Below are 121121 nucleotides of genomic sequence, written 5' to 3'. Positions count from 1 at the left end.
ATACATAGCTAATCCTGTTAAAGAATACTGGAAAGCTGTTCAGTGGATTTTCAGGTACCTTAGAGGCACAGCTGATGCTTGCTTGAAGTTTGGCAAGACAGATAAGGGACTTATTGGCTATGTGGATTCAGATTTTGCTGCTGATTTAGATAAGAGAAGGACACTCACAGGTTATGTATTTACTATTGGTAGTTGTGCTGTGAGTTGGAAGGCAACATTGTAGCCTGTTGTTGCCCAGTCTACCACTGAAGCAGAATACATGGCTATTGCTGAAGCATGTAAAGAATCAGTTTGGCTAAAAGGATTGTTTGCTGAGCTTTGTGGAGATGATTCTTGCATTAACTTGTTTTGTGACAGTCAAAGTGCCATATACCTCACTAAAGATCATGAGAGGACAAAGCACATTGATATCAAGTACCATTATGTTCGCGATGTAGTCACGCAAGGTAAGCTAAAGGTATGCAAGATAAGCACTCATGATAATCCTGCTGATATGATGACAAACCATGTTCCTGTTGCTAAGGTTGAGCTTTGCTCAAGCTTAGTTGGTATAGTGGTTTAGCCCAAGAGGCCATTTGGCGCCGAAAGTGTTTTTTGCTTTTGTTGTGCTCAGGATGAAGGATTGATTCATGCTATAAGAAGGAATTTGTCTTAAGGTGGAGTTTGTTGAGTTGTGATCCAAATTCATTTGCACTTAATAAAGGCCAGCTTCTGCCGGAGCGAAGTGGAGGCCTTGCCGGAGGCCCCGTGGTACGGATCGTAATACCTTTTAGGGTTTCACCTCATATATATAACTCTTGTAAGCCGCCGTGTGGCGTTGTAACCTCACCCCAATATAGTGAAGATATTTTGCTGGCTGGCGCCCGTGTTTTTTCTCTCCTGCTTTGGAAGGGTTTTCCACATTAAATCTCGTGTCTTCTGTGATTGATCTATTGTTATTTATCGTTGTTTGTCTATCGTTTTCTAACATGATTTGGATTTTTTTTTCATTTGATATTTTCCTTCTGCCACTTGAGTTAAATTTGATTTTAGAGATTGGAGTTTTTTTTTCATACCCTTCTGCCACTTGATTTGGATTATTTTTTCATTTGATATTTTCCTTCTGCCACTTGAGTTAAATTTGATTTTAGAGTTTGGAGTTTTTTTTTAATGCCACGTGAGTTGAATGAGTTTTTTTTTTCCCTCCTGCGCTTGAGTTAAATTTGAGTTCTTTTCATTTCATTTTGAGTGTTTTTTTTTGTCTGTTTTGAGTTCTTTTTTCATGCCACTTGAGTTGTATTTGAGTTTTTTTTCCATCTTGAGAGAGTTAGTTTCAGTTTTTCATTTCATTTTGAGTTTTTTTTCGTTTCAAAAGAAAATAAAAATCGTCCAAGAAAACATCCCTTACAATTCGAGTTGCGAGAAGTAAAAAATCGTCGTTAAGCCAATTCATATCCTGGCAACACTCGCACACGGTACAGCACACGTCGATTGGATCACTGTTTCTAAGAAAGAAAAGAGCGGATGTATCAATTGAAACGCCCGAGCAGTCAGGAGTAACGTGCAAAAAGGTCGTACACATCTCCACCCTTCTACCAAAAGGTCCAAAACCCCAGAACCAACCTGATTACCCATTTGGATCCACAGTATCAATACGATCAAACACTCGCTCCTTTTTTTTTCTCTGTTTATCAGACAAGTTTAATCGATCATCTCTTGATCTAAGCACAACATAATTTATTGTTCACACACCAATAAATTTAATTAATCACAACACGGTTCGCTTACAAACATTCATCACGCTCTACAACGAGCGACGGGATAAAGCCTCAAAGCTCCCCGTCCAATCTAACTTCGACAACCTTGTATAGCTGCGCTGTGCAAAGCAGCGTCCCACACTGGGGACATGGTGTACAGTCATTACAACCTTCTTACTCCTGAGTAAACAATGAACTAATCATGTACACTAAAGTTACAGGTAAACCACCCAAAGTACATACAACTCGATTATTTGCTCATCATTCCATTCTGTCCTTTAAAATTGGTGTAGATGAGAGGGACCGGGAAGCACATAGCTTCGCTTACGATTTGAAGCTCTGAACGGTTGTGTAGCTTCCAACCGAGGAGATGAAGTCATATCAACTACACTGAACACTGAAGCGTCACAATGAACTAATCACCAGATGAACACCTTCGACAAACAGGGGGCCTGTGATGTGATGCTCGGCTGCAGGTTGTTTGGATGTATAATGTATGTACCTTGTGACTGGTAAAGAGATTTCCGTCAAGAAACATGGATCAAGAAGCTGGAGGTGGTTCAACGATGTATCATATATAAGCAAGAGAATTTCTGTCACTAGCAGACTGTGGCCGTCCTCTAGTTGGTGTAGGTGGCCGTTGTATGTTAAGTTCCTGCATTTGATCAGAAATTGTGCAAACAAATCATTAAATGAGCCATACATTCAGAGCCTAATGTTGAGTTTTTTTAGATGAATCAGAACCTAATGCTGTTGATAAAAAGTTGTTGCTCACAATCAAGTTGTGCCTTGCCTTATCTCACTAGAGAAATGAGAAGAAAGAAATACTCATTCTAACCTGCATCCATGTGGCGTCCATGGCACGTTCTGGGGAAGACTCTGGAGAATTAACTGGTGGAGGAAGTGGATGAATTAACTTTGGAACAATAACTAGTCCCCTGCCCACCACAAGTATGGCCCCAGCGTTGTTTGCAGTACCTGGTGCACGCATGGTCTTAGCAAAAAACTTGGTTGCATACTTGCATAGGTAACAAAGGAAGTTAGAGGAGACATACCACAATAGTTAGTGGCTGAAAATAAAGTTATCAATTGCCCATGAGCAAAACGCTCAAACCCATCCATAACACACTCATGAGCTCTTATGATTAGTTGCAATCTGTTTCGTTTACAGAATTCAGTCACTCGATCAGGCTGCAAAGTAGACAGGAAAAAGTTTAACAAGCAGATTACAGTATGATTTATTTCATAAAAAAAGAAGCATGTGTAGTTTAATTTGATGTTGCTAGCACTCAAACTTAAAAGGAAAACAACGAGCATAGTAGGAGAGCTCAATTATCATATCATACCCCAAATGTCACCAAGCCAGGCCCTCGTGCATTTGGTCTCAAACCCTCCACACTATCATTTTCTGTAGGATCGGACCTGTATTTATACAAGGAAAGTACTCATGAATTGTCATATACAGATGAATGTAGAAGACAACAAAATAAGAATAGGTACCATAAAAGGTCCATGAGAATAATAGATCCAACGTCCATTGTGATAGGCCGTTCAAGTTTCTCGATTTGCTCGATAGTGTTTATTGACCTTCCAATGCCACCATGCATGCAAATTATTTTCTTTTCTATCATGGCAGCAAGTGGGAGATAATTAAACAGTTGATTGAATCTTGTCCAAGCCCATATGCCATCACTTTCACCCTGCATAAGAGTTAAGACAATTACCACATCAAAAAACTTCTATAGTTCAAATATGTATTAAGTATTATAATAACTACCATTCTCTCTATGCATTCAAGGCGGAACCCAAAAAGTGCATTGATGTCAGCAGCCTCGTGATTTCCCCTAATCAAGTGGACGTTTTCAGGGTACTCTATCTGCAGGATATGTTTTCAATGGCTCAGAAATAACTTCATGACAATAGTGTTGTGGCAATCAATGTATTTCAATTACCAGAAATAAAGACTCACTTTAAGAGCAAGAAGCAATGTTATTGTTTCCAAGCTGTGCTGACCTCGGTCAACATAGTCTCCCAAGAAGAGATAATCAATATACCTAAGAAAAATAGAAACAGGTGTTTAGACAAAGAAAAGCACGTGTTCAAAGTATTTGGAAGGATATAACAACAGAAAAAAATGGATATATTTGGAAACATCTAGTACACTCTAGTAGGCTTTGAAAACAAAATATGATTAAAAAGTTCAGAAGCAACTAACGTTATATCGCCAGCAGTTGATGGATAACCATATTCATCAAAAAGGCGCATTAGGTCCCCAAACTGCCCATGAAGATCACCAAATACTTTAATTGGTGCTTTTAATTGTAAAACAGTTGGCTCCTGCATAAAAATCTGCTCAGCAGCATAACATAGCTCGCCAACTTCGTATGAATCAAGGAAAAAAGCCCTTTCAGCGGGAGCCCTCCAATTCCTTGGCTTAAGTAAGAACGAAATAACCTGCAACAAAAAGAAAGTTAGGGAAATTGTTCTTCCAACAAACTGAGAAATTAAAGATTGGAACTTACCTTCTTATGCAGACCTTGTGGGGACCTTTGTCTGTTTAATGCTTTCTTGGCTGGATATGATTGATCATTGCTTGAGGGATGCATTCTTCTGCTTTCATTCTCAAATTGGTCCAATGAAAGCTGTCGGACCAAACATCCCAAATCTCCTACTGCTTCTTTAGAAACTACAACCTTCAAAACGGTATTGGGAATTCAGGATTTAGGATCAATATACTGCAGTAGCTTGATTGAAATCAACAAAACAAACAGAATGCATTAGGAAAGAAATCAGCCAACTGCCCAACTTTAATTTAAGAGGCTTCTACATCATAAGATTTAGAGGGAAGTACCACAAGAGGAAATTACTAGATATTTAGACCACAAGAGGGAAACGGAAGATCAATAGATTACAGGGGACATTTTACAATCATGCAGTGTTGAAATGTTGAGTAAATTGGTCTTGAGGTTAAATGCTACTATGATCCAAACAATTTCTACTGAAAAAGTAACCCATCCACTCAACAGATCAACGCAAAATACTGCAGAAAATTATGAACTACCCTAAAAAGGGCCAGGAGCTGTTGCACCAACTAAAGAAGGAGAATGGTGCACAACTAGGTCCTAGGATTTGAACCCATGTAGCGGGGAGGTTAAACCACACCCCCAAAGAAAAACACACACATCCCCTGCCAGGGCATATGTTTCCAGAATTGCCTTTTGATGCTTCAAAAATGAAAAACTAAAGAAAGGATTGTATTACACCCCAAAACTGTGTGAGGATGCTTTAATTGTTTGCAACTTTAAGAATGCAAATGGGAGGAAACATCAAAATGCATACCGCTCTTGAATGCAGCTTCACATCTGGTTCTAGGGAGCCTCCATCGTCTAAATCCTCAGGCATCGGTGAAGTTTCACTGAGTGGGGACTCAGATCCTATTCCCTCTGACAGGCTATCTTCTGAAGATGCATGAGATGCTTCCTGTGCAGCACGCCATACAGCACTAACAGCTTCAGCTTCGGCAGCTGAAGCCTCTGTCAACATGTCAATGGACTTCTTGTCCGTGCTGAAAACAATGGAAAATTTATTTAGAGTTCATTAGAACGCAGGAACTCTTGTAGCGTTAAACAAGATGAGTATGGAACCTGAAACCAGAAGCTATCTCGTGCCTGTTATTTGTAGTGGGAGAATCTGAATTAAAATTGTGGTTTCTATTTTGATTTTCTGCCCTTGGGACTCTGTCGTACATAGATGAAGTAAATTCTGATTGGATAGGTGCATTATCAGCAACAAGAAAATCGTCGAGGAGAATATCTGTTTGAAAAGAACATATATTAGATTTTCAACAGCATAAATTTGGAGATATATCAATCATCACACCAAAAAGTAAAACTTGGAATAATCCACAGTTGACACTGAAATATAACAATGCAGAGTAACGGAAATGAAAAGCATGCCATTTTCCCATCTACTCATCAGTTGCTTACAAAAACTTTGTGGCCTTGATATAAATAGGAAATTCTATCATTATCTAATATCTGTACCTTGCTAAAACGCTGAATAGTTAAATGGAATATTTCAATTCTGTTAGAAAATTGCCAGACTACAAATTTGATTGTCTAAACATGTGTGGATTGTCTACACTAAACACATCGAGGTGACAACTGCCAACCCCACTACATTGAGAAACAAATATTAAGTATAGTAATGCCATCTAGTGACAGCAAAAGGAAAAATACAGTTCAGACAACAATGGTCACAGTATTGTTTGAAAAGGTTTCTCCAATTCTCAGATGGACAAATACAGAATGAGGCAGCCAGTCATGAAAATGGCATCCAAAACCAGTTACCTCCCCTCAGACCACCATAAATGTATATCTGCGTTCCAACAGAAGCAGCTGCATGACGACAACGGCGAAGTAGATCCGAAGAAGCATCATGGTCATGTGAAGACTTCAATGTGCGAGAGGTCACAATGCCATTTCTATCCAACCAAACTCCAGCAGCAGTGTCCAGAACTTCAGAAAGTGTGGTATGGTTGAGTCCAAGAGAGTAGAAATAAGCATATGAAAGCTGTGGGAACAAAAGGAGGTAAACTCACCTGCTATTGCACCCTCTCCCTCAATGGCTCTCCCTCCTCTAAGGACTCCACCAGTAACATGCAACCGAGCACCAACAAAGACCTAAAACATACGACCACGAGCCATCAATATAAGAAAAGCAGAATATTGTATGTGCTTGAGTGCAGAAATTAGATCAATAAATATGAGGCAAGATTTTAAAGAAAGAAAGTCATTGCTGAAACCAACCAACCAGGAGAACCCGTTAACACCATCTGAGCACCGATTCATCATCAACAAATCAAGAAATTCAGCTTTCGTGTATGGTTAACTTACAGCTGCATGCTGATATCTTGGAGATGGAGATACCCCTGGAGCTAGTGTCCACTCCCACTGGCCACTTGTATGCATTAGTAGTCCATAAGCATCAGAAAGTGGCTGCACATACATTGCACGTATCATAAATTAATCTCAACATAAAATTATTTAATGACACACAAACCTAATGTTCAACCAGCATCTTATAATAATAAAACTACTTCCTCCGTCCCAAAATATAAACATTTTTAGCTATGAATCTGGACAACTGTGTGTCTAGATTCATAGCCAAAAGTTGCTATATTTTGGGACGGAGGTAGTAGATAACTTGATTGGCATGATAAAGCAATCCTAATTTTAGTACAAGTCCCACTGCCTATAAAATATGCATAACAGTACAACACATTAAAAATGCTAAAACACCATGCTTAAGAACTTGCTATAATACTTGATGCAGAACCACTTGAAGATAAGAGAGAGAGAGAGAGAGAGAGAATATGTTTTTTTTCATTCTAGTGATATTATCCATAACAAACAGTGATGCTTGCCTTCCAAAGTTCCAACTTCCAAAGATAGATAATTAGGAAGAGAGCATTGATAATTAGCATATTAAATGTGTAGGAGCTATCCTAAGAATATATTAATCCATTACTACCTCCGTCCCAAAATGTTGCTAACTAGGATGGGATTTGACCCATCCTAGGACAACGAATCTGAATAAAACCTCTGTCCAGATTCGTTGTCTAGTTTAGGGTTTAGGTAGCAACATTTTGGGACAGAGGAAGTACTAAATAATGAATGGATGTTCTCAGCCACCAGAACTCATGCATTACATAAAGCCATCGATGATCTTCATTCACCATATATGCATATGAGGTTCTTGCACTAGCAGACCATAGTTAAACAATGACACATAACATCATATAAAAACATAATATGACATTATGACCTAAGGAGAATATTTTAGAGCTAACAAACAGTAACAAAAGCATAAGACTACCATCCCAGAAGCATCCCTTCCACCGCAAAGTAAAAGCATGCCATCGGTGCGTGCACTGGCAGTAGCATACCTACAGTGATTTAGAATGAAACAAAGTAAGACATTGCACGTTTATACAAACAGTGTAAATTAAATGCAATCGCTACACCTAAGAAACTTGTGAAGTGCTAGTTTCATTTTACATAAAAGCATGCTGAATTAAGTGCTACATGCTGTAATTTACAATGCCATTTATGCTGTGAGTTTCATCCAGATACATCATACTATTTATTTGTACGCTGTCAGAACAATTACCATAGTGTTATGTGCAGAACTCAACATTGTTACTACGGTTATAAAACAGTATTTTTATGCTCTATCTTTATCCCTCTCACTAAATTTCACAAGTAATTAAGCGTTATTATTAGTGGAATAGTGGCAGGCCAAAAATCGGACCCTTGATTAGCTTTAAAAATATTGATTTTCATTTTTTATAGCATAGAAGAATTACGTGAAACTGAAAAGCAAACCCAGACAAGCCTGTAAAAAGACAAAATACCAGATTGTATGCATAATACAGGCTCGTCTATACAGTTATTTTTCCTTCTTTTCTTTAGTGTAAGAGCGCTTGCAAATATAGCTAGAAAACAAGGCTAACAAAGATTCAACAGTTTCCAACATGGAGTAATATTGGAAGATGAGACCGTTTGCAGTTTGTCCAAGAAAGTCAAATACAACAAATACATAGTAGGTTGCCAATCTACTAAAAAGGAGGTCAGGTTGACCACTCGCAAGGGGCTGGATAGAAGAAAATAAACAAATATGTAGTAACAATGAAAAGTGAATTGATCTGATGCAGTGAAGCTCTCTAAAGTAGTGGACTGACTTACATTCTCGCTGAAGGTCTATCGCCATCAGGGTTAAGTTTCTGCCACCTATATGGTTTCTGTGCTGTGTCCAGAGCCCAAGCATCCGATAAGACTCGCTTTCCTGTACCAAAAGAAACATTATTTGACAAGTCCGACAACTATTAAAAGTTATTCCAAAACATGCTAGCGAAATCCTTTTAGAAGGCAATAAATAAGCAACCCATGTGAAATCTTCTAATGGGTTGAGAACTTCAGGCTACTTAAAAAGTTGGCTGAACTATAAATCTATAACAATAATAGACAAGTTATCTATAGTTTTGTTACTGAATACGGATAGCCAAGGTACTGAAATGTCCATATATATTTGCAGTGAAAGCGTTTTTGTACCAAAGAAACTGTTCTAGTTCCATGTTTTCTTTTTATAAATTGAACAAGTGCGAGTGAAATTCAGGCCATATTTCCTCTTCCACTTGGGTGCATGCACTTTTGTTAGAAACTGTCCTTGTTTAGGGAACAAGTTATATAGATATGTTTAATAAATACTCTATTGTGGAGAGCCCTAACTGGCAGGCAGTTAAAACTTATAAGCAGGTATATTCATTAGAGTGTTACAACATGCCAGTCAAAACAAAATGGACTTCCATAAATAGTAAGGAGGTGGAACGCCATAAAAATTATTATGGAAATACAATTCACTGATTTGGAGAATTTAGCATCGAAGGGCTAACCATCATTTCCAGAGACAGTTACAAGATAACGTTGGGCTACCAGATCCATACAGTGACCATAGCGAGGACCAGGCCCAGCCCCCTGAACAACAACCCTGCATCCAATGGCAGAAATGTAGACATCACATATCCATCCAATGATAAGCCCAAAAAGGGCAAATGCATCCGCAAACAAAAAGGCTGGTGTCTTTAACATTCACCTGTGCCATTTAAACTTGTCGTTTGTCAGGTCAAGAACATAGAGATCATCTGTCGAGTGCCCCGCTGGTCCAATACCACCCTATGCAAACATTGCATCACTCACAATTAATTAATTAGAAGTAAGTAGACAGGTACCGAACAAAAAATCGAAGATCCCAAGTTCCAAATACCTGGAAAACAACCATCGTTCCTACGGCAGCTGCAGCATGTGCAGCCCTCGGCGATGGAGGCTCTCCAGCTGGATGCAATCTGCGTCATTAAGAATTGAACTTAAACCCTGATTATTTGAACCCATAATCCCATTCCTTCCCTTAACGGCCAAGTTAAGCAAATTAGTTGAATGGGTGGAATGCATTTCTCATCCTAAACGCACGACAGCACAAATATAAGACAATGATTTCATCACCATGCATACCATAACCCTAAAAGACTATATAACACAGAATATACGAAATTGAACCTCAAATGAACTCCAAGGGATGAGGAGACCTGGAAATTGAGCTAAACCCTAGATTTCTGAGCAGCCATATGAAACAAAATCTAAACGCGAGCAGCGCCCGTACCTCGTCCACCTGCGCGTGTCCACATCATACGAGTGCACCGAGTTCGTCACCCCCGCGAGCCCTTCAAGCAGAGAGACCCCAAAACCCCCAAACCATTAGAGCACCACCACATCACATCACAAGGGGAGATAGAGAGAGGAGAAAAGCTCAAGCAAACACGACGCGCGCGAGACTTTAAAAAAAAAAAAAAAGAGCACCGTACTGATGCCCGGCATGCCTGAGGATGCGCCGGCCTCGATGGCAGTGGCGCCGCCGAAGAGGATGAGCCGCGGGCCGTGCCCCTTGGTGGGCGCGACCACCGTCAGCGAGTGGCCGCACCTGAACCCCGGCGAGTCGTCCCCCGCCCCCTCCCACCCTTCCACCTCCCTGTACGCCGGCGCCGGCACCACCCACGCCCCCTTCCCCGCCGTCCCCATCCCCTCCTCCTCCTCCTCCTCCCCCCACCTCCAAAACCCTAGCTCCCCGCCGCCGCCACCGCCGCCGCAGCAGCTTGGGATCCGAGGCGGTAGTAACCAAAGAGAGAGACACACACACACGCACACAGCACACGGCACTGGAAATTCGAGCTCGCGGAGAGGAGAGGAGAGTAGAGGGGGGTGGGGAATTTGGTGGGGCCCAGGTGTTAGAGGTGGATTCAATACGGTGGGGCCCAGGCGTCAGCGACGGTGGGTTAAATGGGGTGTACGCTTTGCCGGAGTCAATGGTGGCAGCTGGCAGCAACAGCTCAGAGGTGGGGGAAGGACACCACCACCACCACCACCATCGGAGGAGAGAGAGAGAGACGAGGAGGACGAGGCGGGAGTAAATGGGAGGCGCGGCCGCCGCCGCCGGCCGGAGGGTGGTGGGGGCGCCGTCGCAGCAGCCAGCAGCGCAGATGAGCGGAGCAGACGAGTCCTGGTTGGCCGGGGGCTCTAACTGGTGTGAATTACTACTAGTACTATTGATAGTACACCGTACACGGCTCAGATTAGACCAGGAGGGGTTTCTTCTCCGGGGACAGCAACAGGAGGAGGTGTGTGGGAACGCCATGGCGTTCTAGAAAAAAAAAATTCTAGGATGCTTCCTCCAGTGCCGTGTGCTGTGTGCGTGTCCTAATACCTTCTTTTTCTTTTCTTTCAACCGTGACATTTGTCAACTTTTTTTTTTGGTTAGAGATGACAAAATTAAGCGGGTTTTCAAAGATGACTTTGAGGTATTAGGAGAAATGTCGTTGTTTGATGGTCATCGGTTTTTGCGGGTGGTCATATGGTTGACGAATCAGTTTAAAAGTATGTGTATGGTCTATTAGTAGTCAACCGATAAAATTGATTTGAGTTATATAGAAAAAGTGAGTGATCCATGAAACGACTCAACGAGATATTAGAAAACAGTACAGTATGCATGGAACATACAAAACTAGGCTATTAATTGACCTAAGCGAGTGCTTTGGTGCCACGACTCAAAAACATGTAAAACTACGCTATTAATTGCTCTAAGCAAGTGTTGTGGCGCCATGACTTAATACACATTTTTATCGTTGAACACTTGGACCACGGCACTAACTATCGTGATTGGATTATAATTTAATTTTCTATTTTAAGCTTGGTTTTAGTGGCTTTCTCTCCCGCCTCCATTCTTCAGTTTTTTTTCATGATCACGACGAAGATGATTAAATATATATTTTATAAACTTATTTTTAAAAATCAGTGAAACGAAATAAGCTCCATCTTAAAGCGGAAGCTATGCCAAGTGGGCACTTAATTATTAAGAAACTAGTACTCACTCTGTTTCATAATGTTTTAACTTTTTTCTAGTCAAACGTCTTTATAATTGACCAAGTTTAAAGAAAAATTTTAGCAACATATACAACACCATTTTGATTTCAATAAATATAACGTTGAATGTATTTTAGTATGTATTGTTTTGTGTTATATAGAAATGTTGCTATACTTTTTAGTAAACTTGGTAAAATATAAAAAATGACTAAAAGAAATCGAAACAATCCTTATAATATAAAACATAGGGAGTGATATCTAAGCCATGTCGTAGTGTGGAAATTGGACATTTTATACATGCACAATATAACAAACACTAAAGCTATTAGGTTTTAGAAATAAAGTGAGTAATCATATATAATCACAAAGGCACTAGAGATAGTGATTAAAACCAACACGGAGGCACAAAGGGCATGTAGAAAGTGGGTTGTTGAGACAGGAGGTGTAAAGGATTGTGCTTTGAAGACATGAAGAAAATCATCTCAGCTATTTGGACAGGGGCACTAGGTAGTAGATATTGTGTCATCAGGGTGATATCGATTGATTGTTAATTAGGTTACTATAAGAGTTTTTTTAATTAGTATGACTATAAAAGAATACCCAAGAACCATCCCTTTCATTGACATCAGAAACACGATAAGCTAAGCATATAAACTAGGGTATGTTTCTGTTGACGTAAAACACGAGGCCTAGGAGATCTGCTTAACTCCAGTGCAGGTCCAAAACTCGCCTTCGGGTATGCTAGCGTGCCAGTTGATTTGATTTTGCAATCAACAAGAAACAAAGACAATACAATCGTGGTTAAATCCATAAATGATAGCCGATCGGCTATGTGCCGATGACGTATCATTTATCTTTGAGCCAATGTCATATGTGAGTCGATCGGCGGTTATAAATAGATAATGAAGAACTAAATCTATTCGATCGGCTGTAGATGTCAATAGAATATAATTCTTATATCGACATATACTTAAACCAAGTGATTGGGATAGATCGGTCATCATGCCGAGACAGTATAAATCACGTAGATTGAAATATATGCTAATAACAGAACTATATGTGTTTACAGCATAGCCGATCAGATAGATCTAGCATGTATCATCTAGTACTCCGATACAACTCTCTGTTAAGAGGTTAAATATAACAGACCGAAGCTTAATATACTTAAATGCAACAATATCTTGACATAAATGGCAGATCTAATGTGTTAATGAAGCATATAAAGTAAATATAGTTAAATCAGATAAGATCGGCTGAAACTCCGATACTACCCTAATCAGCAACCAGAAGGCATGCTAGAGATTGATATTCTAAGCACGACTTAATAGGTCAAACTCAACTGATGCAGCATTAAGTATGAAAAGAAGAACGATATCTAGACAATCAAACCGCTGGAAGTTTCATAGAGTGGTAGATATCTTATACAATCTAAACCAACATCGATATTTAACCTAATCGGCTGCCCTATGTTAACAGATGTTAGCTGATTGTAGGTTAGATGGCGACACTGCTAGAGATTATGTAAGATACATGATAATTCAATGAATTACATAAATAAGATTAGAGTGTCATAAAGATAGAAGCACTAATCCTGAGAACGCAAGCCGTCATAACAAGTTTTACCTCTTGTTGAAAATCGAAACCGATGCAGCTCAACCCGAAAGCAAGAACTCGTCGAAATAAAACTAAAGCAAAAAGGGTGGCGATGTGCCGAAATTGTATTGAACGTGTGTTAAAAATTACATAGGGCTCGGGGTCTATTTATACCCGAGAATTACAAGATATGTCCATACCGGACATGACTATTATCTCTAACAAACTCTAATATACCATAAGTCTTTTGCGGCAAACTTTTGCCCAAGCATATCTCTAAGGAAATTACATAAAATATCCTAATTAATAGATACAATTGCCTTCACAGGACTCTATCCATGTGCGGCAATCATATTGAAGTACATCAACTCAAACCCGATATCGGATACAATTCGTATTGTCAGAATAGACTGTATCACTTAACCCAGTCCAACTCGGACTTAGCCGATTCTAATCGTAGCCGATCCAAACCTCAGCCGATTTTTACTCTGTTTCCGCTATAATCCTCATCTTCGATTCCGCTTCAATCCAACCTTCTTTCCGATGCAGATATTATCAAATTTGGTCGTTACCAGTTTCTAATCATTTCACACAAAAAAGAGATACCCATGTCCCTTTTGGCCCAATTTTGAGGCTAAACCATTATAGAAACGTACAAACTATTTGATTTAATGTTCTCATCTATTTATATATAAATTTACATATAAGACATCATTCTCGTCATTTATAACTTATAGATTATGGAGTATCCATGGCACACTTTCTAAGCTAAATGGCATGATCTCCAATAACTTTTCTTCTTTGGCATATTTTGGAAAACCTTTTAACTTTGTAACGTTCAGTTCATTCGCGTTTTCCCTTGAATAATTATTATGAACTTAGAATCAATCATCATTTCTCGCTGGGAATGACCTATGAGCTCTTTTGAGCATTTGAGCAGGACCTAAATTATTATTATTATTTTCCTTGAACAGGAGGAAAAATATATTGTTTATTTGCCAATAGAGATACTTCACTGAATGCCTATATCTATATGGTTAGGACAAAAATACTTGCAAAATTATTACTTCTTCCATTCTAAAATAAACAAAGACGAGTCTTGATATATTATAGTACAATAAATCTAGATAATAATAAAAGGGATCACTTATACATTTATCAACATTTTTTTTCAAAAATTTAACAAATATAACTATAGTATAATTATGATGTAATTATATTATAGCTTACGTGTAACTACAATGTAACTTGTATGTAACTTTTTAAAATCTCTACGTAACATGATATTTCAGTGAAACGGAGATCGTGGGAATGAATCCTCTCACATGTATGCACACTGTGATTTTTTTTCCTTCCTCACTTGCACAAATCTAGAAACAAATCTAACAATTCAACATGTGAAAGTTACGTACAAATTACATGCAAGTTACAGTGTAATTGCATGCAAGTCTCGATATAATTATATTATAATTATACTGTAATTACATCCGTCAAATTTTTAGGAAAAAAATTATCGATAAATATATAACAAAAATTATAGTAATAAAATATTGAACATGGATACTATCGATAGCCTATCCAGATTTGTTTGGGGGAGTACCTATACATCTTTCGAAAGATTTTTATGATCGTATCACACATATTTTTAATCTTTGCATTAAAATCCGATAGATATAATAAAAAGCAAAAAGCAATTAAGAAACACCATAATGGACACTAAATTACCATATCCTCAAGAAAAAGACCAAATACAATACAAAATTTAAAATTTACATGCAAAGATTCAAAAATTACATTGTAACTTACAAAAGTTATAGTGTAAGTTTCATAAATTACACTGTAATTACAAGAAAATGCACTGTAAATTTGAGTGAGAAAATCGAGTGAGAGATAAGAAAAAATCGTTCGAATGAGATATAGCAAAATTGTTTGGTTATTTTGAAGTCCGAGGGAGTACTGTAAACATATCGTTATGGGCTGGGCCTTGGGTTAAGACAAATCGGATCCGACAGGTCCACCGACCCGACCCACTACAAATATCCCCAACCCGAACGCCGTAAAAAAAACAAAAATAAAAAAACCCTAAAAATTCCCCACCGAAAGCCCAAGCCAAGCCACACAGGCGCGGCGCCTGCCTCACCTTCCCCGCGCCCCGGTCGATCGATCGAAGCCGACGAAGCAGCGGGAAAACGAGTCTTCCCCCCTCAAAAGCGAGCGGAGGAAGGAAACCATCGACCGTTTGCCGCGCCCCGATTTGAACCCTCGCCGCCTCGCCTCGCCTCGCGGCCGCGGAGGCGGAGCGAAACCCTAGGGAGGCGATGGCTGCCTCGGTGGAGGCGGCGGCGGCGGCGGCGGCGGTGGTGGCCCCGCCCGCCTCCGTGGGCGGTGACGAGGTCGTCGTCGGCGGCGGCGGCGGCGGGGCGTCGGAGCAGGCCAGGACGCTCATCGGCGCGCTCAACCTGCTCTCCCGCAACCTCCCGCTGCCGCCCGCCGTCCTGCACGCCGTCTCGTCCATCTACCACGGCGGCGACGCGTGGGAGGGGGAAGGGGAGGAGGGGGGTGAAGAGGAGGTGGCGGCGGCGGCGGCGGCGGCTGTCGGGGATGGATGCGGCGAGAGCGGGGAGGGGGAGGAGGACCGCGCGGATGCTTCTCCCGGTGCGGATGAGGTGCGTGCGCGCCCCTGTGCTTCATCAATTTTGCTGTGCGTTCCCCTTTCGGTTGGGTGTGCTTCGAGTTGCTCGATTAGTGCTAGCTGTTGGATTAGCTAGCATGTTCAGTAGAATTGGCGAGATGTAGTTAGGGTTTCCCGTGCTGCTGGATTCTAGAGTGGTTTACAGTTGGGGAATGTGGGCTGCACTTGTAGAACGCTCCTCCGGTGATATTTTTTGATGAATGTCTATACCTAGTATGGTTTTGGGTTTCATCGGGTGGAGGCATTGCAAGGCATACTTACCTGATTAATCTGGAGCTAGAACTGCTTTGTGGATCGGATGCTTGTTCCACCAAAAAAAAAGAGATGTTTAGTGTTTTAGGGATTTCTGATGATGTGGAAACATCATTTTTTTTTTATTTTTTACAAATGCATATATGTTTGTGGTGTGTAATATTTTAGATGTCATTAATCATTTTTTTTTTACAGTTGGTATGCCACCATGTTTGTGAAGTGTGTACTAGCGTCTAGGATTATATTAGTAAAAGCCTTATTGTCTTTAAGGCCTTGTTCGGTTTGGAGGGGGTTGAAGGGGATTGGAGGGGTTTGAGGGGGAATAATTGCACACCACAATAGGTGTGGAATAAATCCCCTCCAATCCCTCCCTCCTGGGAATTAACCGAACATAGCCTAAACGGGATATAAGTTCCAGAGAACTTGGTTAATACTGGGTCTATACAAGGATTTGCCCTCAGTAGATGTATTTACTTACATACATTACCTCATATTGTTTTTATGTGATTGAAACAAAATTCTGGTCCAAAAGTTAGATTCATACTATTTGGGCCTTGTTGAGTTGCATGCTTTTGATTTTGTTGTTAGGGTTGTAGTTTCAAAGCACCATATTGTCACTGCAATGATTGGGTGTGTCATTACCTCTTGTTCTCCTTTTTGGGTTATGGCTGAGGCATAGTGCTTATGAGTAGGCTTTTGAATGGCCTTCTCATTTGCGTTTTAACTGAGAATAAATCGATTGCCTTATAGGGAGTCACCTTGATTCAAGAGCTTGAAGATGCTGTATTGAAGAATCAAGGACCGTATATGTCATACTCAGAGTTGACTGCTTTAAAAGAAGACCGCTTCAACACTTCCATTCAGCATAGGCTGACTGAACTTGAAGGTCTGCTCATACATCACCTATTTTTACTTTCTGATTTATTCTAAGTTAAATTACTTTAACGGCAAGACTCCTCTTTGGTGTTTGTGATTATCCTGCTTTGATTTTCCTGTTCTTACAAAACTGGATGGGTTGGGATGTGTTTTCCCGGCCTACTACATTTTGGTCTTACGAAGTTCCCAGGACTGGCCTTGGTGTAAACTGCAAACCTTTTGCTTTTGGGCCTGTAAGCTTGCTCTGTGAAAAAGTTGAATTATAACTGGCCTTCTGAAACGGTGCAAAAGCTGATGTTGTTGTGTTTGACTTTTTAAAGTCTATACGTGTTTTATTGTCAACAGTTTAGTTTTTTCTGAAACTATTCTTAGCATATATTCCACCAATAGGATGCTGCCTACTAATATTATCATGCATAAGATATTTTTAATATTCAGCCTCTCTAAAACCTGCTTTGTTGTTGACTACTGTATTAGTTATGTACCACCACCAAACTCATTTCTGTTTATGTGCCAGGATTACCATCTACTAGGGGTGAAGATTTGCAAATGAAGTGTTTGCTTGAATTGTACGGGCTTAAGGTAAATGTGATATTAGAAGCAAATGTTACTTTGGAGGCGTTGATGTTTTCTGCTGTTACTGCTTTTCTTAGATGGTGCCTTTTGTGTACAGTGATGTCCCTAGTGGTGTGAAGTATACAAATTAACTTTGTTTGGAAAGCGACATTTGTGCAAACATGCATAATCTATTGCATTTTAGACTTCTAGTACATTTTATGGACGGGCAGATTTCAGACGTTACTACCCAATAATGTACTGCAGTAGTCTTGTCCAGGGAAAAACTGTTCGTCTTTTCTTTTGACTGTACCAAAAAACTTATTGTCTTTAACTAGCAGTTTGCCTACCAAATCTTGATGCATGTGTGAAGAAAACCATAACTGTACTATCCTAGGCAGTTGTTTTAGCTCCTAGAACAGAAACCAAGGAAACTATTGATGTGGCGATGATTACTATGTAAACGTCGGGGGCGCCTAATGGGCGAGGGAGTGTGTGGCACGCAATTTGCGCTCACGTTATCATGCGTAACATGCGTAGCATTAGGTACGAGCCATCTAGGAAGTTTTGATAACTTCCTATATGGGTTTAAATCTTTCCATTAGAAAAATCACTCTACAGATTTTTATTCTGAGAGAAAACTTCCCATAGTTATTATGGATACAAACTTTAATATGGTAAAACTGTCAATAGAGAGAAAAAAAATCCAATGATCCATTGGAAAAACTTCCTTTTCTTGAAAATTTTATCTACTCAAAGATTTCTTTTTGAACCAAAATTGATAAAACCTAAAAAGAAGAAAGCTCATGTAGCCCTCTACCTCTAAAGCCCAGCGCTCTGTCAGTGGAATGACCACACATACGTTCGCGTAAACAGATTGTTTTATGCGGAACAGAAAATGGATATCACTCACTGGGAGAACGCTAAAATGGAAATCGTGAGAACCATTCACACTGAACGCGCTTGCGAATCAGGAGTTCAGATATATATGTGGCCGGTTGAGGAATTCAGGGATGGAGGTGTGAAGCTACATCAACCGCAATGGTGATTTTGCAAATTATCTAATAGGCCCTCTACTCAATAGATAAATAAGCTTCACTACTAAAAATGTTCGAATTGGTGATTGTGATGGTGTGTTCTAAACCACATTCCTCCTCCCCACTCCCTCAGTAGTAACTAGTAAAGATGTTTGACTGCATGCTTTCTAAAATATCATATTTCTGAATGGATAGAATTTGTTCCTAAATTTGGGTCTTGAATGTACATGTAAATAACTCACGCCTTACTGATTTTTTTTATTTAATATGCCTCGGTACTTCTATAAAAAAACCACAAAGGATCTCTGTAATTTCTCAACTGTACAATGATTTGCATAAGTAATTAAGTATTGTGCTTTTCCACAAAAACTGCTATGCACCTAGCTAGATCCAACTCCGTTTTGATCAAGGCATTGAAACAATTAATCAGTTGAGTAGTTGGTATGGAGGACGTCTTTAGGCAGGGAGTACTAGTACAATAGTAGTATCATCATATGATCTGTGCACTATCCTTTAGCGAGGTGTTAATTCTATTTTGTTGGACAGTTTGGCTATTTGAAAATTGAAACTATCTAGTGCAAAGCTCAACAAGTGTATGAATTCCATAGGTCTATATCAAGAAGTACGATATTAGAAGTGAGTTATCCTATCAAGCTCGCTGATTATTCATATACTTGTGCAGTTATTAGACTTGCAGAAGAAAGTAAGGACTGATATCAGTGCAGAATACTGGCTACACAAAAAATGTGCACACCCTGATAGGCAATTGTTTGACTGGGGGATGATGCGTATACGGTATCCTTTTACCATGTATGGAATTGGAGATAGTTTTTCAATGGATGCTGATGATATCAACCGCAAAAAGAGATTCTCAGAGGTTTTGTATCATGTATCTTTTGATTATTATATGTTTGGTTAATTTATATACACTTGAATTAATAAGGACTCCCTTTTTGGTATTTGGGAACAACAGAGGATCTCAAGACTTGAAGAGGAGGAAAAGAACCAGGCAGAGATCAGGAAGAGGAAATTTTTTTCAGAAATTCTTAATGCTGCTAGGGAGTATCAGCTACAAGTACCGGCTTCCTACAAACGAAAAAAACAGCGCAATGATGGAGTTCTGGTACGGTCAATATAATTTTCATTAGAGATTAACAGATAGCTTGAGATTGGCCTAATTGGTTCCTTCCCTATGGAGAAACTAACTCACCATATTTTGGACCAATTATTCCCTTTTTTTTGGTTACAAAGACTAGGTTGCACTGGTACCAGTACCTTATGACAGTGTTGTTTGCCAATAGTGCCTATAGGTATAAGAGAAAAGAAACTATTTTTGTTTTACTATGCCTTGGAATAATATTTTATGCCCTATGCCCCTATCTGTAATGGTCTCGCGCCTATAACTTATGATATGCCTTGGAATAATATTTTATGCTCTTGGTGATTATGGAAGATGAGAATTTTGATGGCACACACATTTTGGTGAGAAAACAAGTGAACAATACCTTATGGATGATGACTTAATTGTGTACCCTGCAAAAATAATGAATTAAAGATTGAGTTTTTGTGTGATAGTATGGATCAAGTCTCTATAAAAGATGTTTAAATTCTTGATTCTTGTTTGCTACTTCATCAATACATTATCGAGTTATCATTGTACTGCATTTCCTTTGTTAGAGCATATGTACTTGTTCCTAGATATATTCCTTTTGTGGATTGTTCAAATGTTTGTGACCTTTTTTTTCCTCTAAATGTAGGCATGGCATGTTCGTGCACGTCAACGTATAAATCGCATGGAAAAGAGTAGATTACAAGTTTTGAAGGCTGGTGACCAAGAAGCTTATTTGCGTATGGTTGAGGAGAGCAAGAACGAGCGCCTGAAACTGCTCCTTGGAAAAACAAATGAGCTTCTTGAAGGAATAGGGAAAGCTGTGCAGAGACAAAAAGATGCTGAGCATGTTAGTCGCCCTGATGGATCTGAACTGCCAAAAGGGTCAGAGTCTGATGATTGTTCTCAAATATCAGGCCTCAAGGTTGAATCCCCTGATGAAGAGTCCCCATCAGATGTTGATGCAGACCATCATAGTTCTGCTGATCATAGTAAATTTAATGCTGGCCATAGGCTTGATTCTACCGTCCACTCTATTGAAGAGAAGGTATATGAAGTTCATCTTTCACCATATGAATTTTATGCATGTGCAGCCTGAGAAAGTGATGGGGTCATCTGGGTTCTTAGGACAATCTTATTTGTATAAGTAAAAAAAAACTAATGTGGCAGCTTAGTAGAAGAGGACCAATGTATTGATGTGAGCATACGATAAAATTCCAGAAGTAGGCGGGACATAATTTTGACCTTTGAGTGCGTGCTTTTGATGTGCACTTTTAGTTTATGCTTCCCTCGGATCCCTGGTGTTAATAAATAAATGACGATTTGGATAAGGATTAAATTTGGGAAAACTACATATACATTGCCGAAGTGTGGGAAACTGAGAAAATTACAAATTCAAAATTTTATTTCACAAAGTACAGATCTTTTTACGCAATTACCAAGAAACCCCACTGTTACATTAGCTGACTAGGCATCAGTGGTAGTCTGGTAGACATGTAAAACTTACTGTGTTTGTTCATCTCTCATCTGCAATGTGACATTATGGCATTTCTTGAAAATTGCATGCCACTGGCATGTGCCTACCTTGTCAGTTCGATTGCAATATGATTCTATAAGGTTGCTTGAAACTTTTGGGCAAATGATGTGCACTTGTGTAAAATTAACATTAGATCTGTAGTTTGGCAACATATACATAGTTTGCGAAATTAACTTTTGAACAACTGGCCATTGTCACTGTTTGCATTCTCATGTGACATGGGCAATCTGATATTAAAGACTTATCATATTTCAGTATTTTTTTTCTTTTTCTTCGATAACTTGCTGATATAATGATAGTTGTTTCTGTTTGATTTCAATACCTGCAAATGTATGATACTTCACTGCCCATGGGTCTACAAATGGGGTACTTCCAGTGTTAACGATCGGTTATCCATCTCTTGTTGACGATTTTGCTGTTCTGGTTTTACATTATTTTATCCTTTTCCTGCATCATTACAGTACAATTGTAGCGCTCTGCACTTTTGGACTCATGCAACTAAAAACAAACATTTTTTATTCCCTTTCTTTGAATTTATAGGTAACGGAACAACCATCAGCTCTTGAAGGTGGGGAGTTAAGACCATATCAATTAGAGGGCCTGCAATGGATGCTTTCTTTATTCAACAATAATTTGAATGGTATTCTGGCTGATGAAATGGGTTTGGGGAAAACAATTCAGACCATAGCTTTGATCGCCTATCTATTGGAGAAGAAGGAGGTTACAGGACCACACTTAATAATAGCACCAAAGGCCGTGTTACCAAATTGGTCTAATGAATTCAAAACTTGGGCTCCTAGGTACTTTTCATTGGGAGGATGATCATAACATCTGTGTATATTTCCATTCTACATTGTATCAAAGTACCCAAACTGATCATACTTTTGTGTTTTGCAGCATTGGGACAATTCTGTATGATGGTCGTCCAGATGATAGGAAGGCTCTAAGGGAAAAGAATTTTGGACAACGGCAGTTTAATGTTTTGCTCACGCACTATGACTTGATACTGAAAGATCTGAAGTTCCTGAAGAAGGTTCACTGGCATTATCTGATAGTTGATGAAGGACATCGTTTGAAAAACCATGAATGTGCGCTTGCTCGCACACTAGTTTCTAGGTATAGATTTTGCTCATAATATACTCTAGTAAAACTCAGCATGTGATCACATACCACTCACAATTTATGTCCTATGATTTTTGACCCACTGGCCCATAAATGATTTCAGTATTAGCGACCCAAAAAAATTAAGTATTATTTGTAGTACCAGGTCTTACAAACCTCCTCCCCAAAAGTGGTTTTAAAAACCTTGTGACTTCACCAGTTTGCATTCAGGAGACTAGTTATATTTGGCTGATTATCACTTGGAACTTTTCTATTTCTCATCAAAGAAGGTGACAGTGGGCCCCAAACACAACATCAAATTCATTGTGGATTGGTAACATTCACTAAAATTATAAGAATGAAATTTGTTCTGTGAATGTAATACATTATTAGTTTGTTTTGTGAATATAATTTGGTATTTAGCACACCTATTTTCTTTCGCACCTCAGTATTTGTTTGCTTCATGGCTACTTGCCTACTCTCATGTTCTCAAATTCTTTTACATTTATTCTTCATCCTTCTTTTTAGTGATTGGACATTATTAACATATTCCTTCAAGCTTAGTGAAATGAATAGTTTTGATTTTTTAGGATAATTTTACATTGATTTTTTTGAATTGACATTTTACACTAACTTACATTTACTATACTTCATTTGTAGATATCAAATCCGTCGCCGATTACTTTTGACTGGCACTCCAATCCAAAATAGCCTACAAGAGCTGTGGTCTTTGCTGAACTTTATTCTTCCCAATATTTTTAATTCATCACAGAATTTTGAGGAATGGTTTAATGCACCATTTGCATGTGAAGTCAGCCTTAATGATGAGGAACAGCTGCTAATTATACATCGTTTGCATCAAGTGAGTGATGGTTGCCCCCAATCCACCTACTCATGTCATTCAGTATTTTTAAGTTTTAACTTAAAATTTGCAATAGTTAGCTTTAACTTTCTCTTGGCATATCACCTTTTCGGTTGAATTCCTGCAGCATGCAAAGTGTGTGGCTAAAACATGAGTTAGGCTAATTATTAATATATTTGAATATTTATTTAAATAATTCCGTTACTCTTTGTTCTCTGCACAGGTGCTGCGTCCATTTTTGCTGAGGAGGAAGAAAGATGAAGTGGAAAAATATCTTCCTGTGAAAACACAAGTAATACTCAAGTGTGACATGTCTGCTTGGCAAAAAGCATACTATGAACAAGTCACTAGCAATGGAAGGGTTAGTCTAGGATCTGGTATGGATACTAATCCTTTTCATATTGTTAATTGTTTGTAATGTTTGACTGGTTCGAAGAGATTGGAATAATGCTCAGAATTAATGACTTGGCTCCACTGCAAATATGGATCTTTTTTTTCCCCTGTTGTTGCTATATCTAATTCATAGTCTCATCCTTGCTTTTAGTTTTTCACTTTCATTCTTTTTATGACCTTTCTGTCTTGCTTAAGAAAACAACAAACTTATTGTCATGTTTGTATATGCAGGACTCAAATCAAAGGCTTTGCAAAATCTGTCGATGCAACTTAGAAAATGTTGCAATCATCCCTATCTATTCGTTGAGCATTATAACATGTATCAACGGCAGGAAATTGTTAGATCATCAGGGAAGTTTGAATTGCTTGACCGGCTACTTCCAAAATTGCAGAGAGCTGGTCACAGGGTTCTGCTTTTCTCTCAGATGACAAAACTGCTTGATATCTTAGAAGTATATTTGCAAATGTACCAGTTCAAGTACATGAGGCTTGATGGATCTACGAAGACTGAAGAGCGAGGGAGATTATTGGCAGATTTTAACAAGAAGGACTCAGAATATTTCTTGTTTCTTCTCAGCACCCGAGCTGGAGGCCTTGGGTTGAACTTGCAGACTGCAGACACTGTTATTATTTTTGACAGTGACTGGAATCCTCAAATGGATCAGCAGGCTGAAGACCGTGCCCACCGTATTGGACAAAAGAATGAAGTGCGTGTATTCGTTCTTGTTAGTGTCGGCTCAATTGAAGAAGAGATCTTGGACCGTGCAAAACAGAAGATGGGTATTGATGCAAAAGTTATCCAGGCTGGGCTGTTCAACACAACCTCCACAGGTTAGATTAAATCCTCGAACAAAATTCATACTTCCTCTGTTTCATATTATAAGACTTTCTAGCATTGCCCACATTCACATATATGTTAATGAATCTAAATCTAGATTCATTAACATATATGTGAATGTGCAGGCTGGGCTGTTCAACACAACCTCCACAGGTTAGATTAAATCCTCGAACAAAATTCATACTTCCTCTGTTTCATATTATAAGACTTTCTAGCATTGCCCACATTCACATATATGTTAATGAATCTAAATTCATTAGATTCATTAACATATATGTGAATGTAGGCAATGCTAGAAAGTCTTATAACCTGAAACGGAGGGAGTAGATTTTTTATGGTGCTTGGAAAGGTACTGGAGGTACTTTACTTAAAGAAATATTAACTGCTGAAATGATCTTGGAAGGTGCTAGAGGTACTAAAATGATCACGGTGGATATTTATTTGGAGGTACCTCTAGTAACTTGCAAGCACTCTAAAAAAAATGTGAATTCATAGAGCCTTCATATCACTTTCATTTTCTGTGTGTGTATTGCGAATTAACACTTTCAATTCCTTCTGCAGCTCAGGATAGGCGAGCATTGCTGCAGGAGATCCTGAGGAGAGGAACAAGCTCACTGGGAACTGATATCCCTAGTGAGCGTGAAATAAATCGTTTGGCTGCTCGTAATGATGAAGAATTCTGGTTGTTTGAGAAGATGGATGAAGAAAGGCGGCAAAGAGAAAACTACAAACCGAGGCTCATGGAGGGAATTGAGGTTCCAGACTGGGTGTTTGCCAATGATACTTTAACAGAGAAGATACCTGCAGATGAACCCCAGAATGTTCTGCTAACTACGAAGAGACGCAGGAAAGAGGTTGTCTACTCAGACTCTTTTGGTGATCAGTGGATGAAAGCAGATGATGTAGTTGAAGAGACTCCAAGGATGGCTCCAAGAGCAAAGCGGAGCGCTTATTCGTCTGATGTACAAGAAGTCGATTTCAGTGAGAGGAGGAAAAGGCATAAATCTCTAGTGAACATTGCAGATGATGCCAGCATTCCAATGTGGACACCAGAAAAAGTAAGGGCTGGGGTTTCTTCATATAGCAAGGATGAGAATGAAGACGATGCCGAAGATGAATCCACCACAAGTGGTTTGCAGGGGGGCAGTTTTACATGGAAGACCCTTAGAAGGAAAAGGTCAAGCCACTTCTCCAATTCCTCAGATTCAAAAGGGCGCTCGGCATTCTAATCTTGGGATTCAGGAATGTTGTTGCCCTGATGCATTTGTTTGAATCCTCTCCTTTGAGAAAGGAGTGCTCCTGGATAGAAATTAACAGGGGGTATTTAGGGTACATTTAAGCTTACAAATTTTAGGATTAGTGGTATTGTATGGATTTCTTGGTATTAAATTGTGTCCATCAGAACTAAAACATCGTAGTTGGCTTTCTGGTATAAAGTAGATATACTGTTCGTCTCGCCGTGATATATCCAGTGGCAGAGTGGCTTTCTGGTGTGAAGAATTATACTGTTGGTCGTGTTTTGGGAGTGGTGTTTATTGGTAATCTATCGAGCGATCGGTGTTAATCTAGCTAGGTTTCTGCAATGGATCATATCCATGGTTGTGCGCTCTGTGCGGCCGGATGATCGCATTAAATATTCATCAGTTTTGCGCGAGCAATTTATACATACGATGAAACCAGGAAAGTTAAATAAATTTGGACTATAAGGTGCTCCCTCTACATTCTGGACTGAGGATATCAAAGCAAGTTTATTTGTTTATCCTATATGAATGTGACATCTTTCTGGTTTGAAAATCGTTGGCACTCTACACGTCCTGGTGCCTAACTGCCTATGTCTAATGCATGGAATTTAGAAATGTCAATAGAATTATTGGCATTAGTTTCTTGATGATTATGTTCAAGAGATACACTTACAAATAAGATATAAATGATAGTCTGTATTTATATAGTTGGAAAAAAATTAGCATCTTCAATTGAGGTGCTAAATTTGGCTCTCCAAATCTTCGTTCCGCCGTTCTCACCAAAATATTGTTTTTTTTTGGTCCACTCCAACAGACTCTTTTACGTTAATTGGATTTGCATGTCAACTTGCATATTAGCGGGACTTGTACATGAGAGGAAGGGAAAGAGAGAGTATGGGTAGGGAAACAAAAATAGAATGGTCAGGGTGGCTAAATTTGGGCACTAAAAAAATTGTTGTTGTTTTTGTCATGTTGGCTAATACTCCCTCTCTCCGTACTCGTAAAGTAAGTCGTTTTGGACAGCCACACGGTCTCTAAAACTCAAATTTGACTTCTTGTTTCCATAAAAATATTTATTGAAAAGTGATATATGTATACTTTTATGAAAGTATTTTTCAAGACAAATCTATTCATATAATTTTTACATTTTCAAGCTCAACAACTTGAGAGTTATTCATGATTTTATATTTTCAAGGTTTGACTTAAACATTGTCCTAAACGACTTCCTTTACGAGTACGAAGGGAGTATTTCTTAAGATAGAGTGAGACGGCTTGAAGCATTTATTACATTCAAATAAGTAGGCACAAAAAGTATCTTCGATATTTTGCCTACTCGAAAATCACCGGACATCTTAAATAAATATAAATACAGAGTAATAATTTAGAGGGATAGATAGTGAGAGGGAGAAGAAATTAAAATTTTACTGCCCCGTTTCAGACTATAGTTGTTTAGATTTTAGTCAAAATCAAATTGCTCTAAATTTAATTAACTTTGTAGACAAATTCAGTAATATAATATTTATGACACCAAATTAATTTCATTAAATCTATAAAATATATTTTGAGTCACTTGCATATTGGGTCTATATTTTTTACCAATGTTGCACCTTGGACTAGAGGCAATCTAACCTTTCCACTATGAACCACCTAATTTTACAATCGATTTCAGTTTGGACCTCCGTTTCCTCAAGCTTCCTCTCCCTCCCCACTTCTCCATGTTGCAGGAACATCACCGGTGAAAGACCCTATCCGGCACCACCGCTGCACTCAGCATCATCCCTCACAACCTCCATTCTTGACATCGAGCCTCCGTAGCACCGACGCGGCGTTCGACCTCAAGTCCTATTGGTATCGGCGCTGGCGCAATAACATCCGTCAGCCAAGCTAGCACCACCTGTGTGCCCCATGGCTTTGGTCCTTGTCTTGAGCTCGAGCTCCACCGGTCGGCACCATGCTACACCTCGAGCTCCGCCAACGTCGATGCAAACGAGCTTCACCTCTGTCCCTGCAATGGCCAAGGCCAATGGAGAATTTCTTTTCTGCTTTCTTTCTGACCGCAAGTGAAAAGCTAGGTGGGGGAGATATCGAGATGCCACTCAAGCTTGCAATGCTGGGGAGCTCCGGCGTGAGTGCTGCAGCGGCGGTGGACTGGTGGTTGCTCAACCTACTCGGCAAACCTGCTCATGGTAGGGAAAGTTGAAGGTAGAAGAACATGCCCATGGTGAACCATTTGGTAATTTTTCTTGGTCCAAGTTGAAAATGTCAGCTTATCTCTGGTCCAAAGTGCGATAGTGGTAAAACAATGTGACTCTATGTACAATTTACTCATATATTTTTATAATGTATTTGTCTTATGTTAAATATATTACTACTCTTTTTATAAACTTGGAGTAGCTTAACTTTGACCAAAGTCAAAACGACTTATAGAGTCTGTTTGCGGGAGTTTCTAGCTGCTGCAGCTTCTCCCAGAATCAAAAGCTCCCCCAAACGGTGCAGCTTTTGGTTCATATTATGAGAAGCTGGAGTTATAGAATCTAGAAAAATAAATTAAAGCCAGAAGTTGAGAAACCAGTTTCTCCAGATTCTCATAAGTTGGCTAACAAACAGGTGTTTATCATAATCTTAAGCTCCTTCAAACAACCCCATAATCTGAAAATAGATAGAATATATGGCTCTGAATTCCATTATATTGTTGGAATCTACTACTCCACTACACGCAAATTTTGGATTAACTGAGATCATTATTTGTGTATTGCCCTTTCACTAGAAGCTACTGACAGGTAGGCCTCGCTCTTCCATGGCCTGGCCCCACATGTCAACCACCTGTAATTCCTCCTCTCCTAATGAATCAACCCAATGGCCCACTTGTCAGTGACCCTGTTCCCATCCTAACCGCAGAAACCCTAACTCCCCACAAAGCCTTCCTCCCAAACCCTCCGCCTCCGCCTCCGCCTTCCCCTTCCCGCTCTCTCTCTCTCTCCCACGTGAGCGCGAGGCGGCGGCGGCGGCGGCGCGAGGTGAGCGGGGCACCAGCGGCGGCGGAGATGGGGAAGGCCTCGAAGGGGTCGCGGAGAGGGAAGAAGGCGTGGCGCGCCAACATCAGCACCGACGACATCGAGGACTTCTTCGAGAAGCAGACGCGCGACGCGCACGCCGGGGCCGCCGCCATCCCGTCCCTGCCCTCCGACTCCCTCTTCTTCGTCGACAAGCCGGCCTCCGCCGCGTCCACCTCCTCCGCCGCCGACGCCCCCGCGGCGGATGCCGCCCCCAAAGGTAAAATCACAAGGCACGTGGGGTCGAGCGTGTGGATGTTGCTGGGTGATAGACTCCCGAGTCTTCTACTTCGTGGTTCGGGTTGTGGTAGAAGTTTCGAATCGACGCTAAAGTTTGTGTTCTTGGAATGCTTAATGTGAAAAATCGCTTCATATAGTCGCGTCAAGCTGGTTCTATCACCATTTATCTATATATATTGCTTTGATACTGTGAAGATTAGTTAACCTTCAGTTTGGGACCTGAGGATATGCTCTGTTACTTTTAACCGCTCCTTTTGATCTTTAATTATAAAGTGGTTCATATCAGCAATGAATTATCTCACTTGCTTCAAAGTAGGCGCAAAGTTTCTAAATGAGTTAATGTTTATTGTGTCTATTCCCTCGTAACCTCTGTGTTTCCTGATAATGTATCCCTTGGTGTGTTGGCACTTTTGTTTACTGGCTATAGATATTCCTGTCAAAAGGAAGATTGAGAAGAAGAGAGAGAAGGTTCTATATCATGAGAGTGTATTGAAGCGGAATCCATATGTACAACCAGTCCCGTCTTCTTTAACGACAAAGAAGGATAAGAAGAAGTCAAAGAAGAAGGAATCGAAAGAGACACAGGAAGCGAAAATTGTTCCCATGGTATCAATTGCTTTTATTTGAGACAAAATGAATTTCCTTTTGTTCAAGTCCCAGGTTGCTAAGGTGGACTCATCTGTTTTACAGGAAGATGATTCAGGTGATAAGATCCTTGACATCTGGGGTGAAGATGTTAAAGGAGATCACAAGGCTAAAAAGGTGTTGCTATGCTCCTCATTCTGTTAATCTGTTTTCACTTTCTCTATTTGTATTACAAAAAGTCGATTTTTAGAACTATGCAGTCATATTTTTCAAAATTTACAAATCTCTTCTGTTGCAATATGCTGAATTTGTGGGTTTTGTATATCAATTTTAATTTGTTAGTTTCTTTTTTTTTCTTTTTATCATTTTTGTTGCAGAGGTCTACCGCATCTGTGATTCCTGCTGTTGAAGTTGAGGCCCCAGGATGTTCATTTAATCCCCCATTCGAAGCACATCAGGTATGTTTTGTAATTTATGTTCCGGATTTGGCAATGTTACCCATGTTTTAGGAACTGATGATCCTTATATTAGTGGATATCTTAGCACTTATATTTAACAACAAAATCCTGTTGACATTGTAGGATTCTCTTGCTCAAGCTGTTGCTGATGAGATGCGTAAAATCTACACAAAAGAGTTAGGGCCCAAACCTGTGCCACTTATTGTTCCTGGTGAAGCAATCACTGAAGAAGATGTAAGTCTTATGCATCTCTTTGCCAATAGATGGTTGAAATTTCTATATTCTCATGTCTTGGACATGTTACACGCACTCTCAACTTTTTAGTTACTTTGCAATGAAAACTGCCTTTTTGTGAACTTCGCTGTGTATTATGAGTTGAATATTTTTGGAGTTGGATTCCATATACAATGTCAGTATGTTCTGTGGTATATTCATTTAGAATAGCATGGCCCTTCAGGCCTTCACCTTACTAGTGGATTGTGCTTGTGATGTCTATGTAGCATTTTTGCGTACAATCTTACTTATACCTTTTTTCTGCATGTTGCCTACAGAAATTTTTTCTTGATGCGGATGATGGAGATGAAGCTGTTGAAGAAGGTGATGAAGACCAGGCTGCTGATGCATTGGCTGCTCAGTGGTTAGATTCGACTGTTCTATTGGAAGTATAGTTTTAATAGGTTATGCACTTATGCTGTACGATAGACTTATGCGTGATGCTTAAATTTCCAAAGCTTTTACATGCTTTTAGGGATAACATGGTCACTATGCCCTCAATATATATTTTCAAAGCTTTTATGTTTTAATATATCTTTTTCCATTTCTATATGATAATAAGCTAATGGAGCAAAATATGGGTTTTCCCTGTTTAGAGTTTTTATATTCCTCAATTGCTATGTGGCACTTGCTAAGGAATTATATTAGAATTCAGGTTTACTGTATTTGTGAAAATAACCATGAAAGTCACAGCTTGTAACTTAAGAATTCTGGAATTACCATGTGCTGTTCTTGATGAACAAAACACACTGTTCTGACTCAGTAAATTTTAAATTTGTCTTGCAAACACTATTAGAGTGTACTTTTGATTGTATGATTTATTATTTTTTCAGGAAAACTAAAACGAAAAGAGTTACAAGAGTAGAACTGAACAAAAGAGCTCGTCGTAAGGAGAGGTTAAGAGCAGAAGCTGAAGCAAAGAAGATGGAAAATCTTTCAAAGGAAATAGATAGGTAGTTCTTTTTATTTTTGTTCACTAATCTCCCAAGATCTGCCATTTCAGTCAAAGTTAGCTTATATTATTATATTATTCTTTTTGCAGCCTGCCTGATATAATAAATGAAATTGCTAAAGAAGATGAGGAAAAGGAGAAAAGGCACATAAGGCGAACTGTGGCTAAACAGGAAAGACTGAAGTCAGCCCCGCCTCGTCTGGGCAGACACAAGTACACCTCTAAAATCACCTACTCTAAGTCACTCATATTTTCTTACAGCAATTCCTTTAATCTTGGATAAAATTGCTACACTGTTTTAAAGATTCTGCAAATTAACAAAATAGTTTAGTTTGCATATTTCACATATAATGATGCCATAGTATATCATGGAGACATTTAAGTTAGTAGGCAAGATGTTTCATGGACACTCAAGTAGAACAATAATTTTAGAATACCGTGATGTAGTAGTCGTATTCTTTTCGGAAGTGAGGCAGTTGAGTACTCCCTCCGTTTCATATTGTAAGACTTTCTAGCATTTGCCTACATTCATATAGATGCTAATGAATCTAGACGGGGCAATGCTAGAAAGTCTTATAATATGAAACGGAGGAAGTAGTTGACACAAACTCTATGAACTGTGAGTAAAGTTCTCTTCCGGAGAAGTATTTTGGTGTTATACTGTTATGCACCCACTTACAAGCACATCACATGTTAGAAAACAGTTCAGCAAAGCAATAATCAAATCATCGCATGCGCCTACTTTTTCATGGATCTTGTCAGCCACAAACTCTTTATCTTAATTAAGATAGAAATATTCATCTGCTCATCCAAGTCCTTTTTCTCTCGCCCTATTACTTTATGCTGTTCAAATTAGCATTGACAGTGACTTATTTCTGAGGGTATATTTTAGTATAGCAGGATTTGTTGCTACTTCCTCCGTTTTACAATGTAAGTCATTCTAGCATTTCCTACATTCATATTGATGTTAATGAATCTAGATAGATTTATATGTCTAGATTCATTAACATCAATATGAAAATGTGGGAAATGCTAGAATGACTTACATTGTGAAACGGAGGGAGTACATGTGATGCTATATGCCTTGTTATTTGGTGATGGGTTTGGTTTTCTAATTAACAATTACAAATTTCAAACAGATTTGAACCAGCTCCTGTTCAAGTTCTATTAACAGAAGAGATTAGTGGCTCTCTTAGAAAGCTGAAGGTGAGAGGGACTCCTTTAGTTTCCATTCTGGTCCAGAATTCAGCACGAACTAATTGCTTTTATATGATTTCATGCAGGGGTGCTGTAATCTAGCAAGGGACCGATATAAGAGCATCGAGAAACGTGGAATACTTGCACCAAGCAGAAAAATAAGGTTTGTGTTCTTGTTTCATCTTAAAGATAAGTCAAGGAATTTTGCATAGTTTTGTTCAAGTCATGGCTGAGAGTCTGAGAGCTTTGCTGATTGATATCTTTTGGTTGGCACAACATTTTTTTTTTTTGCTGACTGTTAAGTGTTCTATGGATGGTTTGCTATAATTCTCCAAGAATGCTTCACAGTATAACCCATGTTTACATCAAATCTGCCCCCATGAGCAGGAAGCAACGCTAGAAATGCCACCTGTGCATGTTCCAGTACAAATGAGGAACATGGCGATCCCAGACGTGGAGCGTCTTGAACAACATCAAGGAACAGGCGCTGTGGAGGCATTGGAGAGCGCTCACAAGGCTATGGAAAATTGTACTCTTCAAACAGATCTGACGAAGCCAAAATTGCTTCGGAAGTTTAGACGGATAGTTTATTCTCTTTATATTCGAGTTTTTAATTGTTACAAGTTTTGTAGTGCCAGGGCAATGCTCAATCGTTGAATTGTCCTCTGAATTGCCTGAGGCAAAGTTTTGGAACGTCAAACTATAAATCTCTTATTATTGTAAACTACTGTTCTACTTGTTTATGTAAGATATGGCTCAATTTTACCATCTCTACACTGAAATTAGCTTCCTATGTAATATGCCTTAAATACATAAAACCTATTGGCTTTATTGCGGTGAGCATTCCTGGGTTATTTTTGGAGGTCAAGTCTGTGTGTTCTATACTTCCTCCTAACTTTTGCTTTCTTGTTTTTCGAACTTTTAAACGTTTATCTTTTTAATATTTTTAATTATCAAGTTTTTCAACTAATAGTAATTCGTCGTTTCATAGGTTTTCCAACCCTCAGCTTCAAACACAGCCAAGTACTTGATGATCAATTCAGTATTACTAGACATATTCGTGAATTTTGGATGCAACAGAACCAATTTTCACTGCCATTGGGACACAAATCATTTATAATCACATTCTCAAGCCTTGTTCGAAGAAGCTTAAGATTCTAAGAATTTACTGTTTTTAGTTTCTGACTTAAGTTTATTTTTTGGATTCTACAACTACGGATTTTCAGAATCTAGATGACAATTTGGTCTATTTGGAGGAACTGGAGATTTTGTGAAAAGCATTGCTAGAAGCTTCCCTAAACATGCCTCGGTTGCAAAGCTCTACAAGCCAATTTGTACTGCACCAAATGCTAATGCTGCCAACCGTACAAGTGTTACCGTTTTGGACAGTTACCATTTTTAGTAACTTATAAAATTTAGGTTTTCTATTTTTTTTCAACATCATATTGTCGCTGAATAGTTAAATTGATAAGTATAGTCAATTCCTGACTGACTGAGAATTGTGCCCAAAGAAACGCTACCGTTTTCTACTGTTTTCATCCCTATATACACTGTTGCAATCAGGAGAGCACAAATATAACTCTTTGCAGGCGACCAATGGCCTCTCTACAACAGAAAATGCCGTTTGGCAGCACCCAGTCCTATACACTGTTGCAATGAGCATTGCAATCAGGCGATTACAGATATAGCAACATCACAACTCCTTACAGGAAACCAAAATGACTTCTCTTCCCTACAGCAGAAGGTGCCGTGTGTACGACTGACGGTAAGGACTCGTCCTCTGTTCGTTTTCCGTGAGCACAGAAAGGTCGTCCTCGTCCCCTGATGCCTCCCACCTTGCCAGGTAGCCGTCCCAGGAAGAGCTGACAATTGTCGGGTTGTAAGGATGCCAGGTACAGTCCCTGATGATCGATCCGTGCCACGAAAGCTTCTCGACGATATCCCCAGTTACCTGAAAGAACATCAGTTTTAGATTTTGGAACGAGATGGATTTTATGCCCAATGATAGTTGACACACTATTGGTGTAACATAACAAATGACCCAAGTATCTGAAAAAATGTACCAACTCAACAGGCTATAGTTTACAAAATATGAAGAATAAACAAATAAATCAATAGAGTATCCAGAGGAAATTGTTGAATCACATACCACGTCATAGATGTAGACATACTCGTCGCTGGATCCTGTGTATATGTATCTCTGACCCGTGCTGCAATGAAGGAAATTGTTATTAATAAGACTAGTAACTGAACAAGATCCATGCTAGTTTAAATTCATTATAATAGCTGTCTTTACAGTTTTTCACCCAAATGATCACAAGCAAATCGACTACCTTAAACTTTTTTTTTCTTTAGAAGGGATCAACTACCTTAAACTTAGATCTACCCACTCCAGAAACCAAGACTGACATAAACCTCTAATGACTGGACCTATTACTCTAGCCTAAGCTTTTATAGCGATTAGTTAGAGTATGATGCTCTACCAACTTTGATGGACATCAAGGAGTAAAAAGCAGCAGCAACACTGATTGTTTCTTTAACAGTATGTACATGATGGTGCTGAAAGAGTGAAACATAGCTTTGCTAAAATGGTTTAAAATAAACTTGAATGCGTGTGATTAAAATAATCCATCTTGGGCTCTAACCTGTACACTGGGGAGAAGTAGCAACGGATAAGTGTCCGCAGAACTGAATGGCCTCTGTATGTGGCCAGAGACTGATCGTTTGGATGCTTACAGTGTCGAGCTTCCAACGGGAATGACATCCATCTGTAATCCCAGTCAAAAAATCTCGGTTGACGGCTGCAAGAACAGGCGATAGAGAGTCTTAGAAATATATATAATAAATATGGGGATCAACATTGTAAATGTAATTCCTCGCAAGAAAAAGAAGTGAAAGTAATGAATGGCCGTAGAGCAAAAACTATACCCTTTAATAGAAGCGGACATTTTCCTCACATCCCAAAGTTTGATCGTTTGGTCCTTGCAGTTGGATATGAAATAACGTCCATCGCCACGGCTATCAATAAATGTAATCCCATCTAAATGTCCTGTCAAAACACCTGCTGGTTTTTCTCTAGCAAGGCACCGCCTATCCCACACCTAAGGATCATAAAATATTGTTAGGACAAGCACTGACTACAAGATTGGATGTTTTAACAGTCCATTTATTGGATTTACTACTGTTCCTTCACAAATGCATTCTAGCATCTAGATGCTAGGAGCTGTATTATTCCATTTCCAAACCGTAAACCCTACCCTTCACCATCACCTATTCAACTCTTGTTATGCTCATTATACACATAGTTTGTGATAGTTCTTCTTTCCAATTGATAGAGTACGTTTTCATATTGAAGCAAGATTAAGAAGGCATTATTCCAACAATCAACAAGAACACTAACCTTACAGAGATTATCATCACTTCCAGAGTACAATAGATTACCACTTTCATCAGCGAAGGTGACTGCATTGACATCGGCCTTACAGAACCAATTGAGAAGAAAATAAGATAGCAAATAAATGTGTTATACAATTGCGTAAAATAAAAAACTAGAAGATTGGTATAAATGAGATAGCTAGGTCATGAAATGGAATGAACAAGGCAAAAACCAGTCATACAACTGATTGAACCAAAAAGCATATGGCAAATCAGCTAATTTATACCGCATGAGCACGGATGCGAACAGACACTTTATTTGCTCTAAGATCATAAACATTTATAGATCTATCACTATTGCCAACAACAATTTCTTGACCATCCTTTGAAAACTTCACAGAAAATATTCCAAAAGAATATTCATCATCGTCATCATTAGAAAACTCCAAACCATCATGAATTTCCTGCAGAAAACGAACAATTGAAACATGGCTGGTTACAAGAACATTACTAGCATTTTATGAATTCAACAAAGCCAGGCAGCTCATGCTTTCAAAAACTAGTACTAATATAGGGAAAGCTTCGGAGTATAGAACATACAGTAACATTAGCTTGTGATTCCTTTCCAGCACTCTGCACATTCACTATGTGAACAGTAGGCGACAAACTGGAATATGCCTGTGAAAGGATCAAATAGACTTGAGGGAAAACAAGCACACACATGAAAATGAAACATCCAGAGTGCTAAATGATTAATGTCAGCACCCAGTTCGATGCAAAACAGACCGTTCACCACGGAGATAATTTTATTCATAAAACAACGGCTATTGTTTGTCAATTGATATATCATTGAATTTTAAAATGGTAAACTAAATAACAAATCATAAAAAAAGTGAACATCACCAATATCAGCATGCAAAAGAGAAAAAGTAGTTTTTCAACATGTCTTCTATTTTCTATATAGCATCTACATGGAGATAGCAAGTAGTTTTTCAGATTGGATAAATGTTACCACTATGGTTATCATTCCCCGTAACAATTACAAGTCAGTTCCTATATATTTTCCTTCATCCAAACAACAGGGCTAAGGTCTTAGATCGAGTCCTGTTTATTAGATGCATCATAGACAGACTTACAAGTAATTGCTGATCAGGTGATAGAGCAATATCTGAAACCGTCCACTGCAGGCTTCGGCAGCTTATATCCTTATGAACCTTCCACCCGTTATCGGCATCGTAAATTCTGATGCGGCTTCCCTTATCATCAAAATTTTGTGGAGAGAAACATTACCAATTAGCTCTGAAACTTCTGTATGCACAACTTTCACTAATAGAACCACTAGAAAACATATCAAGGTAGATTATTCTCTGTAGCAGCAAAATCACCTACCCGAAACCCAGCAACAAGCAGTGAACCATCACTAGAGAACTGCGACACATACGCCTCACTAGTCATGTCATCCACACACCATGGTCCTTTTGTTGGCAGGTGTTTCCGGGCAGCGTAAGCGCAATCGGCTCTAGAGAATCCACCAGCACCCGAACGGCCAGACTCCCTCCCGGACAACAGCCCGAACGTTGAGATGCCCCTCTTGCGACCGGCGTAAAAAGCACCAAGAGTCCTTTGACTTGGCTCTGATCTAATCCTGGTGAGATGGGAGACCTCATCGTCAATGGTGAATGGCTCAGGCACAGGGTCAGCTTCCCGAGCTCTCCGCCGTCTCCCTCGCATTCTTGCTGATGCTATTACTTCTACTGCTCCTTTGCAATGAATATCACTAGCTCACTACTACCTAATCATCAGTCAAAATCTCTATCAAGAACACAGGAACTTCCTTGTTTACTACTAGGATAACTCGTTCAGACAACAAAATATTCACGGATGACGGATCAGATCACCTTTACGAAAAAACAACATAAACCCCCATAGAATCCATTGGAAAACTACAAACTTTAGGTGCGGTTCTTGAATCATGCAGGCCTAATTTACCCTGAAAAAAAAATCACCAGTGTAAGCTTGCATAAATAGTAAATCGGTAAAATTACTGAGAAATTGCAACGACTGCTAGCAACGTACTCCATCAGTGGATTGCGAAATGGAAGCAGCCAAAAAAACCCACAAAAAAAAATTTCGCACCTTGGTTTTCCCCGGATGCCGAGAGGGTTTGGGTGCGCGCCGCTGCAACCTCTTCTTGGAAGGAAATGGAAAGGGAGAAGACAGAAGAGGATGGAGAAGAGGTGTTGTTAGCAAATACCGTTTGATGTGGGGGTGTTTATGTAAAATGCGATTTATCCATATCTACTGATGAGCCACTGACGGGTGGGGCCAGTTGACTGACATACGGTGGTAGGAGAGGCCACGTGTGCGTCCCAGCAAGTGGGGAGAAGGTGATGGACACGTGCCTGAAGCGCGAGCGAGTGATAACTTGCCACGTGGCGTGAGACCTGATGCCACGGAAAGCCCATGGGCCTTCGTTGACGGGCCGGGCCGAGCCGCAAGATAGACTAATAGTTGGGCCCGTTATCTCAGCCCACATAAGTCGCGGAGCACACCCCACTCGCGGCGGTCGCCGGCGACACGCACCACCGTCTCCGCCTCCGCGCCGCCGCCGTCGTCTCCGCCGCCTCCGGTGGAATCCTCGCCGCGGCCCCGTCACACCTCATCCTCTTCGCTTGGCCTTCTCCGCATCCGGTTATTTTAGGTCGGAGAAGGCGGCGGATCCGCCGCTCGCCGGGCGGATCACGCTCCCTCATCATTGGTATCAGGGGCGGAGACGCGAGCGGTGAGCCTCCCCGCCGTTGGGAGAGATCTTCACTTGCCAAACTCAATTCTCAGCATGTCGTGGAGGCGGCTGGAGCTCGCCGCGCTCTGCGCCTACGCGCTGGGGTTCTACCTCGTCGTGATCCGGAAGTCGCTTCGCCTCTCTCATGGTATCCAATCGTCTCAGATTCCAAAATCTTCCATTGCTGTTAATTTTGGAACTGCTTCGCATCACATTATCGCTTGGTTTGTGCAGATTACTCTGGGAGGTTGTACGGCCTACGAGCAGGCTCACTCGCTGGCCATCTGAACGTGTGTTAAATTCCTCCCATTCCTTTGTCAGTGTTCTAGTTTTATCTGAAGATTGAGGAGCTACGCATCTGATTTCCTTGCATTCTGTCGTTGCAGGACTTGTCCGATGCACAATGGAGAAATTTCCGGGGGAACTTACCTGTTCTTACCATTGTGATGGGTGCATTTCTGATGTTGGCGAATATGCTTCGCTACTGCTACAGCTTGAAGGGAAGAGGGGCCTCTTTGGTGTGGCTTCTCCTGTCTGTCACCTATTTATGCTATCTACATGGTGCTTGGTAGGAAACTGACCAATGGTTTTCGCTTGTTCTTCTCCAATATTTGTAAAGTTTCTGACATATCTATCTCTATGGCAGTGTTAGTTTCATTCTCCTAATAGCATTGATTAACTACTCCATAGTGAAGGTCAGTGCTAGCATCTTTGATCAAAACTACTGTTGATTTCAGTTGTCTTAGTCGTTGTTTTTCTGTTTTCCTTTTTTTTTTTGCATAAATATATAGATAGGCAATGCCACAAACAAAAGTACATGGAGCAAAACAGAATGCTTTTTTGTTCATATTCTTGTTATAGGTATTAGAGGTAGCATATTTGTCAATCGAGCATATGTTTGTGGATGTGCACAATGTATGTGTATGTTTAACGGATGCAACTTTCTCAACGTGATATAGAAAACTGAAGACTACTCCACAGGTGCATATGATATCAAGCACATAAAAGATAAGAAACATAGTACACATCAACTAAAGAAGAGACACTGTGATAACAGGAATGCCAGATCAATGGATTTTTTAAGTCATTATTCAAGGGAAAACTAAGACTCTATGTTGGTAAAATTCATTTGGGATGAATTTTCGGTTTATGTATTGATTCCAAATGTTTCATTCATCAACTAGAACTGGTCAACACAACTATTACAATATTGTTGGACTGAGTGGTTAAACATCTAGTCAGGTTGGTTGAAAATGGTGTCCTCAGTTAAGGAATTCAAGTTAACATGCTGTTTATTATGTGATTATTGTCAACCTGTAAGTGGTACCTTAGTTGTAAGCAATCATTCCGACTGTAGTGTTGACATCACTGTTCGATTTTCTCTGTTCTAATTGATTATGGGTTTAAGTTTTGCTTTTGACCATAGTATTCTCTCTTGCAGCTATTTTCTCGATATAAATATTGTGTTGGGCTCATTTGGAGCTTCAACTTAGCTGTCCTTATACTTAACCGAGTCTATGAAGGCTATTCATTCTCATTGTTTGGGTGAGCTGTTCTGAAGCTGCTCTATCTGTATGATGCAATTCCTTTCAGTGAGGTTCCTTTTCTTTTTAATTTTTGTGACGTTTGATTTTCTTATCGAAATAGGCAACAGCTTGCTTTTCTAGACAATCATCGGGGTACATTTCGGTGGCACATTTGCTTCAATTTTGGTATAGTTCTCCTTTTGTCATCTTGATTTGGTTGAAATCATGTTTATACGAATAGCTTTTGATGTTTACTATGTAGAAATCTATAAACGTGTTCTCCTTATGCCCCATTTGATTTGTCTGGCAGTTGTATTACGAATGATAAGCTTTGGATGCGATTACTGCTGGTCACTCCGGTCTTCTCAGTTTGATCATAAGGTATTATATTTCCTGATGACTTGTCTTTTTGTACCACATTATCTGTACTTCATTATTGGAACATCAGATGCTTTAAATCACAGAAACATAGTTTTAAAAGCACACATTACATCCCTGTTGGTCCATAAGATCTGACACTCTTAACAAATCTTATCTTGTGTTTTCTTATTCATCTTGGTACATTTTCAAAACAATATGTCTACTTGTCTTGTTTTAAATGTTATTGGATAATTATAAAGTTATATCTGATATATGTTGTGTACCTCATGGGAAACTGATAAGTTTATGAACAACTCTTGTAGAGATCTGTACCTGTAAATTAGTAAATTTATTTTTGACCATACCTCTGTCTTGTCAGTACTGCACTGTACTGAAATGAGTTGCCTTGGTACAGAAGCATATGCAGCGATGCCAAGTTTGTTATTCTGGCAAAACATGCTACTTTGCTTTGCAGGTACTTATATTTTCATACTTCCCTTGTCCCAATAAAATACTGTTGTTGATAGTGCTGCTCTAATGTGGTACTGATTCATGGTAGTGTCTTACAGCCATTGTTGGTTTTACCATTTTGGAAGCATTACGACGGTATCCCTTTAGTTTCCAGCAAAATAAGTGTTGACACAGCACAGAATGAAACTAGTGGTTTTGTTGAAAGATGTTGATAATTACTAAGCGTAAATGAATGGTTAACATTTCTGCTGATACCAGGTTGAACTGTTCTGAGTTGTTAGTTGCAATATAAATATTTTCTGGGTTACTTGTAATGTAGGTCTTGAGTCTTGACATTAGTGTATCCTATTTACCTTTGTCTATGGTATTATCATTTGAAATTTGCAGCTTTGATAGTGACTCTTGTATCCTACAAGACCTTCCTTTACAAAGCATACTATATTCACTCTTATATTTGTTGATAGAATTTTGCATTGTTCTTGGCAGGAGAGAGCGCTCATTGGTGACAAATACACATTACTAACATATTTATGCTACTTGACATATGCTCCACTCTACATCGCTGGACCTATTGTAAGCTACAATGCATTTGCAGCCCAGGTTGGTCTGTTTCTTATAGATAATGATTCAATGCAGCTGAATCGGTTAGATGAACTTCAAGCTAAAAACAGCAGAAATAAATATTAATTTTAAGAAAATGAAAGGAAGAAGGGGAGAGAACTACCATTTAAATTAAAAGATGTCAAAAATTGAACAGAAACAAATATTGCTTTCATGAATGTTTCTCTCTATTTTTCATTTACAGGTCGTGCTTTATGAAATGAAGATGATATCAAATTTGACATGATTCTTTGGCTATAGTAGAGTTAAAACAATACTTTCATAAAAGCTGAACATGTGACAATGACATCATATATTAATGCATTTTTGACCTGTGCGCCTGTCAATTTTATGTACAATGCATTGCCGTGACTTAGGGATTTATTTCATGCGAAGGGTTAGCGTGGGGGACTTGATCCTGATCCACACTCTGACCTTGGCTTAGGTGTAGACTTAACTTTGAGCTAATTTCTTTCTTTCCCTTCTTATACTCATTAATTGACAAGTGACATCCTTTATGCACTGTGAGGTTCTGTAAAAAAATCTTGACTAGAAATGAACTGGTGTATTTCCAAACAATTTTTTAACTAGGATAGCGAGTGATTATAACAACTTGTCTCTAAGTTGATGTGGTTGAGGGACCAGCCTTTCCCTACATCAGGCACTAATCTATTTTTAACGTCTAATTAGATCAGGGCCCTTTGCCACTGCCATCTTAGTCTAATCTACAAAAATAGACACAACATTTACATCCTTCTTTAATATATTTGGAAGTCATTAAAAGGAATTTCTGAATGGTCCTTAACAGGTTAATCTATTATCTGCCATAGTTGTTAACAACGAATTTCAGCTCTGAAAGGTAATAATATAAAAGATATTAGCAATTTATGTGTAGTGAACAGTAAAAGGGCACTAGCTATTATGAATTTGCTTTCCCTGTCTATAAATGAGTTATGCCTTTGTTTATTCCCTTTTTGTTTTGCAAAAATATCTTTGAGCTTGTTATAAACGATCTTAAATGGTACTGACCATTGGGTGACTTTAGGAACTATATAAGTAGTAAGTTTTAGTAGTTGGATATAGTGTAGAAATATCTTGACAAATACTAACCTGTTCTTGTTGTAGCGATCTTGCAGTTAGATGCACCCCAGAAAAATTATTCAGTTGCACAAATATCTTGGTATGGGGTGAGGTGGATCCTAAGTTTCCTTCTTATGGAAGCTATGACACATTTTTTCCACTACAACGCCTTTGTAGTTAGGTACATGCTTATCTTTATATAGTATAATCAATCCATTCTTTTTTTTTATTATATTCTGATTAATTATTCTTTTGACAGCCGATTATGGCAGCAATTATCGCCATTTGAGATCTTCATCATTAGTTATGGGGTAAGATTATGTTGTACATACTGCATTTTCTAGTATATACTCCGGTTTTTCCTTCAGAGTTGTCAGTTATGGAATTTTTCTTGCATCCTTTTCAACAATATGTAGCAGTTGATATTACCAATTTTTCTTACTTATTATGTTTTTATTCAAGATTGAATACAAGTTTTCGTGATCTCCTGTATGAATACATGTCCTGACTTGCAATACTGTATTTTTGTTTCCAAAGTTGTCTGCCTAGGTTGTTTTCTACTTTAATGCGTTAACTTGCATGCTTACCATATCCACGGTCCTGTTGCTATTCTTAACTAACATACTGTAGCTTCTTTTTCAACTTGGTATACCTTGTTGTTGGGGTTAATAATCATCAATAAACATTGACTTCCAAAACTTTCTTATGCAGGTGCTGAACTTTATGTGGCTGAAATTCTTCCTGATTTGGCGCTACTTCAGGTTTTGGTCACTGGTAATTTGAACATTTAAAATCAATATTGATTCATCGTGCACCCTGCATGCTTTACCTTTTGATACAAGGGAACATTGTCAATAAAACAACTGTGTTCTCATATCCGCACTGTTTTATGTAATGTTTTTTGTGTTTTATGCTGAGTGTTTCATTGCAGGTAGGAGGAGTCGAGACGCCTGAAAATATGCCAAGGTGTATAAATAATTGTCATGATCTGGAGAGTTTCTGGAAAAGCTGGCATGCTTCTTTTAACAGATGGTTGGTCAGGTTTGTGTTAAAGTAGCTGCTTTAAGTACTAATTTATGAACTCATCTGTGCTACCATGCATATATTTCATTTTGAAGTTTTGGGGTTAAAACTTTATTCCTGTTCATAGCCTCACTTCTTTCACATATGCTCAAGAAACGCATGCAAAAAACTGTCATATGTCCGCTTAGACAGAGTTTAGGCCTATCAACATTATTACATAACCCCATGCTTACACAGAGTTGGTATGTGTGTATACCAATGTGCATCTGTAGTCAATCCATAAGTATTAATAGTCGATAAAATTAAGTTTAACTTTCTTTGACATATGTCTTTCTTGTTGCAGGTATCTGTACATTCCTCTTGGGGGTGCTCAAAGAAAACTACTTAGTATCTGGGTGGTATTCACGTTTGTAGCAGTTTGGCATGACCTGGAATGGTAAGTTCTGTAAAATTTATATTGTTTGGCAACAGCTAGGTGTTATGATGACTTACGATGTCAATTTGATTGCATTCTCATAAACAGGAAACTTATTTCATGGGCATGGTTAACATGCTTATTTTTCGTCCCTGAAATATTAGTCAAGTCTCTATCCAACAAGTTCCAGGTAAAGTTCCCTTGTGTGATTTGATAAGACTTCATAACCTAAAGGATAAAGCAGCATTTCTTTTTCTGTTGTTGCATTCATTTGCTTAGTTGCAAGAAACAAACTTAAGTATTTTTTGTATGGAAATTTGTGAGATGGTAAAGTTGTTTTACTACCATGTTAAGTTACTCCCTTTGTTTGGAAAAATAAACCAGTCTGTACAGCTTGAGTTTGGAAAGGAATACTAGATACTTCTAATTTAAGGTACAAACAAGAACAACAGCATGGCAACCATACATACTCCAAACTAATAAGTTTTTGTTTTCTCGTGCATTGATGGATTCTTCATCATGCTTGTTTGATGTCGATGGAAATTTCATATGATTAGTAGCTAATGTATTTAAAAATGTAGCCAAGAAGTGCCCTTGGGTTGTTCATTCACCGGGAGTTAAGTGCAATTGCTGGTGCTGTGACAATAAGCTGCCTTATGGTACGTCTTTTTTTTTTGAGGGGTATTTGAATTCATATTTAAATGTATTCAACCGATTATTCTCTTACTTCGCTACTGGTTTACTACAATTAAAGATTCCTGGCACCAAATCTCCTAGGAAAAAGTATGCATGCAACAGCATTTGTTGTCAACAAAGATTCTTTTAGAGTAATTCATATATCATTAAATCTAGGATTTTCAGTCTTACACTAGATGGGTCACATCCTTGTTCCGCATTGATACTGATATGCTCCACTCATGCAGGTGGCAAACCTTGTCGGTTATGTTGTAGGACCCTCCGGCATTAAACTTCTCATGTCACGAATGCTTGGGAAGGATGGTGAGTTGCGAATTCACATCCATTATTTCATAGTGAATTTCATTCAGTCATACGGCCTCTTCAGCTGACGCCTGTGTCTATTTTGCAGCCCTTCCTGTCCTTGCCTTCATATTTATCTCATTCTATGTGGGAGTTAAGGTGATTCCTTTGCTAATTACTTTCTTTTTGACGCTACAAAAGAAAGGTGATTCCTTGTCTCACAGCTGGTAAACTTTTGCAGCTTATGTTTCATATACGTGACGCACATAAGAATCAAGGGTGATAACTGATAAGTCGACGGGGAAGAACTCCCACTGTAAAATGTAGACAAGCAGCTGCGATGAGACGCTGTCAAGACTCAAGACAAATAGGCTTACCTCTTCTTTTATGGGATTTGTTTGACACGAACGAAAAGCTCCTCTGACCGCCGAGCTTTGGCTCTTCTGTAATGTAGGGCTTATTGATTGGGGTAGTGAAGATAATATAGCACAAATGGAAATGGTACTACGAGCTCTGTTTTTAAGAGTGGAACACACTCCATTGGATTGAAGGAATTTCAATTCTCAGACAATTTTCCTATGAGCTCTTTTGGAACAAAGCAATATCACTGGCAAAAATCCTATGGAGATTTGCTTCCTATGGCTCAATTCCATAACAGTCTAAGCATGAGCTCATACCTCACGTTTTCGTTTTCCTTCGAGAAGTCGTATGCATTCTCTTCCTTTCTTTCTCTAGCATCTCTCTCCCACAAAACAATTTCTTCTAAAATTCATATGTTTTGTTTTCTACAAGCCATCCACACACACACTCTCTCTCTCTTAAATTCCTATATTTTGGAGCTTTGTAGGGATATGAAACGTATAATATTTTATTCCTACGTTTTATTTGTTCTTGTGTTTTATAGAAATCGTACTTTCCAAAGGAGCCATAAGAGGCTCGTGTTCAAATTACTCTTTTAGGCCTTATGAAATTCCTATCATTCCCAATGGGGCATCTAGGTAAAGTAACAATAGTTCAACTGGTTAGGTTACTGGATGAAACATGTTCATTTTTGTTCAAGCTATATACTTAATATGGATGTTTGTATTTATGGCTTTATTCTTTTATTGGTAGAAATAAAGTGACAGAAAAAGGAGACATCTCTTTCGCTCTCACCGTTTAGAGATCCAAACATTAATTGAAGAAAAGGGAAAAAATAAGTCCAAGTAGAAATAGGATTTAAAATACCTGAAATCCTCTCTCAAAAGATTAAAAAGAGTTTTCTAATTTCAATCTTCCACATCAATGCTTGACACCAAAAAGATTCAAGAGCGATGATTTGCTCTATGATTGATAAACCTTCATAAACGGTAGAAAAATAAAAAAAAAATCATTCTTAACGACTTGAAAGCCAATGACGAAAATTTATCAATGATAAAAGCCTTAAAACCTAGTTTAAAATTGAGTTTTAAAATTCAAATTCCGATTTCAACTGATAAGCTAACAAGCAAAAGGTAGAGCCTAATTTAGCTATAAAACAATATCGTAAAATAGTACTCTCTCCGTTTCATAATATAAGACTTTCTAGCATTGTCTATATTCATATAGATATTAATGAATCTAGACATGTGGGCAATGCTAAAAAGTCCTACATTATGAAACGGAGGAAATAGTACATACTAATTGGATAGTTTTCGTTGAATAGCAAACGATTTGGCAATTCTGTCTCTTTTGGCCTTTCAAAATACCTGTCTACAGAAACCAGAAACAAGAACTAGTGATCACTACCTCTAAAAATACCCAGATACTTAGCCTTTAAACCTGATGAAAAATCATGAGGCCGGTTCAGCTACTGGGCGGTTTGATTCGTACGGCAAAAGCGGCTCGGGTTGGCTATTTAATTCTTCTCGCAGATCAAGAAATTGTTTGGATCAGAATCCTCTACCTTTTTAAGTCACGTGACTTTATCACTGACATGTGAACCATATAGTTCTAGACCCACGTGTCAAATACAAAGGCATGGTGAGGTAGATGATCTACATCTAAAATGGTTCGCCATCGCTAACTCAGAAAACTCAAGTCATCCCCTTCGACGAGACATCGCCGACGTCCCGTGAGGTTGCCATCTGCAGGCCACGTCAGCTCGCCGCGCCACACCATGCCGTCGCCTGCGCCAACCTTGGGAGTCGAGCCGCGTGGACAGCCAAGCGCCGATGCCGCCATCCTCAAGAAAAGCAACCTCAGCGCATCGTGGCACCGCGCCGATGTGCAAGAACGTCGGTCGCGACATCAGTACGGTCAGCTGCTGAGGTCATAGACTCCGAGGAACGCCAACAGCAACCCACCCCATTGTGGCCTGCGGGCGCCACACGCCGCCGACGTCTTCAAGAAACAATAGCCGCAAACTCGGCGTGCTGTGGCACCGCACCGGTGTGCAAGAACATCGACCTCCCCCGCCGAGGCTTTCAACTCCGAGGAACGCTGAGCGCTGCCACAGCCGCTGACAGGCCGGCGTGCGCCAGCAACCACCCCGCTGAGGACGCTGAACTACCATTGAATCGAAAAAGGACGTTTGAGATTCATTCACATCACCATGAGTAAAATTTTTACTCATGGTGATGTGAATGAATCTCAGACGTCCATTTTTCGATCCATCGGTAGTTTATAAGTTTTCACTGCATATATGGTTTGCACTATATATTTTTCCCATCTTTTCTTCTATATCTCTATATGACCGTGCAAAAATATGTTTTTAATTCTTTTTTGCAATGTGACTTACATGTGGGTCCCACTGCAATGCATGTGCCATCATACCATGTCACATCAGCGGATGAAGGGAATTAGAGCCTATTTGAACCTATATGACACCAACGACAAGTTTGAAGAAAAAAATACATTTTTGGAGTTTACAGTTACATGACACATCCACACTAGTTTTTAAATACCGTCTGTATACTATAATCTATTTTTTTATCAGTGGTCCTGTTCTTTTCTCCAACAAGAGTTGGATGAAGATTAAAATTTTCGTGGCACGCTTTTCAAACTGCTAAATGGTGTGTTTTGTGCGAAAACTTTCTATATGAAAGTTGCTTTAAAATATCATATTAATCTATTTTTCAAGTTTGTAATACTTAAAAAAATCAATCAATCATACGCTAATACCATCTCATTTTATGTAAAAAAAAACTTAATCTTCATCTTTAGAAGAAAAGAACACCATATATATTGTCAGAAAAACTAGCTAACGGCATCCCGTGGAGACGGAATAGTAGTACTGCCTTATCTCCTCTTCCCCTCTCTCTGTGTCTCTTCTCCTCCACTCGCTCTCTCTCTCTCTCTCTTCCCTTCCACTCGATCTCTCTGTGACTATCACCCATGAGCACGGAGGCGGCGACGGCGACGATGGCGACGGCAACGATGGCAATGGCGGCGACAACGATGACGACGGCGGCGGTGCCGTCACCACCAGCCCCTGCGGATGACCTGGACGACAGCCGGCGGGGCTCCCGACCACCACGGGCGACGGCCGTCGTCGAGAAGCCTCCCCATCAAGCTCCTCAAGCCGCTCCTCCTCTTCGTCGTTCTTGTCGCTGGCTTCCTCGCTGCTGCCGCCCTCCTCTTCCTTGGCGGCGCTAGCGTCTCCTACGGTCGGGGAGCGGTGGACGCGGCCACCGGGGGCGAGCGCTTGCACAACATGAGCAACGAGAAGCTGCTCTAGGTGGCGTCGATGGAGCCACGATTTCGGCGGTTTGGAGCGAGGCACGACGAAGAGCGACGGAATGGCACAAGGTAGGCACCAGATCTATCGCCTCCTCTTCCTCTTCCTCTGCCGCCGCCCTGCTGCTCGACCTCCCCGACCCGCGACTTCTCCTCCTCCTCCTCCTTTCTCTTGGGATATCACGCTGATACCCAGGTATCAAGGCCTGATACCCAGGTACCAAGCCCTGATACCTAGGTATCAGCTTGATACCCAGGGTACCAGGTATCAGCCAATACCCAGGTACCAAGGCCTGATACCTAGGTATCAGCTCGATAACCAGGGTAGTAGGTATCAGTCGATATCAAGGTACCAGTTGATACCAGTGTATTAGATACCACCTCGATATCTTACCCAAGGTACCAGGGAGGATTGGATAAGGTGGAATCGTAGGATAGCGTGGGTCTCCCCACGAAATTGACGATGCATATTAAATCTCTCAGGATTTTAGGATTTTAGTTATCCCGTGACTAACAAGAGCAACGGAATCCCGTGGGGTAGCAGCCCTCATATATTATTATGTCTGGGGAAGCTATGTGAGAAAATTTTATAACTTCGCAAGCCACCTAATATGCACCACTCCACTAGTTTTTACAAAACCAGCTAATTTCGAGCTGCACCACCTCCGGGTTGACCAACCCAGCCGCCCGCCAATGGCGACCGCCGCCGCCGACGAGCTCGCGCTGCGGCGGCTGGACGACGCCACCCGCGACGCCCGGAGGCTTCAGCTCGAGACCCTCCGCGCCATCCTCGCCGAGAACGCTGGCGCCGCCTACCTCCGCCGGTACATCCCCTCCGACGGCGGCGCCCACCACCTCCTCCGCTCCACCGACCTCGCCGCGGCGGCCGACGAATTCCGCCGCCTCGTCCCCGTCACCTCCTACGACGACTACGCCGAGTCCATCCGCCGCGTCGCGGATGGCGACGCTGCCCCCGACGAGCTCTCGCCGCGCCCCCTCCTCTGCTTCTTCCTCAGGTGATCCACCTCTCCTCCTTTCCACTCTTCACTTCCATCAGAATTTCTCCACCAATCCATGGCTGATCCGATCGACGTGCAGCTCTGGGACGAGCTCGCTGCGGCCGAAGCTGATACCCTACTTGGATTCGCCGGGGGCGAGGGCCGCCACCGCCGCCGTGATGCAGGCCAACTCCGCCCTCGTCAGAAGGTGTTCGACGCCGACCTCCTCAGCCTTCACCATGTTTCACACTGATCAGGGCTCTGATCTGATCTGATTCTTTCAGGCTGTTCCCTCCACGGCTGGCGGTGAGCAAGGCGCTGTGGTTCTTGTACGCCGGCGAGGTCAGGAAGACGAAGGGTGGATACGAGGCCATGGCGGCGACGGCGTGGGGCATCCGGAGCAGTGGCATCCGGGGAGCCTCGCCGGTGATGTCCGCCTGCGTCAGCCCCGCCGAGGTCATCCTCGGCGCCGACCACCAGCAGCAGATGTACTGCCACCTCCTCTGCGGCCTCCGCCGATGGGACGCCGTCGACTGCATCCGCGCGCCGTACGCCGCCGCCCTGGCGCGCGCCCTCCGCCTCCTCCAGTCCAAGTGGCGTCAACTCTGTGACGACCTCGAGTGCGGGACAGTCTGCGCCGACGTCGTCACCGACGCGGCGATGAGAGGCGCCGTCCAGGACGGAGTGCTCGCCGGGCCATGCCCCGAGCTCGCCGGCCGCGTCCGCCGAATCTGCGAGAGGGATGACTGGCGCGGCGTGCTGCGCCAACTGTGGCCGGACGCGAGGTACATCTCCTGCGTCACGACGGGGACCATGGAGCAGTACTTCCCGGCGATCAAGCACTTCGCCGGCGAGGCGTTGCCGGTGCTCGGAACGGACTACCTCGCCTCCGAGTGCGCCATCGGCATCAACCTGGAGCGCACGTCGCCGCCTGAGGAAACCACCTACGTGCTCCTCCCCAGGGCGGCATACTTCGAGTTCATCCCGTTCGACATGGACGCCGCCGGCCGCGGCGCCGCCGCGGCAGAGCCGGTGGACATAGCCGGCGTGGAGGCCGGCAAGACGTACGAGTTGGTGGCCACCACGTTCCGTGGGCTGTACCGGTACAAAGTCGGCGACGTCGTGAAGATCGCCGGCTTCCACCACTCCTCCCCTCGGCTTCAGTTCGTGACCCGCGCGCCGCCGCCGCAAGAACACGGCGAGGTGCTCACCGAGAGGGACGTCATGGCCGCCATGGACACCTTCCAGCTCATGCTAAAGGACGGCGGCGAGGTTATCGAATTTGCGGCGTTCATCATTGACGGCGACGGAGGCCAGCGGCGGCGGCGACGCGCGACGATCGCCGTCGAGGTGAGCAATGGAAGCAAGCTGCTCGACCATGAGAGGTCAGCCGCCTTCCTCAGGCGATGCATCGCGCCGCTCGAGGGCTGCCTCGGCGGAGCGTACAGGCTGAGCAGAGCCACCGGCGACGTCGCGCCGCTGGAGGTCGCCGTGGTGAGGCCCGGCACGTTCGACAGGCTCGCCGAGGCCGCGATCCGCGGCGGCGCTCCGGCGAACCAGTACAAGCCGCCCAAGATCGTCAGGCACCGGCACCTCGTCGATGTGCTGCAATCCTCCGTGGTGTGCAGCTGCAGCTCAATCACTGAACCAGCTGCTCACTAGCATCTGTCTCATTGTGTCACTGAACCAGCGGCAGTTTCTTGATCGTGAGTCCAATTCCGGCACTGACAAGGTGTTCATCTCCGATTCGATTCTGAATTTTCAGCACTGGGGAGGTTTCAGTCTCCGATTCGATCTACAAGAAGAATCCCTCACCCTTTATAAGGATCACCCAAGCTAGAGGGAATCGTCGGTCGGTTGCTCTCGTTTGGTCAGCGCTGATTTCAGAAATTCAGACTTGTGTCCCCGCAAAAAAAAAAAAAAAAGAAATTCAGACCTGTGCAGTTCAGAAGCAGAAGTTAAATCTTGTGGCTTGAAGAGATGGAAGCTGCATCATCATCGGGAGCTCTGCCATTGCCGTTGCCATTGCTCGTCCATGATCTTGGAACCCGTAGCGATGACTCGCAGACGCAATTCAGCATCTGCAACCAAGCACTCAGCACTGCAGCCATCGAGCTACTGAGAGATTTCAGGTGCTTCGAGACTCCACAAGGCTGGGTACTCACTCTGAATCCTGCGTCACTGCAAACCTTCCTATGGCGACCTCAGGACAGCAAGAAGATCGATCTCCCAACGGCGAAACAGAATCCCTAGAAGCTGCAAGTGCCTCCTCTCCGGCAACCCAATCTCGTCGTCGTCAGATTGCGCCGTGTTGGTACTAGATCTTGACACCCCAGCGATGCTAGTCTGCAAGATCGGAGGCAGTGAATGGGATTCTTTCAGCTACGAGCTCTCCATGGTCAGCAAGAACAACAAGACCCTGGAGGTTCACATGGCCAAGCTTCAGGGCATCGATGCTGTTGCCGGCAAGGTGTACTACACATTCTCAGGAGACGCTCTCGGAGTAATCGAGTTCAGCCCGGAGGTAAAACTCTCTACCATGGATGTCGACATGGTTGAATTGCCTGCCAGTATGCCAAACTTCTCGACAGTCATGCGGCGAGCTGTTTCTTGTGGTCGTCTTCTTCCTCGGCCACAACCTGCACAGGATCGCGGAGGTGGCGGTGTACAAGATGGATTACTCGGGGCCATCAGAGTGGTGCAAGGTGGACGGGATCGGTGACAGTGTGTTTCTTCTCGGTGGAGATTTCATCGGAGCTTCTAATTTTGGAGCGTCGTGCTCGGCTAGTGACCATGGTTTGTCCGGGAATTGCATCTATTTTGTGAACAATATTGCCGCTGAGGAGAATTTTGTTCATGTCATCGACTTGGAGAAAGGGACTGAAGAAGTGCTTCGGCCTTTCAGACACAAAGGATACCCGCTGCCGCTGCGTGCACCCTTCTGGCTATTAACCACCCATGATTGATATCTTTTCCTTGTAGAATTTGCACCTCACTTGTCATATTTGTTAAAGTAGGTTTATAGTTAAATTTGTCATTTTTGTTACGAATTATAGAAATCGAATTTAAATTTATGTCTGTGGAGTTATATATTTTATATAAATCTATTTTATTTTTTTAAGAAAATAATAACTATGTAGTTGGCAATTTGGCATACAAGGAAAAAAAAAACAATTTCACCTCCTAAGTAACAACAAAAATTCGTACCATAGGGTCACTGACATTGAACAACAATATAAAAGTTTATCTTAAATCATAATTAACAGGTGAGGATATGTTTAGTAGAACTTCAACTCTCAGATCTACCTAAAGCTCAACCAAACGGTTCAGCTTAAAAAAACTAGAGAGAGCTAGATGGAACGTTCTGAAAAAATGTACTAGCGTCGTGGTGAAGCGGGGAAAGGCAGCTTAAATTTCTGAGGAAATTTCTGTTGATCAGACGAGTTCTGCAACAGGAGCCAAGGAAATACTCCTCAACAATATTCAGATAAAACTAGAAGACTGACAGAAGAGAGAACGCATGCAACAACAAGTAAATCATCTGCGTCGTCACGTCACGGGTGCACGTAGACGCCGACGGCGTCGAGCAGCCACCCAGACCGCGCGAAGAAGCCGACGACGCGGCCGCCGCCCTTCACCGGCACGCGGAACGCCGCGCCGCCGACCTCCTCGCCGAACGGCCCGTGCGTCTTCCCGGCGCTGGTGACGAACGCCAGCGACCTGACGACGCACGCGTGGGGGCCCCACGGCCCGAGCGTCCCGGAGACCTCCGTGACGCGCTCCGCCTCGCCGAGCTTCACCTTGTGCTTCTCCCCGCCGGAGCCGCCCCACGGCCCGGCGGCGTGCTTCGCGCCGTCGATGGCGGCGTAGGTGAAGGACAGCGCGTCGATGGCGCCGCCGCTCCTGACCTCGATGCTCACCAGGCGGTGCGGCGCCGGCGCCGGCGCCGAGGGCGATGTCCTGCGGGTCGCCGCCGTCGCCGCCCCATGGACCGATCTTGGCGAGCCCCTCCATCTCCCTCCTGCACGACGCGGACGAACACCTTGCAACACACCTATCTACTCCTATATCCTACTCACGTACACAGCGCACGAACACCCCTTGGTATCTCCGAGGCGATTAATGGATTGAATTTTTCAGTAAATGCATTGAATTCAAACCAAATCGTACTATTGGTTATCGAGCACCAGAGGCCGGTTTGAATGAATTAATGCGGAATTTTGAACGGCGCCTTCAGTTTTCGATGTGACTTTTGAGCTGCCACGTTACTCCCTCCTTCCCAAATTAATCATCATATAATAAATTTAAAATTTCTCAAATTAATCATCATATAACCGCATAAATATGGATTTTATCATAATACAATTAGTACAGCATGGGAGAATGTGTGCATGCTAAGGTATAATTGGTATGGTGTTTTAATCCATACATGCACTGTGGGACAATGTGTGCATAGTGTCTTGATTGATGTGATTTAGATAAATTATCCTTGGTCTCGGTAGATGAACATACTCCCTCTGTCCATAATTATAGAGGATTTTGGTCCTTAGATTTGTCTAAAATTATAGACGACTTTGCTTCTCCCAATAGGATGAGTACAACCGTCATTAGTAATCGAACTCCCATCCTTTGTAGTTTGCTTATGCTAAATTAAATTATTGATTGGAATCCAATAAACCATTTTAATATTAATTGGTTGCATGCATGTATATGATTCCTTTCTTTTGTCACATAGTGGATAAGTTAATTCTTCCTCTATCTTGATGAAAAACAAGTCTTAGACATTTAAATGGAAGAAGTACTATGTTTAAGCAGGTAGATTATAAAAACTAAATGTAGAAATGAATTGTTTTGTTTCACTTGATAGAAAGTAAAACAAACAATTTTATCTCTAGGTACATAATCTTTCCGTCCCAAAATAAACTAATTTTTAGAGTTTAAATTTTATCTCTAAATAAGCTAATTTATGTATTTTTTATATATACCTTTAGTCCACAAAATCAATAGGTTTATTCCTTCAGTATGTCTTGCTGCACCTACCTACTCCCTCCATAAAAAAAATCAAACTAGTATTAGATGGAGCCTTTCCTAATACAACTAATTTGAACATACTCATATCTAGATTCATTGTACTAGAAAATATCTCGTCCGGTATTAGGTTAGCCATTTTGGGACAAATGGAGTACGTACTAATACTATACTTGTACTTCAGCCATTTCAAAATATAAGGCACAATTTTTTTCTAGATGTTTCATAATATAAGGCATGCGTGCATGCATGCAATTAACTAACGTCTACTATTAAATTTTAACCCATTCATTCTTAAGATCTCTAATTTTATTGTATTAGGATGATTCAAACAATAAGGTAATAATAATATTATTTTTTGTCTTTAGGTAAAAATGTGATTATGCCTTATTCTTTGAAATAGAAAAAAAAATTATATTTTATGCATTGAAAAGCGAGCAGTCGAGTCTTTAATGTGACAAAGCAAGTACAAATAACGAACACCAGAACACCAGAGAATGCAATAGAGGATCAGCACCAGCTTGGCTAGGTTGAATGATAGTGCGAGGCTAGCTAGGGTCAATGCCAACGCCAACGCCAACGCCAATGGTTCAGGGCAGGTAATTGCACTGCAAACATAGTACTGTACTGCTCGTTTCAAAATGTAATAATTTTCAACTATAAACTTAGTCAGTTGTTTGTCTAAATTCATAACTATAAATAATTATATTTTAGAATAGAGATAGTACTATTTTAACCATATAATGGTACTAGAAACATAAAACTAGTGATGTTAAACTGTATGAATTTATAGAAGAGTAAAGTACATGGGCCCGGTGTGTCATTAGGTCCCTGAACTCCTAAAATGCATTTTTTAGGTCCCTTGCTATGTATGTCATATAGGTCCAAACGAGTTCTAACCCGTTCCATGCGCTGACGTGGCAATGCCACGGTGACGTCTACGTGTCAGTGGAATCCACATGTCAAACATATATAAAAATTAAAATTAAAAACCATATTTTCTCCTCTTAGGCAGACAGAAAAAAGATAAAAATTCTAAGGTAGAGAGGAGAAAATATGTTTTTCTAATTATATTTTATTCTATGTGACTAGCACGTGAGTCCAACTAACACGTATGCACTATCGTGGCATGCCACGTCAGCGCATGAAGGGGTTGGAGCTCGTTTGGACCTATATGACACCCAAAACAAGTTTGAGGACCCAAAAATACATTTTGAGAGTTTAGGGACCTAAATGACACACCCATTTGGACCTATATAACACCCAAAACAAGTTTGAGGACCTGAAAATACATTTTGAGAGTTTAGGGACCTAGATGACACACACCCGCACAAGTTTGAGGACCGCTCGTGCACTTCACTCTTTATAGAAATTAATTGTCAAAGATGTAAATTTTTGACTTAGAACAAAGCTTGAACACCAAAGTAATTTGAAACATAGTAGTTCAAATACTAGAGCTGAATTACAGGCTAAAGAAGGAGGGAAAATACTTGAAATGCAATTAAGTTTTACAAGTTACAGCAATGTCAGATAGTAGTACATAGTTGCAGCTCCTAGCTCTGCAAAGGGAACAATGTTCCTGAGAACGAAATACTAAAGCAATGTCCAACATTGTGCTGTTTACATGATCCTTCTTCGGATTTACTTGGAAAATAAATTGAATAGCAGCATCAGTCAGGTCAGTAAAGAGTCCCTTGTTTTCTCAGCAAGAAAATGTTACAGTCCACTTGTTGCTTCCAGTTTCCACTATACCCCCTTCGAACTGAATCATGTGATGTCCAATTCCATGAGATCGTGTACCAGATCATTCAGAGGTTGAGCTATGAAGAAATGCAGAAACAGGCAGCCTAATCCACTAGGGCTTGCAGTACAATTCTACTGTTTTTATCATGGAAAAGCCCCCAAGAAACAATACAAGTCTGTACAGAATGACATGTTTTAAATGTCTAAGAATTTACTACATAGAACAATAAACCCATGCTGATGCTGTGGTAATAACTAGCGTTTTCGCTGGTGCGCTGCAGAAATTTACCAGTGGCCACTCCGACCATCGACGGTAGCAGGCAGTTTGTTCGCCACATATGGCTTCGGTGGACCGGTTTGGCTGGAATCGATCCTTTCAACATCACCTGTTTCACTCTTGCAGGTCTGGTTTCTTCTGGGGTATGAGCTCCCCAGAGGAACACTGCTGTTTGGAGCAATTGCTGGGTTCCGAACAACCCTTCGCTGCTCATATTGTTGCTCAGCAGCGGATGTCGAACAGTTACCGTAACGCAGCACCGAACCAACTGCTTTACCAGGTCTTGCAGCAGCACCTGGAAGATAGGTAACGTGCAAAATCCATCTTGAGTCACACAATGTATGAAAGATATAATGGAGGATACAAGTTTAATTGCAGGTTAAAGTCAACTGGTAAGGACAGATGCTAACCTTGAGGGATTCTGCTTGCACCGACTGAAGCAGAATCCTGTGATTTTAGATTGTTGTCTCTGATTAAACACCTGGAAAGATCCTCAGTGACACTGGCTGTGCTTTGTGGCCGGTTATCTGAATAGACAACACAAGGCCTGTCGATACAATAGTAGATAGTCAAGAACCGAGTATATATTCAACTGGAGCTACAAGTTCCATCGGCTAATCCATGTCATATAAAATAAAATAAAATAAATATCTTACCTTGGTAATGAGTTATGTTGTCTCTCAGGTGGAGCTGCTGTTGATCCCTTGGCATAATGTTCTTCAAGGTATGCAAACTGTTTCTTAAAATGGTCTACTGCACTGTAAACATAATAGAGTAATTGATCTTAGTTCTTTGAATTATCTCAAGTTTTTGTCGTGCCTAATCGATTTCGAGCAACAAATAGAACAATTAAAATAAGTAATCACTACTTAATACGGTGCATCAACAAAACAGTCAATTCGCATAAATATTTGTTATTTAATTGTTAACCTGGACATATAGCATGTTCAACAACATACAACTGGCCTGGCAGTTCAACAATAAGATCACTAAATTGTCTCAGAAATTATAATAGGAACAACTCAGTTGAAGATTTTAAAGCAATGGAATAAAAATAAACTTGGCATGACTACACACCTTGGGTACATGAAACCAGTGGACTCAGTTCCCTCAAGGAACTCCCTCAGCATCTTTGGATGATACTCCAGAATTTCTCTATATATGAGTTCCCTTATATCTTCCTTAGTAATTCTCCGCCTCTCGAACTCAAACTCTAGCTTTGTGATAGGTTGAGCAGAAGGCTCTCTATCAACATTGGCTATGTTCTTGAAATAAGGATCAGCAAGCGCCTGAAAATGTGGCTGCTACATTAGCTGCTGACACTTGAGATAACACACCAAAAAAAAAAAAGATGCAAGGTTGATGCTAATACTGACAATACCTCCTCAGCACTTGGCCGATCTTTTGGATCAAAAGCTAACATTCTCTCTAACAACCGCATTGCAAGTGGATCTGCATTTGGGAACTTCTGTGTAAATGGTATAGGTTTTTTCCGCCTCATACTGTTCAAGTAACGTCTTGCCTTCTCATTTCTAATCTGTTGCATAAGTGAATGTAGATATAAGCATTATAGGATTTTATTGGAACTAAGTAATAAGCAATTTTTTGAAGTCAATCCATACTGACCCTAGATATTGTTTCTGGAGAAGGTGTTCCTAGTAGATCTGTAATTATATCAAGTTGATGAACCACATTCTTCCCAGGGAAAAGAGGTTTTCCGGTTAAAAGCTCAGCAAATATGCAGCCAATACTCCATATATCTATTGCTGGTGTATACTGCAAAATAATGAAACACATTATGTTCATCGGTGCTTCGGATATTGGACAAACATAGAAGCCAATGCAAAAAGTAAAAGGAGAATACATGTGTACACTTCCCGGCGAAAAAAAAATTCCCCAGCGAGAATACATGTGTACACAGCATTCCTTGTATGAAAGAAGACAAGTCATAAAAACAAAAACAGTTTTATTTGCTTGGCAATGTCTAGATGTTAAATCAGTTTTTTTTTTAAAAAAAAAATCATGATATGCATATGAAACCCAACCTATCATATGATCATTGTATAAAAACTAGGTAACCCAATTTGGACCATTCGTGAAGGAAAAGGTATTTTAAACGGTTATATGGTCGGGACATAAGGCGGGGAGGCTCTTTGTGTAGTTCACTAGTTCAGGTTGTAAAATATGTCAAATTATTTGCAGGCATCAATAATACTAGACACAAGTGGCATGAACTACAATTACATATGACTTTATGTGACATTAATTAGTTGGTTCACAAAATTCAAAAATAGCATAATCAAAATGGAAGTTGCCAGGAACATAGTAGCAAAATTAGGCATGAAAAGTAACATAAAGAGGCATAAATGGCAATGAAACACTAGCTATCAAATGCATAAGAAAACATTACTAACCAATAAAAACATTCCATTCATCTGTCAATAATTCCTAAGCAAGAAGGCATGTTGTCTAACTGGTAGAAGCTGCCCTTCAGATAAAAAAAAAACTTTACAGTATGTTTGGATAAAAATCCTAAAGAAATGTTATCCACGTTTGCTTCGCTGCCCCAGGGTAATAAAGGTAAAAAGAACAACAATGGATTTCTTTTTGCAGAATATCATGATCCAATATAAAATTAAAGATGTGATTACAACCTTGGAGAAAAAAGATCCACACAGCTCTGGTGCTCGGTACCACCTTGTTGCAATATAATCCTAAAAACAGAAAAATCAATTAGCTGATGATATAAATCTTAAGAGTAATGAGCTGCATAGTGTGTAGTGGGCGTGAAATGACGTACCGTCCAGAAGATGGCGGTTGGAGTATCACTAAAAGCTACCCTTGCAAGGCCGAAATCACATATTTTGAGCTTACAATCAGCATTCGCCAAGATATTTTTTGGTTTGAGATCTCGATGAAATACATTTGCTGCAAAAAGCTATCAAAAGATGCATCAGTCAGGAATTAGAGTCACAAATAGGATGGACTGATAAATAGGAATCACACAAACATAGAACACTGAGTACAGAAAAAAGATTAATCTGTTAGTAGTCCTCGTCTTATTATTCCTTTCCTGAATGGTGCGTTTGTATTTTTCAGCCTTTCATATAACAAAAGTACTAAATTGGTCAAACTGACTTCTTAGAATAATTTAGAAAAAAAGAGGGGATGGGGGATGAGCACATGCATTATTTACAGCATCATTAGAAGCAAAGCAAGATAGATATTTCTATCATGGTATAAAATGAATAGGGAAATCCTATTCAATCACAATCAGGTTAATAAAAAAACCTAAAGAGCAGAACTAACTTGGTCACAAAAGGGTGCTTCATGTGAAGGGTATGTCTATCAGGAACAACGAATGCTGGAATGTGTCAAATATATGTAAACACTTGTGCTTGCCTTTGTTCTTCTGCTTTTGAAAACAAACTAAGTTGTCTGACCAAAGCCAACAAACAACCAGGGTAAGAAGATGAAGAAACCAGAGAATATGAAATTCCTTGTTTATTACAGCCCAAACCTCGGTTTGCACCATGGCAGATGTGTATCAGATAACAAATCCAGTTCAATTGGAAGATGTTAGCTAGTTGTTCGACTTTTCACAAAGGGCAGCAAGCATAGCCTCTTCCCTAGGAAAAGTATTTGTTATATTGTATTGCCAGAAGGTAAGAACCATGGTCAATAGCATGTACAGTTAGAAGATGAGGTTGCAGTTACATGCATTATACTTTCAGGATGCCATGAATAATTTTTTGGATGGTTAAACTACCCAATGCCTCAGGCTGTACCATCCTGGCACAAATTCAGTGTATCCACAACTTGGGAAGCAAAGGAAGACAACAAGATTCTGTTGATGCCCGCTATGGAAGCTTGCTAACACTTCAGATTTTATAAACTCTACATCAAAGGGCGCCAGGGGGCATCTAGTCATCCCACAAGAATGATCTACATTTCAGGAGAATTTTGGGGTACTGCTGGTTTATTTGTACTAAAGCAACCACAGTTCCATAAGATTGTTTTCATTATATAGTTTGTGCAGATAAACTGTAGGTTCCCAAAAAAGCACAAATGCTGAAGGAACAATCCCAGAATAATCTGCTAGTAGAAAAATAGTTTGGTTGTTATCTGGCAACAGTTATAACATGGTGGCAATTGTCCTTAGCAAATTTATTTATTTAAATAGAACATTCTTCACAGCAGGCTACTGAAAGAAATGCAAAAGAACCATCTTTCATGTGAAAATAAATCAATTACCTGTGTGTATATATTTCAGTCCTCGGAGCAACTGATACAAGAAAAACTGGTAGTGTTCAGGAGTCAAGTCATCGTTGGCCTTTATAACTTGGTGCAAATCAGACTCCATGAGTTCAAAAACAACGTAGATATCCTTGAATTCTCTCCTTGATGGAGGAAGTAGAATATGCTTAATTTCCACGATATCCGGATGTCGCAGGAGTCTAAGCAACTTGATCTCGCGAAGTATCCGTGTTGCATCGGACACATGCTCAAAGATGTCATTGATTTTCTTGATAGCAACTTTATCACCGGTGTGAGTGTCCAAAGCAGAGCAAACCACACCATAACTCCCTTTTCCTATAACCTCTTCTATCTTGTACCTGTTTCCCTCACCGTACTCGGTGAAAAAATCCATCTCAGAAGTGTCTGAATCATAAAAAGACAAAATGGATCAGAATCAGACTAGTTCTTTTAGTATGACAAAAGAAATTTTTTAGTATGAGAAAAAAAATCCTTTGTTCAATTAGGTCAACCATCCTAAAGGCATTAGCTAAATCATACTGTATGAAAGCGGTTTCATCGGAAACAACATACCATGTCAATCATGTATGATGCAAAACAGCAAGCGTTACTTTTTTATGGGGATAAATAACATCAAGTGATATTCTTTTTTATTTCAAAAACTGCTCAGGGGTCAGAACCGCATGATTCCACGATGTGTATGGATGGGGGCCATACGTACGCATATCTCCAAGTCCAGGATAACAAGATGCAAATTTATGTACTGCATAAATCAGATAAAAATATGAACATACAAGACAATAACTTGAGGTCAATTAACAGTCGCCAAGGAAAGTTCACAGCACATAGTCAATGAACATTATCCCATTCGCAGCAAACTTCATTCCTCGAAGAGACAAGAGAACTGCCAATATACTCAAAAATACTCAAACCAATAAACTCAAAAACACTAAAAAAAATTTGTTGGAAAAAGCACTCGCGCTCACGAATCTGTAAAACAACAATACCGATTTTTCTGACCCCCTTAATTTGAAAACCCAAAAAAAAAAAAGCACATCAACTCCAAATTGAATGGATCCAACTAAAAATAAACAGCCACAGCAAGAACAAGATGGATCAGCCAAAAATAAAACACACAGCTTCAACTCACCGAGATCTCGAACCAAGAAGACGAGCTCCGACCACACAGCCGCTAGCAAATCGAAGAAGAAATCAGCAGCAGCAGCACAGGTAGAAACAACTCCTAGGAGATCCCAAGAACCATCAGAGATGTGGATCTCCTCTCTCTCTCCTCCGGGGAAAGTGAGCAAGAAAGGCAGGATCTTTTAAGGCAGCAGCAGTCCAGCAAGAACAAGAAAAGAGAGCCGCACAGCTCACTGATCCTCACGCGCACAAGGCAAAAAGAAAGGGAAGGGAAGAACAAGCTAGCTAGCTGGAAGAGACCTGGAAGAAGAGGAGGATGCGGCCAAGAAATCCAGCTGTGATCTAGGCAAAGCTCATGGAGAGAGGAGAGGAGAGGAGGTGGTAGCTGGGGAGTCGAGACTGGAGAGAGAGATCGTTGTGGCCTCTGCTTTTCCGATTGATTGATTTATGCTGGTAATTGCAGGTTGATTTCGCTTTCGTTTCTTGGAAAAAAAATTTCTCTCGGTGTTGTTTGGTCTGGAGGTGAGAGAGCTCCCACTAGAATAAGGGATTGGAGCACATGGAGCCATCTGGTTTCTGACGTTCTGTCCACATCTTGTGTTTCTTTTGATTATTTACTCTTCTTTTTTCTATTATATTAAAAAATATAAAAAGAATTGGTACTCTACTTTGTTTTTCTAAAACAAGAAATATGTGATATAATTATTATATATATATATTGAAAAATATAAAAACAACCGTTGAATAAAAATGAACGTCTTTGTCTATATCATCAAAAGTAAATTTTTTACGCTAAGATTTAACTATGAGTTTTACTACGAGAAGAAAAGGTTTATGGTTGTAACGTGGACAAATCACAGCCGTTTATTTTTATATCTATCCTTATATATGCGGTTTGCTTGACATATTTTTCCGGTTTCTTAAGCAAACTAATTTAAGTGTAGAACTTAAATTTAATTTTATGAGAAACTAATTTGGTGTTGTTTTTCTATAAATGTTGTGACTTAGGGCATGTTCATATTGTAGCCAAAATAAACATTACCAAGTTTTGGCAATATTGCTAAAATTTTGGTAAGATTTCTTATGTATTGATCAAATTTGGCAACAAACTAAATGTATTTTTTTTGGCAATTTTGGCAACTTTGCCAAAAAATTGTATGGTTGAAAATGGTATCAAAGTGAACAGGCCCTTAGAAAACTTATAATTACTTATAATATGTGACAGAGAGAGCAATTTGGCTTAATATATTTTTACGCCGAGGCAAAAAATAATTTATTCATAACAAAAAGTCCAAAACGGGATATGTCTTTATCTACTAGAGAAAATACGCGTAGGAATAATGAGAAAGGACCATGTCCAGGCTTCCTGTTTAAGGAAAAATGGAAAAGATGAAGCAATATGAATTTCAACCTTTCCTGAAAAGATATAAATTTCTATCATTGCTGAGGTGTGACAGCGTTTGTGCAGCATATAGCTATAGAAAGCGTCTGCTCTTCAATTATTTCCCGTTCCTGTGTACTGAGAATGTAGGAAACGGACCGCAAATTGAATGAACATTTGTGTAGCCCCTATAGTTCCTGGCAAGAATTCAAGTGAATTTACTAGTATTTACATAGAGACAGCTAAGCTGGAGTGCTGGACTAGTTATGCAAGGAAATATCTTTATCTATTTTAACGAGTATTAAGCAATGCCCTCTTTTTGTTTATGTGATCAGGCAAGTAGTAATTCCATGCTTGATCATTGTTTTTTTTTCTAAACATGTATCCATGTAAAGACCATTAAAGAATAATTACACGATAATATTGTTCGTGGAAAACCTAGGACCTGTTCACTTTGATGCCATTTTCAATCTTACCAAATTTTGGTAAAGTTGCAAAAAAAAAGTGGGTATATTTAGTTTGCTACCAAATTTTGGTAACTATATAAGAAATCCTTACCAGAATTTTGGCAACTATGCTAAAATTTTGTCATTGCCAAAGTTTGGTATGGTTTTTTTCATCAAAGTGAACAGGCTACTAATAACGTCATATAATCCGTCAGTTTTGTTTTTTAACAATATTATGGGTGTCATTTATTTTGCTATAACTTGTTTCATTATTAGAGAATTTTAAACGTTTCGTTCAAAAAAAAATTAAACGTGACTTATATTTCCTATATTTTACACTAAATTTTAAATAAGATGAATAATTAAACATTATATATCAAAAGTTAACAGTACCCTATATTAAAAAAAGAGAGATAGTATCTCACGTATATTGATGAGATGAGATTTCCAGATTTGACCGTACACGTTCTAAACAAACATCCTTTTAAGAACGGATGAGAGTATCAGACCAAATTAATGTTTGTTGGCCCATGCACAGTTGCATACTCCATTATCAACTTTAGAAACAAGACAAGGAAATATCAACCTTCCAAGTTCCAAGTAAAGAGTGTTTTGCCAGGTAAGAAACAGCAAAAGGTTGAGTAACCACCCTTTTTCCTCTTGGTTTCAGTTGATTGCTTGATTCAGTTGGATGTCCAAAAGACAAACTGTTGTGTACAATTATAAACAGGTCACCAAATTCTGTGCAAATCTGATGTCTGAGGTTAACATGACAAAACTGGTAATCAGATGCAACAATTAGCAGTGGACAGTGTCAGCCATCTCAGGTTCACAAGGCAATATTTTCCAAAGCAGTGATCCATGAAACATCATCAACTAATTTTGCCCACTTCAGCACTAAGAAACATGTGGAGCAAATAATATCACCTTTTTTTTTTTGTAGAAATGGTACTTTGAAGATACTCTTTCATCAAAGCAAACACTCCACTTTTAAGAGACTTGGACAAAGTTGAGTGGGATTGCATATGATCCTGATTGCTCACTAATTATAAAAATGGCTACAGATGCCATTGCCAGCCATGTGCTGCCAACTAAGGCAAAAGAGTCGTCCAATTTATAACGATCACCAGTGAACTAGATTTCTCTTGCCGAGGACGTTAATAATCTTGGTTCTTGAAGGACCCTGGGTTAACAAGACAACTAAAATGATGACAATCTAGAAAATTAACAATTTTAGAACATGTACCGATGGTTCATTCTCCTAACTGATTACTGTTGACTACATATAATAGGATGCCACATAATTTCCTCTTTCACAGGAATCAGCACATCGGGTCACCCTCACCTCCATAGTTGACCCACTTAGAGATCACGACAAAACCAAAGAAGACTTGTTTCTGATACGTCTGTCACAGAGTTTGCATCTTCAGTGGTCACTTGCTAGCATTTACCTTGTGATTCGCATCAAATAAGGTCGATTTGCCCACTCTCAACAAGGCCCTTGATGGACTTGTACCGGAGGACATACAAATCATCAGCAACTAAGTCCACAACCTCCTCCCCTCTACGTGAAATTAGAGCACCACAGTGTTAAGTAGAGCTTGAAAAGGCGCAACAGCAAAAAACAAGAGAACTTCGGCACTTACATATCATCTAGCTGGAATGCTCCTACGTCACTCTTGGTTTTGCAGAAGACAAAGGTGTCAAGCTGAGGCTCTGGAACTGAACAAGGCAAAAAAAAAAATCGAATCATATAGTTTCTAGAGGTCAATTACAGTATTACATCACTCAAATATACATATGTCCCACATCAGCGTATCTTCAGAAATAGGAAGGAATTTTGAGCAATAAAAGGCATGTAAATAAACAGTCTATAAATAATTCCCAAATCTTCTTAAAATAGAAAAGAACCTTTTGCTGGAACTTTCTTTACTCTTTTAACTAAAAGTGCAGCTCAGGTTCCTGTTCTAGTAAAAAGCACATGGAATGTATTTCAGCTCCAAGATACATACCATATATTAACCAGTTGGACCATCCTGATCACACTATTTCATTAAAAAAAGTTATGCACCGGATTGTTAGTTACTACACACTGATTAATTCCTAACTGTATGCAACACGGCTCTTTGGTGGATTGAAGATTGCAACCACTATACAAGGTAAAATATATCTGCATGGATCTTTGGCACAACTGATGATCAGTAAAAACTGGTGATTATGTTAGACAAGGAACATTATCGCCCTGTGTACGGTTGACATTTCTCACTCCGTACTCCCTGAAACTGTGTATGGTTGACATTCCTGCATACTGTTGTGTCATGCATTTCCGTTTCAAAGAACTAACTATAACAGCATTTTACTTTCTATTCATCTATGCATGCGGATAAATAGTACTAACTCTAGGAGGACTTAAATATTTTCAGGGCAAACCAGTAAGACACCATTTTCTCGTCAGTTAACTGTATCAAAGAATATACCACTTTGTTAGTAAAAATTAGCAGTCATTAGTACTCCCTAAAAATTATAATAAAAGGATTGATATATGCGAAGCTGATTCAGTTCTAGAACTGTTTAAATTGAGCATATCCGAGACTACAAGATGAATGAGTATACAAAGAGGTATTTATTGCATCCTGTGGTTAAATAATGTTATTTATGAGTATGATATGAACTCAAATTTTGGGTGCACCAAATTTGATACTTAAAATTTGATCATACTCCAAATTTGATCATGCTATCTGATCAAATCTCTGCCAAATAGTGACCAAAACTCCAACCAACATCTATTTGGCAGAGATTGATCAGATAGCATGAGAAATGTCGTGTTTTCTGCTTTGAAATGGTGAATTTTGTACACATCATTTGCATTAAGCAGATTATGTATCGATCAAAACTACAACCACCAAAATAGTATTGCATCCCAAATAAACGCACTAATTATAAGATCAAAAGAAATACCCATGTCATCCTCCGTGCTCGACAATGATTGCCTCGTGACGGAGTCATACCCGTATGGAAGCTTCGACAGCACTGACTGCTCGAGATGCTTCTCCATCATCTCAGTACAACTTGCAACAAATCAAACCCAACAAATGATCATCAAAACCACCTGAATCCAGTCAATCAACTAACCAGCGTAATCACAACGAGTAGACGGTCTAGTCGCCTGAAAAATACCTCTTCGCAAATCGCTGCTCCTGCTGCGACAGCCGGCTCAAGAGATCTTCAGACTTGGAGATGTGCATCATGTACTTCTCAATCTACATCCATCCGTCAAAGTAACAGGCAATGCCAATGCCACCAGTTCAGTTCAGTGATCGATCCAATGCGGGTGGAGTTACAGAGAATGGAAAATTGAATTTAACCTTTTGTAGGCGGAGGCGGAGGTAGGATCGGAGGAGGAAGAGCGTGCGATCGAGATCCATCTGGTAGAGCGACACCACCAGGTCGTCGACGCCGCTCTCGCCGAAGTCATCCAGCGTCTCCTCCTGACCAAAATCACATCACATGACAGTCTATAAGAATTCCGGAACAATTTGAGCTAGAACACGACGAATTGGGCACGAATCAAGAATCGAAGGGAAGGGGAGGAGAGGGAAACCGACGAGGAGCTGGATCTGCTCGCGGACGCGGGAGACGAGGGGAGAGTCGAAGCGAAGGATCTCCGGAGACGCCTTCTCGTTGCGCCACGCTCGCTTGAGAAGCTCCACGTCAGTGCTCGCCGCCGCCGCCGCCGCGGCGGCCGCGGCCGAGTCGTCGTCTTCCCAGGAGGACATCTGCTTTCGCTAAACCAGTAACTGGCACTCTCCCGGATGGTGGCCTCGCCGGCCAGCAAGGGGCGGCTACGCCGTTTGTGTCGGTCGGTCAGGTCGACGCGGCGGTGGCGGCGGCGTCGGCGGCGAGGTCGCCGGCGGGAGGGGAGGAAGCGGAGCACGACGGCGTGGTGGTGGGGGGGTGGTGGGCCGAGCCAAGGAGATGGACGTGTTTGGGCCTTGGTCCATTTGCAGAGTACGCCTCTCTGCAGCGAAAGCGTATTTTCTACTGGACTTTCTCAAAGCCTGATGTAGCTGACCGGCTGGCTGAGCTCCAAACATGACCAGAGCATGAATACCAAGAACCCATCAATGGCTCCATCCAAACGACATATTTACAAATAAAAAATAGTTTATAAATAATTTTTTTATATATGTGTTGTTAGTGATTTAAAGGCATTGGCTAAAAATAAATTACGATAAAAAAAAACTAAAATCAACTCCAAATTTAAAATTGAAAATTTAAATCTTGGCTTATAAGTATAAGTATAAGCGGAAAGATGAGGCTGCAAGATTTTTTTTTTACTAAAACATAGAGATTCCATTAACCTATGTACTAGTTACCTCTGTACTCGAATAACTGCCCATATTAACTGTAAGTCTAAAATATCTCACTTTAATGATCATATTATATGGTGAGTGCAATTTGTATGGTTATATTTACCACGCAACATACTCCATTTAACTGAAAAAAAAACAAATCCTAGCACATATATACTCTCTTTGGAACGCTTTGGAACGTAGGGTGTACTTCAATAATATAACATCTTTTTTAAGTTTTTATAATTTCTTTATAAAACATTTAAAGTTTAAACTAGAACAATAGTAGCGCTAAGAGAGTATGTGATTATGTTGTCAGGATAGAGAGTTTGAAACTTTGGAAACTTTGGATGGCTAGAAAGTTAGACAAGGTAAACCCAGGTTGTCAGTATCCTGATCCATATTTTAGTATCTTACAATACTACGAAGCCAAAATGATACTGATCCCACCTATGATATCCTAATTTTCGTAATATCTCGATCTTACTATTCATTTTTCACATGATCCTATAAAATCTTAAGTAGTATCTTGGTACTACGATTCTACCAAATATTATTTAAAATAAGGTGGATTGAAAATAATGTGAATAAATATGCTCAAGTTTACATAAAAACCAATTTTTTTTTCAAAATCAATATTACATGCTTTAATTTATACATTTTACTAGAAAAAAATGCCCGTGTATTGCAAAGGGTGAATGTTCTTTTAATTATTATTATACGGTTTAGTTAAGTTGAAATTCACCGTGAGAATTTGCTTGGATTTGTTTATTTTTACAAAATCATGAGCGGCAATTAGGAGTATGATCGTCTCAAGTTAGCATGCGAGTTTTTTTTAAAGAGATTTCTTATACGACTCTCCTTCTATATTCCAAAAGCGAACGTCCTTAAAATCTAACTCAAACACGGATATGGATTTCCAAAAGCGAGTGAATTTAAAAACCGACTCAAACACGGATGACGTACCAAAGTACCGACAAAAACATCTTCAATTTTTATAATAGTAGACATATAAAAATAATGTACTTTCCAAATCTGATAGCATCCCGATCCTACGGTAGATTTCAATACTATGATACTACAAATCAGAAAACGATCCTACCTAGCATCTCGATACTGATTACCTTGGGTAAACCATGCAATGTTGGTTTCAATGTTTCAATGTTTCTAAAGATTAGCTTTGGAGGAGTACTTTAGAAACATTGAAACCAACCTTCAATATTTTCAATGTTAAAATCTCTAGGATAATCATAAAACTTGAATGATCTTTAAAAATAACTCCATCAAATATAGAATTACGATGGTTGCTTATCATAGTCCTTCTCCAGTATTAGGCAATCGCTCTTTAAGATGATTTTGTTGATTCTTAGTGAGCTTGCCATGTTGATAGCCGCTGCATTGCTTGAACTTCCACTTGTATTGTAACTCAAGAAACTAAATGATTTCCTCTTGCTTCTTTTCAAAATTACCTCACGAATCTTCGCAACGGGACACCATTGTTAACTTCAACAAACGCGAGCAATGGTCTGGAATAAGAGAAAAACTGATGATTTTATCATACCCAGTAACTCAGATGATAAGGAAAAAAGCTTCTCTTGGATGGAAGTGACAACTAACCACAGCCAAATGTTTTCAATACTTATCCTCCTCCTACAAAATCAAATAGAAAAAAACCAGGGAAAAATCACGTGACACGTATTTTCATCAATGTTTCCCATTGTTTACCAAATCTAAAATCAGCTTAGGTCAAGATTTCAAAGTTTTTCATTGAAGTTTTTTTCTAAGCATTGACTTTTAAATCGCTAACTATATACTCCTATATATTTACACATTTAACAACATATTATTATTGTTGTTACTACTTTGGGCAGTGTTTAGCTCCTTTAAACTTCCAAAAATTCCATTACACCAAATGTTTGAACACATGTATAGAGCATTAAAATGTGGACGAAAGAAACCAATTGCATAGTTTGCATGTAAATTGAGAGACGGATCTTTTGACCCTAATTACGCCATGATTTGACAATGTGATGCTACAGTAAACATTTGCTAATGACGGATTAATTAGGCTTAATAAATTCGCCTCGCAATTTACAGGTGGAATCTGTAATTTGTTTTGTTATTAGTCTATGTTTAATACTTTAAATGTGTATCTGTATACTTAAAAAATTTTTGGCACACGAACTGGTCTTGTGCTGCGTTCGGGAGGAGGGGGCACGTAAAACGGAGCACCCATTATTGCACGATCAATTAAGTATTAGCTAATTTTTTTTTTCAAAAATTGATTAATTTGATTTTTTAAGCAACTTTTGTATAAAAACTTTTTATAAAAAACACAACGTTTAGCAGTTTGAAAAGCGTGCGCGTGGAAAACGAGCGAGATGGGTTGGGAAGTTGAGGGAGATGGTCGAGGTGGCAGTGCCAAGCAAGCAGCCAAGTTGGCAACCGAAAATATCAAAGGCTTCCCGCGACCACCAACCCCACCACCACACACATCCATCCTCACGACGCCCTCCACCGCTTCGCGAATCTTCCTCCCCAACCACACGAAAACAAAAAAAAAACTCACCTTCACCCTCGCCGTCGCGGCGCCCCCCAAAAAAATTCACCCCTTTTTCCCCACGCTCCGGTGGCTCCACGCCGCCCCGCCCGCCGCCGCGACCACCCGTTCCACCGGCGAATCCGCGGATTTAATCTCCCACAGCTCCCCGTGAGATCACAAAGACCGGGCGGGCGTGGGCTGTGGGCTGGGATGGTGGGCGACCTCTCCTCCCTCCTCGCCGCCGCCTCCTCCGCCTCCCCCGTCGTCCTCGCGCCCTCAAAGGTGCGCCGCTTTTCTTGCTCTCTGCTACCCCGGTTGGGGCTGATTGATGATTGGGGGAATTCTTGGTTTTGTAGGAGCTCCATGGCGTGCACTTGCCGATGCCGCTCCAGGGGAAGAGGCCGCCGCTGCAGCCGCAGGACGCTGCCGTCCACATCGAGGCCGCCGCCGCCTTCCAGGGGCAGGTGATGGTGCCCGGCCACGCGCTTGCCGGCGCTCCCGCCGCCTTCCAGGCCTTCGCTGTGCCCGACATGGCCGCGCTCATCGACGTCCAAGGTTCGTGTTGCCTCTTCGATTCCTCTTCTTCCTTCGTTAAGTGCATGCACAAGCACACCGTTGGCTAATTTGCTAGAGATTTTGTTGTTCAATTGAATTTGGAATTTGCCAGTCGCAGCTATGGATCCGAATTGTGAGATTAGGCATGCTTTTTTCCCCCTAAAGTTAGAGACAGTAATTTGCTTTGCAGAAAGGAGTAGAAACAAAATTCTTTGCTTGTTCATGCGCGCGCCTTGGCTTGTGGTTTACAAATGAGACCTGAAGCCATTGGTTTACACATCGGTTGCTTTCTTCTGTGTGCTTGCACATAGTACAAGATTGTGTAGTGAGCTTTGCAATGGTCTTTTCTAGTAGGATGGTTTTTCATGGTATGTTACACATAATTCAGGTCAAGATTAAAATTTCCTACTCTCACTAAGTGGTTTGTCCCGTTCGATTCATGATTTAATCTGTCAAATTTTCAGTTTTACAAGTGTGGATTAGAATTCATTTTCAGTTTTGCATTTTATGCTGATTCTAACCTCGATGTATCTGTGCAGCAGACTCTCACCCTGACTCAGTTCAACTTAGCCTTGGGATTGCCGAGCAATGCTCAAGGCAGGAGAAAATCCTGAAATTTCTAAGGTCAGGGTCCGATGTGAAAGAACTTGATGTATCTTTACTGACTGAACTTACGGGGCATCAAACTCTGCCAATCAACTTGGGTACTCAACCATACATCCCTGATGATAAGTTATCAGCTTTTCCAATCAGCATGGCCAGTCAACCATATATCCCTGACGATAAGTTATCTATCTATGAGTTTGAATTGGATGAGCCCCAGCAGTATCTACCAGAAAATCAACTTGTCATCCCTGATCCTCTTGTGGAGTTTTTCCAGTCCCATGGTTCTGCCCTTACCATAGATCAAAACGGGAGAATCCTCTTCAATGGAAATGGAGATGATATGAGATATTTACTTTCGATTGTCTTGGCGTTCAATATGTCTAAACGAGAAACAAGCAGTTGCAAGACAGCATATCTAGTTCCATATTTTGAAAGGTAATACTGTGAAGCATCATGCTCCTTGTAGACCTTCTCATTCATCTTATTCATTTGTTCATTGAGGTTTAATACTTGAGTGATATGCAAACTCCGCGGTAACCGTGTTCTCTTGAGCACTGTAAGGTAGACCAATGATTCTAATTTTGCCACTCAGGCTGTTTTCCATTAGATAAAAGCTGTGTTAGGCACTTATGGTCATCTTTTAGCTGTATTAGCAAAGATGTCGCATTAAGATCTTCCTTGGTCTGCTGGACATGTTGACACCGTTTCAACTGGCCACGAATAGTGCATAGCATATTTGTTCGCGATTGGAATGAATAATTCCATGTCTGGATCAATACTTCCAACAGAATTCTAAAGACTGCTGCATCACTTCACGCACTAGATGCTTTCCCTGTAGAAATACAGAAGTAAGATGTTAAAATTATTTCTTAACACTATTGCCGTTCTAGACGACATGTTTCCTTGTGCTTCACAATGATCTGTTAAAAGGGGCATTGCATTGCCTCTGTAATCAATGTTGAATCATATGTTTTTTTTTTCTTGTCTTAGTGACCCCATCCTCATTATTGATGCCTCTTTTTTTTGGCTTTTGTCTAATTGTCTTATAAATGTCTTTTTTGATAAACAGGAAAAGGCGATCCCGAGCAAGCAGCCATGCATCCAATTCAAAATTAGCAAGCACGGCAGTTGATGCTTCAAAAAGGTACATTGCAGTCACTTGTGTATTTTCTGAACACCAACCATTAGCATAACTTCTATACTGTTTTCCTGCCATAGTCATGATAAAGGTTAAATACTCAATGGATTGGGTTGAAGTAGTGCAATTCTTATTCTTCAAACTGCTAGTGTAGACTTTGTAGTTACTTCGAAAAGATACACAATCACTTGCAGCATAGACTAGACACAAGTAGTGGCAGGCTTTTTTGTTTGAACAAAATAAAAGATCAGACACATAGAACAGACATGTGGGAATTACTGGACTAAACTACGATGATATTGCTCTTTTTACCTGTTTCTAAAACTGCATCCAAGGTTATTTTTACATATTAATGTGATTTTTTTTTAAATACTCAGCACTGCAAATGGGAAGTCAAAATCTTCATCAAAGAAGAAGCAGAAGAGTAAAAATATTAAAGAACGTGACCTGTACCCGAAGAACTATTTCCATGCTAGTGAAGCATTTTTATCTATGCTCCTGGACAAGGACAATAGCAGCTCAACAATTCATTCACTGAAAAAAGCTGGTCCTGAGATCAGTGAACTGCTGACAAAATGCTCTATTGGCATCGCTGGAACTGGCTTGGCTGTTCTTCTCTCAGTTGTGTGCAAGATGGCTATCGGTATGAAGAGTCCTATTGCTGCTACGCGGCTGGTGAACACTGGTGTTGGACTTGGGCTCTTTTGGCTCTCCTGGGCAGTAAACGGATTGCGAGACACAATTACTAGCATATTTAGAAGCCCAGGTGACATGAACTTGAAGGACGAAGAGGTTGCAGTCAGAATACAAAAGAGCATGAACGACATTCTCTTCAGAGCTATCACTATATTGGCAATCACTGCTTTTAAGTTTGCGTAAGTGGTTACATACTAATTTACATTTTCCCCGACCCACCTGTAATATATAATCCACCATTTTGGTTCAGGAGTACAGCACTAGTGCTTCTGTAGGATTAAGTGCCAATTGAGCAAATGATCCCCGGTAATTTTGTAGAAAATGAGAAACCGTTGTGAACTGTACAGAATTTTGCTGGCAGCTTGGTGTATATGAAAGATGGGTTTTTTTCTTATCTGTAGATGAACAATCCAATGCCCAATGATTTATCTATCCAGCAGACAGGTTCCATATTTTAGCTACTTATCCTCGTTTGTTCCTGATCTATCGATGTTTGATTGAAATGTCAGTCCTGGTGTAATTTTAAGAGATTCATGCGCTAAATTTTCTGATATGTTAGAAACACCCTGATTTGCAGAATGCTCGTAATTTGAAATGGTTAAAGCCTGCTCTCTTCTTAAAAAAAAAAAAAACTTCTAGCTATGAATCTGGATAGAGGTTTTTTTTTTAAAAAAAAAAATTTTGGGAAGGAGGGTGCCCATGCAACATGGTTGCTATAGTCTTTCTTCACCAATCACATGGAACTAGCAATGAGTACATCCGACGTTGATAATTGTCATTGATACCATTTCGAATTTATGATCATAGTCAACTGATTACTTCAAAAACGAATTTATGATCAGTCAACTACTATAAAAAAAATGATCTGCTGGAGTTCCAATCAGTGTCTTAGGATAATAATGTAATTTTAAGTAGCTGTACACTTGATCTATCATATGAGAGCATATAAGGAAGAAGACTCAAAGGAGCTTCACTGTTGGTAATGTTGACAACAGACAACTTGGCATCCGCAGCTGCTTTGTCAAAACAGTTGAATGTCTCGGCATTCCGAATAACTGTGGCTATGTAGGCGACAGGAACTTCTGTCGCAGCGCTACTGAATTCGTTGCTGGTTTCTTCTTTGTTTGCGACATTATTAGTTCCTCGATTATTCCCCCTTCTCAATAGCATAGAAAGCACTCTAATAAGGTGCGGCACACAGACCGGATCATATATTATATCTGCACCAAGGCTGTCAAAAGATATCAAATTAGTGTTTATCGAAACGAAAAAGAAACATATGAAGGGACTGATGTAATCTGGATCATGTGTCAGCAGGGGTGTATCCTGTCATCAGCTTGCAAAGGCTATTTGTATTTGTTCAACCAGAGCAGTTCAGTTTAATGGGCATGAACTCAACGACACTATGCTCAAAAGGTTTTACTCTCTATTTTCCAAGTCGCAATAGCTCGATAAATTGATAATGGATTCAAACAAGTGTTTCATGGCTCCCACAGTCACATGTCCAGTGTCAGATGGATAATGGTCATGGAAAAACTAAGTGTAAACTGCTACAATAATACAAAAAATTATTGCCCAAGGAAATACTGTACTCACACTAAGTCTGGCCTGCAGTCCCATAGATCGCTTTCAGATGTTTCTTCCCATGAAAGATATTTGCATTGTACCTGCATGCCAGAATATAGTACAATCATATTTTATCCAGTAGTGCATTTGATCTAACCTCAAAAGGACAGGTATCTGATTCAAGGTGGTGTCTGGTGGTTAAAGTGCAACAAGAGTACAAGACTACAAGAGAGACTAATTAAGCTACAACATTTACTGGAAAGCACACAACTATTTTTTCTCAAATGAAATCATACTGAAAAATATACACAATGTATAATCTTGAAAGTATATTCTTTATATAAGAAGATAGCATACCTTATTCTTGTTCTCTTCCGGAAGTTGAGAACCTTCCTGCTCAACGCATAAGTTATTCATTTCCATGTTGCCTTTCATGTTTTCTAGTGTAGATGCATCACCATCAGTAAGAATAACCTGCATCATCGTATAAACACTGTGTCACCTGTCTTTCCTGTTGAACTAATCTCTAACCTTTGAAGAAGTTTATGAGCTTAGTTGGGAGTAAATATAGCTCATAGCATAACCATCACTAGTCGCTACAGTCAGTCAAACTTAAAGAGTTGAATATATGTCTGCATTTTCATTTCTCAGTTAAGTCGTCTTGACAAACTATACAAGGCTTACTTTTTCACAGATAATATCCATTTACTTGAATGGAGAGTGGCATTATAAACTTTCATACCTTGGAGGCGCTGACATAGTTCAGACATACACCAACCAAACCAACACCAGAACCTAGCTGTTTATCATGGAAACATTTAGAAGGGTAAGACACACTCACATATAACTTTTAAAAGTTTCGGTCATGAGATTTTCTGTTGATATAACAGGCAAGGAAGAAGTATGATGCTGATGAGACAGATGATCATACTAAAGTCATAGCAACAGTAACTGCATATCTATTTGCTCAAGAAAAACATCAAGGTAGAGCGACACATATAGTAGAAGGGCTTTGCAGAGAGCTAGCGACAGAGTTCAAGCTCAATTTTACACATTGTATAATCACTAGAAAAAATGCCCGTGCGTTGCAACGGGTAAAAACGTTTTTTATACTATACATTATACTCCCTTGATTTTGAACCAAATGCTTTCTTGTTTTTTGGACCGAACGTTCATTCTTTCCTTCCTTTTCAGCTCTAGTCCTAGAGCAGTCCGTTGCCTCTATCTGCTCGACCTATCTCTCTTCGGCTCAGCCCACAAGTGGAGCTGTAGACCTAGCTTGAACAATCCTTTGCTTGGCCTACCTCTCTTTGGCTCAGCCCACAAGTGGAGCTGTAGGCCCATGTCGAACAGTTTCGTGCCCGTACCATGACGGAGCCGATCCTCCCACCAAATCCGGTAATCTGGTCGAGCTCGCATAGTACTGTGCCCGTACGACGACGGAGTCGATCCTCTCCGTCAAATGCGGCCGAATCTTTCTCGATCTCCAAAATTGTTGAGAAATTTTGATCCACTCGATCTCATTTTTCGATTTTTTTATCAAAATCGAAGCAATCCGCAAAACTCGGAATAAAAAATGACGAACTAAAGGGAAATTAAGGGGAAAATGATGAGAGAGTAGTGGGGAATCGTTTTTTGCAATCAATTGGATGAGGAAACGCATGGAGAGGCAAATTGCCATGGCGGCGGCGCTAGGATTCAGCCCGAAAAAAAAAAACCGCCAAAAAAATAGCACATTGGATTTCGTTGAAACCGGAAAAATGGTGAAAGAAAAAAAAAGAAGAGAAAAACAACGCAAAGAAAATAAAAGGAAAATGGACGAAAAAACCGCGAAAAACGGTGAAAAAATGGTGAAAAGAAAATAAAACCAAAAAAGGAAAAAAAAAAGAAACGGACGAAAATTTTGCCGTGCCAAGCTTCTTTTTTGTCCGCTTTTTTAGTACAGATAAGAATTGGTCAGTTTATTTTTTTTTGCCACGCCTTTTTTTTTCCGCGCCGGACTTTTTTCGTTACAATCGAACTTTTTTATCGCTTTTATTTATTAACGGACGAAGGAAACATCTTATACTTTTTAAGTAGTAGTAGATTAGAGAAATGTACAATGGACTTCTATATATTTGTGTTGCAAAACGCATGCCTAAGCAAGATATAACCAGTATTTGCTGGGGGATGATCAGGTTGGCTCACTTTGGATCTGTCCCTGGTTACAGTAATAATATTTTACAGCAGAAGATAGAGTAGTTGAGCTGAACACATTCCTATAAATATATATATGCTAGATAAAGATAACATTTTCCATGTATCTAAACTAAAACACAAAAAATAATTGGTATTTACCTCAAAGCAACACTTCCTAGAGAAAATTTTTGGGTATGAAAGAATAAACTCAGATAGGAATAAACCTGATGGCCAAAGAGAGCACCTGTAAAAGAAAAGTATGCACTGACATGAATTAAGAATTTATGCAAGTAGCTTAATATATAGATAATAGTAGATTATATATTCAATGCCATCATACCCTGTATCACCTTCGAGCATATTGATAGAACATGATAATCGAGCAACCAAGCTTACTCGTTTATTGTCATCTACATAAAATGTGCATGTTACAAACTATTATAATTTGGAAGAATTCAAAATTAAAAACTCACTTGTAGGAGAAATAAAAGATATTTCTTTATAGATCTTCTCAGTCCTATTTAAGGATGAATTATTCTGCACATGTTATAAAATAAGTTACTTTTAGTATAGCATTTCAACAGTTATTAACTACTACTTGGCTATATTACGATGTTTAAAAGACGTACTGATTTTGACGACATGAACTGGCCAAATTCCTCATAAAGTCCATCAATCACAATATCTGACGATAACTCAGCTTCTGCTATAATCCTTTTAAGAATAGTTGTAACATAACTACAGTTTTGATCTCCCCCTGCCTGTAATGAAAACTCAACATTTTAGATTAGGAGTTACAGGAAAATATTGTGCAACAACCAGAAAATTATAAAAATGTCAAGTAAACCAAATTGTGACTCTTTTGTATTATGCATCTTTCTACAACGCACACATCATGGTCGTTTTTTTTCTGTTGATAGTTTTGCGTGAGATAACAAAAGACATTTACATTATTGCCAGTACAACTCTCCAAAATAAAATTTTGAACGTGTGGCGTGACAGAACCTCCCCCAGCTTTTCTGCACAATCAAATATACACAAATTTAAATAAACACCACCATAAACTTATCAAAAAAAGAAGAGAAAACAAAATAGCGCTTTGCCTTGTCAAGTTACAATCACATTCATACAACTGAGAAGAGGAAGATTATTATTTTTTTTTAAAAAAACCTTTATATGAAATTTCCTGACACATTCATATAAGGTGGAAACTGACAAGTTCTCTGAACTTTCCTGGGTCTAAAGATCTCTCTGCTCATTGGAGCTCAATCACTAGCCAAGTCTCATCACACTACTGACGCAAACACAGCCTCCTCCACTACTAAATCCAAACCAAATCTCTGCATCGGCAACATTTTTCTGAAGGCAACCAACCGCATAGGCTTGCCTGAGATTGGGGACTCGATCGATCGATGCAGAGCAGCATACGAATTCGAGCGCGTGGGGGGCGCGCGTACCTGGCGAGGGAGAGGACGCAGGCGGGGGGCTCCCGGGCGAGGAAGGCGAGCTTCAGGTGGAGGAGCAGCTCCTGCTCGGCGGCGGCGGCGGCCATGGATTTCAGATGCCGCGCGTGGAGATGACGAGATGAGAGGAAAAGCTGCTGATTTGCAGTCTGGGCCTTGTCTTTATTGCAGTTTTGGGAGGGGACAGACTGAGGCCGTGTACGAGCAGGGTTTCTTAAACCGTCGGGGATAGGGTTACTGTGTCCCAACGGGTAACCGTGAAAAATCGTGCAAAATTTATCAAAAATTAATTATTTTTTAAATTTATTTGAATTTAAGAAGGTTACCGCGGTATTTATATTACCGTAGTCCCGCAGTAAGCCCAGTAACCACGGTAACCGTGCAGTTACCGGCGGTAAGTCAAACCCTGTGTACGAGTACTTTTTAAGGATATAAGATTGTTTTAGTATCATAAAATTATTACTACTTGTCAAAATAAATCTACAGATATTTTTTTTTCGGAATAAATCTGCAGATATGGTAGCAGTTCCTTCATGACACCATCCTAGTATAAAATCCTAATATAAGTGCGCACCTGTACCGGATTTGGACAGTTTTACTACTACATCTTCTGATATTATGTGCACTTATTCTTGTGGTAGTAGGTGCACTTATATTGAGACGTTGAGACGATGAGAGTAACATATATTCAAGGTAAATATATTTAAAAATGTAGTATTATGCTTAAGATATTTGAAATTTGGCCATAAATATTTTTTACAGCAATAAGGCACGTTCTTTTGGACAAATAAAAATGAATAAATGCACATGTTTCATGAGTTTCTAAATAGTTTATTAAAGGGATAATGATGATGGTGAGTGATGAATTAGTCACCAGTTACTACCCTAATCACCACTACCTTTTTGGAATGAAGAAATGACATAGGGTCAAAGGACTCGCATGTCAACCACCACTACCATCATCTCTACTTTTGTGGAAAAGAAAAAATGATATTGTGAGCCTATAGAGACCATATATTAGTTATAAATATGTAGAATTTAAGAGATGATATATACAGAAAATAATGATAATAGCAGGTTAATGATCATTTTCATCAATTAAAATTCCATTACAATGCACGGGCAATATGCTAGTATATACAAACATATATAACAATATAAGAAACGGTAGGTCATGTTCTTTTCTAATCAAGATGTAGATTTTACCTCAGTTTCATTAACATGTTTTTCAAACTGCTACACAGTGTATTTGTGCGAAATTTTTTTATATAAAAGTTGCTTTAAAATATCAAATAAATCTATTTTTCAAGTTTGAAATAATTAAAACTGCTAATGGTTTTCTCGTTTTACGTACCCTACTTGATCTTCATCTTTGTCAAATTCAAACGGGCATAATTTCTGCCTCTCTAGCTGGTTAAGTAGTACCACCTCCATCCCAAAAGATAAGAAGTTTTAAGGATAGACACATAAGTTAAAAAAGTTGGTGAAATTAAATAGAAGAAGATTACAATTGATTAAAAAGATAAGGTAGATGGGAAATTGGAATGGTAAAAGTTTATGATTAATTGAGAAGAGAACGTAGATAGAAAAATTGTTATATTTTGAAATAAATTTTGAAGGCTTTATTATATCTTGGGACGAATGGAGAACTCCTTTCGTTTGACATATATTAATTCAGATATGAAAAGACGAATATTTTCTTTATTAAGACGATCTATTCGATATTTCTCCTAAGCTTACATGCTTGTCAGACTTTTGAGGTGGTCAAATTCTAATCAACCACGTTTATACCTGAAGATTGGAGGTGACAATGGTCTCTAACTAAGCTTGAGAAAACAAGGATACATACTTAAAAATGAAGTCTTTTAGAGATAGAGGAGTTATCTCGATCGTCAACTGGCATGCCCAAGTTTCTGGGCTACATGCCTACATCAAGGAATCGAATAACGAACATATTATAGTGATATTAATGATTCCACAATAGCTGCCGGAATGCATTTCGTTTCCATCAATTCCGAGCTAGTACTGCTCCCTCCGTCTCAAACTACTCCCTTCCTCTCAAAAAGAGTGCATTTCTCAGTTTTGATACAACATTTGATTTTTTGTCTTATTTATTTTTTTATGATTAGTATTTTTAATGTTATTAGATGATAAAACATAAATGATAATTTATGCATGATTATTTTTAATAAAATTTTCAAATAAGATGGACGGTCAAACGTTGGACACAGAAAAAAAATATTTTTTTTGACGGATGAAGTACTAGCTAGAGTAGTAGCATCGGATTAATAATGAACTTCAACGACAACTTTCGTGCAACTCGATATACTATGTACTAACCCCGTCACAAAATAAATTTATTTTTCATCCATTCCACACGTACCAATAAAAAAAAAACAAAAAAAAAACTCTTATTTTATCAAATCCTAATGCAACTATTACTCATTTTATTTACTTTTAATATAATTATCCTCTACCTTCACAAACACGGATATGATGAGTACTTTAAAGATAAAATATATTTTGAGATAAATGAAATGAGTTTAAAAAGAACTTATTACGGGACAGCAGAAAGTACTAGCTAGCTAGACCTTATCTCCCAAATCAGAATAACCAACAATCTAAGCAATGAGAATAGCATGTAAGAATCATCAGGAGACTAACCATCTCCTTAAAGCTTCCTCGCAAACAAACACATAAAGAAAAATTAGACTACTTAGGGTGTGTTTAGTTAACGTTAAAATTAAAAGTTTGATCAAAATTGAAACGATGTGATGGAAAAGTTGGAAGTTTATGTGCGTAGGAAAGTTTTGATGTGATTAAAAAGCTGAAAGTTTGAAGAAAAAGTTTAAAACTAAACTCGGCCTTATTATAATATTTTGGCAGCCTCGATCGCTAGCCTAGCTATATATATAATAACTAATAAGTAGTATCATGTCCCATCTCTGCTAGTCAAGTCTCTCTGTCTTTCTCTCGACTTGAATTTTCATCGATCGGTTTTACCGGCAAGCATGGCGTCGCGGCGGGCCGCCGGCAGCGTGGGCGTCGTCGCCGGCGACGGCCAAGCTGCTGCTGTCTGCGTCGACAAGGTGGCGAAGATTGGCCGGCGGCGGGGAGACGTCGATGGCGTCGGCGGCGGCGACGACGCGGCGGTGGCGGTGGCGATGGACAGGGTGGAGGAGATCGGCGGCAACGGCGTGGACATCTGGGCTCAGATCTTCATCGACCAGACGAGAAGATGAATTCGCAGCTAAACAAGTAAAAAATATCACTCTCCGTTCTAAAAAATATATTAGATTTTGATCGGATGGAATACATTTTATACTAATATCGTTCAACCAAAATCTCTTATATTTTATAATAGGGGTATACTAACGGCACATATAGTTATTAAGGATATATAGATAAGTAATTAGCTGCGACCATTTGTGATTGTAATTTCTTTCAACAGTGCGTATAACGTACAAAACTCGTGTGTTATCGATGAATTTATTTATTATTGCACTCAATGATCAGTTACGGTAAGTACAACTTGAGGAGCCAATCGACCATTCGACCGTGTTAATTTTGTTTAATTTCTCGTTTTGCTTGTACTCACAATTTTGTGAACCTCAACTGTTGGGCTTCCTAAATGTGGCCCATCTAATGCGCCCCGGCCCATGCATGTGAAGGTGCCAATGCACAGAGAGTAAAAGTATATGAGATGGATTGGAAACTTATTACTTTCTCCGTTTCACAGTGTAAGTCATTCTAGCATTTGAATCTGATGTTAATGAATCTAAATAGGTATATATGTCTAGATTTATTAACATCAATATAAATATGGCAAAAGCTAGAATGACTTACATTGTGAAAGGGAGGGAGTATAAACTTTTCTATAAAAGTTCTTAAGAAATCTTTAAAAAATCACTCAGATAGGTAATATGTAAATAAACAATTCTATAAAATTTCATGGACAAACTCAATGTGATACAAAATTAACAAATAATACTATTTTTGTTTGTCTTTTTTTTCTCCAATGTTTCTCTATTTTATATCTCACGGATAAAGTTGAGTTTATCCTCGAACTTTAAAGTGTTGTCTAATATTATGTTAACTATCTGTGTGATATTCTTTTTCAATTTTTTTGGAAACTTGTATATATCATCTTTTCTTCAGTGTTTCTCAATTTTATATCTCAAACACCGATAGATATGAAATGTTTCAAATAACTGATCATATAAGACAAATTCCAGTACAAAACCAAATCGCCGCCTCTGCATACATTTCCTATCTATTTTCACATGAATGATATGATGCATGCATATTTATATATATGTGAGAATGGAACTTATAATTTAACTCTTATAATATTCCTTGTTCGTTCCTGCCTAGCGAAGCTAAGCCAAATCTAGTACATGGCTGGCCTTCTGACGTATGCCAAGTGATATCAGCAACGCACACATAACACATAATACATCACGCGTGTGATTTTAGGAGAAATCATGTGAATTTCTGACCTTCATCAGAAACGATCGTGTATGCGCATCGCATATACCATGAAGAGGACGAAATCTTTGTTTGAAAAAGAAACTTTTGATGAAAGCGTTAGCGGTTGACGCCTTCGATTATTATTCAGTTCTTACTACTATACAGGCATATACAACTCAGTGCACGTATATCGCTATCGATATCTTTGTGCCTGATACTCTCTTACGCGTAAAACCCTTTTTTTGCCATACGTATGTTTGTCCCTTGATGGATCAGCTGGATTGTGCGCTAGGTAGCTCCCTTCATTATTTTAGTTCACTATACTTTCAGTTTTTAACATGTGTTACTGTTACTATTACTGTCACTACCACAGAACACAACACCCGTGCTGCCTCGTCAGTGTTGGTTAGCCAAAAGCCAACATTAATGGGGTTTCTCTCTCTCCGCGCGCGTCCAATCTGACCAACTACTAGCACTTATGATTATTCACTAGTGCCTTTATTTTTTAATTGAACCAGTATCAAAAGAATGTGAGTCGACCAAATCAAAACGAGCCAATTTTTTAAGTCGGACTCTGGAATCTAGATTGGTCGATCCCCTTTTCCTCCTCCCTGTCCATCTCCCCCTACTCGCAGATGATAAGGTGTATTTGAATTTAGACTGAATATGTGATGTTGATTTGTATTTGTCAGTGTTGATCTATGCATATTGATTTGTGAGTGTGTCCATTGATGTGTTTGTGAGATGTTGATGTTGATTTGGATATGAGGATTTAGACATTTGGTATTGAGTTGATCTAGGCATCCATCGATTTGGACGATCCAGCTCTTTTTTTTTTTTTCAGCTTGTAAACCTCATCAGCCAGCTCATAGGTGCCCATATATATATTATTGTGCCGGTTGGGGACCCATTTACTGGCACTGATGAGAGGGGGCTCATCAGTGCCCTATTGTTGTGCCAGTTGGGGACTCATCATAGATGAGAGTCTCCAACCGGCACTAAAGTTGTTCCCTGTCGTAATGTGTAAACTAAAAACCATAGCCTTTACAAAGTAATTAATTTAATTATACCATATAGATGTAAGAAGTAATATTCAAAACAAGTATTTCCTCTATCCAAAATATGAGCATTCCAAACGTTTAAAATTTATTTATAAATTTAGGGATTTCTAAGAACTACTTGTTACATCAATTTATCTCTCATTCAAATTACTTTCCATCTTATATCCTTAATCATCTTCCTATCTCCAACCGTCCTTTATTTAATGAAGGACACAAAGCTCTTTTCTCCTTAGTCTTAATCTCCGCTAAACATGTATAAATGTTTATATTTATCGATGGAGGAGGGAGTAGAAGACATGGCACATGTACATAACCAATTAGATGGAATTGGACAAGTAACATTGGAACATGAGCTACAATTAGCATAGCATAAAGCTTAAATAAGGCAGTAAAGTAGTAATTAAACCGAATGAACCCTAGGCCTACTTGGAATGTCTGTTTCTGGTCCAAAACGGTGTAAAATACTGGCCTATATCATTTTTCAGTTGGACTGAAAAACACCCTTGGAGAAGTTGTATCTCGGATTATAATTCGGCATGGTATGCCCATTACCATAAAAAAAATAATCTCATAACACGCAAAAGGGAAAATAAGTTGGCCGATTAAGTGCTCTCCGCCCAGCACCGACGCCAGCCTCTTCTTTGCCCATGCCCCCACAGCCAAGGCTCCACATCACGACCATCTTCTTCTTCCAGATGCCACCTCCTCCTCTCCCAGGATCTGCTTTCTCTCATGCTCACCGGATCCGCTACCTTCTCCGCCCTGTTGCCGTTGCCAGTGCTCCTCAGCACAAGTTGCCTTCCTCACCGCACCACCCCCATCAACAAGCTTAGTCTTTTCCTTGAGGTCGATGGCACCCTCTCCAGTGTCCTTATGAGTTTTGAGTTGTTGGCATCGTCTTGGAGTTGCATTGTGCCTCCACAGCTCAGTGATAACTTGTGCTTGCCACTCCTCTTCCAGTTCAAATACATATTCCAAAATTTTCAGTTACCGTGTTGATGATTCTTGTATATCTTCTACTTAATCCAAACTTTCTTGTTCCAATTCGATGTTCCATTTATGTTTTGATGAATAGCGATGTCTCGAACTGAATTGACCATTCGCTTATCCAGTTCTTTATGAGAGAAAACTTTCACTTTTGTGCCTTCTCCCAAATAGCTCAGCTAGGGATTTCCTTTTCACCGGTATTCAATTTTTTTTTTGGGTAACCGAAGTTATAAATGATTTTATTTATTTTTGGACTAGAAAAGAAAACCCGAAACATTCAAGCCTATATCTCAAAGTGAGCCACGTGCTATAAATAAAAATTTCAAGACTGAAATAAAAAAGTTTACGTTCTTTGCGGGAAACTATTTTAATCCCTCGAGGGGATATCCACTCGTTCTTTACATGTCACTCAAATGGTTATGAAAAAAATTGAAAAAAATTGAGAATATGTATTAACATGTGATATAACACTCCACAAACATGTAAGTTCAAATTCAACTTCTATATCTCGTAACGAAAAAAAAATTAAACCGCAGCTAGTTAACGTATATTCAGAGTCAAATTTGTTTTTTCGTTGCGAGATTTAGAAGTTGAATTTTTACTTGCATGTTTGTGGAGTGATATATCACATGTTAATACATCTTCTCAATTATTTTCAATTTTTTTCATAACCATTTGAGTAAAATGCAAACAACGAGGGGATATCCTCTCGAGGGATCAAAATCATCTTCCCTTATTTGCTGTTGGATATAAAAGATACAGTACGGTTGTTGCACACCATAAAAGAATTGGTAATTAACTATGGAACACTAGGTCATTATTTTATTATTTTTATGAGATTTTAGAAAGAAAAATTTGCCCCTAGGGCTAGAAGCTTGTATTGGAAACTTTGACGACGAAGTCGAAATGATCTTTCTTGAAAACAAAAACTTGACGACGTCGAGTGTATTGCAGACTTGCAGTGTGCCGATCCTTAATACCCAATCCAAGATGCTGTCTTTTTAATTATGAGTAGAGGAATCAAGTCAGAAATTAGGCATGTGATAGCATCGTAGTATCTTAGGTCTTAAGGCAGTACGTACACAGGTAGCTGCTGGCTACCGCGTTATCGCATCTGTTGGTAGGGACGACAGTATTGAAAGGCAGCTAGTGATTGACTGCTAATTATTCCTGACGAAATTAAAATAGGCATACTGTTACTGCTATACATATATATGCATCAAATTTTATAAGTATATATACGTACGTGTATGTATATGAAAAGTATATGCATGAATGTATGCGGCGATCCAGTCAATAAGTCTCTGGATCCGTGTGGCCGCGGCCTGCAAATTGCAAATTCTAATTCGTCACAGAGACCGAATCTGATTCGAATTTGGAACACGCTCCTGACGCATTCGACGATTGGAGACGAAACCACCGTGCAATTTGACGCAATCAAAGCGAACTGCGAGTATTACTACTATGCAAGGAAGTTTCAGTAATATATATTCAGTCTACTGTAGCTTTCTGGTCCATATTTTCCTTGCTCTGGATCTTCAAATGGTTCATACAGCTTTTACGCTTTAATTTGACCTTCACTAGCTAATGCTGTTCTGAATCTCACAGATTTCTGCATTATTATCTCCTCTTGGATCAGTTAGTTTTCGTCAGAAAGAAAGAACAGAGCATTTTCTTCAGCTGAATAGGTCAATCAACGCTCGCTACAGTGTAATAATACAAATTAAACCTCACAAGAAGCTTCTATAAATACATGCAATGAGTGGCTTCGTGATCATTCATTCAGAGCAACAGAAAAGATCAAGGTGAACACATCAGAGAGCTAGATCATCAGCAGATCGATCAAGAAAAAACACATTTCGTCATCGATCTGCAGGACGAACAGTATGCCGAGTGTTCAGGAGATCAGCGTCCACAGGGTGGCCAAGATCGAGCCGACGACGCCGACGACGGTGGCGAACGCGGTGAAGACGCCGGCGCCGCCTGCAGGCGGCGGCATTGACGCGGCAGCGGCGGGGTACATCGCCAAGATGAAGCGGCGGTGGGCGGCGGAGTCGGCGGCGGCGGCGGCTGCATCGTCGTCGTCGTCGACTCGTGCTGCTGCGACAGAGCGTTAGAGATTAAGGAAATCAAGGATTATATTGCATGCAACACATAGATCTACATGCATGGATGGATGAAAGTTAATTAGTTTTTGGTGTTAATTTTCATTGACAGGTTGTTTCCGCTGATTGTTTGTTGTTATTGATTGATTAATTGACTGGATTATTGTACGTAGCTTACTTGTTACAAACAAGGACGTTGAGGTGTATATATGTTTCTTATTATTAATATAATATAAAGCCTAAACATGTGTATATATGTTCCTTATTAATCATTGAGTCAACATGGTATCCATGTTCTTAGTTAATTAATTAGTAATCAGTGTGGTGTGATCATGAGTTGTCAAGGTATCTTGTTTGGTATAGCTTTAACTCTAACTTCAGCTCTAGCTCCAGCTCCAGCTTCATCTCTCCTGGAGTTTGAGTCTAGCAAAATAGTTTAGCTCCAATATCTAAAATAGGAGTAGAGCTGGGTGGAGTTCTCTCACATGAACTAAGAGAGGTGGAACTGCTCGACAACTCCACTTCAAATCCAACTCCAGAGTTAAATTTAAAAGTTGAAGCTCTACCAAACAGTTCATATGGGTCATATCAGTCGCTAATTTACACACTATGCATGACGCAATTAATTAGCCCCTGATGCACATGGAGTAAGTAAAATAATTATTGCACCGGACGAGCTATACTGTTGATTTGTTTGTTTCTCAAAAATATTCGGAATGCAAATTTATTAGCAGAAATATACCGTCGATCTCGCATAACCATTAATTCCACGAAAGTGATGTGGGAGTGACGCTGTGAACGGTCTCGCACGAGGAGAGCGCGAGACCGCACGGTATCGCGTGATCATAGCACGAGACGTACGGTCTCGCACGACGAAAAAGCGATACCGAACGACGAAATCGAGGACGTACTACGTGGCGGCGGCGTCAGACCACGCGGTCTCGCGCGGCCAAACCGCGAGACCGAGCAGTCTGGCTCAGTCAGTGAGCGATAGCGACTGCCTCTAACGATTGAATAAGGTTAATTAGTGATTAATTAATCGATAATTAGAATAATTAATCACTAATTATTGTTTATTAATCATTAATTAGGATAATTAATGACTAATTAAGTAGCTCCGTTGGACATGACATTCGGTCTCGCTGATTGCTTATGCGAGACTGTTCGGTCTTGCTGCTTCATCACGCGATACCGTGTGGTCTCCCGCTCCTACCGCGCGACACCGGTATATTTTTGCTAAAAAGTGTACATCACAAATATTTTCGCGAAAAAACCAAATCAATAGTATATTTTTAAATTTAATTCGCTCTTTTTATCACTAGCTAATAGCCAGGATTACACAAGAGGCATGCGGCATAAAAGTGCACTTGACCAGCAAAAATGTAGTGTTCAAAACTAAAAAAATTCATGTGTACTTATTGGCAGATTATTTTTTTTTACTATGTATATATATAGATCAAAGCGCTCTCTCCTATAATATTATTGGCAATAACATATTTTGACAAAATATTGATGATAAAAGCCTTTGGGGAAATTTGCAAGATAGATTTGCATGCATGGTATATATATACCTGTGACAACGTTATAAAAGTAAGAAATTATTCTTGCATTCTAGAAAAAACAATGTGTACACATTAGGAACTTGACGGCAGTAGTTTATATTATTATTGCAGTATATATGCCAATCAATGCAACATGCCATCTTTTATGACCAGAGGAACCAAGCCAGGAAATAAAAGCATAGCTAGTGGATACCCGCAGCTTTGCTATGGGATTTTATAAATCTTTCTAATCAAAACAACTAAAAACAACATTGAACTAAAGGCGATAAAATACTCAATATATGCATGTTAAGCCACAACTAATATAGAACAATTAGCATACGTAATAAATTTATAGTTATGCTTAAGCATAGAAATAATCTAACGACCGTGATTAAGAATGATAGTGATCCAGCGGTCCTTTTTTTTTTTTTGTTGACGACGTGACTCACCGCATGTTAAGCGTAATTGGGTCTAACTATATAACTAGTAGACATGGGCATTTTTATGTCATCTTCCAGAGGTAGCTCGGTGACGTCACATATTATTTTCTATTATGTGGAAGCAAGAAACGCGAGAAGGTTAGTGGGCGAACATTCACCCACTACCTATCTCGCGAATCGGTCGGAACGAGGAGGATAAAAGACGTGCCACGGAGGAGAAGGGGGAACTCATAGGTGAGCGATATTGTTCTTCCCTTTCCAATTTTCGGTTTTCCTCTTTTTATGTGGTCCTTTATCTTTTTCTTTTTTTCACTACCTTTTTCTTTTTCAGATTTCTTTTTTTAACTCTTTTCATTGTCTCTTTAACATAAACATTTTTATATGAATTATTTCATGAAAACTTAATTCCTAGATATACATATAGATTTTATGTATGTAAAGTTTCTATATATGTAGACTTTATGTATATAAACTTTTTATATATAGACTTTACGTATATAAACTTTATATAGAATTTATATCTCTGTAATTAGAAAGTTTGGTGTATCAGTTTTAATAGAAATAAAAAAAATGCTGATCATCACCGGATATTTTTTTTAAAAAAAGAGAGAGTCCAATCCAAACAAAACCTTGCAACAAGAAAACATAAAGCATGCATGCGTGTACTTGGTATTTTAACCGAAGAAACAAACTACCGGCTCGTTAGTCATTACTCCGTACTAATCATGATTAAGCACGTAATTAGACATGTAATTAGCCATGAGGAATAAGAGATGAAACGGCAGTCGGGACATTCATGAGATTCCTAGCTCGCGAACATTCGTATACTAGACATCACCTTCACTATTTATACAAAAATATATTGATAGTGCCGACATATATGAATTAAAACATCATCTCTTTAATAATAGATCACAAAAACATTACTTGGTTGGTTGAAAACAAACAAATACAACTAGATTATGTAACATTCAATTCTAGATTTGTTTTTTAGATGGAGGAAGTACCAAAAAATTGACCGTGCCCACCACAGGACCTGTCGAACAACCAATTCGAGAGGTTTAACATGCCACAAATTGTATTAATTGCGGCTGTTTGATACGAGACTTGTAAACTTTGATTGTTTGACATGGCATTAAAATTGTGATTTCAATCATCTTACCATTATTGTTGCAATTTTTATTAAAAGAGTACTATTATTTTTTTAAATAAAATCTTCATATATGGATGTATGCGGCGAGATGGAGTCAGGTTTCTTAATTAAATTCGATGCGCGTGTCCACGGCCTGCAATTCAATAACAGAATCTGATTCGAATTCTGGAACTCTCCTGATCGAGTCCAGCTGACGCATTCAAGCAGACGAAATCAACCAGCTGCAATTATTTGATGACGTAATTAAATCGAATTGAGATTACGTATATATACTTGTATCCAGAAATTAAAGCAGAAGAAGTTCGAGGCAGCACTTTTGTTGTGTTTGTGTGTGTGCATGATGCATGCATGCACGGTCAGGTCAAGTCTTGCTCCATCAGACTACTGTTTGAGAACACGCTATTCCTAGCTGGTCCATACATTTTTTGTTGCTAAAGCTTCAAATGGTTCATACAGCTTTATGTTTTAATTGACCTGCAGATCGAGTGTTATGCACATAATTATCATGAAGACGTCGTTTTCGTCAGGAAAATACACTGCATTTTCCTAAGCTTCTGATATGATCTCGCCTTACTCTGTTCTTGGAGGCTAAGGTACTCCAAAGTTATTATTAGTGTTTCTTCTATCATTTCATCTCCATCTATAAATACCTGCCTCGAGTTGCTTCATGATCATTCATTCAGAGCAAGCTCAACCTAGCTGATCAGTACTCGATTGATCAATCAGCTATATATACAAGTTAATTAATTACTTGCTAAGTACGGAGTAATTAGCTAGCCTTTTCTGTGTGTGTGTGAGCAAGACAGATTAATTAATTAATATGCCGGCGGAGATCAGCGTCCTCAGGGTGGATAGGATCGAGCCGGCGAAGAAGACGAAGACGCCGCCGCCGCCGCCGACGGCGGTGAACTCGGTGCAGACGCCGAGGATGGGCGGCGGAGCACCGGCACCGGCGGCGACTAGTACTGCAGGCCGCAGCAGCATTGACGCGGAGGCCGAGGGGTTCATCAACAGGGTGAGGCGGCAATGGGCGGCGGAGTCGTCGTCGGCGGCGACAAGGCGTTAGATCATCAGAATGTTTTCTGAGATTTTTTGTCGTAGTTTGGTAGTTGTTGTTAATTGTTTGTCATTAACTGGATTGATACGTAGTACTGTAGTTTACTTTTAACAAATATATAGTCGAGGTTTCATTATTTAGGTAGGCTATAAAGCTATAAATATGTATACATATATATGTTCCTTAAACGTCGAGTCAATATGCATGATAATCTTACTTAATTAGTAATTTATTTTTGTGATGATGAGAAATGATTAAGGAATATGTGAGTTGGCATGGGCAATACATCACTAATTTATATGACCATGACACATAATTTGGCCTTGATTTATTCCGACTAAGGCTCTCTTTAGCACAACTCCGTATCCAAGAATTTGTAGAGCTAGGTATCCCTAGCTCCAAATTTATGCATCTAGATCTGCGATTACGTTAACACATTTGAATTAATTATTTTATTCTCATTTTAGATAAAATATAAAATTTAACAATAACTATAATTTAACATATGAACTTCAAATCTATCATGCATCTAAGATCTAAAGCTGTGTCAAATTAACCAGACCTAAGTAATTAAACTGTTGCACCAGAATGAGCTCTTTTTAATTATCCCCAGAAGGAATGATTACAAGGATCGCGGAATAAAATGTAGTTGACCTGCAAAAATAGCATTTAAACTATATAGATCAAACAACTCTCTCGGATATTGTTGACAACAACATATTTAGATTTGACCAACTTTATAAAAAAAATAATAACATCTAAAACACCAAATTATTTTTTTAAATAGCCTGATCTTAGGCCCTGACTCACCCTCCGTGGACGAACCTTGCAGAGGAAAATGTAACGTTAAATATAATTTATTAATATGTTTGTTGAAAATGTTGCTATATTTTTGTGCAAACTTGATAAAAAACTGATTAGGAAAAATTAAAGCAGCTTATAATACGAAAGGAAGGGAGTACGTAGAAGGCATAAGGCCTGGTTTAGTTCCCAAATTTTTTTTTCCCAAAACATCACATCGAATCTTTGGATACTTGCACGGAGCATTAAATATAGATTAAAAAACTAATTGCACAATTAGGGGGGAAATCACGAGAAAATCTTTTGAGTCTAATTAGTTTATGATTAGCCATAAGTGCTACAGTAACCCACATGTGTTAATAACTGATTAATTAGGCTCAAAAAATTCGTCTCCGGTTTCCAGGTGAGTTATAAAATTAGTTTTTTCATTCATGTCTGAAATCTCCTTCCGACATCCGATCAAATATCCGATGTGACACCTAAAAATTTTCTTTTCACGAACTAAACAGGCCCTGAGTAACTTGCGTGTTGCACTATCGATAGATGAGAGCAGAGAGGCAGATGTTTACTAGCTAGGGATGGGCGCATTTGACCTTGATGAGCAGTTACACTGTATACGCGCCCATCCCTACCAAATCGGATTCCGATTTGGAGTTCTCCTGATCATGACGCATTCACGCTGAAGAAATTAACCAGCTGCAATCTAATGACGTAATTAAAGCGAATCGAGAGTAGGAACCAAGGAAGTTCCAGGTAAGTCTTGCTTCTTCAGTATTAAGCCTACTGTTTGAAAAAAAAACACCGTGTAGTGCAGCACTAGCTGGTCCATGTTTTCGTTGCAAAATCTTCAACTGATTCATATTACTTTTTACGTCTTAACAATTGACCATCAGATCCTGTGCACTTGGTAGTTTTGCTAGCTTGGGCTAGGCTATTCTGAACCGACAATGCGATAGATATGCACATTATACTAGTTAATTAATTATCTCCGATACATCCTGCGGCGATTTTCGTCAGAAAGAACACTGCATTTTCTCCTAAGCTGAATAGGTCCAGTCAATATCAACACAAATGCATGAAGCTTCTGGTATGCCTTCTTTTCTGTTCCTTGGGTACCAAGGTACTCCACATAGTTAGCGTTACTTCTTCAGTCATCTCTTCGTTTATAAATACATGTCTTGATTATCATCTATTCATTCAGAATTTCAGACCAAGCAAAACCTGAACACATATATAGAAACAACAATATGTCGCGTGTCGAGAGGACGAAGGAGATCAAGATCAGCAGGGTGGAGCGGATCGATGATGAGCCGGAGACGAAGACGAAGGTGATCATCAACGCGGCGCAGACGCCGAGGACGGCCGGTGGCGGCGGAGCACCGCCGGAGAGGGCTGCAGCTGCAGGAAGGAATATTGACAAGGCCTCCCAGGCGTACATCGACAGGTTGAAACAGAAATGGGCGGCGGAGGAGGCAGCTGATCATAGCAGCTAGAGATCAATGCGCAGCACTAGTGTTACTACATATATATGCAAATGGATATGATATGGATGCATTATGCATATATGTATATACTTGTTTTTTTGCATGTTAATTATTATTACTGTTGTTTGTTGTCAATTAATGTTAGTTAACTGGATTAATTAGTATGCAATTTTGTACTTTTGTTATACAAATTTAGCTAGGCTAAATATATATATGTGTGTTTCTTCATTCGTCGAGTCAACATGATAGTCTTACTTAAGTAGTAATCAATGTGTTGGGATTGAAATGATTAAAGAAGATGCAACTTGACTTGGCAGTTTATATGCAGAGAGAGCCGTATACCAGATTTTGTTTAGATAATAAAATGATTACCGGTGTGGTGGTGGAGTTGTTGGTTGCACGCATGACTCTATCTATCAGAGTTTATTATTTATTTTTTGGTGAATAACTAAATTGGTCCTCTAAATTTCACATAAGGCTCAATTTAGTCCTTGACGTTGCAATCCATCCATATTAATCCTTCAGTTTTTCATTTTGAATCCAGATCATGTGCTCGAACCCACTTGAGGAGCCATGTGGCTAAATCTAGTCAGCATCTCTTGTGATAAATGACCCTTATACACCTCATTCACATACATAAGAATGATTTCAAATGAGAAATATGCTATAATATTTACTTATTGGACAAGACTTCCCATCAAATATACATCCAATGATTATATGCAGCTACTTTTTATCAAAATTTGTGTACAATACATTTTTCATCATAATGAATACATGGTAATTACTTCTAGGGGTAGTGCAATATAGCCATTGAAGCTCTACTGTTGTGTGTACAGCTCGAAATAATGAGAAGTACATTACATTGCTATTTATTTAGTTTTTTCCCTTTTGACCCGTGTGTGCAAACTAAGAGTATAAGGGACATTTTATAGTAGAAACGTTGACTAGGATTAGCTATGTAGCATATCAAGTAGGTACAAGGATGATTTTGAGCCAATACGAATATTTAATTCGATCTATACGAACAAAATGCAACTTCAAGGACCAAAGTGAACCTTTGTAAAGACTTGAAGGACTAAATTGGCTATTCACCCTTTTTTAAATCTATTTTTTTATTATTCAACTGAAAGTTTTCAAGAAAAATATAATGAATCATTTTTTTTCAAAAAAAAATCATTTTTCACAACATACTGCATTTTATTTTACTGTAGACCAAATTTAACTTCTGGGTTATATTTATATATGCATGACACACTTGGCTCTAAAGGCTAATTAATTGTCTGAAACATATTAGAATAAGTATTCCAGGTGCTATGTTATAAGCTCTTTATCCACGCCAAGTGGAATCAACGGAAAATAACACAATTACAGGCTTATCCACGTCAAGCGGAATCGACAAAACAATAATTACAGAACCACATAATATCGATGATCACAAATAATGAAATACTCTCTCCTTTTTAAAATATATATTTTTTAGATTTTGTAGCAAAAATTAATATAGAGGCGAAGAAAAAAAATGTATTTTAGTCACTTAAGTGGTCAAATTTTGAATTTTAAATTGCTTAGATTTGCTCTCTTCATAAACATCTCATTTGGCTAAAAATGTATAGATTTTCATGCATTAAAATATTGGGAAAAATATTATGATACAAAATTTGAATCTTAAAAATACTTATAATTTTGAGTGGAGGAGTTACTACAACGAAATTTCAGTTTGCACAACATGTATTGCTAAACAGCTCCGTAACAATTAATACTCTCTCGCGACAGCTGTGGTTTGCATGCACTGCCTCAACTGTTTCACTGACATGAGGGTCCTCTACCCAACCGACCCACGTATTAGCAGTGTTTACAATTTTGGTTCAAAATTTCGGAAATAATTTTGGACCCCACCGGAAAATCAATTAATATACCGACCAAAATTTTTGGGTTTCCTCAATTTTTTGTGAAATTTGGTCAAAGTTTATTCAAATTCATTCAAAATCTTTCAAAATTTCAAAAATTTTGGTCCGAAAAGTGCCGAAAATCATGAAATTTTGGTCCTACCTAAATCACCAAAATTTTCAGAAAACGAAATTGTAAACCCTGCGTATTAATTAGTGACTCAAAGTAGTAGGAAGTAAAATCAGAGAATCCTCTTCCAGTATCCTCTCTTCTGGCCGAAGATCTGAAATACGCTACTCCTGTATATGTAACAAAAGAAGTCAGCAAGAGCGAGCTAATATTCCATGTGTCACCTGTCAATCAGACAACTGATCCATCGATCGATTCGATCGGGCGCCACTCTTTCGGACTTTTGTGAATGCAGCTAACTACCGTAATGCACCTTCATTCGCACAAACACGCACGCAACGCAATGTATATGCAATTACGCATGTGTGGCTAGCCTTAATCTGAAGATCAAATAATTACTCCCTCCATATTTTAATGTATGACGCCGTTGATTTTTTAACCAACGTTTGACCATTCGTCTTATTCAAATTTTTTTATGCAAATATAAAAATACTTATGTCATGCTTAAAAAATATTTAATGATAAATGAAGTCACAATAAAATAAATGATAATTACATAAATTTTTTAAATAAGACGAAATGTCAAACGTTTATCAAAAAGTCAACGGCGTCATACATTAAAATACGAAGGAAGTATTTCACTTTGCACAAATGACAAGTATATATATATGTTCCATCTGACCTGACCCGTACCTTACATTAACCTTAAGTTACACTTCTTTAACGGTATGAAAAGCTACTACCTGTTCAGATCAAAGAGCCAGTTAATTAACTGTACAATAATTGGAGCTAGCGTAGCTTGCCAGCTGAGTCGAGCCAGCCTATAAATACAATCCATATCAACCAAGAGAGAAGTACCCAATCCTCCTTATATTGATCTAGAATTATAAATATTGTAGCAAGTTAGATCAAAGTAGTCACAAGCTCCGGGGAATATGTCACGAGGCAGCGGTGATGGTGGTGTACCGGATGGCGAAGTCCATGTCCAGAGGGTGGACAAGATCGTGGTGGTCATGAACGGGGTGGCGCCGACGGCATCGGAGAAGAAGGCCGGGGACGGCCTGAGGAACATCGACGAGATAGCCGCGGATTTCATCCGGAGGAAGAAAGAGGCGTTCCAGCAAGGCAACAATAAGCCCGCAGGCCAAGTTGATTAACTTTTGCACATGATGCCACTGAAACCGTTGAAGTACATACGTGTGCGGCTATATGGCGATCGGTGTATATATATGTAGGGTCTGTTCGGAGGAGTTTTATATTATGTGAAGCCGTACAATAACATACTATCCTGCAAGTATTATTTTGTGTTCTTAGAGTTGTGTACTCTACCTCCGAGGGTGTATAAAATTGTCTTGATTATATATATGTAATTTATAAAGTTAAGGTTTACCAATATCTTTAATTTTTCTCTTGGATATATATATTCTATCCCTGGGCTTACTTTGAAAAATGAAGGATTTTTTTTTAGGAAATTTGAACTAAATACTATTATTTAAGTTCTTGTAAATTTTCCATGTTTGAAAGAAGCCCTTAATTTTAATTTTGATGGAGACGTTGAAATATACCTGATTGGACAAAAGTCACACACGAGGCACAAGCCTTTCTTAATTATAAACTACTGTTCATGTTATTTTGACATGTTTCAAAGAGTCGATATATATATATATATCACAATAAGGCAGCACATTTTCTACTTCGGTTTTTTTTATATATGTTGATAGTTTTGTTTCCTACATGGTGGTAGCACATGTGTTGTCCTACTTGCATGTTAATTTGATTATTAGTTTAATGAACAGAATATTAGTTCATCCAAAAAACTTAAAGACACTCATGATATGAGAAACCGAACATTTTAATATAGACCAACACAAGCTACAGTTATTTCTCTTGCAAAAGGAAAAGTACAGCTTTGTCTCTGGTGTGCACTATGCCATTTAATTTTTCGTTGTAATTGATGTCGAGTGGGCTTGCAGACAGTGAATATATTAAATAAATCTCTGGTTACATATAGAGATTCTCTGTCATCCTTGGACAGGAATATATCTCTCATATCATGACTTGATGAGACTGCTCTTCAATAAGTGATGTATCAAAACTAATCTCACAAGTTAGTGTAGGATTCAAATTCACATACATTATACATATATGTTTTTGATGTGTTACTTCAATAATCTTTGGGAGATGTATAAGTATTTAGTTTTTAGTTAGAGGTATATAATTCCTGTCCAAAATTGAGGTATATATAACTTTTATATGCCCTGGTGCTCTCTACCGTTAAGTGATGTGGTAGTAGAAATAGATCTGAAACCTTCGATCAAATTAGATTAATGGTTCATATTTCTTTCTAATACAAGTAAAAAGCACCGGAGTGGGACTCTGGTTCTAATCGGTTCAATCAATTTATTTTTTTTCTTTTGAAGTAGTATATATGGAGGTATATATTCAAGGATGGAAGAAAATATCATATATATTTGGATATTTTTTTGCTCACATAATTAATCAAGCTTAAACCATATATTTCCATTATCTAAAATGAATGTAAAAAATTAAAAGTGAAGGACAACAACCGGTAAATTTACATGCAATGTACTTTAACACTGATAATTTAATTATTTAATTTGTCATACAAGGATTGCCAAACTATTGTCACAATAATTAATTGGCGACAGCGTATAAAAACCCGACACAGCTTGGGCCAGGGACATATATGCTTGGAGATAAATATAGTTCAATAGTTGACTAATAAAATCTATATATCTCTCCGACAAAAGAGCATGCATATATATATGGGCTTTTATATATTATATATGAAAAAAAAGCAGCTGCATCCTGAAACTTTTCTCCACTGTGCTCAGTTATTGGAGATCCTAAGCTTTTGAATTAATTATATTTAGCATGCAACGTGCAGCACGCTTGATTTCTCTTTGTTAGGTAAATAAGCATGAGATTGGTAGTGTGTCAATGAAGCTTAAAAGCTTTGGATGATCATCAGCAAAAATATGAAAATTTCTCCTTAATTGATTTATATAACCAAAAGTATACAGATGCATGATCGGAATTCGCATGCAGATTCAGATATTTACATTCTAATTAAATTTACACTCCATATATATAACACTTGGCATAATTTTTTTCCATGAAACATACCTCTATCATAGCTATTGGTTACGATTCTATAGCCCTTTTTGTTTGGACCTCCTATGAGTGCTTTATAAGTCTAAAAGCCAAAGTCTAAACAAACTAGCAATATTTTCAATTGGCTTTTTAAAGTCATATATAATCCATAAACCATTCTTGCACAATTGAACCAAAAAACTATATTTGAGAAACTATATTGACTTATATATGTGGATTAGAGTATAACTCTACATTTGAAATAAAATCTAAATATCCACCGGTTTATAAAACCATAACCCTATAAAAGCATCTTAAAAATCTAAGTCAATATGCTCAAGCCGAAAAAAATAGAGGCTATATATATTCCATATGCTCACAAATGCCTGCAGCTAGCACGAGGCTTAATTATTGAATGATCCAGGACAGCATGAGTTTTCACTTTCGATCAAGAGCATCGATGCGAATTCGGGATCGATATTTCCACATGGGTGCAAAAAAAAAGATCAGACTGATATTAATTGATTGGAATCAAGATGCCCAAAACGATAAGCACTCTGCACAGCAACAACCGAACAGATAGCACAACATCATATCCAATCCAAAATTCTTTTCAAAAAAAAAAAATCCAATCCAAAAAAGAGCAGCCACGTCGACCAAACAGCATCACCCATTACATATTTCTCCATTGATTGATTGCTCTCACTGTACAATTGGCATCTCCATGGAGACACTGCAGAGTCCCACAAGAACACAACTCCTAGTTGTCTAGGAGTATAAATGGTGGCCAAGGCAAGCTCACACAAGAACATGTACCATCTTGCTAGCTAGAGCTTGAAATCCCTCCTAATGATAGATATACCTAGCTAGGCTGATCTCCATCATCTGATCAAAGAGGGGTGGTGTAGAAAGGGAGGGAGAAGATGTTCCGCGCTGGAGCCAAGAACATGAGCAGCGATCTCCCGGTCGAAGGTGTGGTGAGGGTGAGGAAGGTGGAGAAGATCCAGGCTTACAACCTCGTCACCAAGCCATCAGCGACCACAAGCAGGATATCGCCGATAACAGGTCAGGCCGAAAGCATGGCCGTCACCGTTGTTCGGGTTGGAGCTGTGGCTGGAAAACCAGACGACATCGTCCCAGTGGCTAGAATGAACAACTAAGTTATGATCGGAGAAATAGACGGTGTACGTCATCGTCTAGTGGCTATACATAACAACTAATTAGCACGCATGGTTTACTAGGGAAAATGTGAGTTTCTACTTGGGATAACTAGGGATGATGGTTATAGGCTCTGTCATATGTCATGTGTAACTGGCCAGTCATCTACCACGGTGTCGCTAGATGCCATGAACGTAATAATCCATATATGTATAAGTTTATTATATGTCATAATTGTGTGACATGCTTGTAATGACATATATATAAGATACAAAAGTGGCTACTACCAGTCATGTAAAGGGCTAAAAGGCCCCATTTTGTGTCTTGAAACTTCATGGTAATAAATTGTTTTAGAAATTGTGCCTATTTCACCTGTGATACTTCAATTTCCACATCGCCATGCTCCAATATGCAAAAAAGCAGATTGCAAGTTTACTACCCCTCCAATTGTGTACAGAAAAACTAGCATCTTTCTTTCTCCTTTGAGAGTGTTTTTTATTGAACGAACTTTCTCCTTTGAGACTGAAACATTTGGAACTTAGATATGTTTGTTTCAAGTGGACTAGCAGGTATATGTTCTCTATATGTTAAGTATGTTTGGAATATATATATCTCCATATCAAGTATACTAGGATTTAAGTATCAGAAGCAGGCGACAGCTACGCAAAGGACGGTCAGACTAGAGCGACTACACTGGTCAGACCGGAGGCACCTGTGCGGTTAGACCGGCGCATCAACTCCAGTCAGACCAAGCTCTATCTATTCGAATGTAACTTTTAATTCTGCTAAAAGTTTTGGTTTTTGGGTACTTCAATCATTCACCCTCCCTCTGATTGGTTTAGTTATTGCTGTATAATCCTACAATGCCCTCTTTGTTAAGTATGTTTGGAATATATATCTCCATATCTACTATATACTAGGATTTTAAGTATCTCATCTGACTTATCTGTATGGGTTGCCTTACCTAGGAGATCAAGCTTCATGCCCTCCAATCTGTTACTCCACATAAACAACCCATGATGCTCAATGCAATCTAATAAAGGCTACTACCAATTCTCTCTAGTTTACACTCTAACATATCTAGAATTTGATGGAATGTTAGCTAGCAAGCTGCACTAGTGCTACCAATTCTCTCTAATATTATTAGCCTGTGGAGATACTGGCCAATTTCAATTTTTGTGTTTTGAACCATTTAGTTGGATTTTAAAAGTGATCCGGTAACTTATTTTTAATTTAGAAATAAACCTTAGTTTTGGCCATACCATGACTTGGTGGGATGTGTGGGCAAAACTTTATTTTAAAAGATAAATTATCAGACACTTTATTGAATTATATTACAAGTTCAAAGAATGAAACAGAAGTGTACATAATGAACTCCCAATGATTGATAAAACAAGAACTTATGATTCACCCTTATTTCATGGTTAATTTCCCAGTTTTCCTTCTTTTACCAAAGAAGGACATACCCAAAAAAAAAAACATATATGCAGTTTGTACCCATTTCTGAGGTAATGATTTTTATGCCAAGATTTACCTAGCTATTGCCAATTAATTAAGAGCAGTTAAAAGTATTTAATGATCAGTAAAAAGGATTTATTTTCAGTAACATAACTAGCCATGCATGTCTGCTGCAACTTTTATTTAATTTCAAGAGAATCTCTTCAGCAACTGTAAGGCTACATTAATTGAACCAAACATCTTTTTTTTGTTTGTAGAAATACAAACACGTTCAGAAGCCAGAAAGTGAAATCTAACAAAGTTTGCAAGTTGGAACCATAATTTGGAAGTTAATTTAACCAACAACCAACTAAACCAAACATAACACAAAAACTATAGCTGTATGTGCTGAACTTGATTCACTTTGTTTTTTTTTTCTCTCAGACATCACAAGCTAGTCCTAAAACAGTAAATTAATAATTAATGGATACCTTTTAAAGGTTGCAATCGCCAACTTGTAGATATTTCACAAGGCCAGCACATCAAAAAGATCAAAGCTTCCTTTCAAAAGTGACACTCAAATATCTTTGCTATGGAGTGTCCACTATCACACTGAGAAGTGCTTTCCTGAATATATTTGCAATTCTTTGCAGAGTAGTAGTAGTAGACTACTGTTGTGAGTCCAATTCATTATCCGTCTTGGAGAGAACCTGATGCTCTTGCATTTGCAGCTAACAACGATCGATACCTCTGAGTTGATTGGGCTAGCTCTGTAGCAACAAAAATCAGCTGCGTGAGCAGCAACGTCAGAGCAAAATTATAGCGATTGCGATCGCCATGAGCGACGATATATATTTCGAGTCATCGTTCAGAACTTATTCCTGAACTTTAACGTTGTATCAACACTAGAAATCACGCTGTATTCGGTAAGATGAATATCGTTTGCCTGCTTTTGCTTGAAATTCAGTCATATATTATATGCTTCCTCCGTTCCTAAATATTTGATGCTGTTAACTTTTTTAAACATGTTTGACCGTTTGCCTTACCTGTGAACCCTACATGATCAGGAATTCAGGATGCATATTCCAACAAGATTTGCATTCAGTGATTCGATCGATAGCTTAACGCGGTTAACCTGAGATTGATAGACACGAAGTTCACTTACTGAAAAAGAGCAACTTTGATCAGGTGCTTCTTCAGAGAAACTTAAACTTTGATCAGGTGCTTCTTCAGAGAAACTTACACGCAGTTTCTCGGTGAGATGATTACGATGTTTCTCCACTAGCAGGCAATCAGGCACCCATGTTTTCCAAAGCAAGAATCCGTCGAGCACTTTCGATTAAGCAATTTACATGGGAATCTAGGGATTTCAGCAAAAACTCTTTTGGACTTTTGAAGCAGCTAGCTAGCTTCTTCCTGCTGCCTTTGTTGATTGTTGCAGCCAACTAGCTAGCTAGCTAGTCACCCTTATCTTCACCGTGCTGATCTGGACCTTCTGAAAAATCTTCTGTTGTTATTAACTGACTTAAACTAGAAGGATTCAATAACGGAGAAATAATTTTGCCCAGCTTGGTTCAGATTATTGACCGGATTATTGTCGTGGATTATCCGCTCGATTATAGTGATAAACTAAATATTTTTAATAAAATAAATTTAACATTATGTAGCCTAGAATTAGATGGCGAGATGACATGGTAGCTTTTGCACTCAGTTTGACGGTCTTTGCCAACGGCAATGCCCTTCCCTGTTGGTGATGTACTAACGTACTTCACTGAATTATTATCCTAGATTATTTGCTTCACGTCTATGTAAACTAGAAAAATATCCGTGTGTTGCAATGGGTGAACGTTATTTTAATCTTATTATTGTTAGTATATACGGTTTAACTAGGGTAAAATTCACAGTGAGAATCCGCTTGGATTTTTTTTTAGAAAATCATAAGGTGCAATTAGGAGTTCGATTTTCATCTCAAGTTAGCATGCGGAGTTTTTTAAAAGAGATTTCTTGTACGACTCCTTTTGTATTTCCAAAAGCAAACGAGCTTAAAATCCAATTTAAATATGAATTTGTATTTCTAAAAGCGGATGATATTAAAAACTGACTCAAACACGGATGATCTACCAAAATACCAGGCAAAACATCTTTAATTTTTATAATAGTAGAAATATGTTTTCTTGGAAACATTTCTTTACCACATTGTTTAGACCACTCATTGTAAGGTATTTGCTAAGTTTCTTTTTTTAAAAAAACTTACTTAATTTACCCCTAGCTATGATCATTTTTTTTGGATAATGACCCCTACGATCAATTAGCTAGATAATCCTCTACAATAACATGTTTCAGATAGGCCCTAGTTTGGGATAAAGAGACTAAGTTTGATATTATTGACTTAAAATTAATTTGAATACGCCGAATATTTCCTCTCTTTCAAGTAGCAATTATCCAACTTCATGGATGGATGGTTCTACCATGCATGTGTCCATTTGTCGCCAATGCTCATTCATCACAATTCACACACATCAAGAGATTTGACCGTTGGATCATGATGCCAAAACCATCCGACGATCGAGGAAGAACCATGTCATCTGCTCTCGCTTTCCCAACGTGAAAACTCCTCCCCCACCTTCGAGGCTTCCTTTCTTCGTCAATAGAGATAAGGAACCTTCTCACTTTTCGAGTATGTGGTGTACGTTGCAGACAACGATTGTTTCCGCACTAAAGTTGTGTTCGGCTCCAGCGATAAAAATTCATCTCTGCATGTAAAACAGAGCGACTCATATGAGTAATTAAGTATATTATACTTTTTTTAAAAAAAATGGATTAATATGTCATTTTAAAACAACTTTTTGCGCGCGAAAAACGAGGAAGTAGAGATGGGAAGATGCATCGAAGAACACGACCTAACTAGGGTCTAGCGTATATAATTGCATTTCGTAAAAATAAAGTTTATATAGACCAGCAAATTCAATATTTTATTGGATTCGATCTTGAGCGGTTTCTTAATGGGTTTAATGATTTTTAACTAAATTCAAATAGATCCAAAAAAATTTTCCAGGCACAAAGTCTTGGGAGTTTTGAATACCGAAATTTCACAAATGCTCCATAGAGATTCTCAACTTTGCTTAACTGAACTTGCACCATGTCACCGAGCCAATACAAAAGGTTTACAATTTTGTCAAATGTGCAGGCAGGTGCTTAATTCCCACGGCACGTAGCGCGACAAAAGATTCTTTAGATGCAACAAAATGTGGACGTTGCTGCCTTGCCTGATTTCTAGATCCACTAAAAAAAGCAATCTTATTGGGTCATTCCGTCGGTTCACATAGACTCACATTTTTCCGTCCGAACCAAAGTGAACCGGCAGAGATGGCTATTTCTGTACTAGTGATTGGTCACTGCTCACACTGACCAGTGAGTCAGTGACCATAGAGGGATAGGTGCAGTAGCTCACTCAATTGAATTCAGTTGCAGCTGCAGGCCTATAAATTGAGCTCACCACTCACTCCCATGGCAGCAATCAAGCAGGCAAAGCTCAGCTTCAGCAACAACACAATTCAATTACAGTCACAATTAGTGAGCCAAGAAAGAAAGAAATTAGAAACGCCATGGCTCGTGCCAAGAACTCCTCTTCTGGCAATGGCGAGGTGGATGTCCAGAAGGTGGAGAAGATCGCCCCGGTCTACAACCTCGTCACCAAGCCCTCCGTCTACGGCGCCAACCGGAGGGCGACGACGGTGAAGGCGAGGCCGGCGACCACTGCCGTCGCCGCCGGCTTCGCCGGGAGCAGCAACAGTAGGCAGCCGGCGCCGGCGCCGGCGAGCTGGCCGCATGGATCAGTGGTCACCAAGGAGTTCATCAGCAAGTACATCGAGGACAAGAAGAGGCAGTTTAATCAAGGAGACGAATGAGCAGTAAACTCAGATTAATATTATCAGTTGATCGATCAGTGCAATATTATCATGTAATATTTAGTATAAATACAGCTACATATCTACATAAGAAGATGCTCTACTTATTAGTTATTATGTATTAATTAGAAATGCATATATGTAAGTATTCCATGAGAGTAGAACTCATGAATATGTATATCTAGCTTCCAGATGGAGTTGTTCATAAAGTATATTAACGAGTTATATATATGACCTGAAATTTATGGTTTTCAGCTAGTTAATTGACCAGTACACTTGTCTTTTCTCAATGAGTTATCTGAAATTCTGATTGATGTGTATCTGAAATTGTACTTGGGATGAAAAAAGGAAGTTCAGACAAATATTGTTGCAGAGCCTGATCTAGTTCGTCGGAGAGAAATTAATCGATCAACTAGCATCGATTTAATTCGATCATGCAATTTGGTACGATCGAGCTTTTATTATTCTTTTAATTTCTGGGTATGTTGGGTGCTCACCTGTTTCCCCAAAGCAGGAAGTAAAGACAGACACTCGGAAGAACAAGATTCTGTTCTTTCTGACTTTAGACTTTGAGTTGTTGAGAAAACATATTTTCTCCCCTGTTGTCTTGTTGATTGATGATAACATGCATGTTAGTTAGTGCTAGCTAGGCTCTTTTTGTTTTTAGAAAGATAGGACTTTTTGGCTTTTTTCTATATTAATAAATCAAAAGTAGAATATATGTAGGTATAGAGGCCAAATAATGTTTTCATTACCTTAAAATTAAGGAGTAAAGAAAACAAAAGAAAGGGAAGCGGTGGTAGCTAGGCTCTTACCTACAAGGTACTTGTCCGAACTTTCTAAAATCTCTCTTTATTAAGGAAATGATATGCAACGTACTCATATGGTAAAAAAAATGTAAAAATGTCTAAACAGTTAATGAACTTATATCTTACAACAAGGGCAACACCTTTTCTTTATATAACTTTACTAGATTAGAGAGTTTCTTCTCATACCTTCGTGATCAAGTCGCAACGTGGTACACATTTCCTTTTGAGAGATTAAAGATCATGAGTCAATTCAGACAACCTAACAAACTAAATAGAGGTTCTTTCTTTTTTGTTAAAGTTCAATACTAGTATTTTGTTCTCCCTCTGTTCTTTTTTATATGGATTGAGGTAGTATGTCAGTAAATTTCTCTTTATACAATAAACATATATTTAAGAACAGATATTATATATCCTTTTTAGCAAAAAAAAACACATAAGAGTTGGAATTTTAAAACTCTTTTTTTATGACGTGGTAGAACATTTGGTTATAGAGAAATAGAATGGCTTTCTAACATCGTAGCCAGAATGTAGATAGCGTTAACGCTTGTGATTAAATATATTAACAATAGAAGCTCTTGCTTTTGGTTTCATATATAGTCTGATTAAATGTTTTGGAAGTTCTTATCTTTTAAATAGAAGTTTAAATTTCTAACAGTAAGAAAGCAATAAGAGCAATGTCTACTGGAAAATTCAAATCTTTAACTTCAAAGTTTAAATATAAATTCAAATCTCTTTAAGCTTTTCATATTGATTGTTCTCATAGAGTTTTTTTTTCACTGTGTAGATGCTCCTTTTCAGTTAAAAAAACAAACAATATTATTAGGTAAGAAATAATATTTTTCTTTATATGTAATTTGTCTTACTTTTAGGAAATAATATGAAGCCCCATATGCGAATTGGGCCTTAGATGGTTAAGCTCATTGTGTTGGAATCTGTTTGTAGTTTTAGTTTTGGCACCAGCCAGGTGTTGTGTATGGTTCGACTTGTACTCGAAAAAAATAAACCTATTACGCTATAAATGGTTAACTCACTAAACATTAATTGTAGCATGAGACATAACCTTTAGATAAACTCAGGGCTGGGCTGGCTCGAGGGCTTAGGTCGGTTGTGCGACCGCCTAGGGCTCAGGCTTGTCACCAACCAACCTAGCTAGCAGAGGGTGTCATCGTCCATCCTTATGCCTGAATCCCACGCGGCCACACCTTACCTCATCATGACTAGAGTTTATTTTATTTTTTTTCATCTATTTAGTCCAAAAATTAGGCTAAGATCTTGTTTTGTTCTTCTTGTTTAATTTACTCCATAACATTATGTGTTTATTTTGTTAGTATTACTTATTTGTGTCACTTTAGATGATACATGATTTATAAAGTATATATTACAAGTAAACTTATATTTGGCCTTAAGGATTTTTATCACCGAGTTTGCCTAGGGCTCTTAAAAATATAGAGGTGGCCCTGGATAAACTAGAGACGAAGACTATCATCTAACAATAGATACTAAGCAAATACATGATGATGTGGCTATATGTGAAGGTTGCTTTACAGATAGTGTGTGAATATATGGCAATCTAATGGCCAAGAGTGTTGATGACTTGGCTAAACATGAAAACTGATTTATGGATAGTGGGTTGTGACTATATACAAAGAAGTGATAGGACCGCTGAGGAACCAAGTTGTCCGCGGTCTCTTATTATGGGTTGCATTTTCCCCAAACTTCCGTGGGACTTCCTTCAATACCCATGTGTCGATTTTGCTTTTGGAATTGATACTCGATATTTCTGCCAAGGAGAGGCTCCACTTAGATGCCCACGCGTTTATTAATCGCCACCACCTTACCATCACAAACTTAATTAATTCCAATAGCATATACCAACAATTTCAGACTACAAATGAGAATATGTACAAACCTCTTCCTCCTTTACATAGTTCAGAGAAATGGGAAATGGTGCCACTTGCTCTCACAGTGATGGACAGTCCATAGAATCCCATAAAAAAAAGAGTAGAACATTCCTACCAGCTAGCTAGCAACAGGTGCAGCTCCCTATAAATTGAGCCATTGGTAGATCAGCCATTGCCATCAGAGATAGCTAAGCTAATAAGAGCAAGCTTAGAACAAGAACACATCACTGTCTCCTAGCTAAGCTAGCCAATTCAATTCAAACACACAGAAATTCAGACGACGGCGACGACGACGGCGATGTTTCGCCGCGCCGCCATGGCCGCCGCCGCACCCTCCGACAGCGAGGTGAGGGTTCAGAAGGTGGACAAGCTGGACCTCGTCTTCAACATCCTGACAAAGCCGCCGGTGTACGGCGCCGGCAGAGGTAACAACCCTCCAAAAGCTCCAGCACCAAGGCGACCGGCGGCTACCGGCGGCGACCATGGCAGCGGCGGCGCCGTCGCCGGCAGGAAGCAGCCGGGCGTCGTGTCGATAGAGGACATCAACAAGAGGTCTGAAAACTACATCAGGGACAGGAAGAGGATGTTCTTTGGCCAAAATTAGTCCAAATTAGTTTCGAGCTCGATCATGGAAATTAATTGAAGTGTTAAGATCGGTCTGCATGATGTGATCTTTGCACTGTATTACGTACGTATATACGGATGTATGCATGCATAAATATGGGGAAAATAATTAGCCCCTGATCGATGGGCGCTTGTGTTGTAAAATATTTACCTGAAATATATGAATAGCTTGCTATATGTTGACTGTGTTTTCAAGAGATTTTTAATTTTCAGAGACTGAACTTCATAGGCTATAGTTAGTGCTTATATAAGGATAAGGACGACTGTAAATTAAATTTTTTTTGTGAGGATTTTCTAGCTAGGTTGCCTACTGTAAGAAATTGTACAATTTTCAATACAAACATTACACATTATTAATCAATTGTTGGCACGATAGTTGGATATATTTCTTTTAGAAAATGGATTAAAAACCCAGCCTCTACATCTAAGCTGGATGTACACAGCCAAACGATGGTTGGATACATATGCACATCATCCTAAATGTAGAGGCTGAATTGAGATTTTTATTATCGAAAGAAACTGTTGGCACGTTATCCATTAATTTCTAGCTATTAGCAAATCTGGTTGGGCTCTATGTCTAGCATGCATGATGAGCCCTTTTCGCAGTTTTTGAGTAAATACTTTGAGGTACTATCGTTTTCTATGTATGGAATGTCTATATTACGTGCTATATCAGTTGAAAAAAATGTACCTCACCCAAGAGTGCAGTTTAACTATCTTAATTACTTGGCCAATGATATTGTCTAGAATTGTATTGGTAATTTTGCTATGAAAATGTTTTGACTGATATTTTCAGAATGTTTTTTCAAGTAACATAAGACTTTGGGAGCGAATTGCTTATAATACGCGCATAACACTGAAAAATGAGAAATAAGCTGCATGAGTCACTGACATGCATGCAAGCCTAGAGGCTCCTATGCTATACTTATACAGGAATTTTATCATTCTTAAGAAGATACCGGGATATACCATATTTTATATATACCTCCAAATATATATTAGATATCTCGAGGTACCAAAATTTTTAGTGTAAAATTTTATTAATACTTACATATACTTTCTTAAGGACCGCAAAATTTCTCTACTTATATATCTTGGATGTTATTGAGCATATTTCTTGAGAAAAAAAGTAATGGTAAAGGTGTTATTTTATTAAGTATATAATTTTAACACAAATAAATATATTATTTTTAAAAATAAAGTTTTCCTTTTTGTGATTGGGTCGATCAATCGAAAGTAAGCCAATCTAGCCACCTGCTCAAGTTAAGACCTGTCTCTGGCCATCAAAGTCATGGAGAGTTATGATCTAGCTTGGTACCTAATAAAATTCTTCTAGACAGTTTGAGACTTTCCAAAAGATGAAGATGATCAAAAATCCAGACAAGAGAAGCAGTCATTGTTCCTGCTCGCTCCAGTATTGCATCTAGCTAGCTATTCATATGGACTCCATTGCATTCACGGAGAGATCGAGAAGACTAGATCGATATGATCCTATCAATATTAATCGAGTCTCTTAATGATCTAGCTTGCGTTCATGCCCTACGTGTGGAAGGTACCTGATGCGTCTGCAACGTGCAAGTGTGCCAAATAATTGGCAGCAGATATATTGGTTTAAGTCATAAAAAATTTTGAGCAGTTGACATGAGGTGCTAGCTTGAACAGTAAGATCGATTGTGTAAATCTTAATTTCCTGATCCCAAATTTGTGGTTTCAGTTTTCATTTTCATCGTGGTTGTCATCGTCGTCTGCGGCAGCATCGATCCCCGTACTGTGAGCTCTCCAATCTGAGATCAGCTGCGCCTATTCTGACCCAAGATAATCAGTAATAAGCTGTAATTTCTTTTCTTCTTGTCCCCCGGCAATGGTCCTCTGACTGGTTGCGATATGTAATTATACTCTTCTTCTAATATATTAATGTGCATGTAATTCTTTACTGCGTTTGAAAAAGAAGTAATAAGTTGTAATGAGATGAATGTTAAATATTATATGTTCCCCGCAAAAAAAATATTATATGTTCTTCCTTATATTAAGAAAAACAGACGTACTTACATATTAATCACGGGAAATTAGTGATGGTGGAACCATAGAACATACGACCTCCGTCCAAAAATAAATTTATTTTTAGGTCTGTGCCCTACGTTTGATCGTTCATCTTATTTCATTTTTTTAAAAGAAACTAAAAAAATTAGTCACACACAAAGTACCATTTATGTTTTATCATCTAATAATAATAATATTATTATTATTAATGAAAGTGTATCTAGGCCCCTAATGATTTTGGTGATTAACTACAATGCGATTAGAGAGGACTAACATTTTTATTTAAGCAAATGTGAAGGTTGTTATGTCCTCAATGAGTTAGCGTAATGCATATCTCGCCGAATACGTTGATGTGATGTGATGCGGCAAATGAGCAAATGGCATTTTGTACGTTTTCGTTTTTCTTGAGTTAATAGGAAAGCCGCACTATTAAGAGGGATGATGCATTTACATACGAGGAGTGATCAAAGTGCTCAAAATCTTTTTTAAAAAAAAGGTGTTTCTCCTCAGTTTGGTGTGTTCTGGATTTTTTCGGAGTTTTCCGAAACTCATTTTCGGACTTTCCGAAAACACACAGAACCAGTTTTTCGCTTCTGGAAATTTTCGGATATGTCCGAAAGTGATTTTCGGACTTTCCGAAAAAGACTGCGAAGGCAAAAGTGGTTCTGTATATTTTCGGACTTGTCCGAAACTAATTTTCGGATTTTCCGAAATTCTTCAGCAGAGTCATTTTCGCTTCTGTATATTTTCGTACTTGTCCGAAAGTTATTTTCGGACTTTTCCGAAAACATCCAGAACGATGTTGTTTTCGGACTTGTCCGAAAAGTTTTCGGAATGTCCGAAAAATCCTTCGTTGACTTTGCTGTTGGTGCTGGGCTGGAATTTTCGGACATGTCCGAAAATCTTTCGGAATATCCGAAAATCTCAATTATTGTGCATAACGGGCAGAATCTGGGCTGTGGCTATAAATAGCCCCCTCCCCTCACTTGTGAGGGCTGCTGGTTCCATTCCAATCATTTGTGCCCTTGGCTTGCTCTCTCTCTCTAGCACTTTTGAGCCTTGCTTTCTTGTTTCCCCTCTCACCCGTGTTCGATTTGGATTTGGTGTGAGTGTGAGAGTTGTGGATTCAAGTTTGTGTGAGTGCTTGTTGTTGACTTCGTGAAGATTTGTGAGCACTTGCATCATCTCCGGGAGTTCTTTGTTTCATTTGTTACTCTTGGAGGTTGAGGACTCCTAGGCGGCTAGGTGTCGCTCCCGAGCCACCGATCTACTTGTGGTTGGCCGGGAGAAGTTTGTGAAGGTCGGATCTCACCTCCGAAAGGAAAGAGATACCCTTAGTGGAAGGAGTGCTTAGTGCAACCTCTTGAGGAAAGGGTTAGCTAAGACCCGACTCTTAGTGAGCTCCTCAACGGAGAGTAGAGTCCCCTCAAGGATTCGAACTTCGGGAACAATCTCGTGAGCTTCATCTTTGGTGACTTTACTTCCTCCCTCTCCACTAGCTTTGCTTGTTTGAGCCGCTATAGGTCTAGTTGCTGTTTGTGCTAGCATATTCTTGTTGTAGGCAACTAGATCTAGGATTTACTTTGCTGTTTGTGCTGACTCCGAAAATTTTCGGATATATCCGAAAATTTCGGAAATATCCGATAATTACTGCTTCCGCTTTTAGTTGATTTTTGAATTAGCCTATTCACCCCCCTCTAGGCCTAATTGACACTTTCAATTAATCATAAAATAAAAAATTTAAATAAGACGAAGAGTCAAATATTGTATTTAAAAATTGAAAAATGAACTTTTTATGGGATGGAGATAGTATATAAAACCACCACATATATTTCCTTTTTTTCATCGTAAGATTTTGTTTTTTTTTTGGTCGGCCGAAGGTTGTAAGGTTAATCTTGTTTAATTTTTTTATAATGTATTAAATTTACACCAATATGGGTGTATATAGGCATAGCCATAATCTTTTTAATTGGAGTTAGCCTACCTAACTCTTCAGAATGAATTGACGAATGATGCACGATTAATAATGCCCATTAATAATCACACTATAATTTTTACGGCCTTTACAAAAGTACTACTATATAATGGCATTTGTTAATTTGTTAAAAGTGGTGTTAAATATGGTACCTTCTCGAGAGCTCTAAATTAAATATTTCAAAATCTTGACAACTGTAGAGAGAAAGAATTAACGTTAATTAGCTTGTGCCATGTGGAATTACCAGGTGCGATTAGTGGTGATATATTCGTGAGATGATGATAAGCTAGCCCCTTGTACTTTTTCGAGAGATTGATTAGAGTAGTCGCAGTCATGGATGCCTAATCGTGTCAATTATTATGGCTGATTAGGTCTCATTACCAAACTAATTTGGCAGGAGAGATATATTCCATGCGTGTACACCGCAATATATAACAGCTTATATATCTATCGACTTGACGTTAATGATTTGCAAAGTAATTAATTACATACAACGCAGAGATCATGCGGCAGTAATATAATGACGGTGATTAATTAAATTAAAGAAATGAACACTTCCATCAGAAATTCCCTGTGATTATAAAACAAAACTAAAGCAGCTTTTACAATGCGGCTGCAACGAACTGAGTATTTTCCATGCCGTAGATATTTTGTCACACATGTTACTCGTGACTTATGAACAGATCAATATATAATGATTTTAATGTATTGATAAAGTACTGGTTCGCCTATCAGAATCCAGAAACTAATGGAGTTAATTAGATGGAACTATGAATTTTTATCCTACTGAAGAGTAATCTGAGGTATATGTTTCATTTCTCAATACAGTCCGGCCTTTACAACTGAAAGAAATTTTACAATCATTAAAAAAATCACCACAAGTTACATAAATTTTATACTAAGAATTTTGATACCTCAAATACCTGGAGAAATCAATTTATATACAAGAGAATATAATATCTCCAAATACTTCTTATTTATTGTGAAGTTACCTGTACATCTACTGACGATAAATTTTCTGAAATCTGGATAACATGCATGACCAGGCAGCAGGTCAAGTCAGGCAGCAGTTACCTGACGATTCTCTCCAGACTAATCACACAGGTGGTCATATGGATTCAAACTTCAGTTCTTTTTTATCACATTAATCTGTCATACACACACAACTTTTCAATCACATTATCTTCAATTTCAACTAAAATCTAAACTTTGCGCTGAACTAAACACAACCATATCTGAAGAGAAGCAATTGCGTACGACCTTCTGTCTGCAATTCTGACTATACAAACTGTACAAAAGTTAGCTGAAAGCTGTACCTGAACCTTAATTTCATGATCCAGGTGTAGAAGGGACCTGGTGCTTCTCCTTTGCGTCAGTTGACATCTTGAGACTCAGAGACTGAATATGATCGATGCTCTTTTTTTTTTTTCGCGAACGCAGAAGGATTACATGTCGTTCTATTAGAAGGAGGAGGAGATATATTGATGCTGTGGCATGAATGCTGACGATCGATGATCGATGCTGGGAACATAACGCTATCAAACATACGCAGGCGATCGAGATAGCTATAGACGCTATAGACGTGGAGCGATGTGAGCAACACAAGCAACGGATTTTATTAGCTTAAATTGATTCCATGGGAAACCTTGCGTACATCACGTTTGATTCCCGTCGTCCGATCCGGTCCACGGTGAGAGCGACGGCCATCATATATCGAGATTCCTGCATGTATGCATTATTGTGATTGATCCAGGGATTAATCATCACCTGGGTGAAATCTCTCTATTAACTATTCACCTCTCTATTAACTAGGTGAAACCCCACGCGTTGCTGCGAGAATTCAGTATGAAAACAATAAGTAAAAATAATGTGTAAGATAGCTAAACAACATAAACTTACATAAGCACTAAAATCAATTGATGTGATATGGATTAATTAGAGAAAAGAGAAATAGCATTAATCAAGTGAGGATGAACTTACATAGGTACATAAGATATTATAAAAAATAATGAAGATATATATTGAAATATTATGTGAATTATGTGGGATGATGATTTAACATGCTTTCATTTTAAAAGCTCTAAAATATAATAAATTTTAAATTATAGATAATATAGCATGTTTGCATGATGTTAAATGTATTGGTTGTTCGTGGATGATGATGTGTCAACTTGTTAGTGAACGATGATGTGTCATCTTTGCATGTTAAGATTTAGGAGTTAGTGGATTATAACTTTATAGTAAGATAGAATTAATCACCGCAGATTTACTAAGTACTTTTGCTAAGCTAATTTGGCTGTTTGAGTAACTGCATGCATGCACAGTTTGCTTGACGTGTCCAGAGCTTGTTCGGTTAATCCCATTCAAAAGAGGATTGAGGGGATTCGAAGGGAAATATATAGGGGTTGTTTGGTTCCCTTCCAAACATTGCCAAACCTTCTTGCCAAACCTATCCAAATATGTGGCTTATAAATTGATGGCCACACCTTAGGCATGGTTTGGCTAAAAAATGGTTGTATGACATGTGAGCCTTTGAATTAAAAAACTGTGGCATGCCACAAGTTTGGAAGTGAAACAAACATATGTCTTAAAAAGTGTGTCAAAGTTTGGTAAAATGAGGGAGTAAACCAAATAGCCCCATAATTTACATACTTATGGAGGTGTGGACCTCAAATACATTCAAATATGGGGAATCACTGAACAGGACTAGACAAGGTTATCAGTGTTTGAGATCGTTGTCAGTGTCGATTCCATGTGTAAACAGCAATGATAATGTAGTTTTGTAGAACCAGAATAGATTAATTGATGGTGCTTTCATGAGAGAATGAAAAATCGAGCGATGCTTTGAGCTAGATCAAAGGCATTGCTATCCTTTTCGAGGCATTTTTGATCTGTTGTTCCCATAACTTTAAACCATAAATCGGATAAAAATGAAATAAAATTTCAATTGCTCATCCATAAACTAACACAACACACAATCAATTCTAAACAAGTCACAAATTTCATCAAGTTGAAAAAAATGCACAAAATGTATATCCAATAATGGCACTTTACAAGTCACGAATTTCATAAAAAATAACACCCAAGACCAACACAAACACACATATGCGTAGATCCCATTTAATCTACAACTCACTAGCTTAGAAGATGCATGAAGAGGCTGCTGGAGGAGGTCATTGTTTGCCGAGACTTTTTTTTGCGGGGAAATTGTTTGCCAAGATCTTGATCAATGGTTTCTACCCTTGGGGGCAGCCAGCCCGCCAGCCCAATGGATCTATAGCAGCCTGTGTATGTCATGGTAGAGCAGCCCTCTGCTCACCAAGGAGAGGGAGGTGTTTGCCCCTAAGCTCATGACCCTAGGATCTGGACATTCTTGAGCTCTAGATGGCCAGCTCCATGAATATGAGAGGAAGTTGCCATGCTAAGGGAGGGAGCCATAAGGGCCTCTGCTTGTCGGGAAGAGAAGGAGTAGGGTGGCAATTTCCCCGTTGGGGCCGGGGTGGGGGGCAATTTTCGCCGGTGGGTGAGCGGGGATTGGGGCAGGGATCGTCAGCCACCCGTGGGCCGTGGGTGACCCGGCAGGCCCCGAGGTATAAGATATATCTTAAAATATAGCCCATTTCAACAATACAAGCCCGGTTGGCCCAATAAGTGAGTCTTATAAAATCTAAACCCTAATTTCCCAATCGCCATCCCCTACTCCTAGTCCCACTCCCCTCACCCATCCTCCACAGCCATTGTCGGCTGGCCGCCGCTGTGTCGCCGATGTTTCCGCTCCTCCTCTGCCCGTCATCACGCTGCCTTGACCCACCGCCTCCAGCTCCGCCTGTCACCACACCACCTCCGCTCGTCGCCGTCTCAGCTCTGCCTCCGCCCGTCGTCGCACCACCTCCGTCTGTTGTTGATCAGCCTTAGCCTGGCTACGCCACCTCCTCCTGCTGGCACACGATGGCGCCTCCACATACTGCTTCTTACCATCGCTGCGTCGAGCATCCTTGCCTACGGGTGCAATGGGCCCCCGGTCGAGTGACGGGCCCTGGAGGGACGGGGACGGGGCTCATTTTCGACCCGGCCACCAGTCCGAGGCCGGGGCCGAGTAGACGCGCAAAGGAGCGGATGCGGGGTCGTTCCAACCCAACCCGGCCCCGCCCCGCCCCGCCCCGTTGCCATCCCTATGTTAAGGACGGTGTCACTGATCGCCATGAAGAGGGGAGGGGCGCCATCACAGGAGAGAGGGAGATAGCCATCGTTAGACAAGGAAAGATAGCCGTCGCTCGCTACAAAGAGGAAGAGGTGGGAGAGAAGAGGGAAAAGTAAGAGAGTGAGGAAGGAGAGCAGGGCGAGATCGACTGAAACCACAGCCGGCTTAACTCTGTTTTTGGTGTCCGTTAATTATAAAACCAGCATTGATATTAGTTCCATGCCAGTTCATGTAAAAAATCATAATGAATACATCAGTGTCGGTTGGTCACTTGAACCGGCATTGATACGGGGTCATCACAGTATCAGTTTTTGTCCGTCCAGTGCAAATCTTATCTAATCGTTACCGATAAGACGTCATATTTGGCAGATTCGATGTATAGTGATAGTTAACAGTATAGCTCAGAGCTTGGATGGCCCCACGCATGGCGATATACAGTCTCTTGCGCTATACACATGTCGCCGTCATGATCCATTTGGATTCCTACAAACGTGCCTAATTAGTGATCTATAATGGATTCCACATGCCGAACTAATTCGGTAGTAGAACAGGTTAATTATTAATCCATAATTAAGCTTTCTACTATTGTCCATCTTTATACTCTATTATCCGAAGGAAAAGTTCTACTATTACTGATGTTATGAGATCTGTTCGACTCAATTAATGTTTCCTTTAGGAGATCATTAGTTGATCAAAATCTTGCATATTGGCATAAATTGTGTGCTTCTATTGTATATATTCAATTGAATCAATTCTCTGATAGCTTTAGATGGAATTATCATCAGAATAGAATATTTTCTGTTAGGTCGATGTATCTAGCTTTAATTAATAATAGTTATATTGAGAGAAACAAGATTATTTGGAAGCTTAAGATGCCACTTGAGATTAAGATTTTTATGTGGTACTTGCTTCAAGGGGTTGTGCTAACCAAGGATAATTTGGCAAGACGAAATTGGAATAGCAGTTTAAGATGTTGTTTTTTATGAAAAATGAGACTATTCAACATCTTTTTATAGAGTGTCATTATGCAAAATTTGTTTGGAGAACAGTACAGTTCTCTCTTGGTTTATACCTTCCTACTACCATATCTAATATGTTTGATGGTTGGGTTTTGGGGGTAGACAAGAAGAAGAGTAAACTCATACTTGTAGGAGCTTCTGTCATATGTTGGGCTCTGTGGTTGACTAGGAATGATATGGTTTTTGACAAATCACCATCTATCTCATATATTGGCTCCGATTTTGGGCACAGCTGCAAATATGTGAAAATGATTGAGAGCTTATGAAGGTTACATGTCGTAGGCTTGAAACAACGGTCATGCAAACTCTTTGCAAACTATGGATGGAGATCCACAAATAGACTTGAATAAATGTGCTCTCCTTATCTTAGTTTAATTTTTTATTTTGTTGGGTGTGTTTAATTCATTTGAACTACACTCAGTGTTTAGGTGTTACTTTTGTAATAATTGGCTGTAGCTCTGATGAGCAAAGGCCAGGATGTTTTATTCCATTATCTAAAAAAATTAAGCTTGCTACTTTTGTTTACGGTGTGCATGCACGATGAAATAAACATTGGGCATATACAATATATAACGTAGGAAACTTTAAAGTAGGAGACTCAGAGGTGATCAATTAAGTTAAGAAAAAAACTTACTCCCCCTGATAATAAATATTTATTCCCTCCATTTTTCTTTATATGACGGTTGGCGTATATATCCAAATTTATACTCCCTCTGTTTCACAGGAAATGTTAGAATGATTTACATCGTGAAACAGAGGAAGTAAGTATGGTGGTCCAATTTAAATAAACTTTTTAAATACCACAAATATATATAACATGCCAATATACAATATATATATATGTATAGAAATTGACCTAAAGAAACTTAATTAGCTGGGCCTTGGGCTTCCCTAGATCCGCCTTATATACGACTTAGAAAAGTAGTACAATTTAAAAATCTAAATATATCAAGAATTTCTCGAATGCTTAGTTTATCAAAGATCATACCACGTTGTTTTTTTCTAAAAGAAAAATCTGTCTTGAATAATACTATCATACTATCATAATTTTTTAAGTTTATAACTAACTTCCCCACAAAATTAATCACCGCAATTAAGTTCGATTGAATTTTTTTACCAAAAGTTTGACCGAATATTTGTACCGAAAGTTTGACCAAATCTTATCCACCCAATCACCAAATATTCATGAATCATGATGATTGAAGAGAGGCACGGCCATATATAACATAGATACCACATGTGAAAAGGATGGACAATTAGCTAGAGCAGCAGGTGCTGTAGCGAAACTGATTACAAAAGAAGATAAATTGACCACTTTAAGATTATCATGGGCGTTTGATATTCCAAAACTGCTTAGCAATAGTCGGATAAGTGAGTAATGTTGGGCTGAACCAAAAATGTGCTCTTTTTTTTTTTCACGTTTCCTAGCTTTAACCCCCAACTGGAAATTGGCATTAACGGTGGAACTAAAGCTTAAGGTTAATTAGTTGCAGGATCTTAAGTACGAAACTAGCATCACGCCCCTGTATGAATGCATGCCAATGGAATCATCGATGAGGTGATGAGATGGCGATGGAATGCCGTGTGCTGCGACTAACGGCGCCGATGATTGTCGCAGCTAGCGCCAGCTTCCTTAGAATATGCCCATCGAAAATAATCCCTTCGTTTCATGCACATTTTATTCTTTTCCTAAGTCTAACTACTATAAGTTTGACTGAGATTATAAATAAATTTAGTATTAAGATAAATTTTATGATGGATTTGACAAAACTAATTTAGTATGGTAGTTGTTGTCGTGCATTTTTCATAAACTCGGTCAATGCATAAAGTTCATGAAATTAGCTTATGAGAATGCCCATGTAAATAAAATTGGTTTTATTTAGGGCCAGTGTACTACATTAGTTGATTTGATGTTGTTGAAATGATAAACTTTTTATGTTAAAAACTGGCTTATTGTACAAAAAGTTATCGTCTTTGATAATACCACGGGAGGAGCGGATGGTACGCGCAACGGTGCTATACTTTTAGAATTGGTATTTAAGGGTTTTTCTTGCTTTGAATATAATGGTATAATACCTACGGAATTATTCGTTAGAATCTATATTATTTGTCTTTAACATCTCATTCAGACGATCATTTTTCAAGAGGAGCTGAGGACTTGTCCCGTCAGTTGATACTGTTTTTTCTTTCACGAAACAAATTTGAATATATATTGGTATAGAAACCGAAGATATATATAAACCAATTTTCATAATAAAAAAAACTAACATAACTTGCAACATGAAAACATGAATTGGAGGGAGTAACTGACAATTAATTGACCTTGAAAAGGAGAGATTGTTAACCCTGACAACTTCAACTCCAAATTAGGAGCTAGTGTTACATGTTTCTTCAAGCTCTCGGTTAAAATGACTTGCACACATCAAAAATAAGGGTGAACAAAAAAACTCAAAACTCGTGGCTTGGATTAGCTCGTGACAAAATGCTTGGCTCGAATTGGCTCAAACTTATAATTTTAATGAGCAAGCTAACCTTTTAGCTTGTTAACATTAGCAAGTCGAGCCAAGCAGGCTCATTAATTAAGATAAT

General features: G+C 39.2%; 11 protein-coding genes and 2 pseudogenes across 15 annotated transcripts; 7 read left to right on the top strand and 6 right to left on the bottom strand.

The window, feature by feature from the left end:
• Positions 1-1701: 1701 nt before the first annotated feature.
• LOC127773686 (serine/threonine-protein phosphatase BSL1 homolog) lies at positions 1702-10820 on the bottom strand. Of its 2 annotated transcripts, none has more exons than XM_052299820.1 (21): positions 10156-10820; positions 9954-10014; positions 9561-9639; positions 9390-9469; positions 9190-9284; positions 8483-8582; positions 7614-7683; positions 6632-6733; positions 6337-6418; positions 6086-6253; positions 5381-5549; positions 5076-5301; positions 4259-4429; positions 3952-4190; positions 3706-3790; positions 3514-3612; positions 3237-3436; positions 3083-3158; positions 2792-2927; positions 2575-2714; positions 1702-2391 (listed from the first exon to the last, which is right to left on the bottom strand). In XM_052299820.1, exons 1-21 carry the CDS (start codon positions 10367-10369, stop codon positions 2308-2310), a joined length of 2676 nt encoding a protein of 891 aa, XP_052155780.1. In that variant the 5' UTR covers positions 10370-10820; the 3' UTR covers positions 1702-2307. The 2 variants fall into 2 exon arrangements, with proteins under 2 accessions (XP_052155780.1, XP_052155781.1); XM_052299821.1 differs by having other exon boundaries at positions 5405-5549.
• Positions 10821-15379: 4559 nt separating this feature from the next.
• On the top strand, positions 15380-26051 carry LOC127773693 (probable ATP-dependent DNA helicase CHR719). Its single transcript, XM_052299829.1, has 12 exons — positions 15380-15966; positions 16995-17130; positions 17638-17702; positions 19395-19589; positions 19686-19835; positions 20470-20868; positions 21898-22157; positions 22255-22473; positions 23119-23320; positions 23544-23697; positions 23945-24544; positions 25113-26051. Exons 1-12 carry the CDS (start codon positions 15619-15621, stop codon positions 25778-25780), a joined length of 3396 nt encoding a protein of 1131 aa, XP_052155789.1. The 5' UTR covers positions 15380-15618; the 3' UTR covers positions 25781-26051.
• A 2656-nt stretch (positions 26052-28707) lies between these two features.
• Positions 28708-33381, top strand: LOC127773527 (ribosome biogenesis protein NOP53). Its single transcript, XM_052299610.1, has 11 exons — positions 28708-29065; positions 29513-29691; positions 29776-29847; positions 30048-30128; positions 30252-30362; positions 30680-30765; positions 31235-31354; positions 31444-31566; positions 32493-32559; positions 32637-32713; positions 32938-33381. Exons 1-11 carry the CDS (start codon positions 28837-28839, stop codon positions 32948-32950), a joined length of 1158 nt encoding a protein of 385 aa, XP_052155570.1. The 5' UTR covers positions 28708-28836; the 3' UTR covers positions 32951-33381.
• A 734-nt stretch (positions 33382-34115) lies between these two features.
• LOC127773526 (LEC14B protein-like) lies at positions 34116-38165 on the bottom strand. Of its 2 annotated transcripts, XM_052299608.1 has the most exons (11): positions 38062-38165; positions 37824-37915; positions 37315-37717; positions 37062-37181; positions 36526-36603; positions 36213-36389; positions 35951-36028; positions 35479-35651; positions 35196-35351; positions 34700-34760; positions 34116-34501 (listed from the first exon to the last, which is right to left on the bottom strand). In XM_052299608.1, exons 3-11 carry the CDS (start codon positions 37654-37656, stop codon positions 34283-34285), a joined length of 1404 nt encoding a protein of 467 aa, XP_052155568.1. In that variant the 5' UTR covers positions 37657-37717; positions 37824-37915; positions 38062-38165; the 3' UTR covers positions 34116-34282. The 2 variants fall into 2 exon arrangements, with proteins under 2 accessions (XP_052155568.1, XP_052155569.1); XM_052299609.1 differs by lacking the exons at positions 37824-37915; positions 38062-38165 and having other exon boundaries at positions 37062-37176; positions 37315-37450.
• Positions 38166-38475: 310 nt separating this feature from the next.
• LOC127774936 (membrane-bound O-acyltransferase gup1) lies at positions 38476-45731 on the top strand. 2 transcript variants are annotated; one of them, XM_052301226.1, is made up of 19 exons: positions 38476-38855; positions 38942-38997; positions 39094-39275; positions 39354-39402; positions 40149-40252; positions 40355-40419; positions 40544-40614; positions 41012-41068; positions 41551-41664; positions 42801-42925; positions 43004-43055; positions 43456-43518; positions 43676-43785; positions 44111-44203; positions 44291-44372; positions 44764-44841; positions 45106-45181; positions 45270-45319; positions 45402-45731. In XM_052301226.1, the coding sequence occupies exons 1-19, from the start codon at positions 38762-38764 to the stop codon at positions 45441-45443; spliced, it is 1563 nt and encodes a 520-aa protein (XP_052157186.1). In that variant the 5' UTR covers positions 38476-38761; the 3' UTR covers positions 45444-45731. The 2 variants fall into 2 exon arrangements, with proteins under 2 accessions (XP_052157186.1, XP_052157185.1); XM_052301225.1 differs by having other exon boundaries at positions 41009-41068.
• Positions 45732-49495: 3764 nt separating this feature from the next.
• LOC127772924 (probable indole-3-acetic acid-amido synthetase GH3.6) lies at positions 49496-51536 on the top strand. Its single transcript, XM_052298915.1, has 3 exons — positions 49496-49872; positions 49955-50062; positions 50139-51536. Exons 1-3 carry the CDS (start codon positions 49550-49552, stop codon positions 51514-51516), a joined length of 1809 nt encoding a protein of 602 aa, XP_052154875.1. The 5' UTR covers positions 49496-49549; the 3' UTR covers positions 51517-51536.
• A 4-nt stretch (positions 51537-51540) lies between these two features.
• Positions 51541-52930, top strand: LOC127772925 (uncharacterized; annotated as a pseudogene).
• Positions 52931-53141: 211 nt separating this feature from the next.
• Positions 53142-53952, bottom strand: LOC127775084 (salt stress-induced protein-like; annotated as a pseudogene).
• A 2392-nt stretch (positions 53953-56344) lies between these two features.
• LOC127773238 (mitogen-activated protein kinase 14) lies at positions 56345-62838 on the bottom strand. Its single transcript, XM_052299269.1, has 10 exons — positions 62310-62838; positions 61157-61564; positions 59703-59830; positions 59557-59616; positions 58529-58678; positions 58284-58439; positions 57980-58191; positions 57559-57660; positions 57313-57449; positions 56345-57197 (listed from the first exon to the last, which is right to left on the bottom strand). The coding sequence occupies exons 2-10, from the start codon at positions 61551-61553 to the stop codon at positions 56911-56913; spliced, it is 1629 nt and encodes a 542-aa protein (XP_052155229.1). The 5' UTR covers positions 61554-61564; positions 62310-62838; the 3' UTR covers positions 56345-56910.
• Positions 62839-65148: 2310 nt separating this feature from the next.
• LOC127772602 (DNA replication complex GINS protein SLD5) lies at positions 65149-68118 on the bottom strand. The gene is made up of 6 exons (XM_052298549.1): positions 67735-68118; positions 67495-67617; positions 67307-67389; positions 67088-67197; positions 65776-65851; positions 65149-65693 (listed from the first exon to the last, which is right to left on the bottom strand). Exons 1-6 carry the CDS (start codon positions 67903-67905, stop codon positions 65594-65596), a joined length of 663 nt encoding a protein of 220 aa, XP_052154509.1. The 5' UTR covers positions 67906-68118; the 3' UTR covers positions 65149-65593.
• Positions 68119-70983: 2865 nt separating this feature from the next.
• Positions 70984-74454, top strand: LOC127773573 (uncharacterized). Of its 2 annotated transcripts, none has more exons than XM_052299678.1 (5): positions 70984-71305; positions 71380-71578; positions 72121-72619; positions 73254-73328; positions 73700-74454. In XM_052299678.1, exons 1-5 carry the CDS (start codon positions 71234-71236, stop codon positions 74199-74201), a joined length of 1347 nt encoding a protein of 448 aa, XP_052155638.1. In that variant the 5' UTR covers positions 70984-71233; the 3' UTR covers positions 74202-74454. The 2 variants fall into 2 exon arrangements, with proteins under 2 accessions (XP_052155638.1, XP_052155637.1); XM_052299677.1 differs by having other exon boundaries at positions 72118-72619.
• A 329-nt stretch (positions 74455-74783) lies between these two features.
• Positions 74784-79405, bottom strand: LOC127773574 (uncharacterized). The gene is made up of 10 exons (XM_052299679.1): positions 79220-79405; positions 78712-78781; positions 78392-78523; positions 78236-78299; positions 78103-78172; positions 77922-78006; positions 76327-76383; positions 75942-76058; positions 75615-75685; positions 74784-75249 (listed from the first exon to the last, which is right to left on the bottom strand). Exons 1-10 carry the CDS (start codon positions 79312-79314, stop codon positions 74907-74909), a joined length of 1104 nt encoding a protein of 367 aa, XP_052155639.1. The 5' UTR covers positions 79315-79405; the 3' UTR covers positions 74784-74906.
• A 26147-nt stretch (positions 79406-105552) lies between these two features.
• LOC127772887 (uncharacterized) lies at positions 105553-106215 on the top strand. The gene has a single exon (XM_052298877.1). It carries the CDS (start codon positions 105661-105663, stop codon positions 105961-105963), a length of 303 nt encoding a protein of 100 aa, XP_052154837.1. The 5' UTR covers positions 105553-105660; the 3' UTR covers positions 105964-106215.
• The last annotated feature ends 14906 nt before the right edge of the window (positions 106216-121121 follow it).

This window comes from Oryza glaberrima, chromosome 5 (assembly GCF_000147395.1).
Source record: "Oryza glaberrima chromosome 5, OglaRS2, whole genome shotgun sequence".
NCBI classification, from domain to species: domain Eukaryota; kingdom Viridiplantae; phylum Streptophyta; class Magnoliopsida; order Poales; family Poaceae; genus Oryza; species Oryza glaberrima.
This window is presented reverse-complemented; position numbering and strand designations above follow the sequence as displayed.

Bases quoted from the DNA above. Each gene is read 5' to 3' on its own strand.
- LOC127773527 (XM_052299610.1), top strand. From the start codon at position 28,837: ATGGGGAAGGCCTCGAAGGGGTCGCGGAGAGGGAAGAAGGCGTGGCGC. The intron at 29,692-29,775 runs GTATCAATTGCT...TCTGTTTTACAG, and splicing joins AAGCGAAAATTGTTCCCATG to GAAGATGATTCAGGTGATAA. The intron at 31,567-32,492 runs GTACACCTCTAA...AATTTCAAACAG, and splicing joins CCTCGTCTGGGCAGACACAA to ATTTGAACCAGCTCCTGTTC.
- LOC127774936 (XM_052301225.1), top strand. From the start codon at position 38,762: ATGTCGTGGAGGCGGCTGGAGCTCGCCGCGCTCTGCGCCTACGCGCTG. The intron at 38,998-39,093 runs GTGTGTTAAATT...CTGTCGTTGCAG, and splicing joins CACTCGCTGGCCATCTGAAC to GACTTGTCCGATGCACAATG. The intron at 39,403-40,148 runs GTCAGTGCTAGC...TCTCTCTTGCAG, and splicing joins TTAACTACTCCATAGTGAAG to CTATTTTCTCGATATAAATA.
- LOC127772924 (XM_052298915.1), top strand. From the start codon at position 49,550: ATGGCGACCGCCGCCGCCGACGAGCTCGCGCTGCGGCGGCTGGACGAC. The intron at 49,873-49,954 runs GTGATCCACCTC...ATCGACGTGCAG, and splicing joins CTCCTCTGCTTCTTCCTCAG to CTCTGGGACGAGCTCGCTGC. The intron at 50,063-50,138 runs GTGTTCGACGCC...TGATTCTTTCAG, and splicing joins AACTCCGCCCTCGTCAGAAG to GCTGTTCCCTCCACGGCTGG.
- LOC127773693 (XM_052299829.1), top strand. From the start codon at position 15,619: ATGGCTGCCTCGGTGGAGGCGGCGGCGGCGGCGGCGGCGGTGGTGGCC. The intron at 17,703-19,394 runs GTAAATGTGATA...ATACTTGTGCAG, and splicing joins TTGAATTGTACGGGCTTAAG to TTATTAGACTTGCAGAAGAA. The intron at 23,698-23,944 runs GTATGGATACTA...TTGTATATGCAG, and splicing joins AAGGGTTAGTCTAGGATCTG to GACTCAAATCAAAGGCTTTG.
- LOC127772887 (XM_052298877.1), top strand. From the start codon at position 105,661: ATGGCTCGTGCCAAGAACTCCTCTTCTGGCAATGGCGAGGTGGATGTC.
- LOC127773238 (XM_052299269.1), bottom strand. From the start codon at position 61,553: ATGGATTTTTTCACCGAGTACGGTGAGGGAAACAGGTACAAGATAGAA. The intron at 58,679-59,556 runs GTTGTAATCACA...ATTATTTTGCAG, and splicing joins GTGGATCTTTTTTCTCCAAG to TATACACCAGCAATAGATAT. The intron at 58,192-58,283 runs GTATTGTCAGTA...CCACATTTTCAG, and splicing joins ATCGGCCAAGTGCTGAGGAG to GCGCTTGCTGATCCTTATTT.
- LOC127773526 (XM_052299608.1), bottom strand. From the start codon at position 37,656: ATGCGAGGGAGACGGCGGAGAGCTCGGGAAGCTGACCCTGTGCCTGAG. The intron at 37,182-37,314 runs GTAGGTGATTTT...TTTGATGATAAG, and splicing joins TGCTTGTTGCTGGGTTTCGG to GGAAGCCGCATCAGAATTTA. The intron at 36,604-37,061 runs GTAAGTCTGTCT...ATCCTTTCACAG, and splicing joins CACCTGATCAGCAATTACTT to GCATATTCCAGTTTGTCGCC.
- LOC127773686 (XM_052299820.1), bottom strand. From the start codon at position 10,369: ATGGGGACGGCGGGGAAGGGGGCGTGGGTGGTGCCGGCGCCGGCGTAC. The intron at 6,419-6,631 runs GTAAGTTAACCA...CGTATGTTTTAG, and splicing joins CAAGATATCAGCATGCAGCT to GTCTTTGTTGGTGCTCGGTT. The intron at 4,430-5,075 runs GTATGCATTTTG...ACCGTTTTGAAG, and splicing joins TGAAGCTGCATTCAAGAGCG to GTTGTAGTTTCTAAAGAAGC.
- LOC127773573 (XM_052299677.1), top strand. From the start codon at position 71,234: ATGGTGGGCGACCTCTCCTCCCTCCTCGCCGCCGCCTCCTCCGCCTCC. The intron at 71,306-71,379 runs GTGCGCCGCTTT...TTGGTTTTGTAG, and splicing joins TCGTCCTCGCGCCCTCAAAG to GAGCTCCATGGCGTGCACTT. The intron at 72,620-73,253 runs GTAATACTGTGA...TTTGATAAACAG, and splicing joins CTAGTTCCATATTTTGAAAG to GAAAAGGCGATCCCGAGCAA.
- LOC127773574 (XM_052299679.1), bottom strand. From the start codon at position 79,314: ATGGCCGCCGCCGCCGCCGAGCAGGAGCTGCTCCTCCACCTGAAGCTC. The intron at 78,524-78,711 runs GTAAATGTCTTT...TTTTCATTACAG, and splicing joins AGAGTTGTACTGGCAATAAT to GCAGGGGGAGATCAAAACTG. The intron at 75,686-75,941 runs GTATGCTATCTT...TCTGGCATGCAG, and splicing joins CGGAAGAGAACAAGAATAAG to GTACAATGCAAATATCTTTC.
- LOC127772602 (XM_052298549.1), bottom strand. From the start codon at position 67,905: ATGTCCTCCTGGGAAGACGACGACTCGGCCGCGGCCGCCGCGGCGGCG. The intron at 67,390-67,494 runs GTTAAATTCAAT...GGATGGATGTAG, and splicing joins TCCGCCTCCGCCTACAAAAG to ATTGAGAAGTACATGATGCA. The intron at 65,694-65,775 runs GTAAGTGCCGAA...AATTTCACGTAG, and splicing joins GCATTCCAGCTAGATGATAT to AGGGGAGGAGGTTGTGGACT.